The following is a 144,179-nucleotide window of genomic DNA, read 5'->3' on the forward strand; positions in this document are numbered from 1 at the left end:
ATTGAGGATGGGCTATTTTGCTATGTACAGCATGCATTTCCCATATGATGAAAATTGCTTTTAAAAGTGGCTGAGATATTGGAAAAACAAAGTAAAACAATGTAATCCAAATATAAGGTGGGTTCACCTTTTCCTAAGAACGCTTTGTTTCTGATACCTCGATAATTTAGAAACCAATTTTCATTTAATAAATTATGTTGAATTTCTCTCAGAATTACATGCTCTTTCACATTTCATACCAAAGAGGTTTCTCATTATCTCAGCAAAAAGCTCAAAACTACCATATTAAAGTGGCAAGAATTTAATATGTCATGTCTAAAGAGAAATACAGCTGTATGGGGGGGGGGGGGGGGGGGTGGGCATCCACAAAAATATTTTGTATTGCAGTGAGTACCGGTAGTTATCACATAAGCAAGTATTCAGTTTTATTGACAAAATTGTCCTTTAAAGCAGACTTCCTGTAAAGGAATTGCATCACCTTTTCTGATAGCCAGCTTTTTTGTTTTACATTGAAGTTTAATGGTGACATCAAAGACTAGGCTTACCTTTTCATTATAGATTCATTCAAACAAGACAAACTGGTAATCATGTAGAAATGCACACCTACCGTTCGCTTCGCCGTTTGTCAATCAAATTTTGTGCAGCTACTGGAGATGCTAAATTGAACCATATCAGAGAGTTTTCATGGAATTAGAAAGCCGAAAAGGTAAGAAAAATGAGAAATCGGAGTTGAAATGTACGTCGGTCGCGAACATAGTCTCCGACGTAACTATTGCACCGATTTCGCAGAGAACGATGTCAATGATTATAATCGATTCTGGTAGTCTCTAATTAGCCGCTTTCTAACAATATCGAACTTGACTCGTGCAATACGTGTAGCCCCTACTTTCTTTTTCGTATATTTTTTTTTTTTCTTATTGTTAGCTCACACCTGAGTCGAAGCAGGGAGGTGAGTCGAAGGCTCAAGTGAGCTATTGTGATAGTTTTTTGTTTTCCTTGCCACAATCATGATTACCACTTTTCAAATTATTGATACGATTTATTCATACCAGGATTAAGACATCGATCCTTTCTTTAAAAATTGTGGCAAGTATTGATTTTATCATGACAAAAGTTGATAATAATTTAAATTAAATTATCTAATTTGAATAGTGTTGAAGGGAATAGAATTAGGTTGAAGGAAAAGTGGAAGAAAAAGGTTGGGCTATTAGAAGGGAGAGAGAAAGAGAGAAAAGAAGATGAGAAGGAATTCAAAGGGGATTTGTTTCTAGTAATCTTCATAATTTATAGGCCTAATTTAATAAATTAATGAGAATAGTATTACAAAAAGTGTATGTTATACAATCATGTATTAGTTATTGTGGACTTCTCATAAAGTGCTCATTTTACCTAAAAAGAAACAGAATTTTGAGATTGAAATGGTAATATGTTTTTGATTGATAAGTTCACTTATAGTAGAAAGAAATTGTTTTTATGATAGTATTTATTTTTCCATTTCATTTCTTTAATTATGTATACAAAAACTGCAACCCCAGTATTTGCTTTTGTTTTGTAGTAAAAATCCATTTTATTGTGCAATATTCATGATGGATAATTCCCATTTTTTCAATATCTCTTACTGTTTTGTACACATATTATCCGTCCATCATTTAGTCAGCAAAAAATGTTCACAGATATACAGTCACACGCAGGAGAAAATTAACTAAAACGATAAAAAAACAGACGCATCAAGATCACTTTCTTTTTTCCACATTTTACTGTCGAGCCGACGTAATTATTGTGGTTAAACACCAAACAAGCGGCTTTATTACAGACTACTACGATCGATCATCATCGTTATATCGCTCTTCCACATAATCGATCATCCCATAATGCTACGCTGACACAGCCGTCGATCGGCGTACTGTCGAGTCAAAATTAGCTACTTTTCTTCTGTAATTGACTATAAATTTCATGAAACCGTCAGATATGGTCCATCTTGACATTTCTGATAGCCACAAGAAGTTTTCATTGACAAATTAAGGAAGGAAATGGTAGGTGTGCATGGTGCACTGGTGTGCATTTCTACATGATTACCGACAAGCTTGAAGGAGATGTGATGAATAATGTAGGGCCTATATCATTTATAAATTCAAAAACTCTGGTTAGATGTGGAGTAGAAATGTACACCTAAATGTTCTTTTTCTTAAAACATCAGCCTGTTTGATAAATCATGACTTAGACTCTACTATATTCCAATTTTATTTTATTTTTTCTGTGATCGAGAAAATTCAGAACATCAAATATCGATCATCATTCATTCTGGGATTCTGCCATTTAGCATTTTATTCCCAAGTTTCCAAGTTTTAATTTTATCAATGATCCTCCCCAAACCCCCAAAGGGTGAGCAAGAATACCAAATGTAAGTAATCATATGATAAACATGCAAATTGAGGTCTAAGGGTTCGTGCTGCATGCATCATCCATCCCAAGCCATGCCATGATCGGAGCCGTGGCCGTGTGGGATCCCAGCTGGCTTCACTGACTGAGCTGCAAAAACGCAACTAACACACATTTTAATGGATGGGACCGTTACCAGCACTCCGAAGAAGAACAGACTGATGAAGAAATGTATGATTTTGCCGAGATTTTAATAAATGAAGACGAAAATAGAGGTCAAACACTTTTATACTTACTCTAACGTTTCTGATCAATGCATGGGTAATTCTATGGAGCGACGACATGATGGTGCGGTGGTACGTTGGTGATTGTTCAGGCAGCTTCGACCTACAAATACCTTTACAGCTGTTGACGATATCGATACTTGGGGCCGAGGGGTGGGGTGGGGGGGGGGGGGGGGGGGGTGGGGGAGGGGATCACGGGATAGGATCACTGGAGGGGAGGGGGCTAGGGCGGGGCCTGGGTGACTCGGGCCAGAAAATGTGATACAGTGACCGCCAGGGAAAAAAAGTGGTGTCACCCCTTCCCAGCTTTTTCGAATCCAGATAAGCGATGCAATGAATATTGCAACTCATCCTCGAAGTTTTTGTTGTTGTTGTTGTTTTTTAGATTGATGAACTTAAATGTAACTTTACCAAACATGTTTTTTTTTTCATCTATACGAAAACAATGCATTTCCAGGATTTTTGAGAAATTGTTTTGAGGCAGTAGGCCCTGTTAAGATATTACTCCAGTATCTTTTCCTGCCACCTTCCCGTGAGACCTTTCCATTAGATTTAGCGCTCTTACGAAGTAATACTCAGTTGCATCGTCAACATGTGACTGTTATAGCCTTTTTAGATACACTCCCTGTCTACTTGATTTCTCTTTCTCCTATACCCAAAATAATTTCACATCTAAAGCGACAAACGTTATTTGTCCAAATTGATACACCATTATTTTAAGGAAACCAAAGCGAGAATATAAATGACATCGGTTAAAGGGATAGTACAGTATTGGTGGAGATGAAAATTGGGCTTTTAAGTTTTTGCAAGATACCAAGAAAACACTTATGAAATAGTACAGAGCATACCGTTTTAAGAGGAATTCAAAGTTTATTTGTTAAAAATCGGGTTTGGAATGACTGAAACATCCAAAAACAAAGTAAAACAAAGCGATCGTGTTTAATCTCATAATCAAGGTATCCAAGAAATAAATAATATAAAGATAATTCCACACACACACACACACACACAAAATCATTTTCATGAAAATCACACATTCCATCAACTTGATTCTGACATAAATAGTATTCTGTTAAGGGTAATAAGTTCCCCCTGCTTTCAGAAAACTGTAAGTGAAGTACTCTTTACATTATACGCTAGAAAAGTGAAATCATGTTGAATTTTCTTTTCTTTATATCGTTGTCTCACACATGATGTCATAAACTCTATTATAGTCACCCTATCCAGTGGTTCCAACATCAAAACTCTAACAATTCATAACTTTTGCATCGATTGTCCGATTTTCCTCAAACTTTCACCAATGTGCTCTGCTATTGAACCTGATATCGCTCAATCCGCATTTCTCTTGGGGTTTTGATTTAGTTCTTTAAGGATAATTACAAAAAAAAAAAATGAGATGATGAAAGGTGCTGTAGCTACGAGACCTCTACTACTAATTAATTCATTAATTCATTAATTCATTAATTCGTTCATTAATTCCGCCCAACCGGTCTAATCAATAATGCAAGATGCGCGGCATCCTCGCGAGACACCCCTCCCTACTGGTACATGGTATTTACACCGTCCCCACCAATCCACTTACCCCTGCCTGACGCCATCGCTCCGGGCGGTGCCTGGGCTCCTATGCGAGATCTGCATTATAACAGCGCGCACAGACATTCGAATCCAGGACAGGGCCATGCACTTGCTGTGTGTGGTGGTGGCGTACGTACACTGTATGTTGGTGGTGTTCCTACGGAAAATGATACAGCCACTTGTCTTGACAACAAACGAGACCAACACTTAGTACACGCCGCTCTTCGCGACCATACGCCTGTGAGTAAATGCCATTTATTTCGTGTTCATATTATCCCTTGAACCATTTCGAGCATGGTTCCGACTACCTTTCTTTGTATTTATACCTGCATTGTCTTTTAGATTGCAAAAAATTCATCAAATGTTGGTATTTTGTACTTCATTTGCAGAGTCGCCGCATCGCCACTGAACCTAGTTGCAGCTATTCCCCGATCAAACGTAGGAACTGCATAGCGTACACATTATCCGACTATGGAAGGGCGTTGGTGTAGCGGGAGCGTTGGGCGAGTGTTGTTACAGCTGGCACTGGTTGTAGCTCTCTGTGGTTTGGTACATTGCTCGTTGTCAAGTAAGCAGAACGGATTTGCCATTTATAAATACAACTTGTATCTATTATTCTAGATATTAAACTGAGGCTAAATGCTAGATTGTGTCGTGTAAGCAAAAGTATTGTCATTTATATACCACCACAACCAGGCACCACTCACATCACCAGCTCAGAAAAAGCTTACATTCATTCACTAAAGACTAGATCTAGATTCTAGAGCTGAAATGTCAAGAATGACATTTTTAGCTAGGCTTATCATTCTACATACAAAGCACATTAATTTTCACGTACGACATTACAGTAGTACTCACTAACACCACAGTCATCAAGCCAAAGTGAAGGTCAGCGACAGGGGCATCGGTGATCATGTCCTTCAGCAACAGCGAATGTATACACAAATATCGGCCTATCGCCAACACACATTCACGTCCAAGACAATACCAATTAATACCTGTCAAGAGTATGATGATACACCTGAGGTGGACTGTCTGTACTGAGCTAAAACAGGAAGAAGAAGAAGAAAAAGAAGAGATAATAGATGTCTATACATGTAATAATAATATAATTGTGTCTAATGCGGTCTGATGATGTACAGTTTTGAAGGAACAGTGTAGCAGGTATGCATAAATTTCTCTTCACAGTGCATTGTAATCAACATCAACAAAGCACAATTTTGATTTTTTTTTTTTTAATGTGTAAATTTAAGTTTATGCAAGTATGTGTTTATTTCTAGGCATGCCCATACATGAATTTAAGCTTTTAATTGGATGGAAAAGTTTGCCTAAGTTACAAGTTAAAGACTGTCATAATCAAGAAAGGAAGGATGAACCATCAGACACTCACATACACCTGAACAGTGTCAAATGTACTTGATGCACAATAGGGAGCATGCCATAAAACATGTTTGTCACACACTATTTCATGCATGATATATTCTTGTATACATGTATTTCTTGGTCATGTGTGGACAACAATGTAAAGAAAATATGCAGGGAATTCCACAAAAATTAATTTTTTCATGAAAATTACACATTCCATCATCTTGATACTGACATTATAATTTATATGCTAGGGTAGCAATTATTCCCCCTGCTTTCTGAAAGCGGTTGGTCAAAATGCCCAATTTTAGAAAAGTGAATTTTTGTGAAATTTTCTGTATATTTTCTTTCTATTGTCCACACATGCATCATAAATTCTAGTAGTCTCCTCATCCAGTGGTTCCAATCAAAACTTTAGAAATTCATGACTTTTGCATTAATTGTCCAATTTTGCTCAAACTTTCACAATTGTGTTCTAAGTCCTTATGGCACTGCATTCTCTCAATCCACATGTTCATGAAGATGAACTTGTCCTTTAAGTTTTGTAGCTATGCTGTTTACATTGAAACAGTGCAGGTTGCCCATTGTACATTTTATGATTCAAAAACAGTCTTGCATTTCGTTTTCTGTAAATATGCCCAAAGATTGAAACATCCACCCTTTCCCCTGGATTGACTCAAATATTTGAAAAACAAAATTATTGATCTGCAGGTGAAATAATGGAAAACCAGGAAGAGGTCAGATTTGATGAAATCTACTCACTTGATGATGTAAGTATGATATGACATCATATTTTTATGAATAAGTACCTAGGTACAAATGTATAGTGTACTAGTGAGACGCTGTTGTGTCCGCCTCACCTGGGTGCTTGAACATGTAGTGCTGTGTGGCATAGAATTGAATGTTCTGAAGTAGTTGTACCAAGAATCAAATTAGATTTAATTTGATAATATGGAATTCATCCATAATGATGCTTTTTTTGTCCGCAGTTTATGCTAGTCATACAGTAAGTCCATCATCAGTTTACAAGATGAACAAGTACAGTATCCTTATATTGGATAATGGATACAATATTATAGAATATATGTTCAGTGTATGTGTTGATTTAAGTGTTGGTACAGTTATAATTTTTGCACATGAACAAAAATAAAAACAAAAACAAAAACATTGAAAATATTTAGGAATGTATACTCTATAAAACATGTATATTAAAGAAATATTCAACTACTTTCCCTCCTTTTACTGTAATAGTAATGGACATACAGACGAATCAATGTGATACACTTTTTCTGTCCCCATTAGCTGTTCCTTCTTGTTTAATACCACACTCATCAGTCAATGAATGAATGATGAATGATACCTGTTTTCTTTCGTAAACTTTGCAAATGCCCTTGTCTTTTGAGATAATGGTCAGTTTTTTGTGTGTTTTTGTCAACAGTGGAACTCTACAAGTGCATTTGTTACAGAGATGAAGAGCCTTGTTAACAGTTATTGCAGTAACGTGACCAACTACGATGACTGTCAGATCGATGCTTATTACGGCAACAGGTAATTACAGCTGTTTCTTTTTTTTTCTTTTGAGGTGTGATAGTTATTTCACTCCATCAATATGGTTCTCGATCACGAATTCAACCACCTGCAAAATTGTCTTCGAATTTCCAATTCACAAATTTTTACTATATTTGTGAAAAAGCTTATAACTATGAAAACAGGAGCTTAATTGGAATCATGGTTGTATCATCCTCACATTGGTCTCTACAAATACACGCTCCAGCCAGGTACTGCAAATGCACATATTTATGGGACTTGTTCACTTTTGCAGGGCAACAAAAAACCTGTTGGGCAGGCAAAATGAATGAACACTTGCCTGTTAAAGATTATAGGGCACAGTACTCTGCCCACATGTCCATATCCATGATGGGCAATTGGATGCATTCTTGTACATTTGTATTGGACCCTGCTTTATGATACGTGTGAATATTGCAGTTTGTCACAGATGAATAATAAAATTCTACTACTAGTGTAAAATATTCCTGTTTCTTAGGTCAAGGGATCTTTATGTATTCTAAGGCTGCCATAATTTGCTTGTCTTTTAATACACACACATGGCATTTAATCCATGACTATTTTTAAATGTTAGTGTGTGTAGTTTCCTATAAAATGTTGTATAATAAGTACTGCTTCTGGATTTAAGTGTTTTTGTTTCATTTGAGGAATGAAAACATCAGTTCATAGAGTCCGTTGTTTCATTTATTTGTACAGTTTACCTTTTGACTTTACACTTTTAAAACCTTTTGTATTCAGGAGCATGCATGTATAAAGCACAACCAAGATTAGTGTGCAAGGCATGCTTTGGTACATGTTTAAAGATCACATAAGGAAATATGGAAACTGTGAGTCAGAGTGAAATACATTGTACATTCAGAAGAAACTTGCGGGGGGGGGGGGGATCAAAGGGGGGGGGGGAGAGCGCTACTGTCAATGATACTACAGTTTGTACATTAAAAAGGAAAATAGTAACAAGATGACTTGAAACAAAAGCAGGTATAAGTGTGTGTGATGTGCCAACTCAGTGCTTCTGTCAAAACCATCAAAGCATATCCTCAAACATCCTGTAAAAACATACATGTATGCTGACATTTGGTTTGGTGATGATCCGTTTGGTGAGATTCGCCTTCTCAGACTGTGATACTATTATCGTAAATAGATTCAAGACTGTTCAACTTGAATAGAGTGGTGACTTTCGAGGAAGTTCATTGTATCTCTGTGCTGATTAATCTTTTTTCCCCTTTTTTGTGGTTGTCTGGTGTATAATTCAATACTCCCGTTGATTGTATATGCAACACAAACACAAACTTTACCTACAAGTGTACACTGTACACCCACACTAAAGACAAATACTCATGTATTGTAGATATACTCAACAACACTCCACATATTTTGCATAGTTTTCCATTCTGTGAAATTTGCTATGGATTGAATGGGCTGCTCTTTTAATCTAGATGATTTTCAAACATTTAGTTTTAAAAACAATATCCTTGCCAATGTTTATTTCAACAATTACATGTGTCTTAATTAATGTTTGTGTGGTAAGGAGAGGAATTTTGTGGTATAAGTGGTTATTTTTCATCAGCTTTTACCTGGATACAGCTTTTTTTGAGTCACATTTTCTGGACTCTACTTGCAACACATGAGATGCACAGAATTGCGTTGAAATTTAATCATAATTTGTTGATGAAACATATGGCAGCTCTGCAAACTGTAAGGAAACACTGAATGCTTGTATGAGCAATCAGAGACCTTAAGAATGTACAACACAGTTTGTATCATAAATATGAAAACCATTGTTTACATAATCCATACACACAGGCATACATAGTAGTCAACATTTCAAGTGCTATGTTGTACATGTATTGAACTTTCATGTCAATTTTTCCTGTTTCATTTGTGTCCGGAAGCAAAGTACAAAATTTTTGATAGTAGAGGCTGCATCTGAGGAAGTCTAGAATAATTTCAAGCAGCCAGACAAAGTGTGGCCATGATGAGGAAAACAGTTCTGTAAGGATGAGTTGTAGGAGAACAGGATACTAACGGTGAACCTTCTTGGATATGATTCTACCCAACCCTACACCTTACAATCTATTTGATGTACAATGTATTCACAGTTTAAATAATATTAATGAATAGTGAGTAGTTAATAGAATAGTGCAGACATTTATAATGCGCAACATATCCACTCAAAGGTGCTCTAGCTGCTCAAAATTAATGTTTATATAAACCAAAAACAAATAATGCATTACATGTACTTCAATCTCAAAGGAGTAAATTTCCATGGATCTTTTAAGATTTCTAGGTGACATACTGTAAGATCTAAAATATAATTTATATTTATAAGGCCAAGTAAAAAAAGAAACCAGTTTCTCGTCCTCGCGCGCATCGATTTTGGCCGCCGCATCGATTTTTTTACTATTTACTATTTTCAAAATGGCGCTGAAAATACAAAGAAATTCATAATTCTCATCCCAGCCCGCTCCCCGCCCGCATCGATTTTCAGTTGCCGCATCAACTTTTTTTATATTTACTATTTTTTTGGCCGCCGAAAAAAAGAAATCGACAATTCACCTACCTACCAATCGTGATGTCTCATTTCTAATTACGCCTTGCGTCCTCTACTTAGCTGTAGTACAGCTGTAGCTTAGTGCGTATGTAATAACGCATGCATTTCACACTGCGAGCTCGGCAAGAAGGAATGACCCACAAAGCAGTCGAACTGTACCAGTTGGATGGGCGCGGGCGCCCGGGCGGGCCTGGGCTAGCTGTGATGTACAGCGCACTCGGTACGTCGTGAACGCGATAGCGGCAACATTTTTGCGATCAATCGCTGATATTCCACGCATATTTCGCGCATTGTTCGTATTTTTCCCCGTTTCTCATATTTCAAGCGGATGAATTGTACTGTAAAAATGCTTGTGAGGATTGTATCGAGTTTGTATACATTTTCATGTCATTGTGACTATGTGCATGTGTGTGCAGTGTCGTGCAGGGGGGGGTGGGGGTGGATCCCCCCCCCTCCGTCCTTATGTATGTATGTAATATATATGTGCTTACATGTAGGGCCTACATAGTAGGGTACCCAAGGGGGGGGGGGGGGGGGTCACCGTGCACCCCCCCCCCAGGACTCCTCAAAACTTTAACTTGACTTTGTTTTGTTCAAGTCTCACGCAACTTTCGAGACCAAATTTTCAGTATCCGCGTATACTTTTGTGAAGTCACGCCCGTTATTGTAAGGGAATGTCCCCCAAAACAGGCACAATTTTGTGATTTTGTGTACATTTCCTATGGAAAACAGGTGCTCTGTCATGAAGGTCATGAAAACCTGATTATTTTTACAATTAATCACTTTCATTGATTAGTTTTGTGCTAATTATGGTAGAAAAGTGGTCAGTGACAATTTCCATAGAAAAACAAAGAAAAAACAAAAGTTGAAAAAGTTGAAAAACAAAGAAATACATAAGAAATCATGAAAAACAATAGAATACATTAAATTTCACCTAGAACAGCCACTTTTCGTTCCTGTTAACATCTTGATTATGTTTTGGTATGTCATGAGGATCCTAAAAATGTAAGTTTCGAGGAGTCCTGGGGGGGGGGGGGGATGCACGGTGACCCCCCCTTAGGTACCCAAGTAAAATGAATGCACTTTTCCAGCAAATGTAGAATTATCAAATGGGTGTACAATTGTATCTACAAAATAAACAACTTTTCCACGGATTCTGGTTTGTCTCGTATTTCTGCGGGATACTTTTCTTTACGATGTAAATTCACGGACACGGCCGTGAGTCGTATCATCTGTAGTGTGGTATACAATCATTCATCATCCAAATGATGAGTGATTATCAAATGTCTTTTTGGAACATTAAGAAACATCTTTAAATGTTTAATGCTATAATGCCATATCAGTATCATTTTGACATCCATCTGCAATTGTACAAGCCAGTTTCCAGTTGCATGTGCTACAATTGTACTGTGAAGAAATGCAGATACATACCAGCTGTGTGGACACAAAAAGTCACAAACACCAATGATGAACGAGACATGAAAACTCGTCACATTGAGGACGAGTTAGGTGATACGCTTGTGGTCATCAGATGACGGTCATCTGCGATCGACAAAGAAAAGAATGTGATATAGGCACCTTGAAAATATATTGAGCGTGCATGCCAAACCGTTTCTGTAACCATTCGGCCACGGGTCATCCACGGAAATGGTAAGACAAAAAAAAAATACACACAACAATGTATAGATATAACAGGGGGAAAGTCAATGCCCACTCAACTATTAAACGTGGCCGTGTGAACATCTATTGCATTGCTAGACGGAAAAGCGGCCTTGTAACGACTGAGGTCGCTATGCCATTTCTGGCAACTTGGGAAAAATACGTCCCGCAGACATAAAACCTATAATCGGCTGGTTTTTGATACCTTGCCTTTAATCACGCACGTGTGCAACCTTACGTCTCTGAGACGTCGCCTTTAACCTCTCAGTCATACGTCTCGACGAGAAAATATGAGGAACGTAAACTGATATGTGAAAGATGACTCAGGAATCGTTTCGTCCATCTTCCATCCTCATTTTCAGTTTTATGCTGCAAAATACACAACCTGGTGAGAAGATTAAAAAAAAATAATAAAATGTATGATTACTGCAGCTTATTGTCTCAGCTACAACATACTTAAGTTTCAGAGGAAATCAAAATCAAGTGAGGTAAAGGTGCTCGAGCGTTATCGAGTCAATGCATGGATATAAAAAACAAAAATCCCCTTTCATAGACATAACGTACAATCTTCGCTGATTTCGATATCTCGCCTTTAACCATACCTTCTAGCATGATGACGTCATCAAATTAGAAAATAACGATATGGACTTGAAAGTTGTTCAATGTATAACATATTCATTGTACGTTGTCAGTTTGCTATTGACATGACGATTGATCGCATGAACATGAGGCAGCTATTAGTACCTGTATGAAATTATTATAGGCATGGTTATCAAATTCCCCTAAAATTTCCTTATAATTGCTTTATTTTTACACACAGTTAAGCTATCCCTTTAAACTCGTCACAGTTTAATTAGAATCATTAACATCATACATTAGTACCATATTCAGTTCCATAGCTGATCACGTTTGCTAATTAATTAAGATTAATTGTCTAGAATGTGTCATATGGCCAACCTGTATACACACGTACACACACACACAATGCTAAATGTATGTATCAAACCTCTGTAACACAACTTTGAACTAACTGTAGGAATTATCGCTGTACTTATCATCTATACTTTTTATCACTATCTGAAACTCCACAAAAACCACTAATTGACAAATAATCATCAATACAGAAGACTGACTTAAAGGAACAATTCAAATACCTTTTTTACAATGTATAGCTTCTTACATGTATAAAATCAGCACAAAGTAACCACGACTACATTGTGTTACTGAATTGATATGAACAAATTTCATTTTATTACAATATTTTAAATCAGTTTGAAAAGCCCAGCCTGCAAAATTTTGCAGCAGTCGAAGTAATGCAGTCTCCAACGCAAAACAAAGGGATACTATGTGAGTGTGTGCGTATAGTTGTGTTTACATGCGAACGTGATTTCTACATGGACGAAGGTGTAGTACTCCATTGAAGAAAAAACAAATTAAAAAAATAATTATTTTCTTTCGTGCTCTTGTGAGGTTCGAACCCGTACGTGTGCAACCTCACGTTTCTGAGACGACGCCTCTAACCACTCGGCCATACGTCTCGACGAGAAAATTAGAGGAACGTAGATTTATGTACGTGAAAGATGAATCAGGAATCGTTTCGTCCACATTCCATTCTCATTTTCAGTTTTAAATTGCAAAATTGTCAACCTCATGAGGAGATTTCAAAGAATAAAATGCATGATTACTGCAGCTTATTGTCACAGCTACAACATACTTAAGTTTCAGAGGAAATGAAACAAAATCAGCTGAGATAAAGGTGCTTAAACGTTGTTAAGTCAATGCATGGTTTAAAAAAAACTCACCTCCCATAGACAATACACGTAAACTTGTCCGATTTTGCGTCTTTACCTTTAATCACAATTTAAGGTATGATGACGTCATCAAATATCAAAAGCATGATATGGACTTAAAAGGCAAATGTTCAAAGTACAACATATCTGAATTTGGGATAATATTGAGCTTAAACAACAGAGATACGAGTAAATGAATGACAGAAACAGTACCTCAAAAAAATTAATTCCACTTTTTTGATTTCAGATGATGATATGATGACGTCATGAGTTTTCCTGGCAATATTGGTACTTGAAACGTTATTTCCAATTCATATGCTTTTGTAATATGCAATAGAAATATAGGGTCAATGGACGATTTAAAGAGCTATGCCGAAATAAACAAAGACATGTTTTTTCACTATATTTGCAGAAAGACGCGCGCGCGGAATTTCAACTTTGACGCCAGTGCATTTCTTTGTTATAGGTCAACATCGATCGGAAATCAATGGATATTGTTACTCAAAGTATCAGGAATCCAAATCAGTCAAAAAAAATGCATTTTCATGTTGCTTACGCCCTCTGCGCGCGAAATTGCGCGGACGGACGCGCACGCGAGAAAATGTTTGAAACGCTTAAAATTGAAACTTCGAGATTTCCCATTGGGAAGTCGTTTTGAGCCTTTTAAAATTTTGACGCGCGCAAACGCGCGCGTAATGAAGACCTGGGTAACTAGCGTTAAAAAGTAAGATAGACGTGACCTGAACTTTATGTCCACCGAAAATGATACAGAAATGATATCCAGTTATGAAGTTATGATCGATCATGTGACAAGGTCCGAAAATCACAAAATGGCGCCTAGATGACGTCATAGATATGTTACTGTCATGAAAACCTTATTGTGGCTAGATTTTGTCATGAGACATGTTGACTGAAAATGTCATGTTATTCCGTAATGTCATTGTTGAGATATTGACGACACAAAATGTGGCAGAAAGAAAGAAGAATAAAAAAAAAGAGAAATTTTGGCAATCACAATAGGTGATACGCTGATAGCGTATCACCTAATAAAGCAGTGTTTTGAATATCATGGAATTTATTTCAGTCGTACATTCTTTGCTGAAAGACATGTTTTATACCTGTTTCATTTAATAGCACAATACATCAGAATTGCAAGTACACTGGTATCAGAAATGCCATTACAACACTAAATACCAGTATTAAGATGGTCATTTTCCCTTGACATCTGTAGTGGAAAGAAAAAGCAAATGTATTTCTGCATGCATGAAGTTTCATTTCAAGTATGGTACATAATCTATTTGTTTGAAAATGCACAGAGTGCAGGCAAGACATACGCTTGAGACCTGGTCTCTCATAACACAGCTACCAGAGTGATATTTCATTTCATAAATTGGATATAGAAATAGTAAAGCCCTCTCTCGTTACCTTTCTCAGAATTACCGGACGAGAAACTCATATTACTTTCATTTTGACAATCCTCGAAAAAATAGTAAGATATCAAATAGTAAGGACCTCCCTCATCGCCCTGCTCAAAAAACCCGGACGAGAAACTACTATCTTTTTTTACTTGGCCTAAGTAGCAACTACTGCTTGTATAGTGCAAATATGCTCTCTACTGTACAGTCAGTTGTCAAGATCAGTCGTGATGGATCAATTTGCTTTGATACGAGTAGGAGTAGACAGGCATCCATGCCAAATGAATGGCATTTGATACAGTATGACACTGGCCCGTATTGAGGTCTGCTTGATTAGACTACACCACTAGTTTCCTATCAAATTTTCTGTGTGAATAATGCATGAAAGAAGACTGGAGTATGCCATATATGGCTCTCTTGTACTGAAGCAGCCAGGCTATGTACATGAGAAGGCACTCGAGCTAAAATGCTGTGTGCTCGACCATGGAGAGGGATGGTACAGCATTGCCGGAGCACTCTAGCCAGAGCACTGAAAATTATCAGGGGCTAATTACCTGAAAGCAAACCTCTGTTGCTGGTTGAAGAAGCCTCCGCCAAGGGAGGAGTTTACGAAGGGACTGTACAGTGCTGGTTGAGGTGGGGATTCATGTTTTGAACATTCCTAAGTGAGATAATGAGAAACCTCTCATGAAATATGAAAGAGAATGTAATTTTAAGAAGGATTCAACATTTATTTGTTGAAAATTGGTTTTCAAATGGCTGAGATATATCCAAAAAAGTGATAATATAAAAGGCCACAGGCCACGCCTTTTATTAGGATCTACAAGTGTATATGTTTCACCTTGGTTTTGGATATCTCGGCCATTCCACAACCGATTTTCATCAAATAAACTTTTGATACCCCCTTTTGCATGTTCTTTGACATCTCATGGAGTGGTTTATCTCACAAAACGTTAAAAGCTAAATCCTCACCTCGAACAGAACTACAATACACACCCTTTAATGTTTTCATCGGCTTTGATATTTTTGTTGGTTTGCTTGTTTGTTTGTCTGTGTGCAAAATAACTCAGAAAGTTGTGGACGGATGTGGATGAAACTTGTGAGAAAAGTGATCCAGGAATTTTTATTGATTTTGGATATTTTTACATTTTATATATAAGGTCAATAAACTTCGGAGATCAAGCTGCACTTATTAGAGATTTGCATGATACATGCTCTCAAGCGCATGCTCTGTTCAGGCGAGGTGCCGTGCAGCTGGAAGTTGATGACATATTAAAAAAAAAAGGCTTCTATATTGGGAAATCGGATGATTTTCAGCATTTATGTATTTATGGATGGAAATTAGCTGCTTGGTGGAGCTATCTGTGCTGTCAGAGTGCTTTTATAATTTATTCATTTTTTCTTTATTACCGTTATAGATTTTTAATAAACACAAACACACACAAGGTAGGCACATTAAAGTTTGATAACTGCTTTAACAATGGCACCCTGTATACAGAGACGAATGACAGGTGGTATATGATAGATGAATACAAAACAAAGGCATAAACAAGAAAAAAAAAAAAGATTTCCATATCTTCATCAAGGGGACAACAGAAATTGGAAAGGGGAGAGTGACTAGATGAGGAATTATTCATCTAAGGAGTTTGACAATGAAAAATGAATATTGTTGGTTTCATGGGGGAAAAAAATCAAACATGCAGATAATTAGTAGACAATCTGTTTTGAATATATTCAGAGACAAAGTCATTTGTATTGTAGTTTGGAATGTTGAAAAGAGGAACAAATGTTTGATATTATTAGAGGTGGCATTAATAGCTTGAGCACTGTATACGCTGAATATTTTATGAGCTTTTTATTTTCACAAATTTTGCGAGTCAGGTGCTATCAAAACCTCATATCTTCCTTATTTCTTATCCCTTTTTTGTCATTTTTGAAACATTCTATAGGGAATTATTTTCTCTTTCTTTTGGAGTTTTTTTTTTTTTTTTTTTTTTTGGGGGGGGGGGGGGAAGTGGATTTCCTCTGTATAAGGGTGCTGCCTTCATAGTTCTTTGTTGTTAGTGACCCTGAGGCCTTGTAGAGCTGTGCACTCTCCCTCTGCTTCATGTTCAAATTCAAAACATTGCGTAACTGTTTGTGGCTGTTAAGAGAGCTTGTAGATGATCGAGAGTGCTTAACTTCAGAATGAGTCATGAGAAGGTGACAAACTGACATTTATCACAATGTTTGGCCTAGGGCAAGTCCAAGATAACGCGCACGTTACGTATGGGACATTCAGAGACTTTTATGACCTGAAAAATAGTGTTAATGGCCTCTGATCATATTGAACTTCATCATGGTGATTGATATCGAGGAGAAGTATAATCATGTAAAAAATTGAGAAAAATGACCGTGACAATTATATTCTAGAAGAGAAAATATGTGCCGTTACGTATGGGACCAGAAAAATTTTGTTTTTTTGAACATTTTTTTCAACCTCAAAACTCTCTGAAAGTATATCATTCTACAACTTGTAACTCACTGTGATCAAAGTCACAACACTCAAGATTATCACAGGTAAGTTTCATGTCATTAGGCAAAAAGCTCTAATTGCAGGTTCTAATTAAAGACAGACATAACGTGTTACGTATGGGACAGTTACGTATGGGACAGTTTGTCCCCCATTCATTTAGTGTGTGAAGAACCATGTTTACGGGTATTTTGCATAATTATTGAAGTAGAATCAGTTGAAACTACTCAAATACTGATCCAGATTGTCAAGGAAACAATATTCCCCAAATATTCACCATCATAATCATATTCAATCATATTTTTATATTTTTATGACCAACCTGGGTATGCATGCCCTTTGTCTCCCATTCGTTTAGTGTGTGGAGAAGCATGTTTATGGGTATTTTGCAAAATAATTTTACAAAATACCCATAAACAAATTTTTGCATAATTATTGAGGTGGAATCCGTTGAAATTACTCAAATACCGATCCAGATTGACAAGGGAACAATAATCCCCGATATTTACCATCATAATCACATTCAATCATATTCTATATTTTTCATGAATAACCTGAGTATGTATGCCCTATTTTTATCAGGATAGTTACTACTGAAAAATTGAATATCTGGTAGTTTAAAGTGTTTGCTTCCATTGATGAAGGGCAGTTTGCCATTAAGTTTCAATAAAAAACAACTTGACACAAGAAATATTAAGTTTAACGAGACATGAAACTCGTCACTTTAAAGACGAGTTAGGTGATACGCTTGGGGTCATCAGATATCGGTTATCCGTGATCGACAAAGAAAAGAATGCAATATAGCACCTGGAAGTTATAATGAGATACTTAGTTGAACTTTTTTGGGCCTACATTATTCAGATCACATTTGTTTTTCTGTCACACAAACTAGGTGGAAATTCTGTGCGTGTGCGACTAAGTTGATTTACGGACTTTTTGAGTACGTACAGTGCATAAACTTAGACCCCGTTAACGGTGCGGGGCTGGGCGGAGCCGCGGCCGCGGCCAACCTCAATTGCGAGGCCGAGCCCCGCAATTTAGTCCGTTTACACTGCCGGACTCGACCGCGCTTTTGATTCAAACCTTTCATTATTTTGTCGTAGTGGCGCTCTACTTGTAAACAAACGCAATTTGGTATTGTCTGGTTTTCAGATCCTTTGCCAACTGAATTCCGTGGCGACGAAGTCGCCGTTCGGGCAAAGGCTTTTGCCGAAGGAGAAAATCCTTTGCAGGACAAAACCACCTTCAACTATACTAGTTTTCGACGTTGCAGTGGTTAATATCCTGAATAGCGAAATAGTACAGGCGAGAGTTTGGAAGCCAGACTAGAATTGGCCGCGCATTTAGCCCAGTTTGCGTTTACACTGAGAAAAAGGCCGGGCGCGACCGCGGCTCGGCCGCGGCCGAGACCACCTCCAGAGCGTGGCCTAATGCGAGGCCAAATTTGGCCCCGCATTTGGCCTTTTGCGCGTTTACACCGAAATGAAGGTGGGCTCGGCGCGGCCGAGCCTCACACTGTAAACGGGGTCCAAGGGATTCTCGGCACGTACAAATAAAACATGACAATTAAGTGTTTATAACCATCCTGGCTTTAACAGTGGCCTTTTAAAACATGACCTTTGACCATTATTTACATAACCAATATGACTCCCTCTAATCTTGCTATCATAATGATCAGTTCAGAGAGCTCTTACAGCTATATACAAGCCTGTGAGATTTATCAGCAGTAAAACCAATGAAGCCTCCGATACAAAACAAGGGATACAGAGCAAGTGAGTCTGTTTACATGAGAATATGATTTATCCTAGACGAAAGTGATACCTCGATTAAAGAGAAAAGGGCAAAAGAAAAACGGGCCAAACGTACGGCTCCAGCGAAAGAGACATCGCCTTTAACCATGTAACTATAGGTCTCCTCCAACTAAGAGTACACTTTGAACGAAAGCTTATACGTGAATGATAATTTATGACGATCTCACGTGATCGACACACATTCAAAGGGGAGAGTTAGAAGTGGAAGGAGTGCTTAATCGTGTCATTAATAATTCCTAATCAATGACACCCCTACTATAGGCATATCATAATTTCTCATCTAAAATCAATGGCCTATAGGACTCATGCACCATTGCTTGTATCTTGCATAAACTTTGTTTTTTAAGCTTTGAGTGAAACGTGTCATAACATAACTCTGTAATTCCATCAGCAGTGATTGACATGATAAAGAAGAGAGATATATCACCGTATTGAACGCTTAGAACCTAAGGGGGGGGGGGTATTATAGCATGATACTCGGTTCTTTACTGCCCAGATGCCAACAACACCCATCACCCACGGCCACGCATAGAGAAACAACCATGGCGAAAATAAAACTTTCCTTTCTCATAGGCAGAATGACACAGAACCCCGTCAAACACACTTCACTTTTATTGGCAGGGATGGACATGAAAAAATTCATTACTAATACTAAACAGCGTATGCATTCCATTCATGTGGCGCGAGATACCTCTATAGCAACATAAAGCCTGTCTTCAACTCCGTTGGTCGAACAATGACAACTTGAAATTTCAAAGAGATGAGTGAGACGCTATATTCACCTGGCCTAGAGTTAATTTATTCAGTTCTCATTCCTACTTCAAGTTGGGTTATGTTAGTGTAATCATTCCCATCTGCAGTATAACAAAACCAAAGTGAGGGAAAAGGGGAGAGAAAAACGAGAGGTGGCAGAAGTAAAACTGCATGCACAACTGCAATCCATATCATTGCGTGTGACAAGTGAAGCAAATGTATTAGTTGTTATAGCAGTGTTTTATGAGCATAAACAGGCAAATAGACAGACAATGTCAAATATAAAAACCATCAATTTAATGTCAGAGAAGATGGTAAACAAGATGCATTGAAACTGTAACTAAATCGCTGCTCTTCGACTCGGTCAAGGAACGTCCAACTTTATATTCAACAAAAAAAAAATGTTAGGGGAAAGAAACAAATTTAGATATAACATTCGTAAATTAAAAACAAGAAAAAGAAAATGTCCACGTCAGGATTTTAAAAAACGCCGCACGCCGCATTATATTCTAGATGGGAATACGGTGTTGATGCAAAGGTCCAATGATTGTCTCATTACTTTAAAAGCAATCTATGGTTCCCTTACCATCACCAGTACCACACCACAATGACGTCTCTAAAATCAATGGTAGCACATTTATCATTGCATCGTGTATTAACTCCCTTTTCCTAAACTACCAGTGGAACGTGTCATATTATAGTGTGTATTTCGATCAGTAGTGATTGACTTTAAAGAAGAAAGATAATGCAAGAAAATTGAACGCTTACCACATTGCTTATAGGGCTATTCCAGTTTGGTACTGATCTGTTCTATTCTCCAAGATGCCAGCAACATATATCACCTATGGCTAACTAGTGAAACAGCCATGACGAAAATAAACGACAGAGAACCCCGTCATAATCACTACACTTGGAAAGGTGTTGCCCGAAATTCCTCATTATGAAGCAATATCAAGTCACTTCCTTCCCTGCCTGTCTTTAACTTCGTTATTTGGTCAAACAATAACAACCTGGAATTCCAAAGAGATAAGCGAGACGCCATGCACCTGGACTAGAGTTAATTAATTCAGTTCCCATTCATGTTAGTTATGTAAACGTACACGTTCCTAAATATCCTGCTACAGTATAACAAGAACAAATGAAGAGAAAAGGAAAGAGAAAACGAATGGTGGCAAGCGGGGTACTGTGTCAAGGGGCAATTTACAACATTACGTGTGACAAAATTAATGAAGCAAACCCAACCTCCAAACTCCAATGCAAAACAAGGGAAATAGAGTAGCTGTGTTCATGACATAAGAGTGAAGCTGAACTGCAGAAAAAAAAAGAAAAAAAGAAATAAAAGGGAAAAGTCCTGCGGGACTCGACTAACTTCTCTCCTTCCGGTCGGGCATTATAAACACGCAGCGTGCTAAGCGATTCTGCCACACGGAAGATCCGATGATCTTGTGCGAAACTTAAATCTATCTATGTTTGCTATACACAACACAAATTTACATTGATATTCAGTTTTTTGGCTATATACGTCAAGTGACTGATAGCGCTATTCAACTTCCCACGAGTGGCCGCGTGGATTCGATCAATATACAGTTACAAAGATAAATCGGGAATCGTTTCAACCAGATTCCATTCTCATTTTCAGTGATCGACAACGAAAATAATGTTAAGTAGCGACTTGAAGTAATATTGAGAAATATTCGTGAAGTCCAATTCTTTATACAGTCCTACATAATTCAGATGAAATTGTTTCTGTCATGCAACTAATTGAAAATTTCGTGTGGTGTCGGCGTGTTCAAGTAAGTTGATTGGAAAGGATATGTGAATAAATATTTACCAATAGGTCTTTATATTGTAAAAAAAAAAATCAAACATGGCCATGCGGTATTTTAAGAGTCATCTTCACTTTAACATTTGTAATTTCAAGTCCAAGTTGCCTGTCAAAGCAATGTGGTCTCCAACACAAAACAAAGGGATATTGTGTGTGTCTGTGTGTGTGTGTGTACGTTTACATGAAAACGTGATTTCTACATGGACGAAGGTGAATACTCCATAAAAGAAAAAAAGCAAAAGATATAAGTATTTTGTTTCGTGCTCCTTTGGGGTTCGAACCCGTACGTGTGCAACATCACGTCTCTTGTGACGTCGCCTTTATCCTCTCGGCCATGTACATCTTGACGAGAAAATTTGAGGAACGTAAGCTTATAATGTGAAAGATGATTCAGGAATCGTTTGGTCCACATTCCATTCTCATTTTCAGTTTTTAGCTGCAAAATTATCAACCTGATGAGGAGATTTGAAAAAATAAAATGCATGATTACTGCAGCTTATTGTCTGAGCTACCACATACTTAAGTTTGAGAGGAAATGGAGCAAAATCAGCTGAAATAAAGGTGCTTAAACGTTGTCAAGTCAATGCATGGTTTAAAAAAAAATCACCTCCCATAGACATAACACGTCAACTTGTCTGATTTTGAGTCTTTACCTTTAATCACAATTTGAAGTATGATGGTAAGTCTTCTCGAACTAAGAGTGTGGAACGGAAGCTTCTACGTGAAAGACGAATCATGACGATCACCCGTGACCGACACATCTTCAAAGGGATCAGTTATTAGAGGTGGAAGCCCTCGTGCCAAGATATTGTCTCAGCAATTCCAAAGCAATGATACCCTTACATTTAGGTATACCATAATTTCCCTCTGAAATCATTGGTATTATTCATGTACAATTGCTTGCCTTGTCTATAAACTTTGCTTTACAAACTTTCGGTGAAAGGTGTCATAACATAATTCTGTAACTCCATTAGCAGTGATTGACTACATAAATAAAGATATATCAAATTGAACGCTTAGCGCGTATAACTAAGGGGGATTTTAGCCTGATGCTGTGCTATTCACTGCTCAGATACCAACAATACTCATCACCTACGGTTACGTATAGAGAAATAGCCATGACGAAAATAAGGTTTTCCTTTTCTTTGGCATATAGACACACAACCCCTTTGAACACACTATAATTGACAAGGAGGGACATGAAAAGTTCATTACTACTACTAAACAGTGATGCCTTCTACTCATGTGGCACAAGATACCTCTATAGCAACATAAAACCTGTCTACAATTCCGTTATTGGGTCAAACAATAACAACTTGAATTTGAAAGAGACGAGCGAGACGCCATACACCTGGCCTAGAGTTAATTTATTCAGTTGCCATTCCTGCTCCGGTTGTGTTATGTAAATTATTTTCCGACCTGTCTTGTGCAGTGTAACAGGAACAAACGTAGAGAAAAGGAAAGAGAAAACGAAAGGTGGCAAGCGGGACACTGTAACAAGGGGCAATTTACAACATTAAGTGTGACAAAATTAATGAAGCAAACCCAACCTCCAAACTCCAATGCAAAACAAGGGAAATAGAGCAGCCGTGTTCACGGGTTACGTACACTTGATAAAATAATATGATAAATGACATCGGAGTAAAGCTGAACTGCCGAAAAAAAAAAGAAAAAGAAAGAACGGGAAAAGTCCTGCGGGAGTCGAACTTCTCTCCTTCCGGTATGGCGTTATGAACACCCAGCGCGCTAAGCGATTACGCCATACGGCTGTCCTGAAGATCGAATGAGAAACTTAAATGTATAATAACACTGTCGTTATAGCGTTGACTTGTGATGGCGCTATTCAACTTCCCACAAGTGGCCGCGTGGATTCGACCAATATCCAGTTGCAAAGAACAATCGGGAATTGTTCCGTACAGATTGCATTCTCATTTTCAGTTTTTAACTACAAAATTGTCGACCTAATGAGGAGATTTGAAAATATAAAATACATGATGACTGCAGCTTATTGTCTGAGCTACAACATACTTAAGTTTCAGAGGAAATGGAGCAAAATCAGCTGAAATAAAGGTGCTTAAACGTTGTCAAGTCAATGCATGGTTTAAAAAAAAATCACCTCCCATAGACATAACACGTCAACTTGTCTGATTTTGAGTCTTTACCTTTAATCACAATTTGAAGTATGATGGTAAGTCTTCTCGAACTAAGAGTGTGGAACGGAAGCTTCTACGTGAAAGACGAATCATGACGATCACCCGTGACCGACACATCTTCAAAGGGATCAGTTATTAGAGGTGGAAGCCCTCGTGCCAAGATATTGTCTCAGCAATTCCAAAGCAATGATACCCTTACATTTAGGTATACCATAATTTCCCTCTGAAATCATTGGTATTATTCATGTACAATTGCTTGCCTTGTCTATAAACTTTGCTTTACAAACTTTCGGTGAAAGGTGTCATAACATAATTCTGTAACTCCATTAGCAGTGATTGACTACATAAATAAAGATATATCAAATTGAACGCTTAGCGCGTATAACTAAGGGGGATTTTAGCCTGATGCTGTGCTATTCACTGCTCAGATACCAACAATACTCATCACCTACGGTTACGTATAGAGAAATAGCCATGACGAAAATAAGGTTTTCCTTTTCTTTGGCATATAGACACACAACCCCTTTGAACACACTATAATTGACAAGGAGGGACATGAAAAGTTCATTACTACTACTAAACAGTGATGCCTTCTACTCATGTGGCACAAGATACCTCTATAGCAACATAAAACCTGTCTACAATTCCGTTATTGGGTCAAACAATAACAACTTGAATTTGAAAGAGACGAGCGAGACGCCATACACCTGGCCTAGAGTTAATTTATTCAGTTGCCATTCCTGCTCCGGTTGTGTTATGTAAATTATTTTCCGACCTGTCTTGTGCAGTGTAACAGGAACAAACGTAGAGAAAAGGAAAGAGAAAACGAAAGGTGGCAAGCGGGGCACTGTATACCAAGGGCAATTTACAACATTACGTATGATAAATGAAGCAAATCCAACCTCCAGCCTCCGACAAAAAAAAGGGGGAACTTGAGTGACTGTGTGTCGTGGGGTAATGACATCGGAATGAAGCTGAACTGCCAAAAGAAAAACAAAGAAAGAGAGAGAAAAAAAAATAATAGCGTCCTGCGGGTCTCAAACATCTCGTCCTAAGGTGGTGTGTAATGACCATGCAGCGCGCCAAGTGACTATAAAGCCACACGGCTGTCCCGAAGATTGGATGTGAAATTTATATCTTTATACCATATACAACATGAAAAAGTTCATTACTACCACTAAACAGTGATGCCTTCCACTCATGTGGCACAAGATACCTCTATAGTAACATAAAACCTGTCTACAACTCCGTTATTAGGTCAAACAATAACAATCTGGAATTTCAAAGAGATGAGCGAGACGCCATACACCTGGACTAGAGTTAATCAATTCAGCTCCCATTCCTGCAAGTTATTTAAACGTACATGTTCCTACCTATCCTGCTACAGTATAACAATAACCAATGAAGAGAAAAGGAAAGAGCAAACGAAAGGTGGCAAGCGGGACACTGTAACAAGGGGCAATTTACAACATTAAGTGTGACAAAATTAATGAAGCAAACCCAACCTCCAAACTCCAATGCAAAACAAGGGAAATAGAGCAGCCGTGTTCACGGGTTACGTACACTTGATAAAATAATATGATAAATGACATCGGAGTAAAGCTGAACTGCCGAAAAAAAAAAGAAAAAGAAAGAACGGGAAAAGTCCTGCGGGAGTCGAACTTCTCTCCTTCCGGTATGGCGTTATGAACACCCAGCGCGCTAAGCGATTACGCCATACGGCTGTCCTGAAGATCGAATGAGAAACTTAAATGTATAATAACACTGTCGTTATAGCGTTGACTTGTGATGGCGCTATTCAACTTCCCACAAGTGGCCGCGTGGATTCGACCAATATCCAGTTGCAAAGAACAATCGGGAATTGTTCCGTACAGATTGCATTCTCATTTTCAGTTTTTAACTACAAAATTGTCGACCTAATGAGGAGATTTGAAAATATAAAATACATGATGACTGCAGCTTATTGTCTGAGCTACAACATACTTAAGTTTCAGAGGAAATGGAGCAAAATCAGCTGAGATAAAGGTGCTTAAACGTTGTCAAGTCAATGCATGGTTTTTAAAAAAATCACCTCCCATAGACATAACACGTAAACTTGTCCGATTTTGTGTCTTTACTTTTAATCACAATTTAAAGTATGATGACGTCATCAAATTTTAAAACCATGACATGGACTTGAAAGGCAAATGTTCAAAGCAAAACATATCTGAATTTGGGGTAATATTAAGCTTAAACAATAGAGATACGAGCAAATGAATGTCAGAAACAGTACCTCAAAAAAATTAATTCCACTTTTTTGATTTCAGATGATGATATGATGACGTCATGAGTTTTCCTGGCAATATCGGTACTTGAAACGTTATTTCCAATTCATATGCTTTTGTAATATGCAAGAGAAATATAGGGTCAATGGACGATTTAAAGAGCTATGGCGAAATAAACAAAGACATGTTTTTTCACTATATTTGGAGACAGACGCGCGCGCGGAATTTCAACTTTGACGTCAGTGCATTCCTTTGTTATAGGTCAAAATCGATCGGAAATCAATGAATATTGTTACTCAAAGTATCAGAAATCCAAATCGGTCAAAAAAATTGCATTTTCATGTTAGTTACGCCCTCTGCGCGCGAAATTGCGCGGACGGACGCGCACGCGAGAAAATGTTTGAAACGCTTAAAATTGTCTGAAACTTCGAGATTTCCCATTGGGAAGTCGTTTTGAGCCTTTTAAAATTTTGACGCGCGCAAACGCGCGCGTAATGATGACCTGGGTAACTAGCGTTAAAATGTAAGATAGAGCGTGACCTGAACTTTATGTCCACCGAAAATGATACAGAAATGATATCTAGTTATGAAGTTATGATCGATCATGCGACAAGGTCCGAAAATCACAAAATGGGGCCTAGATGACGTCATAGATATGTTACTGTCATGAAAACCTTATTGTGGCTAGATATTGTTATGAGACATGTTGACTGAAAATGTCATGTTATTCCGTAATGTCATTGTTGAGATATTGACGACACAAAATGTGGCAGAAAGAAAGAAGAATAAAAAACGAGATATGAAACTCGTCACGCTGACGAGTTAGGTGATACGCTTGGGGTCATCAGATGTCGGTCATCTGTGATCGACAAAGAAAAGAATGTGATATAGGCACCTTGAAGTTATATTGAGCGTGCATGCAAAACCGTTTCTCTAACCACTCGGCCACAGGACATCCCCGGAAATGGTAAGGCAAAAAAGAAATGTATAGATATTACAGGGGGAAAAAGTCAATGCCCACTCAACAATCGTGGCCGCGTGAACATGTATTGCATTGCTAGACGGAAATGCGGCCTTGTAACGACTGATGTCGCTATGCCATATCTGGCAACTTGGGAAAAATACGCGCCGTAGACATAAAGCCTATAATCGGCTGGTTTTGATACCTTGCCTTTAATGACAATTTTCAGTGTGATGACGTCATCAAAGTACAAAACAATGACATCGTCTTGAAAGACAATTGTTCAAAGTACAACTCCTCCGTCGTCGTCATTACATACTATGATCGGTTTGACAAAGTCAGCCTGCAAAATTTTGCAGCAGTCGAAGCAATGTGGTCTCCAACACAAAAAAGAGGGATATGGTGTGTGTGTGTGTCTGTGTGTGTGTATAGGTGCGTTTATATACGAACGTGATTTCTACATGGACGAATATGTAATACAAAATTGAAGAAAAAAAGTAAAATAGCTGAGTATTTTGTGTCGTGATCTTGTGGGGTTCGAACCCGCAACCTCACGTCTCTGAGACGTCGCCTTTAACCACTCGGCCATACGTCTCGGCGAGAAAATATGAGGAACGTAAACTTATGTATGTGAAAGATGAATCGGGAATCGTTTTGTCCACATTCCATTCTCATTTTCAGTTTTAAACTGCGAAATTGTCAACCTGACGATGAGATTTGAAAAAATAAAATGCATGATTACTGAAGCTTATTGTCTCAGCTACAACATACTTAAGTTTCAGAGGAAATGAAGCAAAATCAGCTGAGATAAAGGTGCTTAAACGTTGTCAAGTCAATGCATGGTTTAAAAAAAAATCACCTCCCATAGACATAACACGTAAACTTGTCCGATTTTGCATCTTTGCCTTTAATCACAATTTAAGGTATGATGACGTCATCAAATGTCAAAACCATGACTTGGACTTAAAAGGCAAATGTTCAAAGTACAACATATCTGAATTTGGGATAATATTGAGCTTAAACAACAGAGATACGAGCAAATGAATGTAAGAAACAGTACCTCAAAAAAATTAATTCCACTTTTTTGATTTCAGATGATGATATGATGACGTCATAATGTATTTAGGGAAATATTGATACTTGAAACGTTATTTTCAATTCATATGCTTTTGTAATATGCAATAAAAACATAGGGTCACCTGACGGTTTAAAGAGCTATGGCGAAATAAACAAAGACATGTTTTTCGCTATATTTCCACATAGACGCGCACACGAAATTTCAACTTTGACGCCAGCGCATTCCTTTGTTATAGGTCGAAATTGATCGGAAATCAATGGATATTGTTACTTAATGTATCAGGAATCCAAATCTGTCAAAAAATGTGCATTTTCATGTTGCTTACGCGCACTGCGCGCGGAAATGCGCGGACGGACGCGAAAGCGCGGAACGCTTAAAATTGTCTGAAACTTCGAGATTTCCCATTGGGAAGTCGTTTTAAGCATTTAAAAACTTTGACGCGCGCTAATGCGCGCGTAATGATGTCCTAAGTAATTAGCATTAAAAAGTAAGATAGAGCGTGACCTGAACTTTATGTCCAACGAAAATGATACAGAAATGACCTTTAGTTATGAAGTTATTATCGATCATGTAACATGGTCCGAAAATCACAAAATGGCGCCTAGATGACGTCATAGATATGTTACTGTCATGAAAACCTTATTGTGGCTAGATATTGTCATGAGACATGTTGACTGAAAATGTCATGTTATTCCGTCATGTCAATGTTGAGATATTCACGACACAAAATGTGCCAGAAAGAAAGAAGAATAAAAAGAAAGAAAGGAAGATTTTGACAAACACAATAGGTGATACGCTAAAAGCGTATCACCTAATAAATAAGCAATACCTGCTGCGTGGAACCCCAGTGATCGAGTAGATATATGATGTCTGTCTAGCAGTCAGGTCATTGATTCGAGTCACACCTCAGTATGTATACCCATAAATTTTGTTGTGGCTACTACTGAAAACTGAATAAGGACAATTTGTGTATCACTTGCAATTAAAAAAAAAATCATTTTACTTTTTATTTTTTTTCTATATAATCACAACCATTTCAAATTGGATCTCCATCACATAAACTTTGAATTCCTCTAGTCTTAGGATTTTATGCTCTTAAGTAATTAATATAATTGGTTTCCAATCATCTCTTTAAATGTTGAAAACTGAATCCCATTTCTACAAAAAAAAAACTATACCATCCCTTTAATGCTGATTTTTCATTGTGTATTTTGCCATTTTCCCCTCCCCCTTTTTGAAAATTGTTCAGTCAAGTTCATGTATTGTTTCAAGTGTCTATAACTCAAAAAGTAGCTAGAATGTTGGGATGCTTTCTTCAGGATGATTGACCATTTGTGTACTGAGAGACCGTCCCAGCTAGCTACATGCATTCACATGCAATATGTATGAGGATGTCCCATACGTAACGCATTTGTCCCATACGTAACATTATTTCAATGCCTAATAAAAAAATGTTTCTTTTACTTTTTTTCTTTTTTCTCTGGTATTTAATTTCTCTAAACAATAAATTAGAACTTTCCAAAAGGGCATTAAAATAACCTTAGCAATTTCAGAAAAAACCTAAAAAAATGACCTCATTTTGTTACGTATGGGACATCTCATGATAGGACACGAGCTAATTTGCATAATCATTTGCATAATCCCTACATTTTCATACCAAGTTAAACTATGTGATCAACTTCTTATGTCCACATATTAATCAAATATTTGCTTTCCTTTGAATTAATATGAATTTTTATAAATGTCCCATACGTAACGCTGTGTTTCACAAATATGCAAATGAAGCCCTTGAAATTTGCATAGATTTACATAATATCATTTTTCCCTCCACGGAAATCAAAACTTCAACTCATAAGCTTCAAAATGATACCAAACATGTCAATATTGAGCAAAGATGAAATTTTGCCTTCTGAGGGGACCTTATCTTGGACTTGCCCCCTACAGTCTGTACGTAACAGCCTAAAGGTGCTTGATGCAGATGCATTTTGCATTTTTCATTCCTTGTTCAAGGTGCTCTGAAGGCCCAAAATAGTCTCTAGCCTTGTGGGATGATGGTACAGCTGTACAATAAACGCAGACAAGTTACCACCATATGATGTGAGTGCAGCTCAGTTTGTAGATTAAACATACCCCAGGTACATGTATCAGGTACAGTGGCTGCCTTTGTGGAGTGAATCTTTTTAATAGGGTTCTTATCCATTTCTGGTATCATTAAACATGTTGCCAAATGACTGATAGAGCTACATGCAATTAATTTTAAGATAAGGATAATATCATGTACAATTTATGTATATGTTTCACTTGTACTCAGGATAATGGAATTTCACAATTTTGTGAGGCACAGGCTGAATGTACAGACCAGTACATATTTTGTAACTCTTTACTTTGCATTCAATCAGTTTTTCAAGATGTTATTTTTTTTAAACTGTATTAAGTGAGTAATGTGGTCTGAGTAGTATTTTTAACAGCTCTACTAGTGTGTACTCATCAGTCGACGCCCACTGCCATCCCCATATACACGTATTCAAAGGAGTGTGTATAGTGTAGTACCAGGTATTATTGATACAGACACACTCCAAATCGTGTGTGTGTATGTGTGCCATTAATTGTGTACAACACGCTCAATCCAGCTGACATTACAAACTTCACACCTCACTATCCACCCTCCCCCCCCCCCCCCCCCCCCCCCCGCCACCTTTAATATTTTATGGTACCAGTGCTTCACATTTAAAAACATTTATGTTATGGGGATTCAGTTTGTATTGGAAGCACATTGTGTAATTAAGATAATGCTATCAGTATGCAATGTTGATGCTAACCCCAAATTTTTATTAGCCACACCCTGTGTGTATCGTACTGGTGTATGATGTACTTTGTATCCATGAGGAAGTGATTAAAGCCTTTAATAGGCTCTACTGCAAAGATTGTATGCATCAAGATAGGTGTAGTTAAGTGGTGTGTTTCTTGTAAAGACATCCAACTTTTCTGGCCTCTGACTTTACTGCAAATAGCACAATAAAGGATACAAATTGTACTATGAAGTTCCATTTTTTTATGTGTAAATAGGGAGAGATACAATGAGATGATAATATACAGATATGAAATGCTTTTTAATGATAAGGAGGAAAGAATATTTGAATGTGTAATATCCATTCAGGCCCATTCTCATTGTTAGGAAATATTGTTGTATTGTATTAGCAAGTAATGTTGGAGCTTCCCAATTATACTGCAAATGAACCAATTTTAAAGTTAAAGACATTGCTAGTTATTGTTGTTGTTGTTGTTTGCTAACTGTAAAAACACAAAAGAGTTGTATAAACCCTCATTTCTCGTAAAGACATCACACTAAATTTTTGATAAGAATAGCTGTGATAAAGTTTATGATCTCCTTTGTGATCTGACAAAAACCAAACCTTATTTCCCAGCAGCACCCCTCTAGGTAAAACAAATCACAAAACATGTACAGTGTACATCCTAGTGTGTAATGCTAAAAATAATGTAGACCATTCCCAAGCTGTAAAGTGCCAATACCAGCATATTCTTCATGACATTTGATTCTAGTTGAGTCTGTGATGTAGACTAGAACTATGTACATGTACTAGTAATGGCCATGATTCCACAGGTACACTGTATAGATCATATGAACACACCCATTATTGGTAGATCATAGTCTGTATTGATGCACCATGCATGTCAAATGCTGTGTCTCATCATGAAACTGCATGTATTTCAATGGGACTATGGTGTGTTGTTATGTTTTTATATGTAGTCTGCATCCCAGACTCTATATTTCACATCATACATGTAGGTCCTCCATGTATTTAAAGAATACGACATCCTGCTAGGTTTGATAAATTTGTCTATATTTTTCCACTATCAAACAAGAGAACTGTGTATTGTACATTTAGTAATTATAAGAAAAATTTAACCCGTTGAGGATGGATTGATTTTGCTACAACAGGCATTTCCCATAGACACCTGCCCCCGAGTATACTCGGGACTCATTCTCAACGGGTTAAGATAGAGAATGAATTATTCATTTTATAAGTTGCAGCTACTGTAATTAATAGCTGTAAATGAGTGATAAACAATGATTTCGGTGCACATACAAATTTTGTATCCATTCCTAAAGAAAAAAAAAATAGCTTCAGGGACCATGGTCACAAGCTCAATTACAGTACTATGTCACACTCTTATCAGTACGTTGTCGTACGTTGTAGTAGGGCCCTTGTCTCTACGTTCATTCAGCTATTATATGAGAGATGATCATGTAATGTTCTGTTTGATCATCATGATGACTGAATGATTTATCACTTGTGTGGGTGTATTCGTGATGTATCATGAAGTCTAATGGTCTTAGTGATGTACATATTATGAAGTCTTTATAAAGTCTTCGTGCCGTTTTATGAAGTCTAATAGTCTTTGTGATTATGAAGTCTAATAGTCTTTGTGATGTATTATGAAGTCTAAATAGTCTTTGTGATGTATTATACATTGTAAAGTCTTTCATGGGGTATTATGAAGTGTAATAGCCATAGTACATTGAGCTGTAGGGGAAGAAGGAATCTTCTAGACTTGGAGGCTAAAAGTGCAAATATTAGTACATTTTCTCTTCCTCTTCCTGCTTTGACTCCTGTTTTGACTTTTGTCGTGTTGGGGAAACTGAAGGATTTATTCAGGCTGGTTTCTACCCTTCAGGCTTTGGGGGAATTTGTTGCAGAAATTTCTTTCATCATGAAATTGGCAGCTTAGAATGTCACTGCATTATCTACATTATATCGGACTAGATGAAACTGGTTTAATGAATACAAAATGTTCTGTAAATCTGCACATTCATTAAATGACATTCACGCATACACAAAAGTGTCAACTTTAGAAGGAAATTTTTGTAGAAAAAAAAACTCATCTTCAAAGTGAGTTTGTACCAATTTGGCAAAGTTCTTTGAATCTACTTTGAAATTAGCAATAAGACACTTTTGAGAATTCTGCCACTGAAATGAACAATGATAGTACACTTTTACATACATTTGTAAATTTACACTCTGAATGGCATTCATGAAAGATGGGTCAGTCTACGTCAAATCAACCAATGCTGTTAACCCAACCCCTTCAATTATCTTTAAATTCGCGCCATATGTTCCCCCAAGTGTCTGACGGAAGATTCGGAGATATTTTGCCCCAAGGTCAAATAGTTGCTAAGATACGAACTCCCTTAGCAACCAATGCGCAGTCGAACAATCAAGTTTAAATAAAATTTGCTATTTTTGATTGACTGCTGCAGCCAAGTTACATTTGTAGATGAGTTACATTGCTCATTTTCTGTAAATTGGAAGAACTTTATGATCTTAACATGCATAATGTGTTATGGCGCAGATCTGACAATCCGTTATTTGCGCAAGAGGTCACCGAAAATGGTGTTGAGCGTCAAAGTTAATGTTTTTGGGTGCATGTTTGGAAGCTGATCATAACTTCAAAATTCAATTAGCTTTAATAGAACCCAATATTATGCATAAGACTCTCACTTGCTCTAGAGACCAACGAGAAATCGGCCAAAAAGTATGCATTGTTTTCTTGTACAGTAGGGTGCTCTCAAAGTTTGATTTTTTTCAAAAAGTTGCCAAGAAACAATAAATCAGTCAATTTTCCTTAACCATATTAAGCTACAAATAATATTTCAAGTCATCTCCTGATCTTTAGACCTTGACATCGTTGTGAAAATAGCTGTAAATTCCGTAATATTGGCATGTATTCCTGAGACTGGGGGCCCGAGACCAGGGGCCAGAGGCCTGGGACCCAGGAGTCCAGGGGCCCTGAGCAGCCCACAACACAGCAAACACAAAGCGAATTTTACGATCGCATTGAGTTTTTGATACTTGACATCATTTTTTGTCACCTCAAACTCATTAAAGACAATCTTCATTAATGAGACTTCATACATTTCCTGGGGTTATTTGCGCGAATTCCGCGATGTGGGTACTATTCGCAAATTTAATAACATGTGAAAATATCAACTCGGATCCCAACGTGAATATAACATGCATGTGTACATTTCTGTGTTCATTGCTGTACTCCATGAATATGAATAACAACTACCATGTGATAATGATGTAGCCAGTGGAAATATCCTGTAATATCAGCTACCCCAGGACAAAACTCACATCTTTACTCCTTCATGTACAACTTGTTCCTGTACCTGGGTAAACCCTGAAAACTTGAGAAAATTACTGCACAACATACAATACCACAGAAATGTTGTGTCTGCAACTTGATTGATTCCAATGTTTGCATCCTGTTTGTCAACCATAATGCAGCTTGTCACTACATAGTGTAGAGCAAATAATGAGTTATCTATTATAATGGGTCTGACTTCTGGTTTTTGTTGAGCTCACCAGAGGTACGGGGAGACTAAGGGATCGCCTGCGGCATCTGTCTGCCCGTCGTCCGGCCGTCCGTCGTCTGTCCGTCGTCCGTCCGTTGTCTGTCGTCCGTCCGTCGTCCGTCTGTAACACTACAAAAACTTGAATAAATCTCTACTGAGGACTTCAATTTCAATCAAACTTGGAGGGAAGAGTGGTTGTGCAAAGTCACACATTTTACCAAACATGAACTACACCTCAAGGTCAAAGGTCACAGGCAGGGGTCAATGAACTTAGGGCCCAATTTTGAGTTTTTACGGCGCGTTTCGATTATGGCTCATAACTTTTGATCCCTAAGTCTGTTTGTGACCAAACTTGGCTGGTAAATGTCCCTTAGGGAGTTGAAGGTCACCACAAGGTCAAAGGTCATAGGCGAGTTCAATGAACTTCTGGGAGTTAGAAAATATTTCATTTCTTCTACGCGAATAGGCGAGACACATTTTGGCACTTGCCTTGTCATTGTAAAGCATCAGTCATTTGTGATGAACTTGTTGCCATGATTTTTTTTTTTGATCAGATTACTTCAATCTTAAAAAGTATTGCTATCATGCTGTCAATATTCTGTCCATTTGTTCAGTGTCTTTCTGATAAAATGTGTAATGTCATATTTCCACTCATTTGCACTAGTTTTACCGACAATGTAGGCCTACATGTACATGCAGATCCATTGATGTGATTAAACTCAAATGAGCACAAGGTACATTGTACACCACTTCTAATCTAAATTTAGATGAATTGATAAACTCTTGGTAACATGCCTTTTGTCTCTCTCTCTCTGTGTTTCCTTGTGTCTTCTTGTCTGTCTTTCTGTCTTTTTTCCTTATGTCTGTCTATCAATTTGATTGACTTTCTGTCTATCTGTCTCTCTGTGTGTTTGTGTGTGTTTTTGTCTGCCTGCCTGTAGTACCGGTACCTTCACTGTAGTGCTGTCGGACACCTCACCCGAGTACTTCAATGGGGACATCAAGATCATATTTCACGTCCGAATGCCGGTCAGTGGAGTCAAGAGTGGTGCTGATCCGCAGTATGTTCTGCAGAAGTCTGTGCTCACACGTGAGTATGCCACATTGTACATGGTACTTGCCATGCACCTTCTCAGGGTCTAGGGCAGTGACCCCCTTTACAATTACCCAGGACCCTTCCCCTGACCCTAGCCTTAATCCTAATCCTGAACCTAATCTGAACCCTAACCCAAACTCTATACTCTAAACCTAACCTTAACCCTTATCTTAAACTTATTACTAACTAGTATTTACCTAGGCAGGTAATTTGTTTGCAAGCACAAACCCTTGTTGGTCGTTAACGAGTCTGCGCCAAGACTACAATTGTACATATTGTGTACTGCATGCACCAGTGGCACTGTCCCATAGGCCCTGTGTTGTAGCTTTGCCAAGAGGCTGCTGGGCCCAATGGTGCGTGTAGTAGTCTTGGCGCATGTAGACTCCTTTATGACCAACAAGGGTTTGTACTTGCAAACTAGCGGGTAATTGCCCTGATAAGCCTGCTCAGTGTGGTGCAGGGTGTATGCCCTGTTTAGTAGGTGGGAAGGTGGAGTAGGGAGAGTTGAGGCAAGAAGAGGGAGTAGGATAGGATGGGTTGATGCCCTCCCTTTCATTTAATAGCTGTAAGTCACTTCAAATCTCAAATGAACAGATTACTGTTTTATACACTGTATATATATGGATATGAACTGTCCTGTGGATAGGATGGGTTGATGTCCTCCCTTTCATTTAATAGTTGTAAGTCACTTCAAATCTCAAATGAACAGACTACTGTTTTATATATGGATATGAACTGTGCTGTGGATAGGATTAGTTGAAGCCCTCCCATTCATTATTTGTTTTATAGTCACTTTTGAAATGAACAGATTTACTGTTTATACCAGTATAGTTAGAATCTAGTTACTATACTTTTTTCCCTGCAGGGGGACACTCAGAACAGGGGGTGCAGTTTAATAATGCATGGCGACATCAAAGGTCATTGACAGTGTCCTTTGGGATGATTTTATCACCTTGCAATTTTCCATTTATCGTGTACAAAAATGATTAAATTCACTGTTTCTGTTATTTATTCAAGTGGAAAACATGATGTTATTCCTGGTTGAATAACTTCAGAATAATGATCAGTATAGATATATACATGTACATGAGGCTTTGAGACTGGGGCGTAACTGCATTCGAATGAAAAATTGTTTTTTATAAATTGTAAATTGTTTACATGTACATGTATACCGTACAAGCTGCATTGTGGGTACGACATGGCAAGTTGTGAGGGTATGACAGCATCACTTCACAATTTGCCTATTCACACGTGTTGACTGTTCAAGACCATTTTATTGACCCTTTAATCATCAAAAGACTATGGAGCCTATTATGAAGATGATCTTGACCTAATGCTTGTTTTAAGGAGGACATGGTCCTTCTCATAGACTGACATGAAATAGCCTATTAATAAAGGATATCTTGGAATATTTTGACTGTGTTAGAATTTATCGCAAAGCTTAGTAGATCACTCCATTATTAAAGGCATTGAATGAGCAGAGGCGGACTTGTTGATATTTCCCCCTGGACGGTATGTTTGGAGCTCTAGTTATGTTGTGATTTCTCCTTGTATTGATAGTACTTAAAGTGGACAATTTATCTTTGGGGTAATAAGAGTGCGCCCATTCAACTGCGCCTCATGGACAAATCAGGTTAGCACATGACATACTTCAGATAATGTCATTTCAATTTGTCTCATATGAAATTAAATCCTTGTGTGAAACGAGAGAAAACCAATAAAACTTTCATCACTTCCTCTGACAGACATTCTGATCAACAACCAGGACCCTATTAATAGTGCCACAGGTAAGACGTTGATGGTAGTCGGCGACACTCGCCTTCATCCCATCGACAACTCCCTGGACGTCATCATGATCCCCGTGGCGTGTGTCCTCTTCCTCATCGTCCTCCTCCTGGCCGTCGCACTCAACTGCCATCAGTGAGTCTTCGATGACGGTGGTGACGGCGGTGATGCGGTCGAGAAGTTTACGACTGTTTCGCTGTCGCCTCACGAAAGCAACACCTGAAATATGGCTCCTTTATCAAGCTTGTCCTTCAAGTCAGGACATAGAGTATACTTTGTCTCAGCTGTGTTTCATGTTTGCACTTCTAACTAACTCAAGGGCTTGGCATATTTTGAGCGAGCGCTCATGTGCAAACTGATATGTTTTGAATACTGGCCATCTGCAAGAAAAATAGCCATACAGTAGATTGTGTTATAAAATATAAAATGTTTTACAGCAAAGATTGCAATTTTCTATACAATTTTGCTGTACTACTGTACATTTCAAGCATAACATTACATAGATTTGGAAAACAAATTCAATATTTTCCAACAGCGCTCAGGTGTTACAGTCTGAAAGTAGTGTTAAACTTACATCATGGCACACAAAGATTTAAGCATTGACCACAAAAAATGAGAAGCATACATGTGCAATCTGATATTCAGCAAGTCTTTTTTTATGCCTCCGCCACGAAGTGGTGCCGGAGGCATTATGTTTTCGGGTTGTCCGTCCGTCCTTCCGTCCGTCCTTCCGTCCGTCCGTCCGTCCTTCTGTCCGTCCGTAATGATTTTTGTGGACAGCGTAACTAAAAAACCTTTTGAGGTATCCTAATGAAACTTGGCATGTATGTGTATTAGGGGGTGAAGTTGTGCCTATCAACTTTTGGGTGCACATGCTCAAGGTCAAAGGTCAAAAGGTCAAGGTCAAAAACGTAAAATTTCACTTATTTCCACCATATCTATGCAATGCCTGAAGATATTTTCTTGAAACTTAGTGTATACATGTATTACCCAATTAAGATTCTCTGGTGAAAATTTGGGGTCATGAAGTCAAAGGTCAAAGGTCAAAAGGTCAAGAAAAATATTAAAACTTTACTTTTTTCTCTGTACCTTGGAAATTATTCAAGGTATCTTCATGGAACATAGTATATATACATGTACTGACTGGCAGTGATTATCTAGAGAATTTAGGGTTCATGGGGGTCAAAGGTCAGGGGTCAAAGGTCAAGGGCAACACTTCAAAATTTACTATTTCCCTCATATTTATGCAATGCCAGCAGGATTATTTTTTTTTGCACTTGGTGTATGCATGTATAACCTAATAGAGATTCTCTGAAAAGCTTTTTTTTCTTTGTTAAAAATGTAATCACACATTGTCCACATGTACTATAGACCTAGTTAGGAGAATCATGCATTATGGCGGAGGCATACCAGTCGCCATAGCGACATTTCTAGTTTAATTTGACAATGGTTTAGTCTTCAAAAAGTCATTCTTATAGAAGTGGGCATACTGCCTGATTTTGTGATATTGAGGGTGGTGGAGTAGACAAATTTTGTTGCTAGAGCTTGTCACATGTATGTACCAATCAATATTGTTTCATTTTGTTTACATCTAATATTATTTACGCATTGTATTTTGCAAGAAGTAGTTTTTTTTTTCTTCTAATGAATGATATGTTGCGGTTTATTTTTCATTTAATTTTGTATGCTTGTGTGCAATTTTTTCCTGAAATGTAATTTCTGAATTGTGGTCTGGGCCCAAAACATTTATTTCAGAATACGTCGGATCACGTAATTTGTGAGAATAGGCAAATTTTCAAGTCTAGTCAGTTTTTTATTTTGCATTAGTCTGTTTTTTTGATCAACAGAGGTTGGCAACCCTGCTTTTGTTATCATCACGGTCATCATCATATATCAAAAAATGATGATGATGATGATGATGATAGTAAGGAAGATGATGAGTGAGGTACTGCTGTTTTCTATCTCTCTCTCAGGTCTCACCGTGAGAAGAAGATGCAGCAAATCACCATATCGGCCGACAGCAAGAAGGGGGAGGAAGGGATAACCCTCACTAACGTCAAGAGTGGTAACTATGACGGACCTGATGCCAACGGTAAGCCATCGTTTGCCCCTATAAGGTTTACCTCCCTGTTTGAGTAGATTAAAGACCAAGAGTGTGAGAGATGAAATGGAGTGAGATGAAATACCATATGTTAGTGTCTCTTGATGAAAGATTCCTCTTTTTTATCAATCAAGGTCTTTCAGCAAGATCTTTTCATTGTTGTGAAAAGTAAAAGCAGTGAAAGGCTACAGTATGGTGTGGCAAGACTGTAGTTAGATGTTGCACAGCTACAGTATAATTTTTCAAAGCTGCTGTTTAGTGCTGCAAGACTACAGTATAGCATTGCAAAACTACAGTTTGGTGTTGCAATACTGTTTGCTGTTGCAAGACAGTATAGTGTAGCAAGACTACAGTCTTATGTGTGAGGTAATGCTGTCGATTTCGTGCACAGAGGTCATGGGGCATGGACACTTTGATTTGGAGGCTAGGCAAGCATCAGCAACGAACGATGCTTCAAAACTTAGTATTTTTTTTTTTTTTTTTTTTTTTTTGGGGGGGGGGGGCAGAGTTGTAGCTTGCCATGGAGTGGCCAGCAGGTACTCTACAATAGAGCCAATCTTCACCTACACCACGTATTACTACTCTGCAAAGATTAAGACTATAATTTACTAATCATTCTTCAATTTTGCAGTCTTCTCAAATTTCATTGTTAGAAGCCTCTTTGCTCCGTGCCGCACTAGTAATTGTAGACAAGAAGAGTGTAGCGCTTACCACTGGTGCATAGTGGGATGTTAGGAAGAAATTGTCATGTCACAGTCTTGTTCTTCTTGATGCGCTTGCCTTGAATTTGTCTGGATATCGGCTCAGGTCAAAATGATTAACATTTTTGATAGATGTATCACCAATGACTTTGATCATCATTTTGAGCGAAACTTAGCTTGTAGAGCTATGAAAGCAGGGAATAGATACATTTGTCAGTGATATTGTACATTTGCACATGAATAACAGCTATTGAAAATGAATTCTGAATATATATGTATAACCCAGTCCAAAATAAAAAGAGACTTTCCAAAACAGTCTACAAAAAAGCACTCGATTTTGGGAAAAATTTGTTACAAATTGATCCATCAATGTGCAAAAAATGGCTTTTGCTACTGAAAATGATGCTCCCAGGTTCGCTAGAAAGCGAACCCTGGCTGCAAGGTTTGCCAGAAAGCGAACCTGACTGCAAGGTTTGCCAAAAAGCGAACCTGGCTGCAAGGTTCGCCAAAAAGCGAACTTGGCCGCCAGGTTCGCCAAAAAGTGATGCTGGCTGCCAGGTTCGCCAAAAAGCGAACCTGGCTGCAAGGTTCGCCAAAAAGCGAACCTGGCCGCAAGGTTCGCCAAAAAACGAACTTGGCCGCCAGGTTCGCCAAAAAGCGAACCTGGCTGCAAGGTTCGCCAGAAAGCGAACCTGGCCGCCAGGTTCGCCAAAAAGCGAACCTGGCTGCAAGGTTCGCCAGAAAGCGAACCTGGCCGCCAGGTTCACCAAAAAGCGAACCTGGCCGCCAGGTTCGCCAAAAAGCGAACCTGGCTGCAAGGTTTGCCAAAAAGCGAACCTGGCCGCCAGGTTCCCCAAAAAGCGAACCTGGCTGCAAGGTTTGCCAAAAAGCGAACCTGGCCGCCAGGTTCCCCAAAAAGCGAACCTGGCCGCCAGGTTCGCCAAAAAGCGAACCTTGCTGCCAGGTTCGCCAAAAAGCGAACCTGGCCGCCAGGTTCGCCAAAAAGCGAACCTGGCCGCCAGGTTTGCCAGAAAGCGAACATGGCTGCCAGGTTTGCCAGAAAGTAAACTTTGCTGCCAGGTTTGCCAAAAAGTGAACCTGGCAAACATCACAAAATCCTTTTCAAAGAAGAAAAAATATTAGGTGCATTTTGATGAGCCTATCTAATTGCTATCTAATTGTTTTCATTATATTTTCCTTCAGTAAATGTGAAATTACCACTCTTGGTTTTGTGTATGAAGAGTTTAGATAAAGTGCACAAACATTTGTCAGTGACAATCAATTTTACCTGTGTAATTACTCTGTACCAATTGTTAATTTCAGCCCACTGTGCCATGTATGTCCGTAACAAAACAAAAAAAAAACATGTTTTTTTTTTTAAGTTTTACAAATTAAGCACTCAGTAAAGAAGAACATACTAATTGAATGCAAAGCAAGCTCATAACCCTCTTCCAAAACACTCATAAAGAAACTTCTGCTCTGTAATAATTAAGTAGTCAATTATTGTTAAAATGTGTACATCTGTAACAGACACATAGTGTGACTGTATGTGAGCTTTATAATTTCATGAGGATTGATTTGTTGATTTTATTTTCTGATGTTTATTTGTGATTTAATTGAAAGGTAGCATGGAACATCTCGATAACTATGATTAAGTTGGAATACTTGTTAATTAAACTAATTAGCAGTGTTTGTTTGTTTGTTTTGTTTTTTGTAGATTGCATTGCACACATATATTAAAAAACGACTTTTGATAGTGGGTGTGCAAGGAAATTAAGCCTTTTTGTAATTTTGTAATTCGCATGAAGATGATAAACGCAGCCTTTAGGCCTATGCTTCTCCTACATTTTCTACATCGCACTTGAGAACTGGATTGTATTCAGCTATTAGTATTGATAGATATAGCCCTGCATGTGGTGTGTGAGTGTGTGAACATACATACATGTAATTATCCATACATGCCAGGGCTGTCAACACGGGAAACTAGTTGAGAGTGAGACTCCCATAGGCCAATGTTATAATTTAGGAGTCAAAATGCGTGAGATCAATAGAAATGCATGGAAATGAAAAAAGTTTTAGATCGAGTGAGAAAGGACCTCAATGCATGAGAGTTGGCCGCCCTGACGTGCACATGTATGCAAAGTTTGTATGTGCTAGACTTTGCATTATGCCTAACATTACTAACATGTTTTAATATTTTGCACACTACACAGCATACACATGAAGTGGAACATTATCATTAAATGCAATTTACGTGTAATGGTAAAGCAAGAACTGTAACTACCGGTATACACAATCAATGTAATATTTTGCAACAACATTCCCGCATGCATATTGATCAGAAGAAGTTTAAGCTATAGGGCCAGTACCAGGTATCGCACAAACATTTGATGAAGTCCAAATGTCAAATTGACAAACACAAGTAAGTCAAATGCTCACAACTCATAAAAGGATATACAGTAGTTCTGGACACTCAATCGAAATGTTTATTCACAGCTCCTAATCATTGCATGATCGCCATCCAGTGCACCACTGGCCTCATCCTGTGAAGTAAACAGTTTACAAGAGAATATGGGATAGACTTACAGTTGTACAAACTACGTACTATGAAATCCGTTTAACAATATTTGTGAGTCAGGACACCGCTCTCTTATCACAGTCGTCATCTTATGGCGAGTGCACTTCTTCAAATGGCCATGTTCACGGTGAGCAACATATACATGCTGGTTTCAGAGGATTTATATTGTGGGGATGGAAAGTGTGGAACGATGTCTGGCCCATGTCCATCAGTGCAGGGGTCAGAAAAGGTCAAGACCTAGCCAACTGCCAAATCCGCAGAGGGTTCAGTGAGTGGAATGTGATAATTCAGACACACTAACACAGTGCCTGCACTACACGTAGCTATACAGTTCTCATGGCAGCGTGTGTGCAAACCAAGGTTATTGATAATGTTTTGGTGGGAAGCCACTTGTATGAGATGTATTAAACTAACAATCCCACCTCATCCCTGCTTGTGAATATATCATACACATGAACATTATAAAAGGGGATGGCTAGTACAGGGCTGCCATAATTGGAAACTAGTTGAGAGTGAGACTCCCATAGGCCAATGCTGTAGTTTAGGAGTCAAAATGAGTGATATCAATAGAAATGCATGCAAATGAAATAAAGTTTTAGAGTGAGAAAGGACCAAAATGAGTGCTAGCAACTGTTCAGTGGGAATGCTGGGGGATGATTGTTCCAATCCTTGTGGGATAGAGTACTTTATATACTGGTATCTATTGTTGTGTGAAAATTATTTGCTTGAGAATTAATGGTCTCGTATTTAATTATTATTCAAGTAATGTGCAGTTCAATGTTTCCAGGTTAGCATGCCTGACAGTGACGGGGCATATACTGCACATTACTTGAATATGAGATCATTCTGAGGCAAATAATTTTCATTCAACAATAGATATATAATATACTCATAAAAGAATCCCACAAGGATTGCAACAATTACCCCTCAGCATTCCCACTGATTCCCACTGATCAGTTTGGTAATACAGGCTATCCCCTGTAAGTATGCATTTCAGTTAATTGAAACAGGTTTGTTTAGTATTTGTTTGTTCATGTGTTTGCTTGTTTTGGTGATCATGGCGAACATGGAAATTTGACAGAATTCCACAGTAACATACCCAGTTTTATGTTGATTGTGAAGTTAAGGCAATTTAGATGATTTTGATAATTTACATGTGAATGCTGGAAGCTTAATAAGAATTATAGTGAGCTGCATGGTTTCTTTATTGTCCTAGAAGCTGCCTCTAAAAACCCGCTTCTTTCGTATAGACATACAAATATCAGGATACTCTTTTTCTCAGACGTATATATAACTTAAGCTTAACAGTTGGGCCGTGGGTGTGTCATTCATGGTGCGGCAACTGATCTCTTGTAAGATCAGTGATGCAGCTTGCTTGGAGCATACATAGCCCAAAAAAGCTGTATGGTGTCTTCAAGAAAGCACATTGAAACAGCATCCATATCCATGATTAATGGTAGTGCAACGATCGTATGGCATGTAGGCCTACACAGCAATAACACTGCTTTGGCAGTACCCTGTAGGCCTATGTTTTTGGTAAGAGATGATTTAATTCATCCGTTCAAAGAATAATGAGCGGGGTATTACGTAAACAGGAGAAATCAGAAATTCAAAAGGAATGGTGCAAAAGTATACTAGTGCATTAAGATAAGTACTCAATTAATGAATGAAAATTCATTAGCATTTGATGAGGACTATAAGATCACAAATGAAATTGGGACCCTTGTTCAAGCAACATACAGACTCATACATTTGCTATGGAGAGCAATTACCTTCAAATTGACATATGAAAATCATTACTCAAAGTGAACAGAGGGGCTACATTTCATCTGCAGACATTGATAACAGGAGGAAACCCATAGGCCCTACTTGATATTCATAATCTGTATTTTTTGACATCCTTTTTATAGCTCACTGAGCTGAAGGCTCAATTGAGTTATTGCGTGTGCTCTTTGTCCGGTGTGTGATGTGCGTCATGCGTTAATTTTGTACTTTCATTTTCTTCTTGAAAACCCCATGACTGATAGTTCACCAAACTTGGCAGGTAGCATCCATCCCAAGGGGAATAGAATCTCAATTTATGCAAATGGGCACCTTTTTAAAAAAAAAGTTATTTATGAAGTTTTCAGGTGGAGAGGCAGTCCTATACATTGATCCAAGTGTTTTCAATTTCTTTTAAGTTTTTTTCTTTTGTGTGTGTGTGTGTGTGTTTTGCGTTTGTGTTAAGAATTATTTAAACGAAAAGTGCAAAGATGATGGGATGTACCCATGATTTTTTTTTCTTTTTTTATGTCTAGAACGTCTGGTATTATTTTATAGAAAGCTGTTTTTTTTTAAGTCACCTTGATTTGAGGTCCTCATCCTTTTCATCCAATTTAGCTATACTGCCATGTAATTGATTAATTGTAAGCCCTAGTAGTCTGGTAGGAATGGGGGGTCCCCATGCACCCCCCGAACACATTTTTTTAACTTACTTTTTTGTAACCCTTAGGGTGTCTAATTAATGATTTTTTTTGTTCCCAAGAAAAAATCGTGTCCCATGGGGGTCATTGGCGGCCATCTTGGCAGCCATCTTGGATTTTCAGGGAAAATCATTATCTTCCATAACTTTTGAACAACACAGCATAAAATTATAAATAAAGCATTTCTTCAGGGTAAACGTGACACGAGGAATCGATTGCAATGGTTATTTACGTGATTAAAGCAAGTCTGAAACAAGAAAATCCTAAAAATATGCAAATTTCGGTGTCATTTTCACCGAAAAATACCTAAATAGTTTAACTTTTGAATTACACAACATACAGGGACAAATAAAACAGTAATTCAGGAGGAATCGTTTGAGAGAGTTATTTACATGATTAAAGCAAGTTACATACAAGAAAAGTCCAAACATGTGAGGAAAACCAGTGTCGTTTACCCTAGAAATATTCCCAAGTGAATACAATCTCATATCTCCTAAGAGTAAACTAACCTCTTTTTCTTAACAGTCTGGTAGGAATGGGGGGGGGGGGGGGGGTCCCGTGCACCCTCCTTTTTGTATCCCTTAGGGTGTCTATTTGATTCTTTTTGTCTCCAAGTGAAAATCATGTCACATGGGGGGTCATTGGCAGCCATCTTGGATTTGCGAGGAAAATCATTAATTTCTATAACTTTCTATAAAATTCCAACATACAAGGACAAATAAATAATTTCTCCAGGGTAAATTTGGCATGAGGAATCGATTGACATTGTTATTTACGTAATTAAAACAATTATGATACATGAAAAATCCAAACATGCGAATAAAAAAACAGTGTTGTTTGCTCTGCCCAAATAGTCCATATACATACATGACAATTATATACCTCATATGATTGACTAACCACTAAAGTCTAGGAATGGGGGATCCTCATGCACCCTAAATTTTTGTATCCCTTCAAGGTGTCTATTAGATGATGATTTTTTTTTTTTTGTTTCCAAGTAATAATCGTGTCGGAGGGGGGGGGGGGTGGGGGGAGTCATTGGCGGCCATTTTTGATTTGAGAGGAAAATCAGTAAATTCTGTCACTTCAGGGTAACTGTGTCATGAGGAATCGATTGAGATGGTTATTTTTATGATTAAAGCAAGTTTGATACAAAAAGTCCAAAATACGAAAAATTTGGTGTCATTTACACCGTAGAGTACCCAAAATCCGTATACATACATGACAAACTACTTCACAAAAGTGACTTGGCACTTTGTCTTTAGATCATAGCTCAAATATGGTGTTTTGTTTATAAAAAAAATATGCAACATGCAACTCCAAGCATTTTGATGCCTCAATTGTTGAAATCAAATGAAAAATGTAAGCACGATGGCAATTGATATGCAGATACCCCTAAAAAAGCAGATCGAAAGAGGTCAACATACAAATTTTGACCACATGTGAAAGTGACTAATCGACAAAATTCAAACCTAAAATGTAATTGAACACTTTTTGAGTGCACCTTCTATTTCATATAATTTTGTATTTGAAGAGTTTGAGTAAGTGTATTTTCATAAAGGAAATCACTGTACCAAAATGCTCTGTCGGTTTCACCAATTTAGGTGTCATATTGTTATCATTAAACTTATTTAAGATTAAGTTAAAAATGGTTCATTCAAACGTATTTGTTTAAAGCCTTCCTGTCTGAAAATAAACATATGAAAATCACTTGACAGTCAGAAATCCACTCTCTCTCTATGACTCTAATTTGTCTAACATATTCTTAATTCTCATCCTATGCAATTATACAAACCACAGATTCGGTAAGCGATAATATGTTAGTTTTGGGTTTTACACTTCTGGTAATTTACAGTCATCATCAAAACGATCATTGTAATCAATGTCTGGCTCCTCCTCTTCATCCTCCTCCGTCTACGGAGTAACTTTCTGAAGCAAGTCAATGAGGGAAGTGGGAAGGATAGGGCCACTTGACCACACCGGATCCATGATACCGAAGGCTGTCTTATGCCACCTTTGTCCAGGATTAAAGCGGTAGCGCACCAGAAGATTGACTAGTCAGATCGCTTGAAGATGGCAAGGTGGTACCCATGGTTCACACATTGAAAGTGTGAAATAAGGTTGCCTCTGCCAGGTGGGAGCAAGGAGAAATCCACCTTGGATTTGGTCATCAGTTGCTCGCCCTCTCCCACCATCTGTTTCAGCATGATGCTGCGAACGCCATTATGATAGACTTCTCCCGGACCTCGCTATACATTTTAGGCATGTGAATGCTTCAATGTCATCTGTCACCTCTGGCTCCACAGACCACCCATCACCAAGAATTGTGAGGAAAAAACACTCAACTTGGCATATTGTAAAGTCATATTCTAATATTTTAGTAGTGTTTATTATGATATAATACTGAGCAACTTATTAGATTTCAATAAAATACTTCTGAAATCACGAAATCAAACAACTCTCACCTGAATGCTATGTGGTATATGGGGTGGCTTTTGTTGATTCTTTAGGGGTCCAACTTTTCCCAACCCATTAAGGCACTTTAATCGTTACATCTTCCCCGGTAGTCCAGGTATTTTGGTATACAGTATATGAGCTCCCGTTGATTCTATATAAATGCAAGTTAATTGACATTGACAACCTGGCAATACGTGACAGTCCGTTTATTAAGAAAGATACTACATTGTAGAATGGATTAAGCAAGGACCAAGGGGATCAAGGAAATGTGTGTCTGGATCCCTCACCAAAGCTACCTTGTACCTAAGTTTAGCAGCGCACTTGAGGTAGAGCACGACCCTGGTGTCCGTCTTCTTATACTGGTTAGACAGTCACTCATGGATATCGCGCCATTGTCTCTTGGAACATATCATTGTGTAAACAAAAGGAATGTAACAGAAATCACATTCTCTGAAGCTTAAGTGATTCCTGTTACATTCTTTTTGTTCACCTAATTATTCATCCCAGGAGACAATAAGCTCTATCCATGAGCTGCCGTCTAACCAGGAGAAGGACACCAGGGTAGCGCTCTACCTCGAGTATTCCACTATTAAGCTTGGGTACAAAGCAGCTGTGGTAAGGACACCAGACACGGACATTTTCTGGATCTTCTTGCACCATGCTCACTCCGTCTCCCTCACTATCCTCCTTGATAAATGGACTGTCGAGCATTGCCAGATTGTGAATGTCGTTGAACTGGCATACTGAATCAAAGGGAGCGGGCTACTGTACCACAATACTTGGACGACATGTGTTTACAGGGGAAGATGTAACAAGTGCCTTCAAGAGTAGGGGCGAAGTCGGACCCCTGAAGAATCTACAAAGCCACCCCATGTACCATACAGCATTCAGGAGAGAGTAGTATGACATTATAATCTCTGCAATATTTTACTGAAATGTGGTAAATTGTTCAATATTACATTATAATGAACACTGCAGAAATCTTACAACATGACTTTGAAATGTGCCAATGTTTTTTGTCCCCCACTTAAACCTTGGAGATGGGTGGTCTGTAGAGCCAATAAGAGGTGACAGAAGACATTGGAGCATTCACATGCCTAATGTATGACCACAAGAGGTGGAGAAGTCTATTTACAGCAGCATCATCCAAAGCAGATGATGGGAGAGGGCGAACAAATGACTACAAACTCCAATGTGGATTTCTTCATGCTCATATACACCTTGCAGTGACAACCTTATCCCACACATTAAATGTGTGACCCATCGCCTTGCCATCTTAAAGAGAGCTGACCAACCAATCTTCTGGTGCTCTGTATATGACTCCTTTGATTCTGGACAAGGATGGCAGAAGGTAGCCTTTGTTATGATGGAGCCAGTGTGGTCAAGTGGCCCTATCTTTCCGACTTCCCTCATTGACTTGCTTCAGAAAATTACTGAGGAAATGAAGGAGGATGAAGAAGAGGACCCAGACATTGATTACAATGATCGTTTTGATGATGACTACCGGTATAGAAATTAAAGGAGTGTGAAATGAAAACCTGATATATTGCATAACCGCTTCTGTGGTTTGTACAGTTACACAGGGTGAGCATTCAGAATACTTTTTAAGAAAAGTGAAGTCATATTGTGTTACTTTATATTTTTTCAATATACGTTAATTCCACACTTCATGAAAAGCATATACACATGTCACAAACGTTGAAATATATAGATGATGACTGGCGGCGGAGGGAACATACCCAATGTTCCGCCCGAAGGGTTTGAAATGCTATTGAGGGAGGTTATAAGTGCGCTGCGGTCCTAGGCCTTAATTCTGTCATTTGTCACGTGGAAATGTTTTCCCATGGGAGAACATTACAAGAATGTTCGCCCATGGGCCAACATAACGAATGTACTTCCATCACGTGACTGTGTTCAGCCAATCACTAATCGGTATGTGACTAACCCTTTCAAAATATCATTATGTCTTTTGATAATAGCTTGAATATTGCGTCTTATATCAGACAACTTTTAACAGAATTCGAAAGGAAACTTAATTCCAATCAATGTGAACTTGAATTGAATGCATACAGGATGTAAGCACAAAAGCGATTCACATGCAAATATTTCTAAATTAAAGTAGCAGCAATCCACATTGATATACAGTCCCTATTCACAGGCTAGATTTCCGGCTGTCAAATGAAATGTTTCTCTTTTTGTTTTCGGACAATAAACTTTAAACAAATACATTTGAATGAACTGCTTTTTTAACTTGAGAATAAATGAAACCATTTTGGCATCTAAATTTTTTTAATCGGCTCGACATTTTGACACAGTGATTGTTTCCTTGAATATATCCCAACTCAAACTCGTTTTGAATATAAAATGAAACGAAATTGAACGTGCACAAAGAGTGTTAAATTTCAGTTCAAGTTTTATCTTTGTCAATTAGTCACTTTTAAGTGTTGTGATCAACATTATTCTCATGTGTCACCTCTTTTTAAGGGTATTTGCATATGAATTACCACAGTGCTTACATTCTTATTCTATTTCACCAAGTGAGGGGTGACAATGCTTGAAATTAATTTTCTCTTCAGATTCTATTTAATGTTTTTGATACAAAACCAAAAAGGCCTATTTGGGCAATGATCTAAAGACAGAGTTGTTAGTCACTTTTGTGAGATATGCAATTTGTCATGTATGTAGCATGAAATATTCGGGCCATTTCCAGAGTAACAGCACTTAATTTTTCAGTTTTGGGACATTTCTTGTGTCAAATTTGCTTTCATTATGTAAATGACAATCTCAATTGATTCCTCATGCTGTGTTTCGTCTGAAGAAATGTTTTATTTGTCCCTGTATGTTGTGTATAGTTCAAAAGTTGTACTATTTGGGTACTTTTCAGTGTAACCGATACAGAATTTATTATATTTGGGACTTTTCTTGTATCGAGCATTTTTTAATCATGTAAATAACCATCTCAATCGATTTCTCATGTCACATATACCCTGAAAAAATGTTTTATTTTTCCTTGCATGTTGGAAACTTCAAAAGTTATAGAAACTAATGATTTTCCTCGCAAATCCAAGATGGCTGCCAATGACCCCCATGTGACACGATTTTCACTTGGAGACAAAAAAAAATCAAATAGACACCCTAAGGGATACAAAAATGAGGGTGCACGGGACACCCCCCCCCCCCCTTTCTTACCAGACTGTTAAGAAAAAGAGGTAAGTTTACTCTTAGGAGGTATGAGATTGTCATGTACATATGTATATAGACTACTTGGGAATATTTCTAGAGTAAACAACACTGGTTTTCCTCGCATGTTTGGACTTTTCTTGTATGTAGCTTGCTTTAATCATGTAAATAACTCTCTCAAACGATTCCTCATGCCGTATTAACTCTGAATTACTGTTTTATTTGTCCCTGTATGTTGTGTAATTCAAAAGTTAAACTAATTGGGTAGTTTTCGGTGAAAATGACACCGAAATTTGCATGTTTTTAGGCTTTTCTTGTTTCAGACTTGCTTTAATCATGTAAATAACCATTGCAATCGATTCCTCGTGTCATGTTTACCCTGCAGAAATGCTTTATTTATAATTATATGCTGTGTAGTTCAAAAGTTATGGAAGATAATGATTTTCCCTGAAAATCCAAGATGGCTGCCAAGATGGCCGCCAATGACCCCCATGGGACACGATTTTTTCTTGGGAACAAAAAAATTCATTAACTAGACACCCTAAGGGTTACAAAAAAGTAAGTTAAAAAAATGTGTTCGGGGGGTGCATGGGGACCCCCCATTCCTACCAGACTATAGGGATATCACTAATCTGGCTGTGGTGACAGAACAATAATGTTTGTACAGGCCTATGCCAGAATGAATGTATTTGCAAAAGTTAAGGGTCCCTTTAAGACAACCAAACTTGGTGGCACACAGAGTGTATGGTGCACACAGCAAAGTGCAGATACAGTGGGCTAATGTTACTTTACTCTCCCCTGACCATGAGTCTGGTGAATGTTTTGGCCAAGTCTTATCAAGGTGACATTCTTTTTGACCCCTGAACTGTACAGGGGCAAAAGTTAAATACTTTCCCCACAATACAGCATACACTGGACACTCACAAAGTGAGACTTGAGCATTTAGGGTCTAGCTGTCTCACGATCTCACGCATTGCACCCATTTTTCTCAGGCATCTGGTGAAGTCTGCAATTTGGGCCAAAAATAAGGAGCATACAATGTAGCTCAAAGGATTAAAGTGATAGTTGCAATTGAAGGTATATTTCCCTTTTGCCTTTCAAAATTAGTAAAAAATAGTCACTAAAGTATGCACCAGATCGCATCATTAAGAGCTAATAATTAAAAAAAAACTCCCTACCATGGGAGTGGGACACCCTCCTCGTTCGCGTGTGCATGCGCGCGAGCGCCGAGATGCCGAGTCATAAAGATCTCACTCATAAAGTTTTTTGAACTTGGCATCTCTGCACTCATTGTGAACATACAACTTCCTGCATTGAGAAAGTATAGTGTCCAGGGCCCTTTTCATGAAACTTGTTATGAGTGCCAAATTGCAATTATAGCTGTTGTAATGAAATCCTTACATGATTGGATTGGCGCAGAACAAATTTGTCACAGAAATGTGGTAGTTAATGTCACGGATAACAAGTTTTGACTTAGGACCCCTGATTAAGAATATTGTTGACAGGTTCCATACTTTAGTTGCTAAAATTTTTTCAGTTACCCCTTTTTCCTTTAATAGCAGAGTTCTAAATTAACTGTTTTGGCATTGTAATATTGTTATGCCCTAAAATTGAAATCAATATTTTCTTGATTTACCCTTGACTTCAACAAACCTCAATTATAAGGCTTTACATTGTTTCATTAGGCGATCATATTCGTGTCAGGTGGACGCGTTACCTACTTTTCGTGAATAACATGACCTAATATACAAAGGGTTGGGTAAGCAGAGACTCCATACCCTCCCGTTTTCGACTGGAGATCTCCCGCTGAAAGCCCATTTTCGCAAAATCTCCCGTTCTCCCGATTGAGATTTGATTTCTCCCGCCCTGGCTCTGTGTCTCCCGGTGGAAAGGATGTCTTACTTATTGCTATCGTATGTTGAAAAAATAAGCCTTAGATAGCACCAGAGAACATCTAAAACCCTAGGAACTTCGCGCTTCGCACACATCAACTAGGAGTCTCCCGTTTGTTAGGGGTTTCGGGCGGGAGAATCTCCAGATCAGAAGGTGCTTGGGGTTGGAGTCTCTGGGTAAGGTCAGGTCAAAGTATGCTGCTTCCGGCCACCCAAGAAAGGGTATGTGATTGCAGTCTGATTAGTAAAACTTTTTTTTTTTTTCAATGTTTTTATTGAAGAAAACACATGACATACAAACAAGAACAAAACACTACATGCATTATAATTTGATACAAAATATCAAACAAGGCCTGACATTAAACACCTAATAAAATGGTTTGGACATTTTTTTCTTAATGATGTAATAATATATGTTAAATTCTAAGTAATTCTATGGTCGTGCGGGGTTTTTTACTGTTCTGAATTTTGTTCTACATTTGTTAACATAATGGATGCAATTTCCTCGGTTTTGGAAAACTTTCTATACTTTGGCACTATCACTTCTAAATTGTGATGACGTCTAAGAACGGAGTCATCGATATTGATTATCTGGTTGATAGCCAGCGAGCTAGCAAGGCTATGCTAGCGCAGCACAGCGACAGCCGGCCGGCGGCTAGCGCTGGCGGGGGAGCGAGCTAGCAAGCGCATAGCAGGCGCTGCACTATTGTCATTGGCCAAGCCTTTAGACAAAAAAATATTTAATGAATTGTATCAGATTGAATACTGCCAATAATACAGATTACAACTGTGGTACGCTTGGATATCCATAATTTTCGGCAAACTCGTGAAATAGGCCCCACCACTGCGTGTCTGTACTAATACTACGGCGACTCGCCTGTTTAAATACTCGTGAATTCAGCCCCACCGTGTGGCGTTCATCGGTAGGTAAGCAAGGCGGTGGGGCTGCCTTCCATAGTCAATACTCGTGACTGCAGCGAAAATGACTTCCTAATATGTCCCTCGACTAATTTTACGGCCAATTTAACCATAAATACAACCCTACCTAACCCTAAACCCTAGGACCTACCCTTTGCTTGCTATAAACACACGGGTACGGTGCACGCGCACTGCGGTGGGGCCTATTTCACGATAGCCCCACCACCACTGCGTGTCTGTACTAATACTACGGCGACTCGCCTGCTTTATAGGCCTAAACCTACTCGTGAATTCACCATGGCGTTCATCGGTAGATAAGCATGGCGGTGGGGCTTCCTTCCACAGTATGATTTGTAGCATAAAACAAAAACTACTCGACCAAAATTGACGATCATTCTTGGTATCGTTTTTCTTTGAAAATGGCGCATCTAAATTACTGATAACAAATATTGCAGAAACTGACCATGGGAAACTGGTTAGGGCTTTTTTTTTTTTTTTTTTTTTGAGCCACGACCCACCCTGTACGAACATATCTTTCTAGAGTGTAACCTCTGTACTTCTCGTATTCCAAACAGGCTTTTGCTAAACAAGCAGATCACAGGTGCGGTGTGGCTAGCTGGGGCAAAATTAGCCCATAAAAGCTTTATACGCGTGTCTTCAAGGGGACTCATCAAAAAGAGCCCATATCACGGGATGAAAACCGTTCGAATTGATATACAGAGAGAAATAACACTTAACAAAGAATAAGAAGAGAAGATGATGGAATCATAAAGAGGGAAAATGATGATTGACATAGGATAAAAGGGGAGGAAAGATGGAAGATGAGATGAAATAAAACAATACTGGAAATAACATAAGGGGAGGAACAGTGGGAAAATATGACAAGATAATATAACACATAATGAGACAGAATGACATAATTAGAGAAAAGGATAAAGATTAACAAGGTATAGCTCAAGGTGTATAACTCCGTGCAGACATTGCTGTAATTACCTTGAAGATATGAAAAGAAAAATGAACTCATGTCAGTAAGATAGAAAATTGGTGTGTTTATCTGTTTTTTTGAACAATTCCATTAAATGGTACCATTGATGACTATTATGTACAAAAAAAAAAAACAACAACTTCAGTCTCCAAATTGCTTCATCGAACTGAAATCAGAATCAACCTAAGATGAGATACAGTAGGAATGGACAAAGAAAATGATGGATAAGCTAAGATAGACAGCAAGGAAAGAAAAAGAAAGAGCTACATCCACACAGATTGGAAGCTCATCGCCCGAAAATAACCAAGAGCTTTTCATTTACTATGATTTTTTTTTTACACTGTAGACGTTCAAATTCTTGTTAACTATCAAATAATAACAAAGAATCAAGTCATTATGATATGCTATTAAATTTCAGTATCAAGAAAAATTGAAGTTGCAACAAACGGAGATACTATAAGGAGTACAAACACACAACTTAGGAAAGCAGAATGGTGTTCAAAAGTAAAAGAAACACACGCACACACAAAAAAGTTAAGACTGCTGGATGTCAGAAAATACAGATTACGAATAAGTATAGGCCGACACGTACTGTAGGAATCTCCTCTTGTAAACAAAGCTTTCAGAAGCAATGTCTATAATGAATATTAGCCCCTCTGTCCACTTTGAATCATGATTTTTAGGTCAGCCTGAGGGTAAAAACATTAAATGTATCTCCATAACAGTTATTAGTCATTCATGAATTCCAATACGAATTGGATCTTGGACACGACACATCTTTGCTGCATTGTTTAAACAATTGCATGGGATCCCCATTTTGAATGCTAATGCCTTCATAATATTTGTGAATTCAGCACTCATTTTGTACCCTAGTAGTGTACAATTTGCACCATTCTCATAGTTCCAATTTATTCTCCTGTTAGTTACCCAAACCATTATTTTTTGAAATATCTAAATCATTTTTCACCAAAAGCATATTGCCCAAACAATGTTTTGATACAAGGCATATGTTTATTGCAGGCCGATAATGGATATGGATGCTGTTTTCAATTTGTCTCCTTGAAGACACCATACAGTATTCTGGGACTACTAATTTCGCCACAGCAAGCCGCACTGCGCCCGCGACCTGCCTGTTCAGTGAAAGCACACTGACATATGCATAAATGCAAGAGTATCCTCGATATTTGGAATAGAGTAACATCACAAGTGGGTTTAACCAGGTTTAAAAAGGACCATTTACTGGGAATTAAAGTTATATCTGCGACAGGACAATAGCAAAACCATGTTAATCTCTATGTAAAATATCAAAATCAAAATTGCCTTTATCTTCACAGTTATCCTTAAATTGGGTATGATTATGTAGTTCTGTCAAATATCCATGAACACAGGCCATCTCCAAAAACAAGCCCACAAAAAATAAACATGTTTCAGTTGTGTTTCATGACGTGTATAAATTTCCATGATCGCCATGATCACCAAAACAAGCAAACACATGAACTAACAAATACTAAACAAACCTGTTTTAATTAACTGAAATGCATACTTACAGGGGATAGCCTGTATTACCAAACTGATCAGTGGGAATCAGTGGGAATGCTGAGGGGTGATTGTTGCAATCCTTGATCATCCCCCAGCATTCCCACTGATTCCCACTGAACAGTTACTAGCCATCCCCTTTAATGTTCAAGTGTATGATACAGAACTGTATATCCACCAGCAGGGATGAGGTGGGATTGTTAGTTTAATATATTTCATACAAGTGGCTTTGTCCCACCAAAACATTGTCTATGGCCTTGGTTTGCAGACACACTGCAATGAGAACTGTACAGCTACAATGTAGTGCAGGCACTGTGCTAGTGTGTCTGAATTATCACATTCCACTTACTGAACCCTCTGCGGATTTGGCAGTTGGCTAGGTCTTGACCTTTTCTGACCCCTGCACTGATGGACATAGGCCAGATATCGTTCCACACTTTCTATCCCCACAATATAAATGCTCTGAAACCAGCATGTATATGTTGCTCATCGTGAACATGGCCATTTGAAGAAGAGCACTCGCCATAAGATGACGACTGTGATAAGAGAGCGGTGTCCTGACTCACAAATATTGTTAAACGGATTTCAGAGTAGTTTGTACAACTGTAAGTCTATCCAATATTCTCTTGTAAACTGTTCACTTCACAGGATGTGGCCAGTGGTGCACTGGATGGCGATCATGCAATGATTAGGAGCTGTGCATAAACATTTCGATAGAGTGTCCAGCACTATATCCTTTTTTGAGTTGTGAGCATTTGACTTACTTGTGTTTGTCAATGACGTTATTTGGACTGTACGTATTAAATGTTTGTACAATACCTGGTACTGGCCCTATAACTTTATATACCTTTCTTCTGATCAATATGCATGCGGGAATGTTGTTGCAAAATATTACATTGATTGTGTACCGGTAGTTACAGTTCTTGCTTTACCATTACACGTAAATTGCATTAAATGATAATGTTCCACTTCATGTGCATGCTGTGTAGTGTGCAAAATATTCAAACTTGTTTACGCATAATGCAAAGCCTAGCACATACAAACTTTGCATGTGCAAGGCCATGTATGAATAATTACATGTATGTATGTTCACACACTCACACACACACCACAAGCAGGGCTATCTATCAATAGCCGAATACAATCCAGTTCTCAGGTGCGATATAGAAAATATAGAAGAAGCATAGGCCTAAAGGCTGCGTTTATCATCTTTCTGCAAATTACAAAAAGGCTTTCCATGCATACCCACTATCAAAAGTCGTTTCCAAAGCCCTGTGATAAACGTCTTCCAGAAAAGTTGCGTTTATTAATTCATAGCAAATAGTATACACATTGTAGCTAGGCTAAGAGGGTGTATACTCTCGCCATTTCGCACAAAAATGGATGTAGTACGCCATGGGGCCTCACATGGAGCCCAACGGCGGCCATTTTAGTAATGAAACCGCAAGCTTCATAACACGTGAGCCTATGGAGGGAATCCTACCTTCCTTTCATTTTCTTCATTTTAAGGAGACACATCACAGCGGTAAAACTGCGTATCAGGCTTCAAAATATCAGCAGAAGTATATTTTCTGTGGATACATTAAAAAAAATTTGAAGTAATGTCACTACTTTTCAATCTGTAGTGCATCAAAGTTTGTGTTTGAGCTGAGAAACGCCATCTATCTCTTTCTCTCTTGTTTTCATTGTCTTTTACGGGCAATTCCATAATTACAAACGTATACATTTCGTTCACTTTAAAAAGCTCTAACAACTAGACTTGATTTCATTCACAAGATTTGATACTTTTAATTTCTAACATCCATCTCGAAGGTAAAGTGATCACAAAATTATATTCAATATGATCAATGCTTTGACCTTGATATGATGAAAATAGGGCCGTTACAGACGTACTCGCATGAGTTGAAATTTCTGACATTGGAATGTAAAGTGGAAAACTCTGTGAATTGTGGGGTACTTTCCAGCAAATTCATTCTTTTCATTTCAATTAGATGTTTACAACCCAAAAGTGCAGAAATGAAGAATTATTTTTTTTGAAAATTAGCAATTAATTGCACCCTTTTTGTGTTACGGACGTACAGTATTTTACAGACGTACAAAATTTCCATTACAGACGTACGTTTTGAAATCGTTATTAATTTCATTATTTTAATGGATTTATTTTAAGATCCCTTTACCAGAATTCAGTGACTTCTCATGCTGTAGGGTCTTAATCTTAATAATATGAGATGACAATTGCACTTTTTTACTGAAATCTGCAAAAACATTCCCCAAATCATCACCTTGCATACAGTTCATGCTTCACTGAGCAACAGGATGATTACATTATCCAAAGAAATATCCTTTCATGGTAAATTAGCTTGTCAGTTGGTCATGTTGTAGCCTATTTCATTTTGACAAACGCATTATTGTCTAGAATATTAATTTGTAGAAAAGAAATTAATTCAATATTGGAATCAGATTTAATTAATGCCACCATATAACTATCTAGGGATCCATTGCTCATGTATGCAGTACACACAAAGCAGTGCAGAAATGAAAAATTGATGGTGTAGGCCTACTATATTTTGCAAGCATTTCAAACAAAATCCTTTCAAACATATCTGAATTGTAGACTCTATACCTGATCAAAGTTTTGAAATAAATAAAAAAATAGATATATTTGTACATAAAAACAAATTGACAGTAAACTATCATGATCACCAGAATAATAATCTTAATGTGGATTTTGAAAATGTGGATTTTCAAAACACGTCATGGTGTCCCTTGCTCTATGAATTGTGAGTATTCCAAAAATCTTCTATTTCTCAGCATGTTAAAAACAAAATTATACTGGTTTGTATGGTTAAAATTGAAGTAATAATTTCACTTTTTTGGGGGTATTAAAAATAGTGTAACATGGAATGATTGAGATATTAATGGATGAAGGACATAATTTACAGAGCAAAGAGTTTGAATGCGAGTCCCAGACTCCAGCTACGTGTAAACTGACCACGATTGCCATCAACTGTTTGTAGTGTGATTTTTCTGGCAATGTTTTTTTGTGGTTTTTTTTTGTTTGTTTTTTTAAAGGAAAATATTTGATCTGGTGATCTGGTGACCACTTGCAGGATGCTTGACATTGATCCTGAGATTCTTGCCCTTAGTGCCCCTATTTAAAGAACCTCACCAGGAAATGTTTCCATGTGATATTCATCTAAAACACTAAATCCCCAACATTTACATCAAGTTTATCATTCACTGACGTGTCATCGTCAGGTTTCTCATCTAGACTGACAATGGAATCATAGATCTTAAACCTGTCTAATTGGACTTTCCTGTATTCTAAAGCATTCAATGGTACTTTTGATACTCACATTATGCTTCTTATATACTAGTAGGCCTAATGACTGTGTGAGCATTTGGTACAGGTACAGCTATTTGCAAATAGGGGTGCCTTTGAATCCAACTTCTCTCTCAGTTGATATCATTTCCTTTAGTAATCACATCTTTTGTGAGATTCTTAGTATTTCTACCTCATAGGTTGTTTGTGGGGTTGATGTAGCTGCCCGCCCATTTTACACATATGTCATGTATCTCCAAACTGCTCTCTTTTTTTCTCTTTTTTTTTTTTTTTTTTTACAGTACTCACTATCTTGTCCATCCACTGAAAACACACTTTCGTTGTACACCCTTACCATGACAAAAAGCCACTTTATCATTATCTGCATTGATAGTTTCCTTCTACTTTTGTATCAAGGAAGACTTGGCTTGAACTGGGTATGGGTACATCTGAAACCACATGGATTGTGGGTTCTTAAAGGTATTTTTTGTTTAATCCTAATCAAGATATGCTCCATAATTATATAGATCTACATGTATAGATGTTTTGCTTGTGTTGTATAGCTCATCTGACACAGTAGCAATGCTCTTTGTTTTACTCTGTGTCTCCTGATACACTGTGGCCAAAAGATGAGAGATCTATGCAATTTAGCATTTCCATATACTTTAGGTCTTTCTCGGAAATTTTGAATATGTGTGCAATGTGATTTACAAAACAACAACAAACAAACAAACAAAACAAACAAACAAACACTGCTAATTAGTTTGATTAACAAGTATTCCAACTTAATCGTAGTTATCAAGATGTTCCATGCTACCTTTCAATTAAATCACAAATAAACATCAGAAAATAAAATCAACAAATCAATCCTCATGAAATTGTAAAGCTCACATACAGTCACACTATATGTGTCTGTTACAGATATACACTTTTTAACAATAATTGACTACTTAATTATTACAGAGCAGAAGTTTCTTTATGAGTGTTTCAGAAGAGGGTTATGACCTTGCTTTGCATTTAATTAGTGTGTTCTTCTTTACTGAGTGCTTAATTTGTAAAACTTAAAAAAAAAACATGTTTTTTTTTGTTACGGACATACATGGCCCAATGGGCTGAAATTAACAATTGGTACAGAGTAATTACACAGGTAAAACTGATTGTCACTGACAAATGTTTGTTCACTTATCTAAACTCTTCATACACAAAACCAAGAGTGATAATTTCACATTTACTGAAGGAAAATATGATGAAAACAATTAGAATAGCCTTTTGGAGATCAAAATGCACCTAACATTTTCTCTTGTTTGAAAAGGATTTTGTGATGTATGCCAGGTTCACTTTTTGGCGAACCTTGCAGCCAGGTTCGCTTTTTGGCGAACCTAGCAGCCAGGTTCGCTTTTTGGCGAACCTTGCAGCCAGGTTCGCTTTTTGGCGAACCTTGCAGCCAGGTTCGCTTTTTGGCGAACCTTGCAGCCAGGTTCGCTTTTTGGCGAACCTTGCAGCCAGGTTCGCTTTTTGGCGAACCTGGCGGCCAGGTTCGCTTTTTGGCGAACCTTGCAGCCAGGTTCGCTTTTTGGCGAACCTGGCGGCCAGGTTCGCTTTTTGGCGAACCTGGCAGCCAGGTTCGCTTTTTGGCGAACCTTGCAGCCAGGTTCGCCTTTTGGCGAACCTAGCGGCCAGGTTCGCTTTTTGGTGAACCTTGCAGCCAGGTTCGCTTTTTGGCGAACCTGGCGGCCAGGTTTGCTTTTTGGCGAACCTGGTGGCCAGGTTCGCTTTTTGGCGAACCTTGCAGCCAGGTTCGCTTTTAGGCGAACCTGGCGGCCAGGTTTGCTTTTTGGCGAACCTTGCAGCCAGGTTCGCTTTTTGGCGAACCTTGCAGCCAGGTTCGCTTTTTGGCGAACCTGGCGGCCAGGTTTGCTTTTTGGCGAACCTGGTGGCCAGGTTCGCTTTTTGGCGAACCTTGCAGCCAGGTTCGCTTTTTGGCGAACCTGGCGGCCAGGTTTGCTTTTTGGCGAACCTTGCAGCCAGGTTCGCTTTTTGGCGAACCTGGCGGCCAGGTTCGCTTTTTGGCGAACCTGGGAGCATAATTTTCAGTGGAAAATGCCATTTTTTGCACATTGATGGATCAATTCGCTTTTTGGCGAACCTTGCAGCCAGGTTCGCTTTTTGGCGAACCTTGCAGCCAGGTTCGCTTTTTGGCGAACCTTGCAGCCAGGTTCGCTTTTTGGCGAACCTGGCGGCCAGGTTCGCTTTTTGGCGAACCTTGCAGCCAGGTTCGCTTTTTGGCGAACCTGGCGGCCAGGTTCGCTTTTTGGCGAACCTGGCAGCCAGGTTCGCTTTTTGGCGAACCTTGCAGCCAGGTACGCTTTTTGGCGAACCTTGCAGCCAGGTTCGCTTTTTGGCGAACCTGGCGGCCAGGTTTGCTTTTTGGCGAACCTTGCAGCCAGGTTCGCTTTTTGGCGAACCTGGCGGCCAGGTTCGCTTTTTGGCGAACCTGGGAGCATAATTTTCAGTGGAAAATGCCATTTTTTGCACATTGATGGATCAATTTTTAACAAATTTTTCCCAAAATCGAGTGCTTTTTTGTAGACTGTTTCGGAAAGTCTCTTTTTATTTTGGACTGGGTTGTATATGCTCTGCTTTGGTGCCCCTACTTGCTGAAATGGTGGGACAGCCAAATGCTGTATCTGTTCTCTTCATTTTTTTATTTCAATTAATAATGAATTTCAACTTGAACGTGCTAACCCAGTCTTCTTTTGAGCATTCCCAGAGAAGCTACTAGAAGTCTCTTCAGTCACTTTTAATTAATAAATGCCTTTCCTTCTTCACACCTTCACTTGATACTACCTACAGATAAGTTTGCTGAAATGAGGGATTTTTCCTTTAAAGTGTCCATGGTAACTAATGCAAAACTAACTCTCATCAGAGCCTTGTAAATAGTCTTTTAGCAGAATAATGTTTCAGAATGAGAGGGCAAAAAGACTGGTAACTTTTTTGGTTTGTGATGCAAGGTGATCTTTTTTAATATTTTTTTTTTCCATAGGGTGTGTGGTTATGGAAGAGTATTAAAGGACAAGTCCACCTTCATATACATAAGGATTGAGAGAATGCAGCAATATTAGTAGAACACATCAGTGAAAGTTTGAAGAAAATTGGACAATCCGTTCAAAAGTTACGAATATTTTAAGTATCTGCGCAGTCACTGCTGGAAGAGAAGACTACTACAGTGTATGATGTCACATACGTACAACTATATAAGGAAAATAAAAAGAGAATTTCACAAAACTTTACTTTTTGAATAAAGTGCACATTTCTTCGACTTGCTACTGACATATGTCAAGGGTAATATTATTCCCCCTGCCTTCTGAAAGAGAGAAGTCGAGTGTTCTTTTGTTATGCGAGAAAAATGGAAATATGTTGAATTTTCTTTATTCTTTCTTTATATCGTTGTACTCATGTGACATCACAAGCTATAGTAGTCTTTTCATCCAGCCGTGACTGAGCAGAAACTTCAAAAATTCATAACTTTTTAACGGATTGTCCCATTTTCCTCAAACTCTCACTGATGTGTTCTACTAATATTGCTGCATGCACTCAAGCCACATGTCTATGAAGATGAACTTGTCCTTTAAGCAAAATACTCATTTTCAAAACTGTATGATGTCACCTGGTACTCTGACTCAATGGCAGATTAATTTTTCAAATAGATACTGCCCAGAAATTGAGGTTACAATGTACAATGTATCTCTACCATTCTACTACCAAAACACTATCAGAAATTAAATGGGAGGGGAAAAAAAAGTTCTTGAAAGTACCTCAATCCACATTATAAAAAAAGTTTGTTTGTTCTATCTCTCCCCCCCCCCCCCCCCTTGCATGGTCTTGAGCACATACATGTACGGTGTATCTGTTTGGACTTTTCGTCTCCAAATTTTAACTGATCTCTACCATTCTACTACCAAAACACTATCAGAAATGAAATGGGAGGGGAAAAAAAAAGTTCTTGAAAGTACCTCAATCCACATTATAAAAAAAGTTTGTTTGTTCTATCTCCCCCCCCCCCCCCCTTGCATGGTCTTGAGCACATACATGTACGGTGTATCTGTTTGGACTTTTCATCTCCAAATTTTAACTGATCAGGGAACTAAGATCTGTGAGAGTGTGAATACTTTCCCATTTGTATGGACAGCTAATTTTGAAGCATTTCTTACAAGAAAACTCTGTATTAGTAACCTACTGTAAGTATAGCCCTACCAAATATTCTGAAATGATGATGAAGATAGGTGATGATGATGTGGAAGATGAATGAGTCTACAAAAACATTTGGTATCAGATCTTCACATATAATCAGAGAAGAGTCCCTGATTATATGTGAAGTGTGCTACTTTCACCTGTACACCGAGAAAACAGGTGTAGTGTGGCTACCCTATAGCGGCTGTAGACCCAGACATGTGTATCTGTGTCAGTAATCCCTAGTAATGAATGAGTGACAGGTGTTTGAGATGACGTTTCCAGCACGTTTCTATCTCCAGATGCTCCGCAACCCGAAACCAAAGACACAGGTAATACACAGTATGTCCATATGGTGCGGGCTGTATAATACATAAATGTTCAGCGCTTTTTTGCAATTATGGGTCATCCCTTTTCGATTGAATGACATTATCCACCCAGCAGTCATACAAAAACTCTTTTCCTTCACCATGACATCATGCATCATGCAATAATGGGGATAAGGAGAGCCTTGAAAACCATGAAAAGCTCTACAGAGCGAGTTAAATTGCATTGTGATTTTGTCCTAGTTTCAGTGGACAATGTTTGACTCTAGTGTGCAACTTTGATTATGGCTCACATACTGCCGTGACAGGCATTTCGATGAATAAATCATTGAAAATACAAACTGATTGAAAAGGACAAGCCAAAGCACACATGTATATTCATTTGCATTTTGATTATGATGTTTGAAAGTGAATTCACGATAGCTGAGGAGAAGGATGTCTTTGTTTTTTGCCAATTTTTTAGAATGCTCATTTGATGTGCAAGGGAAGACCAATACATAAACCTCTCACAGAATTTGCAATTCAATACAGATGGCTTCTATCTTCTCATATGTACAATACCATATACTCCATCTCGTAAGTTTGCACTGCTTCTCTGACGTATAAATGTGCATCCAGTTTCTTGCCGCACAGTACATACATGTACAACATGTATTATTGAATGTGTTTTCTGTGTTCTTCAAGGCTTTAGCATCCCACTCTGTATTCGTTCCCTGGCTGTTTTGTTTGAGGGAGGAAAGGATAATGCGAGGGTAGTTTGAGGGTAGTATTTGGTTTAATGTGTACACTGGTCCTAAAAGATGGATCATGCCTTTTGCTGAGGAATGTATTGTGTGAGGTAAGACTTGCTATTTATTGGTAAGTGAGGTATTTCAGTTACCAGCATGTGGTATTTTACATTGAATTGCATGTCATCTTGCAATTGAGAGGGATATCCCACAGGTACATTGTATCATGTTGGTGAGTTTTACATATACAATACAATTACAATACCGTACAACAAATGATTGTGAAGCACAGGCGGCTTCTATTATAACGAAATCTTTCGGACTGGCATTTTTGGTTTTTTTTTTTTTTTTTTTGTATAGTGAAATATAAAGTTTTATCATAGCCAAACAATTTACTGCATGAAGATTTATAGGTGACAGTTTTGGGACCTGAATTTTTACTTTATTGTCATGAGATCTTGTTATAATTGTGTTACTCTTAACGGCAGTGTACTGTATATTTTGGAGAGATAAGAGAATGTTGGTAAAACGATTATTTTGACACGATAGCTTTTAATGCTATTTCTTGCAAAAGATAAAAATAAGTGTGAAATGCATTTATATACTACAAACCAGACTACCCTAGCATTGAAGCAAGTTTTAGATGTAAACAGGACAAGGTTTATGTCTGGATTCTGTCACTGTGCAATGCAGTTCATTGTGCAAAACTTGATGGATCCATTTTTGTAGATTTCTTCAATTTTTCTTTTCAAAGGTGCATGTACATGTATCATGTGCAGATAACATTCAGTTTTGGTCAGCTGGGGTGAGGTTTCAGGACATTAAAGGTTATTGAAACAAAATGGCGGATCCACCCACCATGCATATTTCTGTGTCAATGAAGTATTCATGTACACTGTACATGTGATGTCTTTGTCCATTACTTGGAGTGTTGTCATTGTTTTTTCCACAATCATTGGTGAAGTCAGGTGTCATTTGTCCCTGCCAAACATCCCAATATCTACACCTTCAAGAAATTGCTATGCCTACAAGCTGCTGAAAAGATTAGAGAAAGAGATTCTTCATTTTAAATCAAGATGTTGAAGAAAAAACATTCTTGAGAAATCACCTGTCTGTGAAAGTTGAACTACTGTAAACGTGAACATTTTTCTTTGAGTAATTTTCATGTTCAGCCGGGTGAGATTAATTTTGCGTTTTTTGATTCTGCTCAATCAAAACATAAAATATTATTGGATATTACTGTAAAGGTGGATATTTTCGTGCAGCTAATTTTTCTCGCTCAGCGGGGTAAGAAGAGTTTCGCATGTTCTTAATTCCGCGGAATCAAGTCATCAACTGCTGGAACATATGGCAAACAAAAATATTCATGTGCTTTTATGTTCGTGCTAGTTTCGGGTTGTGCGAAATGCGCGAAAATTTCAACACCGCAAAAATTTCAATTTTTACAGTATGAGATAACAAACGATAGGATTTCATGGTTTTATTTTTCGCTAATTTCTTGTTGCGCAAAATAGGTGAAAATTTTCACATCCTGAAAATATTTACTTTTACAGTGAGTGATGATAACAACAGGCAAAGATGATCGCAGTTCAGGCCATACATTCCATTTGCTTTAATTTGTCTTGCATAATAAAACATTCAAAAAGATTATCTGTCTTGATATATGATGTACCCTGTGACTCAGAGGTGAGCAACCATTGTGGTTAAGCTGGTAATTCCATTGGATGTCATCATGCATTCCGTTGTGGCACACAAGTTCATGAATTATTGCTGAAACTGTGCGACCATTGAGCTCATATTTATCGTCTTCACCAGGAAAACCATCTAAAAAAAAGTGTGTGGTGGAGGAATGGTTAATGTCCAGTTTTGGGCAGCTATAATGGACTTTGCACATTTTCATCAAAAGTGCACCTAAACTCACGATATAATGTAATGTTTTAAAAGTTTTGACCAGGCAGCATTAACCATACATATCTAAAAGTGTCTGTTCAAAAACTTTGTGCCTGCAAACATCCAAAATATCTACGCTTTCATGAAATGAATTTGTTGGGTTTTTTGTCTCTACAAGTTTGATTGGTTTTGGAATCAGTCTTTTTTGTGGTGAAATAATGAGATAATGTTTATGGGTGTCAGTGCCTTCAATATACATTCTTTCAAACAAGATCAATAATTAGTTGAATCAAATTGGCCAAACGTTGCAACAGTGAGTTTGTTTCCAGTTTTTTTTTTTAATTTATTTAACTAATTATCTTGTACTTCGACTGGATGAATGAGAAGTCTATTCTTTTAGATATCTTATTGAAGTTGGTTACAATGTCATTGTATGTAGCTAGTTGTTGGTCTGCATCAAGAAAGAATTCCTTGCGAACAAAATCAAAATTTGTTGTGACAAGCACAGATAGTGGAAATGTTCTAGGTCCCTGTTTTATGAAGAGTTAAAATTGATTATAGAGTTGATTTCTATTATAAGTCTATGGCAGCCTGTGTGTTAAGGAAATTTAAAATCGATTATATCTTTTGATGTATGCTCAGTGCATACATACTGGTCTCTGCCCTGTTCCATACATTTCCTGATCATTATGAAAAAAATCCTGTTTGTCATGATGTGTATATATAATCAACTTTTTATTCATCCCGAGAATATCGATAGGAATTTGTCGAGACAATCAAGATTATATGTGCTTGGAAAAAAAGAAAGAATACAGGCATTTGTTTTGACATTGCAATATTGTAGTACATTGTACTTTATGTTTCATATACAGTGCACTCCCGTTATAACGAAATGCTCGGGACCGGCAGTTTTCTTTCGTTATAACGAAATTTCGTTATAACCGAACAAATACAATATATAACGAAAAGAAGGAAACCACGTATCATATTCTGTTTGCTGAATACTCATCATACGCTGGAAAGCTATGTGAAATGTGATGGGATAATTGTATTACAATAATAAACGCAAGTTCCCCTCAGAAACTGTGCGTGACACAAGGAGCGAACACACAGTGGTGTGAAGCATTTACCCATGCTTGTTCCGCTACGTATTTTCGAAAGCAATTCGCATTTCGTTATAACGGAGCACATTTCTTTTCTTTTTCTTTGTCTGTGGCGCTCGGAAAAGACCTCGTTATAACGGAAATTTCGCTATAACCGTGTTCGTTATAAGCGAATTTTGTACCATAGACTTTAATGGTGATAATTTTGGGACCAGAAGATTTACTTCGTTATAACGAAATTTCATTATAACCGTGTTCGTTGTAACGGGAGTGCACTGTACAAGTGCATTTTTAGAAGTAAATCAAGTGCATGCCTAGTTAAAGTAAACTAAACTACCGGGTATGTGTTTGAGTTGCTTGTCTTTAATAAATCAGAATTACACAGTCTTCAAATAACTGAAAGGTGAAAGTGTTGTTAAAAATCAGACAAAAAGGGAACAAAAGTTTGTAGGAAATGTTATAGTTTTACAATATTTTCATCTTCTTGTCTTGCCAATGATATCAGTGACAGTCGCATATGAAAGGTAGAGATGATGTTGTATAGACCTCACAGATGTTTCATTTGATAAACAAGAAAGTCTTCTTGCAATTTTCTTTGATTAAAGTAGATGACAAAAGGAAACTGCTTATAGGAATACTAATGCTAGCAGTGATGACAAAGTGAAGGAAAAGGGTTGAAAGTTAAATTATTGCAAAAACAAATATTATGTTTCATAATTTCATACAACCAATGAGAGAGTTGTTCAACAATGTCTGTTTGGTGATTGCATTGCCTTGTGCAGTTTGATAAATAAAGAATATGCCAGTAATACCACTGTCTTGTAAACATAGGTTTGAACTTACAAATTTCATAACTTTTTTGTCTTTTGATTTTATCAAATTTTGATGAGGTTTCACCATTCTGATCATTTAATTTGAAATCAAAGACAAGTAGGTCGTGGAGTTTAGTTCCCATTAACTGTGACTCATCAGCAACAACACAGTCTGTCAATTCAATTACTGTGTACGCCAAATATTTTGCGAGGTTTTTATTTTCACGAATTTTGCATGTCAGGTGCTATTCACAAATTTTAAAATTTACTCTGATTCCTACATGAATGCAACGTGCACACATACATTTCTCTATTTAGTACATTACTCCACAATGGTGAGTTTGACCACTTGCGAAATTGTCGGGAAGTACCAATTTGCACAAAAATTTAGACTCGCTAAAGATATGGCGTATACAGTATGTGTGTGAAGTGATATGTCAATCATAGTCTCTGAAACCCTCTGTGTTCATCCCACTCCTCAACTAATCATTGATTATCTTTCGCCCCATTTTTCACTCTCGTCTCTCAGAGGAGGTGAAGGCCTAACTCCACTAGCTCCTCGTTTCCTTCTGCCACAGGTATCAATTCGTCAACATTTTGCCACGAGGCGTTCTCTGCTGTTATACCTTCGTTTCTTTTTCCTTTTGTCATTTTTCCTTTCCTTGTATTCAAAGGGACCTTCATGTACCCTGCATTGCTTGAATAATTGCATATTATTTACCAGCTTGCGGCAAGGGATCAATTTCAACAAAACATGGGCAAAACATTCTGTAAATTCATGTTCAAAGAAGTTGTATACCTGCTAAAATCATGTAATCTTATTTAAAAAAAAGAGAAATACACAACCAAGGAAAACTTTATTTGATGTTTATATCATATACATATTTTGCCATATTTCATGACCTCACACCAACATTGCAGCCCATGATGCACTTATTGGTACAGGCTGCATGATTTGTACTTGTTTCGTGATAGCCTAGTACTTTATAGAAGGTGTAAACGTACATGATTGTATAAGATATGGAAAAATCAAAACAAATGGTTCATGTGTCAGGTTTGTTTTAATCATCCGTTCAATGCCAAACATGTCTTTTCATGTGGTCATGAAGCAAATTTACAAAATTCACAGGCAAGAAGCAATTATTCAAGAAAATGTTGTCTTTTCTTCTGCTGTTTATTTTTCACACCTGCTTTCTGTGTGGATTATGGATCCCCTTCCTTCAATTAATATGCATGATTAGTTCACTGTTTGAAAAAAAAAAAATCTTGAGTTTATGGATCTGTTCATCAGCATTGCTTTTAGTATTGTGGTCTCTTGGTAATATGTGCTTGCTTATTTTCAGTTAGTGTAGATTTTATTTAGTGTAGTATTTGGTTATCTCACATGTAGGGTATGTAGACAGGTGAAGGGAAAGGTGTTAAGTGTACAGTGTAGTGTTTGGTGTATGAGCTTTTCTCATGGGTTTTATATACAGTGGATTAATATGGTACTGCTATAGACTTTGCCAAGTACTCAAACATGTAGATAGTTCCATCGAATCATGGCCCATTCCTACCAACTGTTGAAAAAAAAAAACCCCAACAAACATGGGTGTTTGGTATAAAGAAAAAGGCCTTTAATATCAACACGAAACACTATGGCATGCGCTATCAGGTTAAAACTTGAAATGTAGAATCTCTAGAATGATCTTCTCTCTATCAAGTCATGGATCATAGGTTCCCTTTGTTCTTTATATTCAAGCAGAAATCAAGTCCTGATCTATTCTGAAATCATTTTCCCTTCCTTTATGCAGTGATAATTGTTTTTGTTTTTCTTTTGTTTTATACATCTGGGTTGTCTTATTATGCCTCCGCCACGAAGTGGTGCCGGAGGCATAATGTTTTTCCTTTATTTCTTCTGTTAGTTTGCCTTTGATGAAGTTTTTTTTTCTTTGTCATTTCCAAATTGTTGGTAATATAAATGGATAAGACAAAGTCCATTCAGTAGCTTTGAAGGAAGTATTATTAAGTTGCAAGACACCACAGTAGAGGCTGAAAATGAAATTATATTTAACTGTAAATAGAAAAAGACTTTCCATATATCATAAATAGATGATATCATTAGGTACTGTATTTCATTTTAGCCTTTCTCTTAAAGTTATTAGTTAGTTTTCTCTGGCTAGTTTAAGCTATTTAGCAGCTAGAAATCAAAATGCATTAAAAAAAAATAACAGGAAATTCTGGAAATGCTTCAGTTTCACGTGAAATTGCTCTGAAATCTCAACCATTGTTTTAAAGTGGACGCTTTTGTGTAATATTTTTTTCTGGGATGATTAGTCTTGTTGTACTGTATGGTTATCTCCAGATGACATTTGATTGAGAGTAGGCAAGCTTATTTCAGAAGGCAACAGTTTTCAGATATGAATTGTCACACACTTTCTGTTATGAACAGAACGAAAGGAGTATTATTCCAAATAGTCCCAATACCTTGACATTGTGTTAGCATAAGATGCAGGATATAAAGATAAACTGTTGCTTTTATGGACTAAAAAAGTAGTTGTATTGTGTTTGTTATTATTTCTTATAGAATGGGTAGCGAGAATCCTGCGATCTGATTGGTCGAGAGCTATGTGTTCATTTTTACTGGCCGCACGCCGAGTCACAGTGGTAAACATGTTATCGCGCACTTAGCAAGAGTACGCGTACTTGTAACAAAGGTTCGCGCACTAAAGCAAGCGTTCGCGCACTCGGCTTGGCCATGCATCCAGTAAAAACTTATGCATGGCTGGCCATGCATCCAGTAAAAACCGTAAGTACGGGTATGCATGCCCTTTACGGAAAGCCAAAAGGAAATGAATCCAGTAATTTTGTCATCGGGTAACACGATAGAAAACTGGGTTTTTGACCAGAAAATTACCCATTCTATAAATCAAATGACGCACATGTCTTTTCGTGCGTCAGTCGGAATATAGTGTGCATGCGGTAACTATGGAATTTAGCCTAAACCCACTCGGCTTCGCCTCGTGGGTTAAGCATTCCATAGTTACCTTATGCACACAATTCCGACTGACGCACTCAGACCTGTGCGTCATTTGTATATTATTGCCAGCAGGCATAATAGAAGGGAAATCTTATTCTCTATGCCTTTGTATTTTCTATAATTTCTCTTTGCATAATCAAATCACTTGTGAGAGTGTTGAATTATGTCCACCCTGTGTTTTGCTCTTGAAGTATAACTGTACCAATTCCACCTGTTATAGATTATTAGATCCGGCCACGCCCCTTCCCACACACATCCATTTTCATGGATCCCTGGTATTACTGAATGAGGGTCAGGCTTTATTTTCTTTCTTTTATTCAGTTTACAGGGCATGTACAAAGAGGTTGCTGTAGGTTTTTTTTTCTTCTTCGTCTGTTTTTTTTTTTTTTTTTTACAAAGAGGTTACACTTGTATTGCGGGCTTTTTTTTTCCTTGTTTGTTTATGTTTTTATTTCCATCATCTTTAAAAGCGAGTCTATATGTGAAGTCATCAGGTTTCTATAGATTTTATTAGTTTTCTGTGATTTCTCAACTAATATTAAGATGATATCAACTTTCCGTCTGAGTATGCACCCGAACTTGGCATTTCAGAAATGCCCAGATATAAAGTTCAGGAGTAGTTGATATTCCCTTGCACTTTCTTATTAAAAAAATGTATCTCCTGAAAGGTACATAGCGTTTGAATTCACTCAGAATATTAATTGACTGTAGACACCCTGATCGATGTGCATTGGTCTCTTGTTGTCTTTGGAATGACCAGTTTCTGATAATGAAAAAAAAAAATCACAAATTTGTCAAGGACTGCAATGATGCCAGTCGTATTTGACACATCTAACTGCATGTAAATGTGTTAGTATGTATTTCTGTCAGCTTGTGAGCAATGGTGTACCTATAAAATTATGTTTGTAATTTTGTAGTGATTTACTCTTTGTGATAACTCCATGATACTCATCTGTGTGTTGTTAATGCTTATATGCATGCGAGTATGTTTGTCGTGTCCACATGAATTAACCGTATCAGCAATAGTTCATTGAACTAACATCAGGACTGAACTAAAGGAATTCTTATTTGAAATAACAAAACACTGTCCTTTCAATTCTTATTTTCTACTGTTCAAACCATAATATTACTCAAAATTGATTGGAAATATTGTGAAATATTGAGTAAATCCACCAAATTGAGGATTAAATTGAGCCTCTTTCTCTACAGGATGTGTAGCATTTTAAAAATATTTAGAACATGTACAATTTGTTTGCTGTTTTTGGAGATTTGTTTGAAATAAAGGAGGCAAAAAGGCTGTACATTGTAGTCTCTTTCAAAATTCAGATGTTAAAGTTATTTTGTCTGCTTTTTTTCTTTGTCTATATATTTCCATATAAGATGTCCAAATTTTCATGAATGCTTGTGTATATATAGATCTCTAGAAGAATTATAAAATGGTAGTATGGATCCAATCAATTATTGGCTGAGAGTTATGTCATGTGATCAGTCTTTAATTCTGCCTTTAAACCCAACTTGACTTTTCTCTAGGCATTAGTACACTAATGACTTGTACTAACGATTGCATTGCCTGTGTAGTACAATTTTTATGCATAGGAAATTATTTGTGTGTATGATTTTGTGGTTATTTTGTTTTGAGTTATTGTAATTTTGTGTCAGTGTCTGTCTGTGACATCTCGCAAAACTCATTAACCCGTTGAGGACGAGTCCCGAGTATACTCGGGCAAGCGTCTATGGGAAATGCCTGTTATAGCAAAATCAAACCATCCTCAACGGGTTAATACAGCAATATATTTGGTGCAATGGGATTTTTCATGAATTTTTGTTCAGAATTCCATAGCTCATAATTTTTGCATCAGAAGGCTAGGTTTGCAGCAGGAAGGAAAACGTGTAATGTACAATGTAGAGTCAAAATGTCCACCCACACGGTATACAGCCATTTTTCTTTATAGCACTGTGTAGTGTTTGTGCATTTGTTTCATATGTACATTTCAGTGCTTATCTGAGCATTGTCAAAGACAACGCTGTTATCTGTCTCTTTAAGAAAAAAGAAATAGCTAGGGCAGCTGGCTGGACATTCGTTTTTTCAAAGTGGTACATGTTCCATCAAGTGTAGAAATACCTTCACTTTCATTACATGCCAGGGAGGCATTTCATGAAGCAATTTGTCTGACAAAGTTGTCGGACAAATTTGCTCTCAGCCTATCAGATGGAAGGATTTCAGTAGCTTGTAACAGTTTGTCAGAAAAGTATCCGACCAAAATGCTTCATGAAATGTCCCCCAGAAATGCCTTCAAAGCACACTTTACAATGTAAAAGCACTGCATAAAATGAAACAGCTACATTGTAAATGGTGGTCGTGTACATGTAGGTAAGATGATGCTTAGAGAGTACAGCTGAAATTATCATTCTTACCCAGATGAAAGCCATGCATCATGTAAATGCAAGTGCAGGTACAATCATGGGTGCTTCATAGATGTACGCTGTATCTTTCTTCCGGCATTACACATCTCACAAAGTCATAGATGTAGATGGATGGATGATGCATTCACACAAAGTGTGGCAATACATGCTGTGCCAAGCCTCAGTTAATTCATGCTAAGGTTGTGGGTCACTTCAATAGAGTTAGATCATTCCAAAATGGGAGTTGCCTCGGGCATGCATGTTTGCTAAATATATGTGACCTGTTACCATGGCAACCTGATAAAGTCGCCTGACTCCGACTTCCTGATGATGTTATGTTTCAGTTCTCATAACTCCACAGTTTTCCGGTTGTGTAGTACGTAATTTGAAAACTCTTACCTCTTAACGCAGAATGTGTATGAAAGCTGGCAACCATATAAGCACAAGCTTGAGGAAATGGGCCAGAAAATAGGAAGTTGTAAATTCAATATCATCTGTCATCAACATGGTGTTATGAGAAGAGTATTTTGTTTAAATGTAAGTTTTGTAAAACACCCTTAGGCCTGTTGTTTCTTTTGATAATGAAAGCAGGCCATGTTTGCTGATTTTGGAAGATGTTGAATGAGAGATACAAGTAGGTTTGTGATCATGAAATGTGTTTGTGCTAAAAAGTGTAATTTACAATATTTTAAACTCATGTTTAGTACTAATAGTAGGTTTTATATTCCATTGATTGATACATTTATGTGCTGTTCATAGATTTTTCTTTTCTCACTCTCTTTGTCAGGGTAGGGTTTCAGTGTTGTCTCAATTTGAGAACGTTTTCCCTGCACTGATATTAAAATGAACAGATCAAATTTTAGCCTGGTTCTTGCTGCAGATGTTGGACAAGAATTATTTCCAATACCTGAATGTTGTCATTCACAAACAGCATAACATACATGTGAACGAGTGCATGTTGTAATTACTGTTTTTCTCCAATTGGTCTGTGTTTCCACTTGTGCAGTCAGCACATGTATTCGAAGTAATAGATTTAGATAAGTTTAAGATTCTGCAATTACAAATTTTTATATTATAAACTGTCCTATCAAGAGAAGGGACAGGATAGCAAAGTAAAAATGAGTTTTGTCTTGCTGAAATTACGGCAAGAGCGTGAGTTGCACACATTGAGAACAAAAAAGAAGAGAGAAAGGGAGACAGTATTAAGTAATCTAGCAGCGTTCACACTTTTATTTAATAAAACAACTGCAACATTTCAGAACCACAAGCCTGCAACATTTTCACAACACCATGGACAGCTTCAGTCACCATGGGTCCATTTACATTGGCAGTGAAAAATTGAAACATTTTCGTCAAAGCTGCCAAACAACCATGCCAAAAGCTGTACTGTCACATCACCAGAGAAACCACAAAATATAGTACAATCTTTTTTAGGGGGTTTCTTTTTCCCTCAATCATTTTAAAGTTGTGACAGATTTGCAAATGAGAAATGCTCTCACAGAAATATAATGATCTTAGCCTAGTAACTTAGGCTACTTTGTTTATCTCCTCCCCGAAAAAATATAAAATACACTTTAAGCAATGCAGTTTAATAGCTACAGAGGCCATTCTTTTCATCGTGTGATGATCCCTTAACTCTGTACAGCAGGTTGTCTGTGCATTGCATTTCTTTTGACCCCTAAATCTTTTGTTTTGGGGTTTTTTATTGCAGTGTAAACGGGTAGATCCAATATTGCAATGTTTTAATTCATGTCAAAATATTTTATTTTTCCCCATGGAAACGGCCTGACATCAGATTATACAGATGCCTCCAGCACCATACATTATATCATTGCACAAGAACCAGATGGCCAAACCATGTTCTAAAGTCTGCTAAATTATTGACATTCTTGTTCTCATATGACTGTGCTTATCATTAAGTGACATTTTCAAAGTGAAAGAGGAAATTGTAATATTCTCCATATCATTTATGTTACCAGCAGGTGTCTGCAAACTGTTGTCCATTGTTTTGATGTTATGCACCAAACGATCATCTATTGGTTGTCGTAACACTCCTGTAATGTTTGCTTTTGCTGTTGTTGTTTGAATGTGTCGCATTGTGCATTGCTTCTTTTTGTTTGTATTTATTTCTTTGCCAGATGACGATGTCACTGTGTCGTTGACAGCTTGAATTTTTGTGATTTTTTTTTTTTTACCCATCAGGTCAGTGTCTCTGCACTTTGCATACCATGCAACCAATGAGCCAGCATCCATTTTATACATATCACTCTCAGTATTTTAGTCCCAGATGTAAACACTCCTTCAACCCATTCTAACCCATTGTTGGGGTCATTCTAACTTGCAATATCCCTGGTAAGTGCGGACACAAGTCGCAAAAACAAAAAGTACTCATCTGTCTTTGCTGGCGGGTCAAAATGCAGCAGTAATTACGTGTATAAAAAAAAAAAAAAATCAAAGTAAAAAGGAAATGGTAATATACTCCATATTATTCTGTTACCAGCAGGTGTCTGCAAAATATTGTCTATCATTTTGACGTTATGCACCGATGGAATCCCATTTTCTATGCTCATTTTTCCGCTAAAATAAATTAAAAAGGACAAAAAAGGGGTTTTGGTGTGTGTGTTGCTCTTGCGCAACTACAGGGGACTCCCATTAGAACGAAGTCCTCAGAACAAGCAGTTTTCTTTCGTTCAATTGAATTTTTATTATAGCCAAACTTAAAAACTGTCAGTATTAAGGTATAAACAGGGCTCGACACTAACAGTGGCCTGGTGGCCCGGGGCCACCAAAAATGAGAGTCGGGCCACCAAATTTCAAAAAAGGGCAAATTTGGTGGCCCGCCTCGGGGCCACCCAAATTTGTAGAAAAGTATGTCAATAAATTCGTAACTTTTTGCGCTGGAAATTAGCCGTTAAATTTGTTTAAAGGATGGATGAAAAGGATTGAATGAGTGCCTGAGAGTGAGTGTTGCGAGTTTGTTGAAGTGTATTTATGAGTAGATATGTCCAACTTCTAATTCTTACTATCATAAAACTTAAATATTTGACTCTTTAAAAAAAAGGACTTTTAATGTTTTTATTGTTCTTTTTCGGAACACCAAATTTTTCTCTCGGGCCACCAAAAATTTGAAATTTAGGATTTTGATGGCCCCATCGGGCCACCAAACAAAAAAGTTAGTGTCGAGCCATGGTATAAAGATGGTTAATTTTGGACATGACTTTTTGCTTGGTTGTAACAGGAATTTTGTTATAACCTGGTTTGTTATAATGGGAGTCCACTGTATCTTATTTAGCTTTGTGAATTCACTGCCCGTGGGAAGTCTTTGGGTTATGCAAACTAATGGGAGACGTACATGATTCATGAAGTTCACATTTATGCAGGTTAGCAGGATGTGCCGCAGGTTGGTTTGTTGTGTGAACAAAGCCATGCAAGATCTCATGCTGCGGCGAATACATGCGTCTGTTAAAAAAATTGTGAGTTTGTTGCTTCTTGTTTGTGAAAATCTAATGATGCCTCACAAGATTTCAAAGCAACAGCGCTCACACGTGTTTGAGTGACACTGCGCTTGAGTTGTGTTGAAGCGATTTCAGCAAAACTTCGTAAAGTTTGTATTTTCAGGATATTCATTCCCCTGTAGGCTTGAATGGCCAACTTGATGTTTTAATGTATAATACATAAGAATTGCTGTCACAAGATTAGAGAGGGGTTGAGTGTTTCACACAATTATTTCATTGTGAAAGATGAAGACCAGCACGTAACAAACAAACTTCACAAAGCGAGACTTAGAATGTTTAATTTTTTAGTGTAATTTATGTCAAACACTTAAATATGAACATACAAATCTTGTACTTATCATACTGATTTTGTATCAAAGTGTTGATCTTAGCAGTTCAGATGGTGCAATTTTCTGAAGTTGAATTACTGAAAAGCAGTGATGCAAAAGGGATACCATTCCAATGTACTATTTAAACTTTTGTGATTCTAGGAGTTTTTGTTGCCCCTTTGATGATGAAATTTTTTTTTTTTTTGATAAGACACATCAAAGATGTATCTTTTTCCTCTCCCTAGAATTGTGACCATGTCACTGTCAGTACTCCTACACCCCTTCCGCAATTTCGGTCTGACTATGACCAATACAGATGAAATGAATTCAAGGGGTTAACCACAGTCAAGAAACTGTGTAGGGTCTGATTCACTTGTCACATGGGAAACAAGAGCTCTGAGAAATATTATTGCTTAAAAAAGCCAAGCATTCTGAAATAAGCAGATTATTCAAAAAAAAAATCTCTGCTTTCATCTATCTTTTCTGCACCCCCCCCCCCTTATCTGATCCACCTGTATTTAATTCACCTGTCTTTATCTAATCCACCTGTTAGTATCTTTCAGTAGTTACTAATCCTTCTCTGGGATGCATGTTCCTGTGAGTTTATCTACCTAACACATACATATGTCTGTCTGTATTACGCGAGTATAATGTACAATGTGCGTATACTGAACAGTAGACCCTACATTGTACACTATACGTATGAATATCCATATATGAATGTACACCATGGATGCATACTGTAAGCCTACATGTAGGTATGTACACCTGTACAAGTGTATGTTTACTCGTATTGTACAAGGTATTATGGTATATTGGATGTACATATATGAGCACTTAAGTAGCATGAATGTACACTGTATCTGTATGAATGTATGTGCATACAGTGTATGTATGCACACATTTGATATGTAATACATATTTTCCTATCATTTATTAATACTCTTCTTTTCACTCTTATTCCTATCTGTCAATCATTACATCAGTTGCATTTCTTTCCATTGTCTGTTTAAACCAGTCTATTGTGTCTTTTCATTAGTTTATCTTCTTGCTAATCTACTTGAGTATTTATCTGTCTATCTGTGTATTATTAGGGAGATCTGATTTGTGTACCTACAGCAGTCCACAATTCATAAGTCTGAACTTCATGCTTGCTTTAGTTCCTGCATATTATTGATGCTACATGTACCATGCTGGAAACTTTTTTGTACCTCTTCTAGTTCTAAAAACTGATCTTGCAGCTGCAGTACTGTCCCCATCAACCCCATCCCAATGTGCATCAAAAGCAAACCCTAGGCTAACACAGAGCAAGTAGTTTAGAAGCTTATTCCAAAACCATCATTTTGCAACTGCAGTCTGAAGTTTTTGCTAGAAATGATTAGATTGGGGCAGTGCGTCATGTTAGTGCCAGCAAGATGCATTTAGATATTGACATATGACCTGAGATAAAATGTGTCCACATTCTACTATTCATCATCTTCTTTTTTGTTGTTGTTAGAAATATGTATACATGTATCACATAATTCATATTTCAAATACTGATGACCATCTTCTTCCATTAAATGCCCCACCCCCTTTCTCCAGATATGAGAGAGAAAAAAAAACAACAACTCAGTTTCAACCTGCATGTTGATCATTATGGCAGTTTATGTATGTGCTTCAAGGTATGCAAGCAATCCTTTGGGGATTAAATCCATTGACTCTTGTGAGATCACACCCTGATCACCCGTAACCATCCATCAAGCAAAATTAGACCTCACCCTCATTGAATTTCACTTGTCTGTCGTAAGTCTGAGGGACCAGAAAAAGATTTTTGAAGGAGCAACCATCGTATCATTCTTTTTTTTTTCCCCCTCATTCTGTATGAGTGGAGGCATGTTTGTTCGGTGTGCAAAGCTTTGAGCTCAATCTGAAGGTCTTAGGTTCAAACTCCTCCCTGCTGGTGCTTATATCCATGAGAGAGACCATTTTTTTTTCTCCCTTGGCCACGGTGTATAATGGGATACCAGGTTCTTGTGGGGTATTAACGGTAATGATGCAAACCTCTGGTAGAACTACATTTGTATGTGCTAATTTTAAAGAGGCTACCTTTCTGATTATTTGTGTTGTATCATTTGTGGCAGGTTGACCTTTGTGGGGTTGAGTATAATTTTGTAGATTTGATCTGGAGCAACAACTCTATGCACATATTTATTCATGAACAAGTTAAACCCTGAGCCAGATGATGTCACAGAAACCTCAGAGAAACTTTGGTTTCCCTTTGTCGAAAAATGGCTAGGTCACATTATGTCAAATTATTGTACAGGGAACTTCTTTGTAACAAGGACAAAAAAAAAAATGTGTCATATCAGATTTCTCACCTTAGCAGGGCACTAAAACAAATATACACTTTATATCAGGAGTTTGGAGCTAGTTATATGAGGTTTTGTTATATCTGACATCTTTATCATTTTAACTTAAATGTTTGTTATGGGATGTGCAGAAATTAATGCACAGCACTTCCAAATTAATGTGATGAATTCATCGTTCAGCATGTTTATTATACTAGTACAGTGTACCAGTTCATCTGTGGTCTTGTTTGATCTGCCTCATGGGGAAAGTATGGGTATACAATTTGCTCATCTTTCACAACTCTCATCACATTCCAAGTACATACATTGTAGACCTACACCCTACAACATACAGTGTCAGCTTGGCTTACAAATTTATTGATGTGTAATAAATTGTACAAGGTATTGAAAATGTGGAGCTTTGATGGTCCCCCCCCCCCCCCCCCAATATTCAAGAATATGATTTTGGTGATATTTTTTAAGTTGGATTTGTCAGGGTTTATTATTATTATCTCATGCATCTAGTGCGTGCATGTTTGTTGGCTTGTGAATCAGGTGCATACACATTCAAAATTTGTGTAATTCCCAGACTGTATTCAAACTACAATATTACACAATACCATAGTGAATTCCAGCCCATTTATGTTCTTTTTTTGTCCACCTTTTGTTTGTTGATTTCCATGCTCACACTTTCATTTATTTATATAATTATTTGTTTAGAAAATTATTCATGGGCATTCATAGGAATTCACCATTTCAAATGTCAATCATGATATTCATGTAGATGTAGATATCGTATACAATTGTACCTGTAGGCCTATAGGCATAGTTTTGTGTTAATATGAACATGAAAGGGAGAATAGGTAAGCACACACTGAGTCACATTTGAAGATTTCATCATTGAAGTATTTTCATGTACAGACCATTTCAGACATAATGCACATGTAGATTGATTGGATAGAGATTCGCAAAAGCTGTCAAATGCATTCTGTGTCTTTTGTGCAGGTGGCTGCTTAGTGCTGTGTTGCTGTTCTTTTTTTTTGGGGGGGGGGGGTGGGGGTAGTATATTTGTATGCTGTAGAAATAGTATCCGATTCACTGCTTTGTATTTTTCCTTTCCAACTTGCTGCCATATGTCATGTTGCTTTTTTTCCCCACATCTAAAGCTAATATTTTTGTTGGGAATTATTGCTAAATTGTATAATGTATTAAAGATAACAAATCTATATATTTAAAAAAGCACAAACAGTATGCATGTTTACACAAGTGTAATTTCAAAATCTCAAATTTGATTCCACCTGAAATTATAGATTAATTATATAGGCTATTCATTTTGTTCACTTATATATAATTTTTTTTTTTTCGTGCATATAACTGTGTTCTCCTGCTGAATTTTACAGTTTCTTTCACTATGATTACTATAAAGCATAACTAACGTTACATTTAGTAACACTCTCTCAGGTTGTGTTTCAGGGATGTCACTGCTACTCCTTATGGACAGGTTGTAGTTGTTGGGTCAGCTCCGTAGAGTCTTTGTTGCAACAACCTAAACCGAATTGAGCAGATTTAACTCCTTCTGGTTATATGGGCTGTAACTATGTTTATACTTAATCCTTTTTGCATGCTTTGTACACATATACACTGTATGTATATATTTTATTCTTGCATTGTATTTTATGACTTGGGCATTCAGAGGAATCAATTCTGTTATACCTAACTATGGTTATATTACTCCATTACTTATCTGTTTTTTAGTTGTTTAGTTTAGCCTGGATTTTTGTACTTCAGTAATAAAGATATTGTACTTGTGGTCAATGGAAACTGTTGATGTCCTGACTTCGCGTAAATTTGCTTTGGTTGTTCATGACCAATTCATTTTCATTTCTTTGAAATGAAAGTTTAGTTCCAGCAAACAAAAGCAGTACATTAATTCAGGCTTGCTGAACTGTGCTGTTGAGATTATTTTGATGTACTTTATATGGCTGTGGTTCAAACAAACAGTACTAAACAACATGTGTAGATGTCAACAAAATGTGCAAACAGTTTTAGCATTTCATTGTGTATAGATAAACATCCATTTTCATCAATTCCTCATCAATTATTTCTTGCTCCCCTTTATAAATGATTTGGTTCCGCCTTTGATTACATTTTTCTACCCTTGATTCATTGTCTGCAGTTTCTGAAGATGACAACACAGCCACCTCAAGCAACAAGCCCAACACCAAAAGGTTCCGTCGCATTAAGAAGCTGAAGCCTGGTGCCAAGGGTCCATCCCAGGACAACCAGAGCCAGTCTGGTAGCCAGCGAGCTGCCTCCCCGAAGGGCATCGAGGTTCAGCCGGCCCAATCAAGCAACGACAGCAGCAACTTCTCCTCCAACAATTCCAATGACTTGACCCAGTCTCACCCGTCGTCAGGCTCGCGGCACAGCATCTCGCTGCCGCCGATCGCCGGCCGCGGGTCGCAGCTCCCGTCACTGTCAGAGAACGGAAAGGATGCGAACGAGAAGGACGCGTCGAGACGAAAGAAGAAGCACCACCGCAAGCTGAGCCAGAAAGCACTGGTGGACGCTGCGGAGGAGGATGGGGTGGAGGACGGGGAAGGATCAACGGACGCTTGAAGACATCTTTTGTCTGTCAGCGGACAGTGAGATCTTTCCCCATCTTGGAAGGATACAGTCCAACTCTTCCTGTGATATCAGTTCTTTTGGAAGGATAATTTGGGGACTATGCTCCATATCGATGCAGATCCTATGTCATAATCACTCTTTTAGCATCTCATGAGGAAAATCTGCCATAAAACCAAAGTATCTGTATTTCCATTTCTTGTTTAATTGTGGGGGGGGGGGGGTTAATTAGGTACTGACATTTAACATCATTAGCTTTGTGGAGTTTTCTTGACTCAAAATCCATACTCGTGATTGCCTCAAAAGTCTCAAAAGATATCGACAGATACTCAACAGATACCGCTTGTCAAAATGTACGTAGACTCTTTTATCTCTACAGCTAAAGGGTAAAGGACATAAAAAGGCAAATCGCGACAAAACACCAAAAAGAAAGAGAGTCTAATTCTGAGTGGGTTACCTTGGAACTGATATCACAGAGAGTGGGTTTTGTTTCCTTCCTATCTCCTACCTCTCTCCGCCTCGGGTCTGTGGCATAAAGACATAGCACAGATTACCTTTAAATTTGTCACTTTGTTCATGACAAAGTAGCCATGGAACAAAGAAGAACCTCTTTGGGAGAGCTGTCTGTTATGAAAGTGAAGCGTGAGTCACTTTGTTTGGTTTCCACTGTGTTAGAAAAAGAAAGTGCCAAAAGCAATGTCCGAAAAAGGTTTTAAGTGCTTATTTGTCTGTGTGAGATGCACATACAGTCATATGTCTTTATGCCACTATTATGGTGTTATGCTTCCTCTTTCGACAAGTTGTTGAGACTTGTTTAGAGCTATGCACACCTTGAGGATCGAATAAGGTTTATTTTATTGTATGCAAATTATTTATGAATCTGCATAGCTCTAGACATGCCTCTGAGCTAGATGGACTAGGATTTGACATAACTGGACACATGCTGAACTAGATTTCACTTTTCTACCAAAGTACAATTGATCTAAAAAGAAAAGAAAAAAAAAACTGTCTCCAAGCAAACATACACAAAAAACCCCTCAAACAACAAAATCAAATCAATTGAGTGAAAATGTGCACCAAGAAAGAAAAGTAAGAAAAAAAAAGTGAAGTATAATAACACTCATGCTAGCTAACACTTCCTAAAGTATGCACATATGGATTTGGGAAATTGCTACTAATGTTTTCAAGAAAGCAAAGTTACTCGCACTGCTGAACTAAGAAACCAGTGTTGCCAATTTGCCGCTGTCCTCCAAGGGTTATGTCAGGTCCCGAGTCCGTCAGCTAAACTTGTTCGTCACTGATTACAGTGATCGTCTCCATCCGTCCACCTTGTTCAGCTGAAATTCCCATTAAGGAATGTCAACAAATTCTATCAAGTATGAAAAAAAATCTTTTTATTCTGTATATTTGCTCTTTTATTAGAAAGTATTTGAGGAGTAGAACACAAGAGCTGGTGTCTGTGCATTCCTGGAGAAACTTTGCTTTGTAGACTGAATTCTAAAAAGTGAAAACTTTTGTGCAATCACTTTCTTTTTTCTTAGTTTTTTGTTTCCCTCTTTTGTTTCTTCTCAGCCCAGTATAAGGAGGAATTTCACATTTTTGAAATTTCATTGACAGCTAAAGGTTTACATGGCTTCAGCGGAAGACAAACAATTCATCCTTGATTCTGATGGATGAATAAAAGAAACTAAAAAAAAGAAAAAACAAAATGCCAGTCAGAACTACATTGTATGTTGGTGTGGAGCAGATGTTACATCAAGGCCAAATATACTGGTGGATGTGCATTGTACATGTATGTGCATGTTACTTCAAGGCCAAATATACCAGTAGGTGTAGGCCTGATGTACGTGTACAAGATTGTATGTCCCTGCATAATATACAGGTGAATCCCTTTAATGCACATTCAGTGCATAGTCTACACAACACATTTGTTCATGTGCAATGAAGGTGGACTGTATACCCAGGTAAACCTTTTTTTGCTCTACCAGTCAACTTGCTGTCATGTTATATGTCTGATATGCATATAATGACATCACTCCATACAGCTTGCAGGTGATGCTGTGGATTTCCATTCGAATGAGTAGCTGTGTTGTCATCTTTATTATAAATATTTGTGGTGTCTTTTTTTCTTGCTTCTTTGTTACCTACCCCTGTGTCCAGTGCCTTCGTTTGGACACAGACCTTGGCGGTACATTGTATTACTATTCTTTTGTGTAAAATTTCGAAACTGGGATGGGGGGGGGGTATATTTAAAAGGATGCTGGTGGTGACAGAGTTTTAACTGAAAAAAAAAGGTAAAGTAACAGGTCAACATTGCATAAAGCCAATGTGAAAAAAAAATGAAATCTCATTTTCAACTTCTTGAAATAGCAGTGTATGGTGTATTTATTTATATTTAATCCATGTAGAGGTTATCATATATATGTATATGTCTTCAAGCATTCTGTGGTTTCCTATCATATTACCAGTTATGTAGAGAACCTTGGCTTTTCAATTAAAAGCTAACACTTACTGAGGGAACTTTGTTACAGTCAAAACTTTGCAGAAATGTCTCCCTCAGCTTGCTGTTTATTGTGTATTCAAGAATGACTCTTCCTGTTAGGAAAGGGAAAAAAAACTGACATAAGAATCTGCAATTTAAGTCACTATGTCTTTGCTTTTCTCCATGGTCATGTGATATACAATTGGGTACTACAGGAATAAATGCCTTCTAGTAAGATTGGAAATCTGTACACATAAATGCTAATCCTATAAAGCAGATCAACACTCAAAACATGTACATACTTCATTTGAGTAGTTCCATGTCATACATATTGATTGATATCATGATATATCTAATTTCTCCTGTAGTTTGCTTCATTATTTAGTTCGACAATTTAAGACATAGTGTCTATAAAGAACAGTCGGCGTGAGAATGCTTGTGAGATTCATAGTGCGGTGGAACCTCGTTATAAAAGAGGTCAGATATAACAAAAATCCTCTTCTAGCAAGGTAAATGTCGTAGCTTTTAGGAACTTGTAATAGGAAGACTTTCCTGTATTTCTTGGTATGTAACAAGAAGACAGAGCACCACAATTTAGGCAGGCAATGTTGTCTTAAGTACATGTAGATGTGCATTTGCCAATAAATTTTAGGAATACTTTATACATCCATGTGCTTTCATTCATATTCACTTGGTTGGAACAGACTTCCTTTTTATACAAGGTGGTTAGTACCTCTGCAATAATTCCTTCACTAGCCCCTGTAATCATACAACTGCCAACTTTTCTGATTCTGTCAGGTTTTTCTGGGGTCGGTGACTCCTTCACTTGAAATGTTGTAGTATTTCACATTTTATGGGACAATCAGACAAATTATGATCTTTTTCAGTTTAGACTACCTCCTCCATAAATCCTATCTGTAAAACTGGTGGGGCTTTATGCCCTGTAGATGAAATGAGTGCATGTGTGCATATGCTTTGTTACACTCTGTACACTGTATATATATGCTGTATAGGAGTGGGTATGAATGTAAGTCTGCATTCAAATGTCTTCAAACTTGGCTTTGGATTATGACTGATTTTCAAAGCAATAAGTGCGTTCATACTCTGTTGGTGTGATGAACAAAGTTTTCTGTGCTTCATGCTGTCATATTCCATGCTTCCTTCCATTTCAAATCTTCTGTCGCCCCAAATCAAAGTCATGAATAGTTTTCTTCACTACTACTAGCCCTGTACCGGTATCCAAAATTCACCAGCCATCCCACATGTTGGGATGCAGTGTAGATTGCACATACATGTCTTAGTTTTGTTGGCTTCATCACCTGTTAGTTGTCATGGTGATATGGAAAAAGTTCATCTCTCGTTCAATCTGAAACTGATTTGAAAATTTGAAGTACATCACAGATATGCTCATTCACACCTTCCTTGTGTGTATGATAGTCTGGTAGGACTTTTAAGAAGAGCAGTGTCGACACTGAAAGTTATAATTAGAATGAGAGAAAATAAGATGGAGGTATGCTGTGCATGTGCATGTACAGGTAGAGTCACAATGATTGATTGGCTTTCAAAGATTATTATAAGTTTTATGCTTTAATCATCATACTACCTTTTAGTCAATGAAAAAGATGGCAGGTAAGTTTAGAGTCTCTCTTTAGAGCCTACTTTATTCAGATGAAGTGAATGTGAGAAGCAGCGTCTTCTACACATTGTGCGCGGTGATAGGCGAGTACTGTCAGTAAGTTAGGTATTTGTACACAGTACGGGCATAATATTATGCTTTGTCGTGATCACAGTGTAGTATGTTCATTACCCTCTTTCTGGTTTCCAGTCATGTCTTTCATTAAAAAACAAACAAACAAACAAAAACCTTGCAGCTATGCATTTACTTGGTGTGTAACAATTACCAAGAATTTGGCAATATGAATTAATCTAAATTAATTAATACATCATATTACATGTATAAGTAGCACAAATCAACAATATAACTCAGAATAATATTGGAAATGGTACTTTTTCAAAACATTCTCTATACTGTACATTTTCTCCTGTATATGTCAATACACAGGTTCTAAAACAGTAGAATTTACCTCGTAAATACACTGTATCGAATTTCTCTCATGTTTTGATTTGCAATGAAAGATTTGACAGATGAAAAGTACATGTAAATGGAGGTATGCAGCATTGCACTGTAGTGCAGTAACTTAATGTACTAATACACATAGTGTGTAAACCATAATTAAACTTTGATTGTTGTGTGAAAGATAGTGGTCATATCCATTGAATCAGAATAAAGTTTTGTGACAAAGTATGAGACAGTAGACACCCCCATGTAATGGAATGCTATCAGAGCGGTATAAATTTGAACCAAGGCAATTGAGGAGATTTTGGACTAGATGCTGTGGGTGTGGTCCATGCACCTGTCCCTTGGAGACCGCCAGTGGGGTGCGAGAGTACCCCCTCACAGGGGAGACTGGGGCAATATCAGAACAACATAATTTAATATTGAGAAGTAATTTTGACTCCCTACCCTTTTAAACTAGAAATTACAAGAGGAAAAAATTGTTCAGATTTGCACTTTCCGGCAAGACGTTGGACCACACCTGCCAGTAACTGCATTCGGAAGAAACTTGAACCAATCCCATAATTGCTGGTTTTATATGTTAGCAGGTAATCACTCCCCTGGTGACCATGGAATATTAATCAAAATTGACTCTGAGAAATGAGGCAAGACTTGGGAGCTTTGAATTTAGTTAAGATTGTTATGTGTTTACGTACTACAAATGCCTTTGTGCTGGTGTACAATGTACTTTAATACATACCCAATGGTGATCTACCATTTTCGTAGATTCCACATGGGAGTGTGCTTTAATTAGTTCTAATTATATAAAATGTACTACGTGGTACAAAGAGTATGTTACCAGTGATTAAAGTCAGTACATATACCCACTATTTCACTATACTCTACAGACAGTTTGTAGACATGGGCACTGGAAAAGTAACACTTATACAATGTACTAGCATAATCTTCTTACAAATTATGTGGACATTTCATAACCTTTTTTTTTTATACTGTCATCATAATGATGTATTGTGGTACATGGGCAATATCTGTTTGATTCATGAATTTCTAGTACTGTTATTAAAGAATGTAGAACTACTTTAGATCAAAAATGGTGTGAAAAGGCTGATATATTGTGTCCTTCTGGTGAATGTTGACAGGCTTTGACTTGTACAACCAGAGCTCCATTGCTAGAAAATTGACTTGTGAATTAAACGCAACTTCATATCAAATGCAAGTATTGCACGCAACTTACGTTTGATATTTGCATACCATTGCTAGAACAGACTTGCGTTAAATTTTTCGAATTGCATTTAAATGCGAAGTTTCTAGTAATGGGGCCCAGGACTTGTTTCATAAAGCATTTTACAGTAATTTCCAGTTGGGATAAAAGTGACTACCACGAGCTCAGTAGGAAACAACCAATGAGCTTTGAGCATTTTCCGTTGTTTCTATGGCAACTGCATACATCTCTGAATTGTACAGTACGTCTGTTACAAAGCAGGGCCCTGATTGTGTTGACTAGAGGGAAAGTGGGAATGGTACAAGTGTATATACCCCTTAAATATTTCATAAATTTGAAGTTGTCAATTGTGGAAGTGGTTAAATTCACAACCAAGAACCACATAGATGGAAAGATATGAGAAAGGGAAGTACATGGTATTGCAGTTGTATCACTTTTGAAGAGAAAAGTAAGCATTATTCCACCACAGATGCAACAATGCTTGCATTTGAGCTAAGGGAGGCAATGTTTTATCAGTTGACTTGCAAATTCGCAAACACCATGAGAAATCGTCTGCGTATTCAGTAGATCATTGAGAGGAGGGACTGGGCGATCCAATTTGCAGAATTTTCATGCTGGGAATTTTTCTGGTTACAGTACAGTATCTTCATCCTATTGGTACACCTGGCACATCTCCCACAAAAGTTCAACAAAGTCTGGCTCCATGCTTATGAAATAGGCTTAGAACAGCACAAATAAAATATTACCAAAACAACTCTGACAATAGGCTTGATAGATGAACAATGAAAAATTTATTGTTGCCAAAATTTCCTACAAATTGTGCAAAATCACAGAGTTCAGAAAACATCAAAATCACGTATTTCAGTACAAATGACAGTGACTGGTAACCATTTGTATGGCAGGTTCAAGAAATCACTGGAACACGGAAAATGAGAAAAATACATGTACAGTTGTATGCCAGTGTTCTCTGAACTGGGGTAAAATGTAGACCATAGTGAGTACTATTCATGGCGTACACTCAATAACGGCACAAAATTACAATGTACATAAATATTATACATATCACGGGAGCACTTTTTAGAGATAGTGGCCGGAACTAATGTACACGTAAGTAATGAAATCAAATGCATGCTTTTGAGTTTGTTTCACGGACTATTCAAAACGAATGCAAAATAGGCATATCTTTCTCATGAATGCACATTTATTTTTTATGTCTGCTGGTGTACATGATGTGTCATAAGAAATTAATGCAGCCAAATTTTGTATAATCCATATACAGTGTACAATTTAAACTGCAATGAAGTACCTTTGTGAATTCTGGCCAATAATTCTGGGTAGATAGATAACTAAATGCAAATTTTCCTGGTGTGATTGTGCAATATAAGCACATTAAAATCAAAACTTTATAACATTGTTGAGACTTCTGAATAAATAAGATTTTTCACCTCATTTGTGCATACAACCATGTACTTTCACTACAGATTGCCAATAAAGAATACCCTACAAAATGGTACATGTACAAGCACAAAATCTTGCACTACACAAAGAGATTGAAAAACAAAAACTCATAGCTGCACGCTAAAATATATGTTTAGTACAGAATATTATATCTATTTAAAGAAAAAACACTTACAGTGCAAACTTTGATAAATGGAATAAACCCTCTTTTGTGCTATTATTACTTAGCGAGAAGTTAAAACAGAATAATGAATATAAAGTGGTTTGGTGCAGCCACAGTTTCAAATAATGCCATCCTCTCATCCAGCACTACCATACTTCTAAAAAAATGAAACACATACACTTGATCAAACGAACAAATCAGATAAGAACATGAAAATACAGCGAAACAACGCGAATGATACTTTATACATCAATGATGCATACATAAAGAGAAATATTGTAAATTTCACATCTTGCTGCTCTTTCCATACCTCTCTTCTCTCTCACACACACACACAATCTCTCCCTTTATCTCCCCTCTCTCTCTACCCTTCTCTACCCCCTCCCTCTCTCTCTCTCTCACTGTCTGTCTTTCTGTCTCTCCCTCATTTGCTGACCCCCCCCCCCCCCCCCCCCCCCCAGCAGCTTCCAATGGGGGAAAAATATGGCATACACTTGCAATCAAATATAATTATAAACCAGAAGCACAAGATATTTCTGTCCCTGGATAGAAGAGATGTGATCTTCTGGCTAGATGTAAAATGGTTAGCTACGTGCGCCACATATACAGTCATGTACTTGTAACATACACAACTCTTTGCACCTTCTGCAGTCTGGTTCACGAGAGAAGAAAAATGCAGTATTCGTTTTGGAAACATGGCATCACCTATCCATTGCTTTGGCTAAGTGTCAGAGAATATACACTGTACATGGCTTCATAAACCCCTCTTCATACGTAAACAGACCTCCCAAACTATCTGACTGAATAATAGTGGACGATTTGGCTCAAAGGTATATGAGAGGAAGAGCATATCCCATAGGAGTGTGCAGTAAAATTATGAAGAAAAATAGGTAAATCCTATTGAAACAAGAGCTGAGAATGGTCAAAATTCAGATTTGTTCCTCCAAATTCAGAATGGTTGGGGGGGGGGGGGCGGTCTGCGTTAAGACCAAGATGCTCTGATTTGGGGTTGGTTTGTGTGTATTCCATGCAGGCATTGGTAGAAAGTCGGTCATCATTACCTACCACACAGCAATACCTGATCCCCAGAGATGTCACAGCTTGAATCAAACTACAACAAGTTTCACACAATAAGAATGAAGTACTGGAGAAACCCTATAGATGCAGCACTGTTGTCTTCATGCTGACAAAAAAGTAATACAACTGTTTTTACATCCCCTCCCCCTACCACCACCACCATCCCCCCCCCCCCCCCTCGACAAAAGAAAAGAAAAAAACATTGTGATAATGATCATTGATCAATGATAAGGTTACAAGGGGAAAAAAAAAATCAGTTTTGCAATTCACGATGTATCATCAGATGGGCCTCATAAGAAGACATATGAGATTGATGATGATGATGATGATGTTGATGATGATGATGATGATGATGATGATGATGATGATGATGATGATGATGATGATGATGATGATGATGATGTTGATGATGATGATGATGATGATGATGATGATGATGATGATTCCCAGCATCTGTATGGTGCCACATATCGGTTTAAACACATTCAAGGCGCAGATTATGGTCATACACCGTATCATGTTTCTTTACCCAGGGAAGTCTCTTCAATAATGTAATCAATTCTTCTGTTCGGACTAGCCATATTATTCCGCCAGCATTGCCAGAGAATTACCTAGACTCCTGGGTCAATAGGGGTACAGTAATGCACGTGCCCATGCACACTCACACAGCACATACACTTAATGGTACATTGATGCCTGATTGAAAAATTCATTGCTGGGTCCTTAAACTACATGGTTTCTTTGGCTGTTCACTGGTGGAATGTGTTCACTGTACACTTGTACATCATGTTTGAGAGCACAACATGGTCACAGGGTTGCCAAACTCCCAAAATATGGGGAACTCTTAAGAACAACCTGGGTCACCTGAATCTTAAGGGGCAAGAATTATACCCGATTTATGCGGTCTTTATAGTCTCCTATCAAGACACAAAGAAATGTTTTAAAGTTTTCCGGAAGCCTCCTGCTGATAGGGCAACATAGCAGCTCTGTTTACAGTAGGCTGGCTCCACTCCAGAGTTTGCACACAAACAAAGAACAACAAGATATGTTACAGGATTCATTGGTAACATGTCTTTTCATAGCTTCACACAAATCACCCGAGTTCCTAAAACAGTGTATCTTATAGACCAATTTGGTTTGGGTACTGTTTTCATGGTAATTTCTAACTGGGGTGGCTTCAAGTATGCCTAACAAAAGATGATTTATGCACAAACAGAGCAACACACCTGGCTCATTGCACAACCCATTCAAAGTGCTTTAGATCTTCTTTGGAAAGCCCCAGTTATGGCCATCATAAGTTACAGTACTCTGAATCGGATTCATCTATACCACAACCATTACAGTACCTTCAAAATGTACAATCATATACAAGAACCTTAGCCAATGCTTTGTGGATTATGCTGCTCCTATGCTATTTAACCAAAACTTCACAAAATGAGAAGAAAACAATTAATGTGAAGGCATAGAGACTTTTCTGTGGATTTTAATGACGAAACCAAAAGTGGGCAAATCACGATTTTGTACTGCTGAAAATGGCTTCATACTGATTGGTCTCATATCATACACAGACAACAGCTATAAAAAGTAGTACAAACCAGTAACGTGCACATACACTCGCTGCTTAATTGACAGTAGGTGGAAGCCACACATATCTTTGAGACAAGCGCTATTTACAGAAATATTCCAAGTTCTGTCAGCAGTGGATGCACATAAGATCTAGACATACAAACAGCATCAAGGTTTGTATGACAGTAATGGATGTGTACATGTGTAGTAATAACGCACACTAACATAATACAGTAGCTCAAACCCTGCCTGAAAGATTTGGTTATCACACAGGTTTTGAAAATAGGAAACATGCCCATGTATTCTGGGAACTATATTTCACGCACATTGCACCACTTAAGTGTGACACACATTAACTAGCGTCGGCTTACAACTTCTCCAAAACAATATCTCACCACATATATGTCTCTTGCGATGAATACAAATGGAATGACATGCTTGTAGGAGTGACGTTTGAAAACTGACATTAATAAAGCGAAACTGAATGGAATCACTTGCTGAGAAACTGACAGAACTCAGCAAATGGAAGAAAATGTCAAACAATGATGCCATAAAATCATAATCATGGGCAAATGGGAGTTTTGAAATAAACATAACCTCAAAGGAAAGAAATATAATCCTGAAAGAAAAACTCTTTACTGGTTTGCAGTATGGACCTCCCACATTCTCTTCTCTTTCCTGAGGGAGGAATATTCTGAGAAATGTCCTCCTCACATCGACAGCTTGTGTACATTACATCATCAAAGAAAAGTACAAGAACTTAATTGTTTCTATGGCAACCAAGTTTTTATGATCTTAGGATTTAAAAGAGCCTCTTCTTGGCAATACATGTATCTCGCATCATCTACAACAGGCTTGAGCACCAGCATTTAAAAGCAACCTTGTCGAAACTATAGACACCACATAAAACCAGCTAAAAGCAAAACAAGACTCCCACAAGACATAACATTCAAAGTATTTAGAAAACTCGGAAGAATATCAGGAGATATTTGAGTAATGCCATCAACAAATTTTCCTGGTGCAAGATGGCAGTTCTGAGGGAAAAACACAGCAATACTGGTTAACCCTTTCTGTGCCAGGAACTTTGGACAGTGTAAACAATGCCATAGGGTTTTCTGTGCAAATCTGCACTCAAGTACACACAGGCTTAATCTGAAATGTGTCTGCTTATTTTGAGTATAAGTACAATAATCATTGTACAATTAGTAGGCTGAACACATCATACCCTTCCGCATCAAGATGGATGCAATTTTCTAAACCTTCTACTACCAACAGATTTTTCCATTTTCAAGGTACGTAGAAAAGTCATCTGCTGCTTCTTCATATCGCAAATTTATTTTGCCAGTTCCGAAGGCTCATGTACAGTACAAAGAACTCGTGACTGAAATAATTCAGAGGTATTCTTTCTGCTGACGGCATGAAATAAGAGTCTTTAATCCTGGACATTTAGTCCTCAAAATACATATCAAATGCAGACACACATACACCCACACACACATACAGACAGACACAGCTCATAATTCCAAACTGCATATCATCAATTATTTTCTATCACAATCATCCTCTCGCGAGTCCTATGAAAGAAGGCAGAAAGGTAACAAATTCGCCTGACAGACTTGATATAAGACTAACTGAACTTGACCCTTCATGTGTCCATATTCATAGCATAACTCGTCACATGATTTTTTTTTTCCTAGCATTCTGATAATTCCAAAAAAAATCTCAGTCAAGATAAGGCAATACACGCAAGTGTAATAATGCCAGTCTCATGTATCAGAGATTAAAGAGATCAAGATAATCCTCATCTCCAACCACTGCCAGCTGATCCTACAATCTGCAAACACAGCAGGATAAAACCCTTTTGCTCACTGGTATTTCTTACCACTCTACTAACTCCTCCTTGCCAAAGACCATCCTACGTCTTGGATTTTCCTTACTCCCCGTTCACACTCTCCAACATTCTAAAACTCCAAGTTCAATACCATCTGTGTGATGAGCTAAGAAACATTGTCAATAATATGTCATAGGTTGCCAGTCTTAAAACAATGCACTAATGTGGAGTGTAATGAACACTTATGAAACTAGAAAAGCACTCTGAGAGTGCAGACCTCCGCCAAGCAGCTACTTTCCAGTGATGATCTTGCTCTTCCATAGAGATCAGTGATTTCCGCCCATACGTATGCGTGCAGACAAATCGTTCGATTTCCCAATATAGAAGCCTTTGTTATGTCATAGACCCTCAGCTGCGCGGCGCGCCTCGCCCTAGCAGAAATTAGAGCACGCACTTTAATGCACGCGTGAAAACCTCAATAATGCGCAGCTTGAACTCCCAAGTTCATTGACCCTTCCTGCCAAAATATTGAAAATCCTTCATAAAATCCATAAAAATTTCTGGATCACTACCAAAATTTAATCATCTGTTCCTTGTGTCATTCTCAACCTTTTCTGCAAGTTTCATCTACATCCGTGCTCAACTTTTTGAGTTATTTTGCACACGGACAAACAAATAAACTAACAAATTAACTAACTAACTAACAAACAAACCAACGGTAACAAAAACATACCATCCTCCCTTGGCGGAGGTAATAAGAAGTTGGGGGAGGGGGAGGAGGGGCTAGCCACACCAACTGGTGGAGTTCAGGTGAGAAAAGGTCTTCGTCCTCTTAAGACTAAAATCTCAAAATGCTATTGACAATGTACACAAGTATTAACCTGTTGAGGACGAGTCCTGAGTATATTCGGGCAAGCGTCTATGTCAATGCGTGTTGTAGTAAAATCAGTCCATCCTCAACGGGTTAAAGATGCCTACATGTATGAATGATATTGAGAGGGTTGGCTGTTGTACAGAACTTTTCATAACGCACGTCTTAAAACCAGTTCCTCAGTCTCTGATTGACAATCTTTGCCTCCTTACAACCATCTTCAGAAGAAACATTCTGAGGGGCAGGACTTCATGCCTTTTTACAAACCAAGGATTAGGAATAGCATGTCTTCTGGCACTGAACCTTATACATTCAAAAGCTTGGGCAGTTTTTGCCCTTCTGTTTTTTATTTTGTTTTTTGCACACGATCTTCACCATCGCATCATCATGCAGTCGCTGTCATGTCCTGATTGGAAGCTTCTTGGCCCGTTGCTTCCCCCCTCTCCGCTTGATTCTCATTGAGCTGAATGTTGGGTAGTCGCTCGGGGCGACGCTGCCGTCGACACGGCTCCGAGCCCTCCGTCCAGCATGCCACCCTCATCTGCCAGGATTCCGGAAGGAGCATGATGACGAAGCCGCCGATGATGAGCAGAGAACCGACGATCTTCAGCGCCCCGAGGTCGATGTCACGGAAGGCGGTGTCGATGACTGCAGAGAAATAATCACAGAAGAGAATCCACGCTATTGACATCTGAACTAAATAACCTTGCCTGCATTTCCCAAACGAAGTCATAGGACAGAAGCTGCAAAAAACCCTAGCATTCATGGCTGGGGATTGAAAGCAATCAGTCCATCCCAAACTCAATTTATGTTTTCACCAATCCTTGCTTTATGTTTTTCCATCTCAACATGTCCTACTTGGCATATAATTTGAAAGGGCTGTGTAAAGATCCACACATGAAGATATAACACACAGATATGCTTAGACCAAAATTCCAAATACTAGGCACTCAAATTTATAAAGGAATTGTTCAACTGTATCTTGTAGAATATTAAAGCTAATTCATGAGGTGAAAAGGACTACACTGCAACTTACTATTATATTTAGCGATCATATTCTCCATGGATCACAACAACAACAAAAAGAACAGTCTCTTAACGATACAAACCACTCCAATATTTCAGGGCATGATAGACCAATTCATGCAAATACAGATGCCCCCAAAATCATGAGAAAACAAGAAAGTTAAACGTGGGGCAAATTACCAGCATTGATTGGGATTCCAACGATGTTTGCAAGAGAGATGAGCAGCGGGTATGTGATGGCAATACCAAAGTTGACAAGGAAGTTAAAAACTGCAGAAAAAAGAGAACCATGTTCACATGTAAAGATCAAAGTCATGTTCTTAGTTTACTGCATGTACATAGATTTCTCAAGTTAGTCTTCAGCCTTACTATTATGCTCCCAGACCTTTTACTGTGATAAAACCAAAATTAAACTGAATTGAATTGAATTGAATTGATACATGGGGATGTCAATTAGAATGAAAGAGAGGACCTGAAATAGCTACATCTTTGCACACGTAAGGGCCTGCACTTTGTTGCTACCAGTGCCTGAATTCAGGCTTTTGCCTGAACACACCCAACTCTACATGCAACCAGCAATTCTAAGGCAAAGTGCATGACCTTACATGTAACAATGCAAGAGTATTCAAAATTACTGTGTTCAATCCACTTTTCTCAATTTGCCATGCTTCAGCATAATACTGGACCAACCTAGGGAAGAAAGACAAAAATATTCTCCTATCAGTACTAGGAAAGAAAGGCCCTGGTTGGTGATAATGCTATTTCCTGGTGATCAACACCATTGTTTGTGCTTTCTAGATTGAAATGCCTTTACTCTGATTCCTCTCCTTGCACCATATGACTAGCATATGACGACAGATCAAATTCATGCTCAGCTTGCATTTACAGATTCAATTCTCAAGTTTACATTCTGCATTTTTAAAACTCAACCAGCCCACGATATTCGTGAAAACACTTACCTACTAGGAGAAGAAAAGAACTGGGTGGCAATACCCTTATCTGATAGTTTTTAACAAACATCAAGCCTTCAAATATTCCCACTCTCAAAGATGCAATGCTTTTCACTGACTTGCTTTGTTGATGTTGTTTTTAGAATTCAAAGAGACTATTCACCACCTCACACTTCGAGTCATAATCCAGAGAGAGTCTCCGCCGATGATTGGCCAACAAGTGACCTTTGACCCTTTGGCTCTTGTCCAATTTCCTCCTGGCAGATTTCTATTATTAACCACTGATGTTTCCTCTCTTCTACCTACCAATCTTTGTTGTTCATACCATGAATGCTCACACAAGTACAATGTAAGTGAAGTTCCTTTTCATTTCTGAAATCTTTCCCATAACCTTTGTATGTTATTCATTTTGTCTTCCTTCATCCTTATCGCATTCCTTCCATTTGTTTCTTCTTTTCTCTCTCTTTCTCTCTCTCTCTCTCTCTCTTGATCCTTATCACACTTATCAGCTCAGGTGATATCTTCTAGGGACCAAAACACCTTGCAAACAATGGCTGTAACCTTCTTTAACCCGTCGAGGATGGGCTGATTTTGTTACGACATGCACTTCCATAGACACTTGCCCGAGTATACTCAGGACTCGTCCTCAACAAGATAAGGGGCATTCCAGAAGATTTTCATAATTTTACATCATGTCGTAGATAAATCCACAGCTCCATATATAGATTTGTGGAATTTATTGTGGTCCTTAAGCAGTGAAACCAATACCCTGAAAAATCTTCAACAAATTACACTGAACAGTTTTGATGACATAGGAGCCTCACATATTTCAGAAATGTAGTAGTGTAATTCCATTACAATACCGTTTGCTTAACATGTTCATCCGTGTGAAATATACATGCCTTCTTCTTTTGTTCTGCTTCCTTGAGCTGCCATGTCATCATCCTTGTTCATTGCAATTTGTTTTAAAACGTTCTTATTCTTCACCCCAATCACTATAAATTCTGAAACTCTGTACTCAGTATAGCTAATTCATAGTTGTTCAAATGTAAAAGTCTGAAAATCATCCAGAGGTCTCCTTTAACCCTTGTGCTCTTCAAGTGCAGACTGGTACAGAAAACCCAATAGCATTGTACACACTGTCTAAAGTCCCTGGCACTGAAAGGGTTAAGCCCAAAATGGAAGTCAGACAAAATATAGGACTGTCACAGAAAAGAAAGGGGATGTTTAACTCACCTATTCCCAGAGCTGAGGTGCCGCAGAGAAAGGCCCAGGGAAGGGTGGGTAGCTCTACCACCTCCTTTCCTGTGAATACCAGAGCGAACATGACGGGGGCGAGGAGGACCATGTTGAACACCCCCAGGACGGTCAGGAAGAGGGAGACTTGGCCGTAGGTGGCGTCTCCAAGGAAACGCTTGAAGAGAACCTGAAGATGGAGAGAGAGAGAGAGAGTGTGCGGGTGTGTGTGTGGGAGAGAAAGAGATACAAAGAGGGGAGGGGTGAGAGAGAGAGAGAGAGAAAATAAATGGAGCTGAGGTCTTTGACTGAAGCACTGTGGTCTTGAATTCGGGCACTATCCATCAAATATATCAACTGTTTAATAATCATACCAGGTATGCCTTTGTACTGTTATGAATTTACTACTACAGCTATACAAACAAAAAATATTATCAGTTCTTCTCCAAATTCATCTCTATATTTTCTTTTATTGCCCAATTTTTTTTTTTTATTTTTTTTTTTTATTTTTTTTTTTGGGGGGGGGGAGGGAGGGTGCTATCTACTTCTGAATTCTCCAAACTACAGGTTATATGAAATATTTACCATGCACATTGTAATACTGATAGGAGATATATCACAATTACAAATGTACATTTGCAGTGCGGAGTTCGATAACCTTAAAATGCCACTGGACATACACAGCCATTTAATATTTCACATCCCTGGGTTGGCAAAATGCATAAAGGGGAACCTTCTTATAATGAGGACCTCAAAACCATGACAATCACCTTGTCTAATCAGGTTTCTAACAGATGTATTAAGAAGACTCGGGTATCAGGAAAGGAGACATGACAACAGAATAATAACCTAGAAATATATTTCCCACGGCATCATTTGAGGACAGTGGTATGAAAATATTGTATTAGAAGTCCTGTTTACCTTTGGGAACAGTGGTTTAAAAAGTTCAAGATATCACAATTGATGCGTATGTGTAGGTCTGTTGAATCACAAAACATCCTACCATAAAAAATATTCACAATAAAGCCTAAAATATAAGGAGATATCTGTATTTTTCTCAATAAACCATAACTGTCGATGGTTTAGTTTGGAAACATTAATATTAACTATTGTTCACATTTTGTGTATCTAACAATACTAAACATCGATTATACAGATTCAAATTTTTACAGTGGTTGTTTCTATCCTAACTCACATTTTAGAACTATTTTAAAGCACTAATGCTGGGTTTTTGTTTCATCTGCAAATGGTAAATTATGCCTTTAAACTGAAACACCAACCTTATACAGAGCAGCCCCAATGGCCGAGCCCAGGGCTAGGAAGACACCTACGACATTACCTCCCTTGAAGCCATCAGACCACATCATAAGGACAGTGCCAAGTATTGATAGGCCAACAGAGAAGAGCTGCAGGGAGGAATGGTATTTTTATAAAACATTGTCACAATGTACTTATTCCCATCTCAACATACTGCGAAACAAAGACACATACTGCGAGCACTATAATCCATGAATCAGAACTTGCCAGACAACAAGAACGTCCTCCCTTTAAATCACATTTCTTTGCAGCAGGTATGGCTTTTGGATTTATCTGTCATGACTTTTCCATGAATGATGCTCACAATTTCAACACTCTATCACAACGACCAACCACACTGTTATCAAAATATCATAATGTATATACTTAATGAAATGCACGCATTGTACCATTGAAAAGTAATTAAGAATTCCCCAAATTAGTGCTACTTCCATTCATTGATTCACTTCTGCTACAATGTACATCTTGTAGCACTTTGTTTGCATAGTGTACACACACACGTACACGCTTGTCACTAAGTAAAAAAGAAAGTTTGCTCTCCATCAAAGTCATCGAGAATAGAAAATATGAAGGCTGATAAAGTAACGTAAAACATTGATTACTGGAGTTTTTAAAAAAAGTATGTAAATGAATAAAGAAATGCATAACAATTTGGAAAAAATCTAATTCCACAGTTGTTCTGAATATGAGGCAGCCACTGCATTGTCATCACAAAGCACAATGTAAAACCAGAGCGGTTTGTTGTGATGGCATACTAGATATCAGCTGCCATATTAAACCAGTCCAACATTTTCTTGACCAGGTTGATAAGCTGACAACCAACACAAGCTAACTAGCTCATAGTACATACAATGTAAGCTACAAACGGTTTTTATTCGTCATCAGTGAACATCATCACATAATTTTTACTCATATTACAGTAAGATTTTTGCATTGAAAATCTGCATTATGATTAGACTGTCTAAATGCTACCTCAGGGTCTTAAAATGTAACTTCTGAGATATATTTTGCAGAAAACCCCATTCAATTTGTTTAAGTTGTCACAGAAAAATGTGGATCTTTGTAAAGCATGTCATGGGTCGGATTCTTCCAAAATTTAGCACTCATGTGTGTGAACACAATGGACAGAACTTGGAGGGAAGGGATTCCTGACATACTCTACATATCTCCTCACTTCTCTTTGACCACTCAAGCAAATAGGATGGGGTTTTCAGTAAGATATGGGTAATAAGTTATAGTTTCATACCCTGAAATTTCATTTGGATTGATTCACTATTTCCAAAGTTACCATTGTGGAGGGTCTTGTTGTAATTTTTTAGGGGGACATAAGGTACAATCAAGAGCCTTTCAATGAAACAAAAAAAAAAAGAAGAGAACTCTTGCTCACCCTGGCAGGTAGGAGAATGAGCAACTCCTCAAGCCATATCCAGGAGAATGCGTAGATGAAGGCAGTGTTGGTGACAAAGAGCGCCGTTACGTCTGTCGGTGCCTTCAGCTTCAGGGCGGCGGCGTACATGTAATTGGTCACCATCCAGAGGGCGCAGAATGGCCCTGTAAGGCGCAGGCAGTGCCACCAGAGCATGCCTTCAGTGCCGTAGATCTGCAAATCTTCTCTGCATATTCATACACAAAATGAGAAAACAAGAAAATGCAATGCACTGTATATAATTCAATCACCCACATTAATAGCAATCTTTATAAAACAAATAAACAAACAAACAAACATGGGAACAACTTAAAGGAATTAACAATGTTTCAGTTTTTATGAGCTGCATGGAGATACATGTACATCCTATCAAGTGTCAAATATTCTCTTAAAAAAAACCAACTGTATGAAAAGACAACAATGTTGAAAATCATTGTTAGATGCTTATTAAAACTTAGTGTTTTGTTCATATACTACATGTAAGCTGGACAAAAGATTTGTCTGCCAATCTGCAAATTTTTTCAGTTCAATTCAATTCAATTTTAAAACACATCTCTTTAAATACAATACAAAGAAATAAATAGATATATGCACACAACAAATCACTGTGAAATATGGGTAACACCAAGGAGTCTTACTGTGTAGTGGAGAATAAACGAAAACAGTAAAAATCCTGTGGATGTGAGAGATTGTCAAAGGACTATTGGCCTATCAGAGGTCAACCCCATAAACACTGCTCAGGACTTTGGTAACCCTCTGTCAATGAACAGAAAATGCCTAATGCCCCTAATCCCTTTTGTGTCCTCATGGCCTTCTTGTGGGACTGAAGCATGTTGCTGCACCTGAGTGAGCTGGCTATTAACCAGTTGAGGATGGACTGATTTTGCCACAGCACGCATCTCCCATAGACACCTGCCTGAGTATACTCGGGACTCGCCCTTAACGGGTTAACTTGGCAACTCTAGGTTAGATTTGGCATGATTACTGAATGCTGTGTGTCTGGGGACTAAAAAAGAATAAAAGAAGTACAAATACTGTTAACCTGTTGAGGATGGGCTGATTTTGTTACAACACTCATTTCTCACAGACAATTGCCCGAGTTTATGCAGGTCTCACCCTTAATGGGTTAAGAGACTGGACTCACCATATAATTCTAATTTTCATACAAACAGAGTCATGTATGAGTTTCTTCAATTTGTCTCCCTCTACAAATTGAATTTGTTAAGATCGCAACTTCTGATCGGTAAATTAACAAACATGCTGGAAAAAACTGGGCATTTGTTCCATGTTCATCATGTCACTGCCAGTAACCAGGGATAGACCTGGTGGTAGTGTCGCTGCCCGGAAAGCAGTAGATGTACATGTTTGTTAATTTACAGATCAGCAATTGCTATCTAAACAAACTTAATTTGTAGAAGGAGACAAATTAAAGACACTCATACCTGAACCTCCACCCCTCTGAATAATATCTTTCTTTCGTTTAAACAGTGTCATGTTAAAAAAAAAAAATCTTACAAGTAGTTTACTACTGTGATGATATTGTTCATAGATGTCTTGTTAGTGAAAGTATGACTTGAAAAGATATTGTAAAGCTTCTCCTTCCATTTGAACACTATTTTCTAGCTCAGTCAGCAAAGTTTTGACAGCTAAACAGGTGGCTACTATACAGATGGTCCTCAACGTATCGTATTCATGGATAATTTCTCTCTGGGGGATTCTGCAGCAACTACACAAAGCAGGTGGCAAATGATCACAGCAAAACTGACATGACAAAAAGAGAGAGAGAAAAAAAATACAGATGGACAGAGGGAAAATACTCTTTCTAGAAAGTTCTCAACAGAACAGTGCTAGTGTGAGAATGATTCCTCCACAATTTGGGGTCTGCATCATTCATTCCTACAAGAACAGTAACTCCAACAACCTCTAAAACACACAATGAACAGATTTTAGAACTCCACTACATGGCTGGCGGCACGTTTTCAAGAGTGGGGGGGGGGGGGGGGGGGGGGGTCCACTTCCGGGTTTCATGAGCTAACAAGGAAAACAAAAGATAGAAGGCCTCCAACACAACCACTTCCAGATTTCTTCAGCTGATATTAAAAGCAAAAAAAAAAAGGTCTTCAGCGCAAAAACAAAGGCCTTACCGCACTCAAAAGTTTCATTCTATGTTTTTTTTAGTGCCACTTCCGGGGTAAAAAAAAAAAGTAGGGGGGGGGGGGAGCGCCCAAAGTAGTGACATCCTATGTATTCCTACAGGTGCAAAAAAAGTGGGTTCCTTCGGCTCTGCACTACTTCTTACTTTAATAGGGCCTTCAGTCCAGCGGTGCGTCTCTCCTTGAAAAGCACCATGGCGCCAATGATGTAGATTGGGTAACAGATGATCATCCAGTTTGTAGTGAACCAGATAACGAAGAACGGGGCGACAAACGTGGGCGAGTACATGCTCTTCATGAACTGGGTCGCGGCGACCCAGGAGATGGCCACGCTGAGACCGATGGTCAGTCCAATAAGGACCTTCCTAGCATTGACCGCCGAGAGGCAGGATTCTGAGGACGGCTTGTCATCGGGAAGATCTCCGGCTGACGTCGGCAGCTGACTGTAACCTGGGGAATGAGAATTATGTGAATTGAGTGGAATTACTGCAAAAAAAAAGTATGCACTTTGCAGTTGTTGTTGTTGTTGTTTTGCTACTAGAGTATAGGGACTTGAAATTCATAACAAACTTGTAAAGTCCTTGTTTTTATGCCACATAGAAATGACAATGGAGCTTGGATTTTAAGTCCTTCCCTCCCTCCCCTCCCCCCCCCCAAAAAAAGGCAAAAATAGATTTAATAACAATTAACAGAACAATGTGTGTGTTCTGTTGTTGTTGTTGTGGTTAAAGTTGTTGCTCTGCAAATTTGATGAATTAGTATCATGTACCTAATGATCTTTTTGATCAGCTTTGGATATTTTGTCATCTCAACTACTTTCCTGACCATAATCATGATCCACATTCTGATCATAATCTTTACTGTAATCCTCAACATCCATCTTTTTCTTCTTCTCTACCTCTTCTTCAGTTTGTTTTGTTTGGGTTGTTTTTTTTCAAAATCGGTTATGGATGAAGCCCCTCCGATGACTCTCTGGAGATTGATGCACACGCCACCACTTCTGCCCTGCTTTGACCAAGGTGGCCATTGGTATTGACACAGACTGCATAGTCCCACCAGGGTCTTAAACAAAGGGTGCTGTGCAGTGAACCAATATAAAAGCAGCATGTGATTTACAACATGGATAAACCATTTCTGTCATTAGCACAGCATATGGCAAAAACTTATAGTCAAGGCAACTTAGGAAAATTTATTGCAAAAGCAGTGTCAAAAAAAGCACTTGGAAAAACAAAAAATGATGTGAAAATCTTGACCTCCTTGAACTCAATTTCACCTGTAGACACAAGTAGCCTTTTTCAGAACTGCTGCTATTTCTTTTTCTTCTTTAAGGGGGAGTTGAAGCACAGTGCATCACTAATTGTGGGAAATTTTAGACAAATACATATTATGTACACGCTTCAAAATAGAAATACAAAGATGTAAAGCTATATGATGGCGTGAGCCGTGACTACACTCTTTTTCTAGGGTGATCGACACCTGCTACAACGACTTGTACCTATCATTAATAAGGCATTGACACCACCAAGATATCTTGTACCATTGTATTGTCAGTATTGACATAAAGTGCAGACACAATACATGCGTTTCACTGCCACTACAAAGTCCGCTCTTTGTTGACAGATTTATATCACAAGTTGGAAAATAGTGCCATATAAACTGTGACTGCGAACAATGAAATTTATAAGTGGTGAATATATCAGCAGTGATTGATTTAGATGTGGTGCGTCATCATGTTACTCATGGATATAGAAGAATGAGTAGAAAACCACTTTTGGCAATTGAACTTTTAATAGTCTGACTTCTAATCTTTTGCCTTTTTAATATTTTCCTCACAGAAAGTAGGGCAAATTATCATTATCAATATCAATTTAAAGCTTAGCATCTGGACAATTCATGTTGTATATCCTGAAAAAAAAAAACAATCTTGAAAACAGGTAAAATACATTAATTCCTATAGGGCTACTAAATGACTTTCATGAAGACAGACATATTTGCCATTTTAAATGCTATTTGGGATTCTGGTTTTTGCTTTTATTGTTTGGGTTTTGCTTCTTTCTTTTTTTTTAAGAGAGGACATTTCTTTTTTCACTCAGCCTAAAATTATTTGAGAAAATATCATGTCACATTACTAAAAAAAAAGTGCACAATTTCAAATCTTTGAAATATGCATCACCGGTTGAATGTCTTTAAGGGTTATCCATATTTTTAGTGATAACGAGAGAAACTATTGACTCAAATTACTCCAATATTTGCTTTACACTTTAATATGCCATGTGATTTTAAAACTTTTATAATGTCCCCCTTTGTTATTGTACATGTATGACTCAGTACAATGCATTTATTTCCTGATGAAGACTTATGGCATTGTTTTTCTTGTTTGGCTGGTGGAATCCAAATGTCATTGATTTTGTAATTTGACTACCTACATTTGTGGGATAGTTCCCAAAATTGTACATTTAACATAATTTCTAAAGAGAGAGCATTCACCATTGGAGACAATGGAAATTCTAAACTGATTTTAATGGTGTAGACTTTGACCTGTAGCAAGCAGCTTGAAAAACATTTACATTGTACACAGTGTGCAGGTGTATTCACTGGAAAAGGGTATTTTCATGGATGTTGGGTAATTCTATGTTTCAATGTGCATTGCCCACACTTACTTACGACTACAATGTATGACATTTTAAACTTTTGTCAAAGAGTTGGTTAAAAAGAAAAGAATTTCCCATAAATCACACAAGGACGAATGCAAAAACTGTGACAAACTATCATCTTATCCTGCTATTTTAAACTAAAAGTACGATGCAGATCAGGAAAAAAAAATTACTGATGTGCATTTAAAAATATCTAAATGTTAAAGATCAAATCATCGATGATCAATAATGTTTGCATTAACCAAAATAAAACCATATCTCCCCACCCACTCCACTAACATGACATTTCTTTGGCAGATCCTGGCTGCAGCTGCTGATTACTACATTTGTAAGTGTACATTTTTCACAGTGATTGGTATAGAGTGGTAGGGATATAAATTAAAGATCTTGTCAAGCTTACCCCTGGCATCAGTGGGTACAGTGGTTACCCTGTCCTCCTCTCCCTCTCTACCGGTGTCCGTCGTTGCCGCGGCAACACCAGCGGTTGCTTCAGCATCCCCATTAAGCATCGGCTCCTCCTCCTCTTCTGCCCCATCCTCAAATTTGATCTCCTCTTTCCCCTTCTCCTCCTCCGTTTCCTTGGAGATGGAGTCCCCGCCTCCTGGAGGAATCTCCTCTCCTCCTACTTCACCTCCTTCTCCCCCATCTGCTGGTCTCGTCTCCTCTGGGACCACACTGCTGTCCACATCGGTGTTTGAATCTACTGGATCCATGTTAGGTTTTTTGTTGTGTTTTGTTTTGTTTTAGTTTGTTCACTTTCAAAGATGTACCGGTTTTTAGGTTTTTTAGGTTTTTTGTTGTGTTTTGTTTTGTTTTAGTTTGTTTACTTTCAAAGATGTACCGGTACAAGGTTTCCGCCTTTTCTCCTGCAGTTGGGAGACTTTGGAAAATCAAAGCGTCACTCCTGGATCATAATGATGCTGTGAAGAGCAAAGAGTGAAGAGCAAAGTATTGTCAACAACATGGTTTTAGGTTTCAAGACAATTCTTTTACGATAGTCACAACCAGGACTTTGACTGATTGATGGTAAGGTTGATGATAATGTTGGTCCAACAGTCCCTGACATTACAGGTAGAAAATACCATCTGACCTGTTACTTTTTCAGGAATGGATCAGTAAAATATGGAGAAACTGGGTATGTACTGGTCCGATAGACAGGTCGAACCAGTAGAAAAAAATGGGTCAGTGTGCAGCCCTGCTTTATACATGCTATTTGTAGAGATGTTGTGTCTTGTACGTACCACTGCCCTGAAGGTAAATCGCAAAACAACACACAAAATGTACGTCAAAAGATTTATACACAGGTAATCAAGAAAGCCATAGTGACCAGCCCAAAGTCTGTGGTTAAGTTTTCTCGACTATATCAGTCTAAACTTGCACAACATATTAGTGGAAAGCATGAGTGCTGTTTGTTATGAACGTGAAAAAAAAAATGATTTTAATGGAGTAGGCCTTAGTGTAGCTGGTTTATACACACACTCTTATCACCTTGACTTGATCAGGGTGGCTCAGTGCCAGTACACCACAAGGCCGGCTCCATGTTTTTAAAAGTGTGTATGCGTGTGTGTGTGTGTGTGGGGGGGGGGGGGCAGTTTATATTTCTGGTACCACTTGGGGGTGGCGACTTCAGGGCAATTTTCTGGTGCCCACTCTGCACTTCTGGGTTTTCACAGCTGACAAGCAAAAACAAACAAACAAACAAACAAACAAACAAACAAACAATCAAACAAAACAAAATAAAAAGGGCCTAGACTCTACTGGTGCCTCTTCTGGGTAGCATTGGCTGAAAAGCAAAAGCAAAAGCAAAAACAAAAACAAAAACAAAAACAAAAACAAAACAAAACAACAACAAAAACAAAAACAAAAACAAAATGACTGGGGATGATCCCAATTCTCTGTTCCACTTCCACAGTTACAGGCCTGTAACCTCAGCTGACATTGACAAGCAAAAACTTTTCTGGTGCCACTTGTGGAGTTAAAAAAAAAGTGGGGAGGGGCAAGTGGTTAGACCCTACACAGTTGTATGTATTCCTACAGTATGTATTATGGAAAAAAAAAAAGTGGGGGCAGTTTTATATTTCTGGTGCTACTTCCGTCCAGGGTTTCATCAGCTGACAAGCAAAAAGAAAAAAGCCTTCAGCACAATGACTGTCTATCTGGTGCCCACACCGCACTTCCACTATGGTTCCAGGTCTCCATAGCTTTAAAAAAAAAAAAAAAAAAAAAAAGCCTACAATGTAAGCCAATTTTTCTGTTACTAGACCTAGTACTTCTGGGGCCAATCAGCTGACAAGCAAAAAAAGTTCTGATGCCACTTTCAGAGTGAAAAAAAGAAAAGATATGGGGATCGCGGTGAGTGGTTAGACCCTACAATTGTATGTATTCCTTTGTATCACGAAAAACAAAAAACAAAACAAAACAAAATTAAAAGTGGGGCCCCTGACAAGCCCCATCCATCCCCTTCCCCCTTCACCGACCCTTACCCCTCCCCCTCCTCCCCCGCCGCGCCGGCCCACATTTTATTAGCACTACATGTACATACAATGCACTGGTCTATGAAAATCCCAGAAGGAAAAAAAAAAGAGGAAGACAGACAGTAAATTCCGCACGGTCTCTGAATGAATAACATTCATAACAACTTATTCTTGTAAGGTAAAATGACAGCAAATAAATCTAAATGGAGCAGCAACAAAGGAATAGTGTCGGTACCACGCCACAACCTACGCCTAGCCGGCCGATAGCTACCACCCAACGCAACCAATCGGCGCGGAGGCGGGCGGCGTTCCGAGCCGACCCGAGTTCAGGGGCCCGTTGCATAAAACTTACCGTCGAATTTCAATGGTAACTACCGTCAAAATTAGGCATCACAGCCAATCGGCATCAAGGATTCTAAAATTTACCACTAATTTGAAAACTTACCGCTAGAAAGGAGCGGTAAGTACAGCGGTAAGGGTTTTATGCAACAGGGCCCAGAACGTTTACTACCACTGTTTGCCTACGCCTTTGCGCCTCCACTCCGAGGCCCCCACGCATGCGATACCATGGCCAGGCGCCCGTGGCGGTGGGAGGGAGCTGACGGGAGTGCTCGTATTTGCTGGAAGCAGCGACAATACACCGTCATGCCAGGAAAGCGCTGAGCTCTACACACGATACACACTCACGCACACACAACAATCTACTGGTACCGCGACCGGTATAATGTGAGGCGGTAGCTCCAGCTCCCCATGGCCCAAGGAGCCTGCTCCCACAATGCATGCGCTCCGCTCAGGTCATCCGGCTCTCTCTTCTGCTTACGAAAAGTGAATGCGCAAACACGAGGGATTTTTCAAGCGCTCTCTGAACGCAGAATGATGCATATAATCACAACCTTTTCTCTCACCTCATTCAATATCCCTTTACTTCAGCTGCCTTTTTGAAGCACGTGCTTAGCAGATAATTGCAGACAAACTGCGCCGCCGCTCCGGCAGCTCACCATCAGCGTACAGCGCGTGAATGAATGACGACACAAAGTCGTTGAGCTATTTATACCACAGATGATCGAGCGCCGCGCAATGTGTGTGCACTGTTACACCGTACTAGCAAAACCATCAGCTGATCTCTTTCAAGCTAGCTCACGCAATGTCCTACACGATGTCGTACGAGTGGCGAAACGAGCGGCAGCGTAATAGCACAGTCCGCACAGCAAAACAAATAGGTGCACGCGCACGCACGTCAATGTAGCATGTACTTTCAGCTGAGGAACTGTGTGTCTGTTTTGTATACACTCACTTCATGTTCACTGGACCAAAACAAAGCTTCGCCATTGCACCACTCACTACCTTACACAATCACATGTGTAAATTTGCATAATTAATGAAAATTTTATGTTTGAAAAATTACCAATTTCTACAGAAATGCAATACAGGGGACGCAGCCGGTCCCCTCCCTGAAAAAAAAAAATGGATAAATAAACAAACAAAAACATTATCAGGTTAAAACCCTGATAATGCGAAGTCTAAAGGGTTTAGATATTTCTTCATCATTATTTTTTGTCGGATTTCATTTCCTTTGTATGGGGAAGGGAAGGGGAGCCGGAGGGGAGGAAGGAGAGGGACCTGGGGGAGAGGGAGGTGTAGAGCCAAAGAGTGGAGGGAGACTGGCTACAGTTCACCTCCTATATTGCATGTAAATGCATGCACCGTCAGACTGGCAAGAAATCGAGAAGATTGGCGAGGTTTATGGCATAGGAGGAAACATCCCTCTATGCTTTAGTAGTTGGAGTGGGAAGTTTCGCGAGAATTAAGTTTCTTGGGAGGTTTTGCGAGAAGTTTGCGGTCAGACTGGCAAAACTTCGAGATCTAAAGATCGCGATCTTAAACTTCTCGATCTTTTGCCAGCGGCTTTACTGGCTGACCCGCGCTGCGGGTAACTGATTATTAAAGTTCATAAGGTAGCAAGGATAACGCGCTCTCAACAGTGGAGGATTTAATACTTCATGTTGTCATATAATAATGAATTCATACTGACAAGCTGGATATAAGTGCATGCCTGAACTGCTTGCTTCTACGCATATCGACACAAAGTCATCCTGAAGTGAGACAGTTATTTCATTGGAAAAAAAAAAATGCATGTAATGAGCGTGTTAAAGGGATGTTGGAGAGTATTGGTGGAGATGAGAATTAGGCTTTTAACTTTTTGTGAGATACCAAGAAAACACTTATGAAAGAGTACAGAGCATACCATTTTAAGAGGAATTCAACGTTTATTTGATGAAAATCGGGTTTGGAATGACTGAAACATCCAAAAACAAGGTAAAACAAAGCGATCGTAATTAAAGGTGGGTCCAACACTTTATTAGAATCGCTCTGTTTTGGATATCTCAGCCATTTCATAACCAATTTTCATCAAAAACGATGAATTCCTCATGGAATTACATGCTCTTTCATATTTCATAAGAGGTTTCTCATTCTATCTCACCAAAAAATTTAGTAACCTGAAATTAGGTCTCAACCAAAACTATACGATCCCTTTGATATAAGCCTATACACGCGCGGGAATCACGGTTTCTATATAAAATTGTGGGCTGAAAACGAATGGGTTTAGCTATGAAAGCTTAGGCCTATTTCATAGGTTCCTATATATATTGATACAAGTGATGAATCCATACAAACACCATATTAAAATGAATGCCATAAACCTTTAAAAATAATTGCTTTAAAAAAGTCGAGAGAGCAATAATTTACAAAAAACATCAAAAGGGGGTCTTGAGTTACTTACACTGTAAGAAATGGTCCTCAAGCACCTATACGGACCTAATCCTTGCAGTGTCCATGATATTGTGGTGAGGCAAACAATGGGAAGAACGTGCACCGATGTCATCATCGACTTTATCGGTTCAGTTCAACTTCCGCTCCAGCGTGAATTAGTTCCGAGATTGCCCGTCCACTATAGGGGCCTATACGCCACCAGGGGCGGATCGAGGAATTCCGTAAAGGGGAGGCGCCTTCACAAAATTAAATGGGGGTGCACGCCCCCCTTTTTTTTTCCTTTTTATTTCTTTTGGTTAAACCAAATTAATAATAAAGAGGGGGCGCGCCCGGTCCCCCCTCCCCCCCCCCCCCCCGGATCCGCCACTGCGCCATGGTTGACGTAAAAATCTGCATACAATATCACGCTGCTTCATGTGTATCGCTGCACTTTGAGTGGCAGTGGAATATTATTACCTGTTAGATATTACTGGTGGCATGGACTGCATGGACACAATATCATGCCCTTCGTTGTATAGGCCCCTATTGTTTTTCGTGTTGTTTTGTTTTTGCTATTATGGTATTGTTTCCAGACGGTGTGTCAGAGGGCATTAAACTTTTCCTACACCGATCAAACACAGCCGCCCACAGTCTGAAATTCCATAGTTGTTGTTCTTCTTGTCCGTTGCTTGCAGGGGCCGTAGAATTGGCGGGGGGGGGGGGGTGGCTGGTGGGGCTACAACGCCCCCACCCCCCCCCCCCCAAAAAAAATGTTATCATTAAAAAAAAAAAAAAAAAACCGCACACGACCCTTCGGCCTGCAGTCGACCTCCCTATCCCCAATATACACACACGCACGCATACACACTTTTGTTTTATGATACACACGCACACGCACGCACAAAAACCCACCCACACACGCACAGAAAACTTTCCGCGGCGCTTGTTATTGTGGGGCTGTTTCTGTTCTTGCAGGGAGGTGACCGTCTCACCTCCCTGGTTCTTGTCGGAAATCATGTTCATTGTGCGGTTCTATTGTGAGTCTTGCGTCCGCTGCACACTAATGAAAATATCGCCAAAAACAAGGTCCTATTATAGGCCTACTTCACGACTATACAAAAACAAGTATACAAAAAAATCATGGGCTTACATAGTCATGCAGGCTCACATGAATATAAGGCCATTATTTTTTTTTTCATCATGGCTACTACAAACACACTACATAATTCGGTGCTTATCTACGCTGATGTATACTAGGGCAATTTATCAACAAGTCGCAATAAAGTAACTCGACGCAAGAATTTTCATCATTAAATTGAACAAACGAGAACATAGGCGAGTAAATTACTACAAATCTGTTCCTTCATAGGGAATTTGTGTATTTATTATTCATCAATCAAGTTTCCAAGGTAACCTTAAAACACACAGTAAATGAAAAAGAAAATATAGAGACTTCTGTCACACTACCATTTGGCCATTTTGTTGCTACAGACTCAACCGAATAATAGTCACCAATGTATCAGTATATCTGAAACAGCAGCACGACGCATTCTAGGTTGATGTCTAGACTACTGACATACCGGCCATAGTAGAGGAGAATGTTACGGATTGTTCTCGACCTTCCTCCCTCCCCCCCCCCCCTCTCTCTCTCTCTCTCCCTCTCTCTCTCTAAAACAGAACCATTATTGTAATTATATAGTCACTATAATCTGGTATAGTGTAGAGCAAAAACAATCCCGTAGCTTTCAAAATTGATTTCATCAAAAGAATTTCGATTATATCAATCATTATCAGCCACGGTAATACAGATAGGGCAAACTATAGTATCCATAATATTTCGATACATACATGACAATGTCAGTCAAATGTAAAGAAACTTTTTTTTGGGCTTTATAATATAAGTATAGAAAGGAACACACTCAAAAGCTTATGGCGGTATAAAATGGTGTGATACGTTGTACAATGCAAAAAAGGTAAAATATACCTATAGACCTACCTGAACATGGTTAACCCACATGTTGTTATGATTAAACATGGTTAGAATTCATGAATTCAGAATTTAACGTTTACTTTCGTGCAACTGCAAAAATCCATATTTTTTCCGACGACTGAAGGTAGAAGATTAAAGCAACAAAATATTTTACACAGGTGATTGCCTGATATGTCAAAGTATTCATGACGGGCTGTTGGATTATTTCATAAAAAACTTTGAAAATCATTTGTTATAAAAACTTGCAAATATATATATATATATATATATATATATATATATAGGCCCTATACATATCATATGGCATCACTTCTGTAAATAAAACAAAGTAACACGTAATACAATTTGTATTGTTGAAAGGACCGGCCTCGACTAGCCTGCTTGCTATTGCTGGTTCTTTCTTAACAAGTTTAGTGCAATGTTCTTTAACTTTTGACTATACATGTCTCTTATCGATGTTGTTTGGAAAATACATTTCATCTCCTGACAACTACTTAAACACACAATCATATTTGATGTAATATATGTACATACAAACATTCAATTGCAGCATATGAATTTAATCTTTAAAAAAACATGCGATGAAAATTATTTTTGTTTCGATTCAAACACGTTTTCAACGCTTTACACTGATTGAAATTACACTCGCATGATGATTGTCTACATGCATGAATTAAAAACAAAAGTATGGTAATATAATTGTTTACTCTTAGAATGAAACTTCTTTGTAACAGTTGCCTTAAACTACAGAAAGGCTACAAAAGTAACAACAAATAAAAAGGGCCTATCGAGGCACGCATCCAAAATGCTTGTTTCTATTCTTTACTTTCTATATCTCTTACATTCCTTACAAGAGAGCCGCCATGTGTTTGTTAATGTGCGTCCGTATGTGTGCATGTATGTGTGTATTACTCTGTCTGTCTTTTTTCGTTTTTGTTTGTTTGTTTGTTTGTTTTTTGCTACCGCTTAGGGAAATGTGTTGTTGTTGGGGTTTTTTTGCAAATTTTTTTCTCTATGAGGGGACTGCATTCTACAAGCTCTGCTTTTTAGCAGTCCCCTCCATTTCCAGCAATATCGTTTATGCATTTACCACAGTGACGTAACAGTTATTTGTATCTCTGTCGATAATTTACCTATATTTTTCTTACAATGTTATTCTGTTCATCGCATTGTGGTACTGATTTCATGACGTCTGTGTATATGAGCGTTTCTTTGTATTTCTTATTTGTTTGTTGGAAGTGAAATAAATCAACTTGAACTTGATTCAACCCTTGCATGGAGCGAAATCGCGTAGAGCTTGATGTTATTTTTACGAAGACAAAATAATGTTCACAAGAGCTATCTACAAACTCAATATTCACAATAACAACTTTTTCATTCTCATTATTACATAATATTTATTGTCATCATTATCATGATTAATATTCCAATGTCAATCTACGTCACTATTCTTTATTACTCTATAATGCTACAGTGTTTGAAACACCATTTTTGTCAAATGACACAGTGGCATAACCATCCGTCTCCCGCTGGTCTTTCACTGATGTTTCGCGTCTTGCATTTCAGTCATGACAATATCACCTCTAGTCCCAGACTTTTCTTGTTCTGCCAGCTCCATTTCCGAATGCTGGCGTTGTGAAGTCTTATCTTGTTTCTTCTTCCGCCTCCTTAGGATATATCTACCCATGCGCGACCTTTATGACAAATTCGAGAAGGTCCACACAATCAAGTGCAGAAAAGCAAGACAGTCAAGTTTTGCTGGCAGTAAATGTGAATATCATCGTGGGCCAGATAATACGAACATTCATCATGTTGTTGTTGTATTCTAATTTCTATCATTAGGATTGAATTGTATTATTTTGTTCCCTTGAGTTGCAAGTTCTTATCTTCATGTATTGCTCATCCGTTTATTTGGATTTTTTGAGGGAGCACGAAAGGCATTAAAAGTACTGTTTTTCAATGCGTCCCTCCTGGCCATTTTCGATGAACATGTCTGAGGCATACCCTTTATTGTTATGGCAAGCATATTCGTTTCAATGTCATGACTTTTTCCAATTAATTTCACGTTATCATTTCATTTGCATATCTTGTGTTCTGTTGAATAATGAAATTACTTTTTGGATTGATTCTGAAAAATCAGCTTAAGTCTTTGCAGTCTCTGTTTCGCGTTTTTCTTTTAAATCTATCAAATTACCAGAAACAGTATAAGGAATTGCAATAGTTTGTAGAATATCAAGATTTTGCTCCACGGGAGTCTTGCTCGGTGTGAGGTATTTCGAACTCTTTACAGGATGCTTGTGTTTCCCTGTTCTTTGTCATTCCCCGCACTCGATATAGTAATAATCCTTACAATTCATCTAACATTTAGATAAAAAGTGATCAAATTTTCGAATGAAGCAGGAAGATTAATGAAGAGTATAACTTTATCAGAAAGAGGGAGAGATATAAGGTCCCTCAGCATACGAAAAAAAAAAACCTACCTTTGTCGAACACAAGTAACTATGACGAGAAGCAACAAGGGAGCTGCACAGACGCTCACCACGCTCGCGATGATGATAAGCATCTTTTGGTCGTCATCGACTGGTACCGGCTCAGTTCGGATTGGCGGTTGATCTTTTAAAGAAGAGACCAGAGTATAAAGCCGTCACCAGGAAGGAGACGCAAATATGAATAGTTACATACAAATCTCTTAAACAAGAAATCTACTTCATAGACAAGTTGACAATATAGTAACATTATACCAACATGAAAATAAACACTTCTCATTAACACTTCTCATTAAAGATTTTACATCTTACCATGAAAATGTTTTTGGTCATTTTGAATTTGCTAAGTACAGGAGGGGCTGATGTACATCCATGATAGCAAATGTCTCATGAGATCGTTTAAAATTCCGTACCCACTTCATATCGCCAAATCCTATTGGAACTTTTCATTATGTTTGTTGGACTGTTCTCTTTCCATTAAACATTCCATCAAATTTAGCATGGAAAATGAAAATTTCATTTTCATTTCATTTCATTTTATTGTTTCTGTATAGTACAATACCAACTCTGATCACTTTCAGAAATAAACACATGATTCATAATAATTCATGAATGATTTTGCACATGACAGGTAATCAAATTATTGTGACAAAGAACGGAGACATAATGATAATAAACAAAAAAAGTCAAGGTACCATACAGGAGGATCCCCAGTAAGCCGAGCTTGATATTGGGGCCTTGTCATGCTTGTGCACAAATGAATGAATAAACAGTTTCAACCAACTATCGGCTTACTTAACTACAACAAAAACAAACTAGCCTCGTTTAGAACAACCAGACTCGTTTAGTGTGATAAAGTATAAGGTTTCATCCAATACTCACCATGTGCGTTCTGAAATTCATATGTCAACTAGAAATGTCGCTACAGCGACTGGTTATACCCCCGCCAAACAACATTTCATAAGCTTTGGTCAAAAAACTGAGGAAGTAGTTAAATCCGCAAGATCTTTCCTTGATCTTCTGCCATTAATATGCCGTTACCATGGCAACGTACTTTTGGGTACTGTCGAAAAATGCGTCTTGCACATCTACAACCAAAGGCACACATCTGTACCAAGTTTCATGGAAATTGGGCAAAAACTGAGGAAGTAGTTTGCAACACAAAATTTTCCATCATTTTGGCTCATAATATGTGAGCTGTTACCATGGCAACATACTTTTTGTCACTGTCAAGAAATGGGTCACGCTGACCTATATCCTAAGACAAACATTCAATATGAATTCCATGAGAATTGGAAGAACACTGATGAAGCAGTTTTGCCATGAAGCATTTTGCCCTATATTTTACCAACATGCCGTTACCATGGCAACGCACATTTTGCCACTGCGGAAATATGTGTCTTGCACATTAACATATTCAGATGAACATCTGTACCTAATTTCATAAAAATTGATCAAAAACTGTGGGAGGAGTTCGCGACGCAAGATTTGTACCCATTTTTGCCCATAATATGCCGTTACCATGGCAACGTACTTTTGGGTACTGTCAAAAAATACGTCTTGCACATCTACAACCAAAGGCACACATCTGTGCCAAGTTTTATGGGAATCGGTTGAAAACTGAGGAAGTAGTTCGCGACGCAAGATTTGCAACGGACCGACCGCCCGACCGCCCGACCGCCCGACCGACCGACCGACCGCCCGACCGCCCGACCGCCCGACCGTCCGCTTATTCCTATATACCCCCTTCAAACTTCGTTTGGCGGGGGTATAATAAAATAACCATACATTGAGGCGATACTGGACAAATTGGACTCGGGGGTAGAATTGTGATCTGATAACTTCACTCGCAGCTTCCATGAACATGATGAACAGAAAGCCTTTCACGATTAAACGTCACACAAAAATTGACATGACATTGTGATTGTCACTTTTACTTAGAGTACAGTGGTGGTATAAAATCTGTTCTTACCACAACTAAAAGTGCTAAATCTAACAGATTCTCTGTGGATTGTGTATTCATTATATCAGAAAACGATATAAAACAAAATCAAGCTTAATTCTCTCTTCCTGACCAGAATAATCGTAAATAAGTTGGAGTTAAAGGCTGTTCAATTAGTTGCGTATATATGATGATGGAAGCGGCCACAAAAGAGTCTGCGTTTTCTATATCAATAAGCGCTTGGAATAACATAATCATTTACCGAGACGAATCCAAGGCAGAGGTCACGAGTTGCCCTAATATTAATATCAGAAAGATTTATGCTGTAAGAATGTCCTGTATAAGATGAATGGATGATCTCTGTCATTGATATCTGAAGATTACTCGTTCTACATTGGCAAAGAATGCTTTAATCACTTGCATTAGCTTGTCCTCTTACCTGTCGTGTACTCTTCATGCTCGCGGCAGTCGGAAATATCATCCGACCCCTGCAGAGACGACGTGCCCTCGGGACAGGAGGTGCACTCCTTTTGTGGGCCTTCGACATCTTTGTAGGTGTCGGCCGGACATGGCGCACAAATGAAGAAAGAGCTGTTTGTAGTGTCGGAGAAAAATCCTGGATCACAGATCACTGTATTTGCAAAAAGGGAGGGAAAGTACAAAGCTGTTTATTACTACTGTACTGCTACTGCTCTTAATTCAAGTTAATTTCATTCTCTCTTTTTTTTCTTCAACAAAACATATCACGGAGTAACTCAGGAATTGTATAATTGGCCAAAAAACTTAAAACTGCAAGGTGAATAAGTAAGTTTGACTGCAATTACCACCACCATAATATCCAGTGTTCATAGTTTGAAATGACTTTTTTTTTTTGCTGACGATTATACCCTTCGCTACTAACCAGATACAGTTTGGAAGAGAGTTTGGAAGAACGGCTCCCAAACGTAAAAACAAATTCGTCGTCTTTATTGATGGGAAGTTCCCAAAATCACCTGGAACGTTGATTTTATCGCGTATTTTGGATTACTGGTGATAGTGATACTTTCTCATTGCCGGAGCATGCGTTTACGTGAACACCGATGACATGTTGTGATAATAGTCGTGGACTAATCACCTCGCAATAAAATTGGAACATGACATAACGTGACGTGTTCAGTAAAATTGACACACTGGATCTGGCGGTCAGACGAATAAACAGCAGCACTTGAGTGTTCCCATGTTTTACTTCAGAAACATAATTGTATTTGTGGTTATGTCAAGTGTCTGAATTCATCTAACATACCACCAACCACGGAATACATTGTACAACAGTTATCACCAGTGACCACCGAATACATGAATGAGATGGTGTACTGGTATTATTAACACGACTAAAGGGCACAATGGAAGAAGGGATCTCACGTGGGTTTATATAATCTTTCCTTTATATTTTACAATGAAAATCACATAAATTATTGTGAATTGAGTTATCTCCCTTGGTTTTTAATTTTTTTTTATTTGAGATTTAGCTTTTATAAGATGGATACAGTTTTCTGATATGCAAAAGATATGTTTCGTCCATGTTGAACGATGGGCTACCACGATGATATTTTGTTTAGTACTTCATGGTGATAGAAAAAAAACCCACAAATATTGTGGATAGAGCAAACTTATACAGTTTTTATGTACTTTATTCATTGTTATTTGAAATTTGGCACATGTGACCGATGTGATTTGCGGGTGTGTGAATTATACTTTCTGTTAAATTTGAATTATTAGTTGTAATGGTAACGGTATTTTTTTCCTATAGTCGAGCTGTGTGTTGCTATGTTGACAGCATTCTTCTTAACTTTCTTTATGTTTTTGATGAAGCAACCTTTGTATGAATTGGTCTGGTACCCTCACTGATTGAGCATCTGTTTTGAAATTTTTAGAATATGTGACCATCGCAATGTTTTTAATATGATTAAAAGGCATTATTGTGTATGTATTTTGCTTTGTTTTTCTTTTTACCTTTGCCATGAAAGTTAGATTTGTTTGTTGTTATCATGTCTTTATATACTATTGATTATTTAGAGTACTGAAATAATCTGTTTTTATGATTATGATTGTAAACATGTGCAATTCAGCCTTTGGCTGCCAGACATGATTTTTAATAAAACATGTTCAATTCAATTCAATTCAATTCAATTCAATGTTTAATCTTTCCTTGTCCTGAGTGTATACGGACTTGTATACACTATGTATAGTGCCCTTTTAAGCATTGTTAATACTTGCATTTATTTTTTATTGTTGTTATCATTATTGCTTTATATATATATATATATATATATATATATATATATATATATATATATATATATATATATAATCAACTTTAATTCCCAAATATTAAAACAAAAGTACTTACAGACACAGTCAGCCACGCTGCTCGTATGCGTCTGGAGGGTAACCAGGCTTTGTGGGCAGGAGAAACATTGCGTCATACCTACATTCTCTTGGTAAGTATTCATCGGACATGGCTGGCATCTTGACGAGTTCCCCGACTGAATATCGTGGTAAGTACCGGCTGGACATGGGACTGAAATAAGTTTTAAAAGTTGAAAAAAAAAACCCTTTTCAGATTTGACTTTACAGCAGTGCCTAAATGTACAACCAGTGGTGTCTGATCTGCATATAATGGGAATACTCTTCTTCACGTACCACGTACGTGACGAACTTGCCCAATTTCTTCACGTACCCATTGAACACGTCGTATCAGGACCCCCCCCCCCCCCCCCGGCTAAATACTGGTTAGTGGTAAGATTAGAGTAAAGATTAGGGTTAGGTTTAGGGTTTAGAGTTTGGGTTAAGGCTAGGATTAGGTTTAGGATTAGGGCCAGGAGAAGGGTCCGGGGTAATTGCCCAGGGGGTAATTGGCCTACACCCGTAATATGCAGGACGCACATCGCCTTAATGCATTGGCGTCGTCACTCATGGCCTGTGCATTATAAATGGTTATGAAATTTTTCTATTCAATCTTATGAAGTATGTTGCCATTTAAAAGGCATTGATATGTTTGGGATAATGCCTATTACATCTCATGAATAAAATCTAATATATACTATGTTTGTTTGTTTTGTCTGCGTTGTTTGTTTGTTTGTTTGTTTGTTTGTTTGACCCCGGGATTAGAGTTTGCTTTGAGAGGATAACAAGCCTCCTGGCTGCGTCTTTCGACTTATTACCTCCCTCGATAATACTTCAAAGTTCAAACCGTCGGATGGAATGTTCTGTTATGTTCATTTCCCAATTTCCTAATCAGGCCAATACATCGGATATGATTACTTACTAGTGCAATCTGTGACGGTGGTTGAGGCTGTTCCCAGTGTTACCAGGTTGCCAGGACACGGGATGCAGGAATCCTGACCCTCTTCTTCCTGATAGGCATCCTTAGGACATGACACACACGTCTGCGAAGTGGCACTCGGCACTTTGTACGTTCCCGCAGCACACACAGCTGTAAGTTGAATTACACACACGTTAAGCCGAACACCACATGGCGTATGTGATATATAGGAGGTTCTCATTTGACATGGTTTATTAATGGGAAAAGATGCATAAATAAAATGACAATTTAAATTGACATGAAACACAAATAATGGTTGCCTTCTCTTTCCTGTGATGGAATATATCAAAATTCTTCCGGCGACTACCAGGTCCCCACCCATGAAAAAGAATCGATGTGACGCTAAACCGACAATTTAAAGGGGATGGCTAGTAACCGATCAGTGGGAATCAGTGAGAATGCTGAGGGATGATTGTTCCAATCCTTGTGGGATTCATTTAAGAGTACATCATGTATCTACTGTTGTGTGAAAATTATTTGCTTCAGAACGGTCTCATATTCAAGTAATGTGCAGATTAATGCCCCGTCACTGACCAGGCACGCTAACCTGGAAACATGCACATTACTTGAATATGAGACCATTCTGAAGCAAATAATTTTCACACAACAATAGATATATAATGTACTCTTAAATGAATCCCACAAGGATTGGAACAATCATCCTCCAGCATTCCCACTGATTCCCACTGATCAGTTACTAGACATCCCCTTTAAGGTTTTTTTTTGTTGTTGTTGTTGTTGTTGTTATTGTTGTTGTTGTTGTTTAATAGCTACATTTTTGTTAGGGAAGTGTTATGTTTAGTGATGTTTTACAAAGAAATGATTCGTAAATCGCACGATATTCTTGACGTTTTAAAGCCTGTCTAAAAAGTTCAGCAAAACATTTTACTAGTAACCTGTTCATTTGCCAGCCAATATATACGTTACGCATTCGGGTTGGCTGCGTGGATAGGAAAATAATTGGTAGGCCTATCAACCAGGCATGCCAAATGTTTTACAGTGTGCTTTAAGCAATTTACATATATACGAGGAATTTATTACGGCCTCCATACCGCATTCGCTCCCAGTTAAACCTGCACCCGTCCCAGCTGGGCAGGAGAGAACGACGTCAGCAGCGATGTCAGTTACGACCGGATCGGCCACGTTGCCATTTATGACGACTGAAAGAGCGCCGTTTTTCGCAAGCGTGTCGAAGTTTTCAGCCACTTCGTCGAACGATTGGCCGCGTGATGAATTTGTAGCTTGACGTGAAAAAAACAACAACATGCAAACGAAGATTACTAGTGTGCATGGTGGACGCTATCTAAACTCTCTCTCTCTCTCTCTCTCTCTCTCTCTCTTTCTACAAGGTGCACAATGTCTTAAATTGGTAACGTCTTGACCAAGGAAGATACCATCACTCTCTTACTTTTATGTTTAAGATAATAAATAACTAAACCCCTTTTTGTTTAAGAAATGAATTTGAATTTGTAACTCATTCTTACCCCTCTCTTTTTGGACAAAAATTAAGACTACCCAAACCTAGAACTGAATATTTGAAGAAATCATTTAGATATAGATATGCTAAGAAATATAATGACCTCCCCATGGATATAAAGATTTCCCCCAGTGTACATTAAAATCTGAAATATGTCTTAAGTTTACTGCCCCTTTAGTTTAATTCTTATTTGTTGATGAGAAAGAGCTGTATTATTTAAACTAGTAAAGGTTATCATAAATTATGATTTTTTTTTTCAAATTCATCAAATTCTTCCGTCGAGATGTTTTCATTGCTGATTGACATCGATGTTGGGCAATTTGTCAATCAGTTGCAAAATTATGATTTATTATATTTTCCCCTTTTTCTTTCCCGTGTATCCTTTTCTTTTGTCATTTTCTTGTATCAACCGTGCGATGTTGTTGTTTTTATCTCTCAATCTATGTACTTCATATCTTCATTTTTCAACTTATGTATTTCATAATTTCATACTGCATTTGTAATTTTCATGTTCTGGACCCCATGGAAGACCAGTGATGTTATGTTGGCATCGCTGAATATGGGCCATCGTTGTTGCTTTTTAAATAAAATCATTCAATCAATCAAGCAAACGATGAAGTCATACAAACATACAAACATACATAATGTGTAATCTACAAAGGTGCGTTGATAGCACCTATTTGAGGTTGCATGAAAAACTCAAAGTAGTAGTCATACGAAGTACCGTTAAGCCTCATCAAACCTGTGTGGTATAGTGTACAGTTGTTATGAATATTAGTAATAATTTATCAAGGTGAGTAAAAATATCCCAAGGATGTAGGAGTTTGAATTCTTAGCAGCAACATCATAGAAGTATGAGGCACATGCACACACTTATACAACACAAAAGTAACAATGAAACTAATATGCTACATTTTTCAATTACTAATTACTGTCTATTGGTTGAGAAATAGAGGAAAAAAGACTGTGCTTACAGTTTGCTTGACTTGATATCACATTGCGGGCTCTAAATCTTATGGATACTGGAAGCTCCTCAGCTCGCTTTCTCCTACGGCCACTGGAGCCACAATTCAAAACCTGAAGGAAAAAGATAGAATGACGTGACATGAAGCACAGATATCTAATTTCGTGCTATCTATGGCGTGAATGATCTTATTGACAGGGACGATAGCATTATCATGTTCGTCATGAATTCTTTAAAGGGGATGGCTAGTAACCGATCAGTGGGAATCAGTGGGAATGCTGAGGGATGATTGTTCCAATTCTTGTGGGATTCATTCAAGAGTACATTATATATCTACTGTTGTGTGAAAATTATTTGCTTCAGAACGATCTCATATTCAAGTAATGTGCAGATTAATGCCCCGTCACTGACCAGGCACGCTAACCTGGAAACATTAAACTGCACATTACTTGAATATGAGACCATTCTGAAGCGAATAATTTTCACACAACAATAGGTATATAATGTACTCTTAAATGAATCCCACAAGGATTGGAACAATCATCCTCCAGCATTCCCATTGATTCCCACTGATCAGTTACTAGCCATCCCCTTTAATGTGCTTTCATATTGTCGGGAAATACATATCAAAAGCTGCACTTACAAAATGTCATTATGCACGCAAATATATGATAAAAGCCCGAAGAATCATTGAATTGAATTGAATAACTGAAACTGCTCTGGTCTTGCACTCGAGACACAGTGAACAGTTCCAGCACGTTTATTTTCATATTTCACTTGACATCAAAATACATCCAAAAAAGAATACAAACCAAGCAAGATACAAAATATGTCATACGTCGGGACATGAACAGAAAGTGTGTCAGCATTCATTATGTACATAAGACTAATTCTCTATAACTTGTGAAATATGATGGAACCGCAAAAGCAAAGCTTGTCAACGCAGGTTCCATGAAAAAATACCGGTGTAAATTTGCTATGCAATCAATGGAGATAGGACACAAAGTAATAATGACGAAACGATATGAAAGCTAAAATATTAAAGTACAAAGGGAAAAAGAAATAAGAGAATAAAAAGAAAAAGTGAAAAAAAAAACAAAACAAAAAACAAGAACCCAAAGAATAAGAACTGAGTGAAAATATGGCATATAGGTACACAAGTATATACGTGCACATTATCTATAATCAACTTCATAATGAGTTCAAAATGTTGATACAAATACGGGTGCAGTGATTTTGATAACGGGAGCATAAACCAGAAATATACATTGAACGAGGATACTGCGCATATAACATATTGAAATATTCTAATCAGACTGTTTATATTCATTTATTAACATTAATTTCAATTTTTGTTTAAATGTGAACATACTAGAACAATTGATTAAATCGGCGGGAAGATCATTCCAGAATTTAGGTCCGGTAAAAACAATTGTTTTTTGAGCAAGGAGTGTGCGGGTACGTGTTTCATTCATTTCACGCGTCCATGAAAATTCACATTGATGAAGACATTCTTCTTTTAACAAGTTTAATGAATATATGTTTTACTGGAATTCTCAATCATTCTATATAGGTAATTCTTGGGTCTGTTATGAATAACCCTTTTGAAAGAAAAACGCATGAGAAACTGTACGAGTTACTAACTTTAGATTTCAGGCTACAAAAGAAAATTGTATGCCTCACTTATCCCCTTATTTAAGGAGCTATGTGTATTCCATGTGATAAGAAACCACACAATATTGTTAGCGCCCCCCCCCCCGAAAAAATAAAAGAATATAAAAAGATAGACACATGAATATATCAATAAGTAAATAAAGAAGAGCATGAGAGATGTCGTTATAGATAAAGTATATGCTGTCACTTTCTTTTATGACAAACAAATAGCTGAAAAGAAAATCAATATGATACTCTATAAACTAAAACACAAAAAGACTACCTAGAGTTCGACGCCGGTATTCGTTTCTCGCAAACAAGAGTCGAAATGTATTTCCACTGTTTAAAAGTGTACTTGATAGTTAAGTTCTGAAAACTGTATACTTGAAATTTGAACTAATTCTGGATTTAGCTTGATATTTTTTTCACTTCTGAAGGGAAGACGAATAGTTTCCCCCCTTTTGTCCCTAACTATTAAAAGTGTATCAATGGCAATGATAAACTAAAAGATGCTATTAACAGAGCGACAAAAGTGCATCATTGGTACAGACGAGATTATGTCAAGCTAGTTAATAGCTTTTAAATTGGTGGCTAGGGAAGGGTGATTCATGATAATTTAATTAAATACCATCAGTAAATTGATTTGTAATCTGTAGTTTCATAAACTTCCTCTCTTGGAGTGGTCTTACCAGTGGCCACTCTGTAACTTACTTCCACTTCCGTCACTTTGCAGGTCCGCTGTCCACTGCATCCCAAGACATCGGCATTATTTTGAAGACTGGTATTGAAACTCTCGGCTATAACTTGTTCCTCGCTCTCAGAGCCGCACTGAGCACCCGGGTAGGGGATGGTCAACGAATAGTCTATTTCGGTTGGCTCAATGACTTCTGTTGGTTCATATCAATAGGGCATGGTGTATTTTGAATAGTTAGGACTTCTCTTCGATTCATGCCCTCAATCCATTGAATATTACTTTCTAAAAGAACATTTATATCCTGTATATGTTGATGATATGAATAGATTTGAACAAAAAGAGGAGTGACGATGTCACCAACGTAAAATAACAATATAAGTAGTAATAAAAATAATAAAATAACTGAAATTTTTCATCGTGTTTAATTTACAAAACATTATTTAACAAAATAAAGACATTAGTCACAGCCATAAGATATCACTGGAGTGTAAAGTCTGTGTAATAATGGAAATGTGACTTTTCTTATGAAAATCAAATCAAATTACAGTGTAAATTGATTTCACCCATAAAGTAACCGATGGACGTTTCTTCGCTACAAAAACGACACATTCAAAAGCAAACGTCAAATTTGGCGTCAACACACACGCACACACACGCACACACACGCACACACACACACACACACACACACACACACACGAATCCACGGCGCTGAACTTAGAACGAATGGGAATAGTGGGTTATTATAGCTTTTCTGTGTGAGTATATTCCTTTCACTTTACCTGAGCATGCTGGTAAAATGGCTAATGGATTGTCGAGCGTCTCATGGCTCCACTGATAAGCAGACTGGCGACTACACGTGTAGTCTGTCAAAGCATCCAGGGGAAGAGTGTAACCGTTTTCGCAGCTGAGGGAGCAGTTCTTTATGTCATTAACCTCTGTGCACGTTAAATTGCCGTTCTCCGGGGCCAGAAGAGTTAAGCACGCTTGAAAATGACAGAGAGAGAGAGAGAGAGAGTAAAAGTAAATGTAAACTTTAAAAAGAAAATAAAATGTTTTTCTCTTGCTTTTGTTTGTTTTCTTTTTTACTTTTTCACATCATTCCTTCCAGTCATCCATCATTCATTTATTTTCCATACTGAACGCGACAGATGTCTATGCAATTACTTCGACTAATCTACATTTATTTCAGTTTCAGTTTGTTACATTTCTTAATTTATATATTATTACGGATTACACGAAAACATCCACAGTAACGTGATTCTAAAGTACGAATATGCGTTTAATCAGATGTATAATCACGTGCATATAAGAATATAAGGCACAGGTTGAGAAGATCTTCATTATGAGCAGATTGCTTGACAGGGGCAACAGCCTCAGGTGACAATGTTTCTTTGTTATTCTTGGTTTGACTTTTATCTAACTGAATGAACAACACAAAATTAGTAAATACCTCAAACTTTCAGGACAGATAGTGTAAAATCAAACCACAGAGAATAACATAAAGGTGACATAACTAAACAGAGAAGAATAATAGGACATAAAAGGTATACCAAAGCATGAATTTGAAAGAGAAAGAGAGGAACGACATTGTCACTTGGAGCTTTCGTAATCATATGGCTTTACCTGATGTATAATTTGAACGTATGAAAGTAAAAAAAAAAAAAAAAAAAAAAAAAAAAAAATATATATATATATATATATATATATACATGTACCTAGACTAGACAGTCTTCTCATAATGTCTGTGCAATAGAAAAGTGAATGAGTGATCGAGATTGTTAATTGAGTCCTTCTCTGCATGGAGAACTTTCTTTAATTAATTTGAAGTAGTAAAGGTAAGCACTGCATGTAAGAAGGTAAGCAAGTGAGCCGGTGTATAATAATGATATACTGTATATTTTTTTAATTTTATTTATACATTATATATATATATACATGTATATATATATATATATTTAGCGAGGACTGTTCACCTGCATATGATGGTAACAGAAAAACCAAACCAAACCAAACACAAACCTCGGCATCTTCGTGCGTTGCAATCCTCAAACTCTTGATTAGGTGCTTCACACGGCATTCCATAATCACTTGGTACTGGATTAACACATTCCCGGCTGCGACTGCGTATACCACCCCCACACGTTTTAGAACATGCAGACCACTCCGACCAGTCATTCCATCCTCCGTTTACTTCAACATGAAACGAAATCCAATGGCATTTTCTTACTCACAAAAGAAATTATCGCAATGGTGTAGTTTAATGAAATACAAAATATACGATGAATCAGTCCGTCGACAGAAATACTTTGATTCATGAAACGTTACTGTCCCCCATTCTTCACTTTTTGCCCTCCTTCAAACCCCCATTATGTCGCTTCGCTCTTCAATTCTCCTCTTTCTAGGCTCTTCTTCTGCCAAGCAACGATCCGGTTAAGGACTACATACACATGGTGTCACCGAAAACCTTTCTCCCTCAAACGTTAATAGTTATCAAATCCAAGACTGTGCATTTTGGACGTTATGAGCTCTTTAATCCTCTGCGTGGCACGTAAGTTTCATGTCAGTAGGTATGTCTGTAAAATCTGTGCACATTGGGATGGACTTAGGCATAGAAAGGGTTAAAGGGGAAGGGGAATGGGTCCATCGCATTACATAAGCCAAAAATTGTGGGTTGTGCTTAGAATCTGGTACCAGAGCTGTATATACAGTATGTCCAGTCCGTAACATAGTGTGCGGAAAACATACAAATATAAATGATTATATACGATTAAAGCATCGGCCGTTGCGAGGCAAGAAATTCAGTATGGGACATCGGGAGGCCCCTAGCTCTTTATAAAAGCTATAGAATGTGTTTCTGTCCGTACGGATGTCAGTGTACAGCTCTGCTGTGATATTAGCAGGCAGTGCCACATCTATAAGATTTTTTTTTTTTTAACAGCACTCAGGACTGATAGGGCCTACTCACCTATTTCCAATTCACAGAAGCGTCCCGTGTAGTCTTCGTTACAAGTGCAAGTTAAGAACCCACCACTGCTGATGCACGTTCCTCCATTTTTGCAGGAAACAGTGCTACAAAAATCAAGTTTTATTTCACAATTTTCTCCAATGAAACCCTCTGGACAGGAACACGTGTAAGACTTCAGACCGTCGCTGCAGGTTCCTCCATTCTTGCAAGGTGAAGGAGTTATGGACAGACATTCATCTTTGTCTGTAGTTCGGAAAGAAAAATGCACAAAACTCGATGCAATCATTACCTCCATTGCATTTTGTCTTTAAGATTTAATGTCAGAGTAACCTGCCTATGGAACTCTTCGACCTGTGACCACTTAACCGACTTGAATGGGGTTTTCGCTAAAATATAGATTTATATTTTAGACCCTGAGATAGCATTTGGACAGTTTAATCATATTGAAGGTTATCAATGCGGAAATCCGGTTGTACTTTTTTATGGGGGGGGGGGTGCATACTGTATATTCTAAAATGATTTATGTATTTCTGTGAAAATACTGGGAAAAAAACTGATTTGAACTGAAATTGATTGAGGCTGAAATTTCACCTTCTTGTTAAAACACATCAAACAATTTAACCGCGACCTACCGTCACATGAAGATGGCGCAGAGAAAAGTGCTCCTGGTTGACCCAAAGCCTCGGATGTTATGTCCCTCCATGAAATATCTCCGAAAAGTTCAGGTTGACATTGTGTTTGAAGTTTTGTAAGGGTGTCATTTTCTAGAATGCTGATCCACAAATTGAAGTTGCTAAATTTCAGGAAATCTAAAGAAGAAACGATCATATCAAGTAAAATCGGAGTGTCTCGGATCATGTCTTCAATTGGGCGAATGGTTTGATAGAGAATGATTGCAGCAGACTTACATTTTTGTTTGCCCAGTATGCCCAATACGCCCAGCTGTGTTGTTAGGGAGTTGTTTTTTTTTTTTCAGGGCCGATATTCATATCTACCATTATTGTCATCGCACTCATTACTGTTGCCATAATTCTAACTATCCTGCTAGAGAAACACAGTGTCCCACATGGTGAAACAGTGTGAACACATTGTGAACACAGTGTGAAATCTCTTCATATTCTTAACATTGAGCATTTTAACATTGTGAACACACTGTGAATCACCAATTCACAGTGTGGAACAGAACATTACTATGGGAACACTTTGAAAAAGCACACACAGTGTGAAATAGAGCGTTTTCACATAGTCGATTATGTGGAAACACTGTGAAAACACTGTGGGGCACTTTGTTCTTTCCAGCAGAGAGTTCTCTCACTATGGATTCTTGTTCTTCTTTGCAATGAGGTAATTGAAGTGCAATTTAAGAATTTGTTGACATTGAAATACCCAATAAGAATTGCACATTTAATGGAAGCTATAAAAATTGCATCGACAAAGATCAAAACAAAAACAGAAACAAAAAAGAAATGGCCATTACATAAAAAGCTTCTTTAAACACGGGCTGTTTGCATAAATTTATGAAATATTCGATATAAAGCGTGCACAAAGTATACAGTTTGCCTACTTTCTAGTGAAATAAAATCATGATACATTTTCGAATCAATTAAGGCTTCCACCGGGTAAAGATAAAAGGTACAGTGTAGTTTTTTTTAAGGTACATTGTAATAGTAAAGTGATGTGATTTATTGTAATTATAATATAGGAGCTGTTGGCAATAACTTCGAAGAAGAGCAGTATTTTGTTTACCTTGTGAGTTAGCCTCAAAGTTATCCGTTCCAAGAGTTACTGTCATAAATATCTCGTGGTTATGACTAGGGATGCCAGTATGGTCCTGTTTGGCAATCACAACGCCGTCCACAGAAACTCTGAATTGCTTGGCTAGCTCTACCTCGGTCGTGACTTGATGCCACTTGTGATCACACAAGCTGACCCCAGTCTGATATCCATGATGGGTCAAACTGATGGGGTTGACCCATATATGTAAAAGGGGACAGAGAATAGGAGAAAAATGGAAAAATGTTTAGTTTTAACCGAGCGGGGAACATGCACGCCAGTACTATTTCATGTCCGGAATAAATCAAATGCGTCTTTCCTCTTATAATGCAAGTATGCATACGTATATGTTCCGGTATGGCGTTTTCCTACTCTGTTGCTCCTAACACCAAACCCCAAACCCACCCCGACTTCAGCATTGGTTGTTTGATCTTATGTATGAGACCGTCTCGGATTAGATGACGTTAGAAAAAAAAATGACTGTTCCTTCTTCTTTACTTTCTTGTTTATTTGCTGCAGTTGTAACTTTGGGGTCGTTATAGTACTCTGTTATCTGTGTCATGGAAGAAGAGGAAAGAAGAATGACCGGCGATTCTTCCATTATTTTAAAGAATGCTCGGAGAAGGAATACAAAAACATTAAAAAATATAAGTAGTGACACTACGTAAAGCGCGCTATCAATTGACCAGTTAAAAAAAAAAAACGCTATCAAAATATTAGCAAGATGACAATATTCTAGCACTTAAAATCATAATTGATTTTTTCATTAGAGTGATGATATCGAAATGAAACTATTTTCATACCAGAGCTATAACGTACAGGATTAGCAAAGCTTTCCGAAAATAAGTTTTACATTCACCTTGATATCCGAGGCACTGGGGGAGGGTGTACACGTGTCGCGATGTGCTTATGGATTAAACAATTCCTCTTAAGGACTTTCAACCCCTGAAATCCCATTCTTATAAGCCTAAATACATCAAAGCACTTGCAGGATTTGAGAAATATACATACCTACAAGATTCCTGCCATATCGGACATTAATATTCATATGTGATATCAATATTATGTAGGCTTTAATGGCGTCTATGACTCATGGTTGCCACAACAACAACAGCGAGAGGCTGAAGACTAAAAACGAACCTTCGGAAACTGAATCTCAAAGAACATGGATCTGAAAGCTCCATTGCAACATGTTGAGTCAAAACACGATACATTCTGTAGATCTTCGTCGTAGTAGCGCTGACTTGGACCCAGAATGACACGGTAAGACCATCGAGGTCCTCCGCTATGTATGTAGATACATCAAAGTGTTGATACAGGTTGTTCAGTTGGAGGTCGAAGTTCGCTGGAATCTCTAAGGATCATCAAAGAAAATAAAAAATGGCAACAAAAAAAAAATAGTTTCAAGGAAAAGCACCTCTTGGATTTGTCCGCGGCTATAAACTGCCACAAACAAACTTAGGCTAGTGAAGAGTTTCTTACATATCATTGCCACATAACAACTACCACTTTAAGGTCCCCATAAATGAACTCAAACATGATTGCCATCAAATAAACTTTCATTTCCTTTTCGAATTATATACTTTGTGAATATTTCACATATTATGAGTGGTTCTTGATTATCTCGCAAAAAGTTAAACCTGAATCCCCATCTCAACAAACCTATACCATCCCTTTAAAGTGGTGGTATCTACATGTATGTTGTGTGATTGTGAAGATATGAATCCATACCACTTTCGCATGTCTGCCCTGTGAATCCAGACGAACAGAGACAGGCAAATTGCTCGAAGCCGTCTACACACGTCCCTCCATTTCTGCATGGACTTGAGTCACACGAACTCACAAAGCTCTCGCAGTTGGAACCGCTAGAAAGACGAAAAGGTGAAAACTCATGAAATATTACAAAATTAGATCGAAATCCCATCTGAATGCTGTTAAAAGGGGATTTGAAGTTTTCCCCGAGTCTGAAATGACAAGAGGTTATGGAAATCGTTATCATTCAGCCCTTTTCTACTACTACTACTACTACTACTACTAACAATCACTAACCAGCTCTACTTGCTTAAAGGGGTCCTGGCGTAGATGTGTTAAAAACAAATGCAATGCATACACCCTTGCATGCATGCGCCTTGCCTTTGTTTTATTGTGTAAAATACCCATAATGTATTCATTTTTCGTCTCGAATAAATTGAACTGAATCGAACAAACATATCGGGGAAAAGGGAATCAATGGGACTCGAACCTGTCATCTACTGTAGATGACAGGTTCGAGTCCCATTGGTTCCTTTTTTCCGACATGTTGTTAATTTACAGATCAGCAGTTGCGATCTTAACAAATTTTAATTTGTAGAGGGAGACAAAGTGAAGAAACTCATACCTGAACAACCGTATTATAGCCTTTATAACCATATTATTAAAACCCTTTTATTTCAAAGACAATCAATAATTATGGTAAAGTGTGTTGACAGCAATTGACTTGATCGTATTTACCTGTACCCTTCTTCACAGAAACAAGTAAATTGATCAATTCCTTCTTGGCAAGTTCCGTGAGTTCCACAAGGGCTCGATGAACATTCGTCGATATCTACGTCACAGAAGTCGCCCGAGTATCCTGTAATAACACAAATAGAGTAAACAAGTATAGTACAATCTTCCACAACACATCGTCCCCCTGATCGGTCCAACTGCATCGTCTCAGTACTTTTTGGGGATTAACTGACAAGTGAGTATTCAAAATGCCTCATAAAATGTCTCTGTCCATCAGTTGCGTTTAAAATAGCAGTCAGCTAATTCATGCCGAGCGTTATATGTATGTAAAAAATGTATGTAATTATGTAAAAAAAATATTATGTACATGTTTGTATGTATGTATGTACACTAAATACGTATTATATATAACTGTTTACGGAAAATGTGTGCCAGTAGTAAAGCGTGGATTGAACAGGATAGTTGAAAAAGTTAAGGTGACACAAACTTTTCAATTTAAGGTCTGGTGTCCAAGAAGCATGTAGTGTCTCCCAAAGGTGACACCCACCCACCCCGACCCCACAGACATATACATACAAGTACATTATATTTATATATATATATCATATAAAATATACATAAAACATGGCATACTACATAATGCTACATAAAGTAGTATATATATATCATTGTTAATAAGTATACCTGATGAGCAAATGCAAGTAAATGTGTAGATTCCATTAGAACAGGTTGCTCCATTGTGACAGGGGTCGTCAGAGCAGTAGTCAACTTGCGATTCGCAGAGGAGACCTGTAAGTCCTACTGGGCAGAGACAGTTGTATCCATTTACCTGTACAGGAGGGGCAATTATTGCATGGAATTTGAGCGGAAATTATCGTCATTAACAAAATATCATAAAAAGATAATTGATTTAGTCACGATCATACTTTGAAGCTCGTTCACAATATCACGGTAGACAATTACTCTTCTCAAAATCATACCTTGTACTATACCTAAAATTGTCGTTCCAACTGAATTCCATTTTCTACAAAGAGTAAAGCATTTTGGCTTTGCTACCCCCACCAAGGGGTTCTGATGGTTAAGAAAAAACAATGTGCTGACATTAATTTGTTTGTTTGCTATAAAAGTTAGGAAAGGATTTTGGACAACTCCCTTGTGATCAAAAGAAAAAAGGAAGAAAAAACGTAACGAGTTTGTAATAATGATCTGAATGATGATTCGGATCCAAGAGCATTTCTTTGAATGAAGCGTGCACACTTCTATGTCATTACTGACCTAAGGCCTTGGTGAAGGTAAGTTTCTACGAATACTTCTAGTTGACATTGTATATATTATATATATATATATATATATATATATATATATATAAAACACAAATGAATAATTTTCAAAGACAGATACGCAAATACAAATTAACACAGTAAAAGGCAAAAAAGAGTTAATGGGTGATACAAATACGGTCTCGCATTTTTGTGCTTACATTGTTGGATTCCCATTCTGCAAGTTCTGTGAACTCTACATTTCGTTGTTTGGTTACAACAGCTTCGGAAAAAGGTATCACCATGGAAGAACCTTGATCAACTTTAGAATTTAACCTAGCTTAATGATGTTCATATGCTCTGCGATTTGTCTTATGACCTCCCTTATTACTTCAGCAAATTCATGTGTGAATGTGTGAATTATGTTATTACACGTGGATATGAATACATGTAGGCCTATGTGTATGTTTGACCCTGTGTTCGTACATCTCGTAAGGATTTTATCATGCAAGGCCCTAGCCTGGATTGATACGTTCCAGTCTCCCGATGTGAGTGTATACCTCGTCAACACACGTTGATCCGTTAGCACACTGATTAGTATTGCACTCATCGACGTTGGTCTCACAGGCTGGACCCTCATACCCCGGGAGACAGTGACAAGTGAATCCGTCGTCTTCATCCGCACTGCACTGCCCGCCGTTCTCACATGGATTGTCGTCGCACGGAGAAGATAGCAACTGACAGCGGAGGCCGTAAGTACCTAACTCGCATTCACAAGTGTATTCGTTGACGCCATCTATGCACGTGGAGCCATGCATGCACTGGTTGGTTACACAGTCATCTACATCAGTCTGAAATGTATTCAATTCAATTCAATTCAAAGGTTTTATTTTCACTTCTTTCAACACAATGTACAAAAAAAATATAGATTCGACATACGTTTGAAGGAATGATACATAGATAGCAAAGGATAACATTTGTCAATAATCATTACAAATTCAGGCATTTTTCATACAGACATATTTATACATTCTGCCAAAAAAAGTGGAGGTACCCACTCAAAAGACTATGCTTGTACAACGTGGGCACCTCATATATACCAGACAACATCACCAACATAAGACTACAGAAATTCTCGACTATCTGAAACTTGGTAGTGAACGACGACAACTACTGTATTATGAAGGTAATAGAGAGAAAGTGAGTCACAGAGAGACAGGTATAGAGACAGACAGACAGACAGACAGACAGAGATGGGAGATGGAGAGAAAGAGAGAAAGAAAGGGAGGGTGTTTCAGTGATAGCACATTTTGTGTTTCCACGTCACAGATTTCGAAAACAGAAAGCATTCTTCAAGGTCATTGCTACATTATCATGGAAATGGTTTGAGCAAAGATGATTTTTAAAAAAATTGTACTGTAGGCATACGATAGCAAGCTCGATTTGCCCTTTTTTTATATAAAAGCTAAGCTGCAAACAGAAAAATGTGCCTCTACCTGCGCATATGCAATTCTTTTATTCCCTTCGTTTGTACATGAGAATCTATTACATGTATAGGCTCTACAGTGCAGATATTTCAAAATGAGAAACGTCGCGCCATTGTGACCAACACAATAGCTCACCGTATTTTTCCCGGTTTTATTCACAACGACACAAACTCTTTTCAAACGGCTGAAATTTTCAGAGAAAAGAATATCTACAACATCTTTTCAGGGAAGCTCGGTCACGTATACTGACATCAATATGGGAGAGGTTTTTATCATTCGAGCAGTTCAGGTGCCCGTGAATTGTAAATGAGTATTCTAAAACACTAAATTATTCCCATCAATACATCTACCTCACAATGCTCTCCCTCATATCCGTCACTGCACTGACATGTAAAGCCTCCCCTGTTGTTGATACAAGTTCCGTTATTCTGACACGATGTGTAGACACATTCGTTGATATCCATCTCACAGTTTTTCCCAGTGTAGCCCTGTTGGCACACACATGTGTAATCATTCACGCCATCCAAACAGGTGAGATAATTGTAGCAGGGGTTGAGTACTGCACACTCGTCGATGTTGCTGTCACAGTAGCGTCCAGTGAAACCGGGGAAACATACACAGCTGCTCGTTGCAAAAGGTAAAGGAAAATCAAACGATAATATCTCGACGCCACATGGCTAAAAGATACAAAATAAATACATGCACAACCGTTATAAATGCGTCATTACGTAGGAGAATACAACACTCTGATAAAAGCTAAAACATGTTTCTACTATTATGTCGTTATTTCTTTTCGGCATTAACAAGTGTGTAAAAAAAAAAAACCCGGTAAATTTACTCCTTGTAATATGCGTTTATCATCTTACTATCGGAGACCAAATAGTGAAGGGATTTGAAGGTAATCTCGATTTATTCCTACGTATATAGATTTTATAAGTGTATATGCACAACCCGGATGTTGTAATGAATACCTGGCTTTAATAATGCAGTATACTTGGCTTTTTTTCTGCTTGGAATAACGTTGAACATGACATTGACGTTCTTTATGCATGTGAGGAGAAAATCATCCTTGAGCAAATACTGACCTACTGCCACTGATCGAACTGAAACATGTGCCGTTCAGGCAAGGGGAATTTTCACAGAAATCAATCTCTCGATCGCACAGTTGTCCTGTATATCCCGCATCACACTGGCAAGTGAAAGAGTTGAGGCCATCTACACAAGTACCGCGGTCGCAAGGGCTTAGGGATAAGAACAAGAATAAACGAATTAATCTCACGAAAAAGGAGTCGTAAGAATGTTAATTTTTCATTCATGCAATGCGAAATATGATCTGTTTTAGCCCATTAATTACTTGTAAATTGTGTTTATCAATTTGCTTTGTATGATATCTGTGACATCTTTTATGTTCAGAAATCACATCGCATCACAATCTGTCCATGAAAGTGTACACATATGAGGTGTGTGTGCGATTTTTGTTTTATTCTGAACGAGCGATGAAGAGTGGGAGTTGTGGAACTGACATCACAAGAACTAGCCTGTAGATCGGATTGAAATGTGCTTCCACGGAGGATAAGAAGCGAGAGAGAATCAGTAATTTCCCCGAAATGACAGATTGTAACAACAACGTCTGTCCTTACCGAAGATCGCATTCGTCGATTTCAACGTCACAGTCGGTTCCATTGAAACCTTCCGGACACATGCATTTGTATGCAGCCAATTGGTCAATACAAGTCCCGCCGTTCAAACATGGTTCTGACTGGCAATCGTCTACGTCGTATTCGCAGTTGCGTCCTGCAGCGATATTGCCGTCAAATTATAACGTCACGGAACGACACAATTTTGTTCAGACAAAATGAAATCGCAATGGAGTAAAAATGTTAGTCACACAAGCATCCGTTGACATAGGGTACATGCAGGTAATATGAGACTGCAGGTAATATGGCACGCGTGACTTAAAACCCCTTATTACTCCACCTGAACCACTTCCAAAATGCATATAGCGCCATCTATAGTTTTATATCATCACTGTGCTTAGTTCTTGATGATTTTCCTGCTCGCTGACTGAAAGTTTGGTGAGAATATCACCAAATACTGAAAAGATATGTAAAAATTACAGCATTTTTTAGCCTTGATATAAGATTTGACATTTCACCAATTACACTGGTGTAAGTAAAGTTATTGTGTATGAAATCAATTCTTTGCATTTTACGTAAGCTCATTGATTGGTTTAACCAAAGAAAGTGTGTTTTGGTCTATGTACTGTACTAAATATGTGTTATATGGCTTCAAAGGGGACCAACAAGACCCAACAAGCTGCAGGTAATATGAGACGTCAATATGGCGGACAGGTTTTATTGACATCTCTGATTTCAAGTGACTTGCCTAATTAGATAGAAGCCAACATCAAAATACCTCATTTTCTTCTCTGACAGTTTTTTATATTCAAAGTATATAAAAAATGTATCACAAAGTACAACACACAGCTATATGAACATGTATGTAAATTAATATTTGTGCACTTTAGATAGGGTGCTTCCAAATTAATGCCACAATTAATTTGGTGTGCTATAATCTTCAGTTTAAGTGTTATTTTATATGTGTTAGATACTGTACACGATTACTTCAAACATTTGAATTCACAATTTTCATAGTTTTAACTATAAAAGACTGGGGTCTCAACGTTTTGTATGATATTTCCGCGGTTTTTATCATTTTTTATCAATTTTCTTTTTGCAACTGAGCTAGGCCAGGCCTAGCTCAGTTGCAAAAAAAATAAATAAATAAAATATGATAAAATGCCCATCAGGATTATCTATTTTTCTTTGAACTTTTGTGCAACATTTGATACCTATTTTGTAAAAATAAAAGTAAAAGACCTTTACGTAATAATCTCATGTCGGTAATGAAATCTCACGTCGGCGTCAAATTTGAGAATTTCTGAGATTTGTTTACAAACACACGGAAAATGGCGTTTCATGCTTAAAATCAATTTTTGGCTTAAAATTGTGTTATTTGTCTCAGTTTTAGATAATATTCATATGATATCTATTAAAATCAAATAGTCAAACAACACCAATAGAAAAAAACTCATGAATTTAAGACATAAGATTGTCATTTTAACATTGACACAATGTCTACCATGCACAGTCTCATATTACCTGCACATGCAGGTAATAAGAGACTTCTGCGATGATGTCATAATTTGCATATTAATTGTCAACGAAAATATTTGATTGGTGCAAATGCTATATAAAAGGAAGGATGAATAGTTGCTAATTCCCAAAAACAAAGTTTGATGGGTTTCTCTGTATGCATCTTCATGCCATTTATGCAAATGAGCTTAATAGTCTCATATTACCTGCATGTACCCTAATAGCGAGCATTTGATCTGCGACGCGAACTCTAAGACCTCTACCTCCCGGGTTGGAAAATGGAAACAGCTACTGGAGTATTTCGCGCATGATGTGCAGAACACCATTTTTTTTTTTTTTTTGCCTTATTAGCGTCGTCTTAGTGTTCTCGTTGCAGATATAATGCTCGATATCATGCTCGCTTGGGCATAATGACTACTAAGTATTTTCTTATGGCAGTATTTTTTATATTGCCGTTTCGACACTTTATCTCCCTGATATGTATGATAATTCATACAAATGGTTTGAAATATGCATAATATTGGTTCATGCTACAGTGATGTGAATAACAAGTTACAAAAAATATAATACATATACACCAAAATACACAATGTAATATATATTCATTGTTGTTCATTACTTTAAGTACATAAAAAGAATGAGAGGATGACAAACAAATAACATAAACACAGGAAGAGACACAAAAAGCCTGCGATGGAGTGGTTAAAGTAGAAAGTCATGTGATGATAAAGTATTGACGGATTTGTGAAGAAAAACCTTGATATCCAGAGGAGCAAGAACACGTGTATCCCGTCAGTGAGTTTTGACACGTTCCTCCATTTATGCATACATTTCCTTGGCAGAAGTCAATGGTTTCCGAACAATACGTTCCTGTCCATCCGGGTTCACAAGAACACTCATAGCCGCCTACTTTGTTGATACAAGTGGCATTCGATGCACACCTGTCGTCAGTACACCAGTCAACCGCGACATCACATGTTGGACCTACACATATGTATAGGGTGGTCATACAATCAAGGTTTGTGGTGAGTACCAAATAGGTAGATATATAACTTCAAAGGAAACCACAACCAAAAGACAAATGAGGATTGAGTGAAAGCAGCAACACTAGTAGAACATAATCAGTGAAAGTTTGAGGAAAATTGAACAATCGATGTAAAAGTTATGAATTTTTAAAGTTTTGGTTTAGGAACCACTGGATAAGGAAACTACTCGAGTTTATGACATCATGTGTGGACAACAATGATAAAGGAAAACTGAAGAAAATTCAACATGCTTTCACTTTTCTAGAGTAAAGAAAGAACACTTGACTATAACCGCTTTCAGAAAGCAGGGGAAATAGCAGCAAGTTGATGCAATGTGTAGTTTTCATTATTTTTTTATTCTCTTTATATTTTCTTTATGTGAATGTCAACACACGGCGTCATGAACTAGTAGTCTCCTTATCCAGCGGTTCCAACACCAAAACTTTAAAAATTCATAACTTTTTGCATCGGTTGTCCGATTTTCCACAAACTTTAACTGATATGTTTTACTAATGTTGCTGCTTTCACTCAATCCTCATAGCTCCCTGGGTTTTGGTTTCCTTTAATTAAGTTATAATTCAGGAGTAAATATGGGAAGCCAGTCAACCACGCTCGCTAATCAAATCAAAGGAAAAACTAAAATGCCCCGATTACAGAAGAAATTGCGATTAAATCATCTGATTCAACAGACAGGTAAATTATTCAAAGGGAATAAATCTCAACCTATGCCAAATCATTGATAGAGGCGTATACAGAAGATACAAAAACATATTGAACACATTTCCATTTTTAAACATTATGAAAGAGTACTTGGCAAACCCGACACGTTTTATTAGGCAGAAGAAATACTATTACCCTCAACATATAAAGTCAGTGACAAGTGGTAAAAATGTACTTTTCATAAATTGTAGTGTTTGTGAATCCCAAGTATGATTTCTTAAAATCTTTTTCCTACTGTGACATCACGAATTGTTGCTGTCGTCATATACCCAGCTATAGCCTAAGGCTGCGTTCACATAGAAGTATTCGGTATTCGCTATTCGCTATTCGGTATTCGAGCACCGAATACACCATCACCCGCACCGTCAACTCACCATCCCATGTAGTGAGGATTTCTTCCTCCTACATCGCAGCAAATCTTATTAACATTTTCTAAACTGCATCAGAATGTCAGTCTACATGCTTATTTTTGCTAACGGGCAAATCCAGACCAAAATTGTCATTATTTCATAAACGAGAGACGGTATACGCTGCAAGAAAATCTAACAAGCTCGATTCCCACTTTGCTATACTTTTCGCAGGTATTCGGTACTTTCGAATAGTGCCCTCTTATGTGAACCGGTGTGAGGAAATCCTATCGTTCGATTCAAGCTATTCGCGTGCCCTCGAAAAACGAGCCCGAATACCCGAATAGTATACTTCTATGTGAACGCAGCCTTACTGACATTTCAAACAAACATAACTTTTAAACGGATTGATCGATTTCCCACAGTCTTAGCTTTAAAAAGTTCGTAAAATCTAATTTGCTACGTTACTATGAGTAACCAGCATTTTGACAAGTGACACCATTGATAGCTTACAATGTAAAGGCTCGGTCACAAATACCATTAAGAACTGCTACGAACGCCGTACGAACGATTTGTAGACAATTTCGTGAGATCTTCTTAAGAAGGCCGTACGAAACCAGCGTTCGTAGACCGTTCGTAGACCATTCGTAGACCGTTCGTAAGTTCGTAGCCTGGTCGATGGTCTTGTCCAAGATTTTTTTTAACTTCGTACAAAACCCTCTTTTCGTAAGGCGTCGTACAAATATCGTAACAACTACGCAAGATTTTGCAGGGTCGAGAGACAATTCTTGAATTCTTACGATGATTCTAAGAACGCCTTAAGTTGTTCATAGAGGACTCTTACGTCTTTCGTAAGAATGCCTTACGAATAGAGATTCGTACGGCATTCTTACGAACAACTCTTCGAGTTTGTAAGGCGTTCGTAAGGGACTCGTAAGGCGTAGGTACACAATTTGTTCTTGCGAATAAACAGCGTTCGTACGAAATTCGCAAGAAGGCCGTAAGAATCTGTGCCCCATCTACGAATCTCTACGAACTCCGAATTCGTACGAACAGTGACATTCGTACGAACGCATCGTTCGTACGAACCTTTGTGACCGTAGACAGTATTTAATGTGTATGAAGAATAATAAACTTAGGTAAAAACGAAAGGTTCAAGTCTTACACCTGCTCCTATTTAATCATCGTTACCTGAAAATCCGACCGTGCAGTTACAGGTAAAGTTCAGTCTTCCGTTGATACACAGGCCTCCGTTTGAGCATGGATTTTCAGCGCAGTAGTTGACATCTAATTCACAGTTTCGACCAACAAAGCCAGACGTGCAGGTACATCGGTAAGCGTCCCTGCCATCGTTCACGCACGTTCCCCCGTGTTCGCAAGGACTGGAGTCACATGAAGACTCTTGGCATAGGTTTCCAAAGTGCCCTGGCTGGCAGGTACAAATAGCAGCTCCACCAATTTGGTTGCATGTTCCGTTATGATGACACGTAACATTGGAGCAAAGGTCAACATCATCTTGACACCTGTCGCCATAATAACCAGGCGAACAACTGCAGTGGAAGTTATTTATCAGATCTATACAATGTCCACCATTTTGACAAGGGCTGGAGTTACACTCGTTAATGTTGATTGAACAATTCATGCCAGAATAACCAGGTGCGCAGGCGCATCCGTATCCCCTTGAAAAGACCTCGGAAGGAGAGCAAGTCGCACCGTTTAAGCAGTCGTTGAAAGCACAAATGTCATCTTCAGTGCTGCAGTTCTTACCGATGAAACCAACAGCACATTCACATCGATAGTCAGCTTCCAAGTCGATGCAGACAGAACCGTTTTGACATGGGATTGTGGCGCACTCGTCGATGTCCTCCTCACAGTAAACTCCTGTTGTGAAGCAAGGGTTACTTTCAGTGTTCTTTTTCACTGCCGTCTGCTTCAGTATATCATCATGTATTTTGTTAATGTACTACTGAACTAGTACTAATTGTACTTATCCTTATAATATTGACAATAATAATACTGATGATGATGATATCAACAATAATAATGGTGATTATGATAATAATGATAACAATAAATCAATAGGCTTTTCACGGCCAATTTCGTGAAGTTATCTTCCATTTTCGTTTGATGCGCATTCGAATTTGTGTATTTGAAGCGATTGACTTTCTTTGGCCCAACGAGTTCGTGTTTAATGCTTTAAAATATTGATTTTCAGGTATCCAAATCAATGGTCACAAAGTTCAAATTCTGATAAAGGCATCTAATTTCGTGTTTGGGCATGAATTTGCAAATTACTGCATTCAAACATAGTGTGATGGGCGAGGTATAAACACTTCATGGCACTTTCAATTTTTTTTTTTTTCAGTGATAGATTTTCACAACCGAGAATGAAATTTCGTAATACAAATGCAATGAAATACAATTGTACCATTTGTAATACAAATACAGTTTTGTCCGTGTAATCTTTGAATGTGACTTTTGTTTTTCTCTTTAATTTTATGCTCTGTTGTGTTAACCCCGCCCTCAGATTAAAGGCAAAAATTTGGAAATACATGCCCAAACATGAAATTGAATGCCTGCATAGGAATTTGAAGTTGTTCATGATTTATTAGCTAATTTTGGTGCCTGAAAACAAATTTGAAAGTACTAAATTCAAAATCGTCTGTCCAAGGTCACTCCGCCGTTTGAAAAACTTAAAAAACGTAAAACTACACTAAATTATAAGCTACGAAATTGGGCGGGAAAGTATACAACAATGATCATCTTGAAGAATTCATGGACAGGACTTTGCAGATATAAAAGAGAATGTCAACAACATTGAAATATCCTGTATCACTCTGTAGACCTTTAACACATGAATTTGTGAGGAAACCACAAAAGTCAGACATGAATTACAGTAGTTGGAACAATATTCATTAAAAAGAATGAATCTTTTGACAAGCAAAATGCAAAATAGTTTATCACTTTTTTATGACTGTATGATACTACATACATGTACAAACAGTGCACTAGTTATGATTATGAGTATCCTT

The 144,179-nt window shown here is 38.0% G+C and overlaps 3 protein-coding genes across 3 annotated transcripts in view; 1 reads left to right on the forward strand and 2 right to left on the reverse strand.

Moving 5' to 3' along the window:
* Positions 1–2,786, reverse strand: part of LOC139716076 (enoyl-CoA hydratase domain-containing protein 3, mitochondrial-like) — a 20,620-nt gene extending 17,834 nt beyond the window's left edge. The window contains exon 1 of the mRNA XM_071627629.1: positions 2,676–2,786. Coding sequence (XP_071483730.1) covers positions 2,676–2,723 — 48 coding nt within the window. The 5' untranslated portion in view covers positions 2,724–2,786. The remainder of the gene's footprint in view (positions 1–2,675) is intronic.
* A 1,847-nt stretch (positions 2,787–4,633) lies between these two features.
* On the forward strand, positions 4,634–82,616 carry LOC139716025 (uncharacterized). The gene is made up of 7 exons (XM_071627582.1): positions 4,634–4,806; positions 6,315–6,373; positions 7,042–7,151; positions 35,262–35,410; positions 37,162–37,336; positions 39,175–39,293; positions 82,174–82,616. Exons 1-7 carry the CDS (start codon positions 4,710–4,712, stop codon positions 82,614–82,616), a joined length of 1,152 nt encoding a protein of 383 aa, XP_071483683.1. The 5' UTR covers positions 4,634–4,709.
* Positions 82,617–95,582: 12,966 nt separating this feature from the next.
* On the reverse strand, positions 95,583–106,640 carry LOC139716026 (solute carrier family 35 member F4-like). Its single transcript, XM_071627583.1, has 7 exons — positions 106,532–106,640; positions 103,624–103,927; positions 101,286–101,511; positions 99,862–99,987; positions 98,582–98,771; positions 96,576–96,665; positions 95,583–96,017 (listed from the first exon to the last, which is right to left on the reverse strand). The coding sequence occupies exons 1-7, from the start codon at positions 106,638–106,640 to the stop codon at positions 95,755–95,757; spliced, it is 1,308 nt and encodes a 435-aa protein (XP_071483684.1). The 3' UTR covers positions 95,583–95,754.
* Positions 106,641–144,179: the final 37,539 nt, after the last annotated feature.

The sequence above is a fragment of the Diadema antillarum genome, unplaced genomic scaffold (genome assembly GCF_040938485.1).
Source record: "Diadema antillarum isolate AM-2024a unplaced genomic scaffold, OU_Dant_1.0 scf00000060, whole genome shotgun sequence".
Classification (NCBI taxonomy): Eukaryota; Metazoa; Echinodermata; class Echinoidea; order Diadematoida; family Diadematidae; genus Diadema; species Diadema antillarum.

Coding starts and splice junctions, on each gene's coding strand:
- LOC139716025 (XM_071627582.1), top strand. CDS start 4,710: ATGGAAGGGCGTTGGTGTAGCGGGAGCGTTGGGCGAGTGTTGTTACAG. Junction 7,152..35,261: donor GATGCTTATTACGGCAACAG/GTAATTACAGCT, acceptor GCCTGCCTGTAG/TACCGGTACCTTCACTGTAG. Junction 39,294..82,173: donor TGACGGACCTGATGCCAACG/GTAAGCCATCGT, acceptor CATTGTCTGCAG/TTTCTGAAGATGACAACACA.
- LOC139716026 (XM_071627583.1), bottom strand. CDS start 106,640: ATGCTTAATGGGGATGCTGAAGCAACCGCTGGTGTTGCCGCGGCAACG. Junction 99,988..101,285: donor TCATTCTCCTACCTGCCAGG/GTGAGCAAGAGT, acceptor TCCTCCCTGCAG/CTCTTCTCTGTTGGCCTATC. Junction 96,018..96,575: donor TGGAATCCCAATCAATGCTG/GTAATTTGCCCC, acceptor ATTTCTCTGCAG/TCATCGACACCGCCTTCCGT.